A 140,106-nucleotide genomic window follows, 5' to 3' on the forward strand; every position below is an offset into this window, starting at 1 on the left:
TCGGTTTGGTCTTGTCTTTTCGGGACTGGAAGATGTGGGGAGGATTAGATCAAAGGAAGCAGGATTGCATGGTGCCCCAGAACGTCTTCATCACTGACTCTAGTTCCTCTAGGCTTTCCATTGTTTTCGGCAGTTGTGTTTTTATCCCCCTCCAGGACCTGTGCAGAAGGGCCCCTTTGCCAAATACCATTCATGAGCACCCTGACCCCAACATCATGCCCAACATCTGACTGAGGGGAAGGATCTCCAGGATCCTCCAACCAGATGCCACAGTGAAGACTTGAACTCAGATCTTCCATCTCTTGAGCTGTTGCTTGCCCCGTATGCTCTGTTGAGAGCACCTGCCAGTGACTGATCCCACCCCGCCCCCCAACACTGGAACCTGGAGCTGAGTCCCAAGTCCGGTAGGGCTTTTCCACACTACTTCTGAATGAAGACTAAAATTCTTCTGTCAGCGATCCAGATCAGGGCAAAAACAGAAATGGCACAGCCTCTGTAGGCTGTACATCAGCTAGAGGTGCTTGTGGGGTTTACTGGGATTCACCTAACCCTGCGGGCCAACAGAGGTGCAGGAGCGAGACCCAGGCTAGAAGCTGAGCAGTGATGTTAGAAGGGTCTTAACCTGATTCCCCTCCTCTAATGCCTCGGAGAGCCACACCCCCTCATTCTTCCACATTCAGTCCAAATTCTCACCTGAGGGCAGATTCTGAGGTAAGTCTGTTCCTCATAAACTGACTTCTCAGAGGACATAATTGAGAGCCAGGTCCATCAATGAACATCCAGGAAGAGGGATCCTCTCCACTCCACAGCCTTCACCCCTACTTCTGCTGACACCTCAGATTGGCACAGATGACCTACATAGGCTGGCAACTCATACTTATTTTTGTTCTCTGGCCTTGGGGGGGGGGGTTTGCAGAGATGGAAAAATATGCAGAAGCAACTCTTCAGTTTTTCAAACAATTTATTCTGGGGGAGGGGGACAGAGAATTAGTCTTCACACAGGTTTCATAAAATATTTTTCTAACCCTCAGCGTGGGATACAGGCAATTCTCAACCTGGAGATGAGCTCTCTAGTGAAGATATTTAGCTTGCTTCAGGAGGGACGAAGGCTCACTCTTAAATTGTTCCTGTGTTTATTTTCAGTTATCTCAGCACAGAATGTTCTCTCAGGCAAGGTCAACTGAAAGACTCTTTAATACCAAAAGAAGTTGAGTTGAATCACAGAACTTGGTTAAATACATAGAAATGGTGGCTTCAACTATCAAATTATTTTGCCTCCTGCCAAGTCAAATCCATAGCTATGTTTTCTTCTCCAAGCTCCGTACGAGGAGGAGGTAAGAAAACAAAATAGGGTTTCAACCCACCCAAGTGCCCGACCTTCTCAAGGAGAGCCTCAGTGGAACCTCACACTGCCTTAATGGAGCCCATGTGCTCACTCAAGGCAGGGGAGAAAGTGAAGACACAGCTCACAACATGACTAAGATACCCCAGGGTCGTTAGTACTTTATTATGAATCATTGTGTGGGAAATGAGCACAAAATTAGGAATTCTCTTTACAACATTTAATGTCGTTTCTGACAGGTGTCTCACAACCAAAATGAAGCTTCTCATTTGTTTGTAAGCTCCTCACGTGCTTTGCTCAAAGCACTTTGAAAACATAAGGGAGCTCAAAAAGGAGAACACAGGTTGGTAAGTCAATAAAGTCACTGAGCCATACAGCTTAGAAACGCTCATGCCCGGGTCGGTTTTGCTAACGTTTGGACAGGCTGTTAACTATCTGGTAGTAATGTAAAAGGATTGTTTATTTTATTCATAAAACCCTCTGTTAAGACTTTCAAAATTCTGGCTCCTCTGACATGAAATTAAGAGGCAAAATGCTCAGGGTCATTGCTACAATACAACAGATTTACACTGTTTTTAAAAAATGTGTTGTCCCTCAGAGGCGTAGGGAGGGAGGCAAGTGGGGCTCCAAAAGGGGCCCCGGGGAAGAAAGGGATGGGCCTGCTTTATCTAACCGCCCAACCGCTCTGTCAGACCCAGTCCGTGCTCAGCTGTGAACTCCCCTCAGGCGCAGTATTTCCACAATTTAAACTTCTTTTCCACAGACCTTTTTTTCCCCTGAGGTAAACAATGAGAAAGGGGGTCCTCTCTGCTCCCCTTTGTTGTCCCCCCGACTCCTAACAAATCTGGCATGTAACAGGTGCTAAATAATCACTTCACTAGAAATCTCTCCACTTGGGGCATCTCTAGGACAAGTCTAAGTGGTTTGTCTTTAGTACCATCCCCACAATCAAAATCTTCCCTCAGGGGGGGAAATGACTTCGCAAGGATTTTTATCTGCATGTAAATAAATAGAGGTAAAGGAAGGCTGCGTTCTGTCAAAGGTGTTTTAGGTATCAATGTACAGAAATGGCGGATAAATGGAGAACACATCTCATTCCCCAGAAACTGGGTTCTGCTGCTGGGGACACACCTATCCCGCATAACCCCATTTAACAGATGGACAGAACCAGGCCTAGAAAAGAGACTTTCCTAAGGTCTTCCCTTCCTACAACAGTCACGGTGGCTCCAGGTGGCTTCCCAGTTCAGTCAGGTTTGGCTGACTTGCCCCGAGAGAAGACAGATGGAAATTGGTCTGTTTTTATTTCCCATAATTGGGCCCAGGCAAATGCATTCAGATGGCAATCTCCTGCCCACACATAGACTCCTTGAAGGGACTGGCCTGGGGAGCAGGGGCCGAGCCTTGAGCATCTTAACAGCAAGCTCTAGTCTCGGGAAGGAGACAACATGCTGCTCCCACCCTGGCAGGCCCCTGTAGGGAGTGGTGTGCACCCCGCTGGGGGGCCCCCACAGCTCAGAAACCACCCAGAAGCCTAGGGGCTGGCTGTCAGTACAAGAGGGCCAGGATCACACTCCCGCTCGGGCCTAGAAACCAGATTCTGGAAGCCACTTTCTTATTTGCGGAATGGATCTTCTATTTCATAACTGGTAAAAAGGTGATTTTTATATGCAGAGTCCCAGCTAAGGAATTCACTGTGATGTCTAATACACCTGAACCTATTTTTCCCCCCCCACTGATAGCCTCAATTTGCTATTCCCCAAATACAGGTTTCTGGATTACTTCTGTTGATCTTTTTTTTTTTTTAACTCAAAAACAGGACTGAGTTACCTTCAGAATACCGACTTTATCAACCTTGACAGTAGCACTGCATTTATAAATCACAATAACCAGAAGGTTCTTTACATTTCCACTGCTTCAAAATTAAGTTTGGAATGATTACCCGGACATGAGACTTGCCAATAACTCACATTTTATAAAAAGGATTTTAAGTCCATGTGTGTAACATTACTAAGATATAATTCTCTAGGAAGAGAATTCCTATTTTATTTTTTTGCAAACAATTTTAGAGGCAGGGTGTTAAACTGAACTTTCACAAGATTGACGTTATTGCTTAAAGTGCTTGAATTGGTTACATGAAAAGAAAATTAAGGTACAGATTATTTTAAATAAAAACTAAACTTTTTTTAGCAACAAAATCAAATGAATGCCACACAAATACAGTAACTATTTTGATTACAAAGAAATGGGAGCCAAAAATAAATTAATGTAATACTGGAAAACAGAAATTTAATTAGGCAGAAAAGTAGGAAATAATTTTCCCTGATCCATGCCATTTACATGAGTTATTCACAATAGTGCTGATAAATGCCTTGACCATATAATAGCAAATGAGGGCAAAACATTAAGGGCACGATATTTTAATACACGTGAATATACAAAGTTGATCAAAATGCAATGTTTAAAGATAAAATCCATCTGTAATAAAGCTACACTCCAATATCTAAAATAAGTCCTAAGCTCCAGTTAGAACATAGTTCATTGTTAGGCATGCCCATGAAATTAAGCATATCCATGAAAATAAATGCATAGGGACCATTCCTGTCATTTTTTTTTCCATTTCATCTGAAATCCAAAATATGCCAGGCCGCAAAACCAAATACGACTGGCTTCCGATTCGAACCAACACCCTCTTGTATTGTTCCTTGGCTCTCTGCGAACCAGCCCACTTCATGCTGCCTTGGAATGGAAAATGCATCCGTGTAACCGGACTGGATGTCAGCATTTTGCCAAAAGAGGCTTTTAAACAAATGTCTTTTTAGCAAACTGTACCATACATCTCTATGCTCAGCTAGTAAGTAACCAATAAAGCAAATATGTTTTCTCTCTTTTAAGTGTAAAACACTGTGACTTATTCTAAAACCTGCAGCATTTAAAAGAAATACAGCAGGCCTACTCTAACTCCTGCCAGGAAACGACACACAAAACCCCGGCGATCTGAGGGAATATTGCTGAGTCTTTGTGCTATCGTTGACCTCAGGAAGGTCTCACATCTCACACCGTTCTCTGCTTTATACAATGAGGGAGGATGAAAAATAAAGTGTTTGCATGCTACTGTCTTTACATAAAGTGAAATGATATGGGGGAAATGTAGCTGCCTAGTGTTTGTTCATTTATTGAAGAGGAAAGAAATGATCAGATAGCTCTAAAGTTTAAAAATCTGATGGAGTGTCGGTGGATAAGTGTGTTTTGGTCTTTCTCCAATCTTCTTTTCCTGCATCACACAACCATTTTAATGCCTTTGCATTACCTTCCATACTTGTTCTTTACTCCTAACCTCTCTCCAGGAATACTGAATTCTAACTGACCCTTTCAGTTTCTTCTCTTAAGTCACTGGGAAAAACTCTTTACACGTACAAAAACATAGTATTAATAATAATAATAAAGAAAATGCACTGAACCTATGACTTAGCACTTAGATATTACTTCTGTAGCTTTCCAATTGAAACTTCTTGTTTCTAATAAATTAGCTTCAAGAGTCATTTCAAAGATAATTTTAATAGTTTTTCTTATGAATCAGTTCCAAATATATTAGATATGAACCATTATTTTTTTTAAAAAACTTTGCAACCTGCAGTCAAATATATGGGTTATATATAGTACAAACAGTTCCTTGTATCAGTCACCTTCAATTGCAAAGTGTCTCTCCTTAAAAACAGAATAAATACTCACCTTCCAGGTAATTGATTACTGCATATGTTTCATGGAGGGAAAGAAAGACAAAATATTTATAAATATGAATTTGCCTCTAAACAAGGCAAGGTATCACTTGTATAAAACAATAATGTGAAATCACCCTGTTTTTGTCTTCTCCAGTGAAAAGTAAAACATTTCACTTCAAGCACGAACAGATGAAGTGTCGGCATGCTTATTTAAGTTCTGAGCAATAAACAGTTCAAGATATGTCAAAAACAAGAATCCAGTTTTCATCTAGATAAAGTGCTATGCTCTTCATTTTACAAAATGGCCGCTAACATTTTCGATTTCAATTTTAGTTCACATTATGCCAAACATCTGCATGTTCATTCGCTGATTTATTAGGTAACAAAATAATACGTTCACAGTATATTATATAGTGTATGGAAGTCAACTGACTTCCCAAAGGAAGCCAAGATCTAGGACTCATAGTTATTTGTAAGAATCCAAAAACCAGCTCAACAGCAAAACACCAAATTGACCCTTTTGATAAAAGGTACCAATACTCAAATGATCTAATAAATACATATATAACAAAAGTGAAAAAGTAAAAGTAACTCTAGTGAGATGAGGTTCTTCCAAAAACTGTCTTGTCAAGCATTCTAGGAGTCTGAGCCAAAGCGACGCCACCATTTTGTTCATTCCTCCGCCCACCCACTCACACTTCCTCTGACCCACATTCACACCCAGCTAACTCCAGTAATCCCTCTAGGGAAGGTTCCACATTAGCCCCAGGGCTCGCCAAGCACCTCAATAAATGGAAATGTGAAAAAGCCAACAGCTGTACCAAGCGGCCAATGGTGGTGATAGAGAAGGACGTGGGTGCTGACCGGCCAAGGAGAGCTGGGCCGGAAGCAGTCACCATGGTGTCTTAGCCCTGCGACCACAGACTGCAAAACACCAGCAGGCCTGGAATGACACCCAGGAAAGCTTAGCAGTGCCAGAGAGAGGACAGATACGACTCACAGGACCTCACGGAAGCTGAAGGTCACTAAGAACAGACAGCTTAGGGTTATTTTCCTGACGCGTGGTTTTGGTAGAAAGATAAGAAACGTAACTTCTCACTGTCCACGAAAGCTTCCTCCTCTTGGCTTTGCCTGCCCTGAGCTTCCTACCTTTCTAGCCTCGGGGATTCTCAAGGCTGGCAGACAGAGAGCACAGCCCGGGGCAGGCGCAAGCCCCCAGGAACAGCTTCTCTTCACCCTGTTCCACCTGGAGGATGGTCTTAGTATTGAGGTTACTCACTCGTCAATGTTTTCACTTGCACAAACTTAAAGCTATAGTTGCAGCCCTAAAAGGTGAACATCTACCCAATTCTTCTGTCCTCCTGGCAGAAAAGAGGCACAGCAGCAAAAACTGGGTAGCGGTGCTTCCAGGGACAAGTTAAAGGAATGCACTGAGACGCGATCCCGGGAGGCATTTAGGCCGTTCAGCAGAGACCCAAAACAGACTGTAGACATTCGCAGGAAATGTCACTCGGCTTCAGCCAGACACAGCCAGTGGTGGGGCATTTACCCGATCCCAAAATTAGCAACTGTTACTCATATAAATCCTACTACAATCTGATTGCAGTTAACTCTACCTCAGACTAAAATAAAACCACAAGTAGTGCTGCATGTAAAAAAAAAAAAACCAAAGGGAGAGAAAGTCTAACAGAGCCAGACCGTCGGACTTGGCGTCATATCCCTGGTGGGCCGCTGGGGAGGAAAGTGTGCAGGGAAACCACGGAAGAGTGCTTGGAACATTTCCCCCCATTTGAATTAGTCCCGCAGGTCTTTAAGTTATTCTCTTGACTGATAGAATAAAATATATCCAGATTCTGAATTTTTTGATATATCGGATGTCAGGCCATAGAATTCTTCAATAGCTTGGGCATCTATTTTCTGCAACAAGAGAGACACAAATCAATACCATTGTTTTTAACATGAGGACTGCAAGAAGGAAAGAAAAATGAACAGGATGAACGAGAAAATGTAAGAAACACTGTTCTAAAATCACAACTGGGCACTCTCAACAGCAACCGGGCAATGCCCCAGACTTGACAAAAGGGCACAATTATGTAACTTGCAAATCATTGAGGAGGAAAGCCACCCTTTAATCTCTGAGGCCGCTTGTATGTTGGCACTCTTTGAGGAAGCCAGGGCTTCTGTCTTTCAAAGGGTAAGCCGGGGGGTCTTGGGAAAAACCTTAATTCTTTCAGGTCATCAGAGTTCACTCCCTTTAGTGTTGCCCTATGAGCTAAAGTGGACCTTGTCTGAGAGTAGAATTCTCCCAGCTAGTACTCTTTTACAACAAAATCAATACACGGAACCCTTGAGTGTGACAGAACGATTTTCAGGTTCAACAGACTGAAAAACTATTTTTAACGATCAATACAAGGAAAATTCGGTATAATGAAAGAATTCTAGTAGAACTTTTTTTTAATTTAAGTTTATTATTTGGTCTGTACCAGAGAGGGTTTTGGTTGCAGCGGAAAACAGGACTTACATAGAATATAAATATGATTTCAGGTGACACAGAGATCCGGTATCTATGGTGGATCAGTTAACAAGAACACAGTATTAATGAGCCCCTATCACACTCCTATCTGCCTTTCCACGGAGAACGAGGAGCAGCAGGGTTGAGTTATGAGACAAATGTAAATTGTTTTCAAGCCAGATTAGGGGAAAACAGGCCTGTTTTAGGAAAGGTCCACACATACACATTCCCCAGAATACCCTACAGTGGGGCTAGGGCACAGACTGTAATCTGCATACCAACCTCTACAATGTCATCATCAAACAAAAGCCAGAAGCCATGACTCTTCACAATAGTAATATAATGCCCACGGTTAGGACCGCTGGAAAAGAACAAACAAAAGTTACCAAGTTAACATTTACTTCTTTAAGAAAAACTATGTAGCTCTGTATAAGTAGTGATTTACCAGAACCAACCCTCTCATCAGGACAGAGAACTGCTACAGATCAGGTCTATGCCCACATTAGTTTGGCCACAATGTATGGAGGAAGGATCCACCTGGCAGTGCTGTGCTGAACCTAAGGGAATCTTTGGCAAAGATGCAAAAATATCGGTCTTATAAAGATCCACAGTCCAGTGGGGAAAGTGGATAGTCAAGCCCGACAAATATAAACAAACGACTGTGCACCTACTATGTTCCAGGCTCTCTTCTGGTTGTCAGACAGAAAAGCAGTGACAAAAACAAAGTTCCCACTTTCTCGGGGTAAGGCTTGGCTAGGTAATGAACAAACCAAAATATAAATACATTTCAAGGGGTAATGAGTGCCATGAAGAATAAAGCCAGAGTAACAGCATGGAAAGAGAAAACAGAAACCTGTGCCAGCTGAGCACAGGATCACAAACAGGTGAATTTTCAACGGACTTTTCCATGCTTCTATCTACAGCTATGGAATAAAAAAATACCCGCTCAAAAGGATTTCCAGCAAAACGCTTTGCATCTCCATATCTAGGGGTCTTCTCTCTTATTCTCTTTTTTTTCTGATTGGGTAAAGACTACAAATGGCATAAAGAATATTTTTAAAAGTATATTTAAAAAAATTTTTTTTAAAAAGAGTACATTTTAGATTTATTTTGCAATGATAAGAGCTTGGAAGACAACCTCAAAAGTACCATATCAGGGAGTCTCACAGCCCCGGAAAGGAACAGCTGGGTCTACTCGGGCGAGAGCACGAGGCTGAGCCTCCCCTTGTGGCCAGCACCCCGCTTCCCCGCCTGCCCTCACCTGCCGCAGTGAACCACCACAGCCACCAGGTCGTACATGCGGTCCAGGTTCACGGCGTCGCTGGAGGTGTTGAAGAGCCGGAGCTCCAGCGGGAAGACCACCCGGTAAGACAGCTTGGTGTACCTGTGGAGCTGCTCCATGTACTTGAACCGCTTCAGGTGCAGGGCCAAAATCATGGGCAGCTTCTTCACTCTCATCCTGAGAAACCACGCAACAGACCATCAGTTGTCCCCCATAGCGGCCAAGGCGACAAGAGCACGCCATGGCCACACAAATGGACAGCAGGAGGGCTCTCACGGGCTTCAATCCAGCGAACAACCGGACCGCTCGCAAGAATGAAAGGACGCGCACGTGCGGAGAGCTGGCTTCCCTGACTTTCTCGGCCAATGGGGGCACAGCCGGCACGAGCGACGTGCCACAGCAGGTCTCTGTTTCGGTTTGGTCAAAGGAGACCGTCCTGAATTTTTGTACCAATAAAAAATAGGATGTGCACCTGCTCTCCAGTACTGCCTGCTGCCCTCCAGAAAGGAACGGTATTTGGACAGCCACACCCCCCGGCACGCCATCTGGAGATAGTGGAGAGGAGGGGTGACAGCTTTTGAGAAAAGGAAGTTGGGGGGAGGACAAGCAGAAGGCTGAAGTTTGGCCTTCTAGGTTCCGAGGGCCGGCCGGGACGCTTCCCGAACTACACTGCCGGAGGCCGGGAAGCCAGGCACGCTCGGCGCATGCTCACTCCGTGCAAAGCATTCCCCTGGTGTGCTGTGTCGTCATTCTAAAAATGTAGGGCTTGGCTTAGGGCTACACTCCCCAAACGGGGCTTGCGGGAGCACTGCAGGTGCTCACAGAGGCGGGGTTTCTGGGGCACGTCTGAACAGGGTTACTTTTGATTTTGAAGTTCCTCCCTGCGCACTGGCATACTGAAGGTTTTGAGAAATCCTACAGTGAAGGAACTGTTCTCTTTTGTTGGATGGGCCTTTCCCAAACTTACATGAACACAGAAAGCTTTCTTCACTAGGTGACCATTAATATTCCTTGGTAAAAAATTCACAAAAACAACAGTTTATGTAGGTAATTCTGCTAGAATAGAGGATCTTCGGTCACCTTCCGGGACCCCCCCTCCTGAGTCAGCGGCAACGCTGTATACATTTTCAAGGCATATTATTTGAAAAGGACAAATTTTAAGAGACCACTGTTCAGGAATCTATTGAGGTAAAACCCTGTTCATAAAAATAAGCAAAATAGCAACGCCAGCTGAAACATAAGAATCTTGGGGAACACCATATTTTACAGGAACACACAATATTTTAATCAATAAAACCTCCAGGGCTGAGCAGAACATAACATTTTTGAGCCACACAGCAAGGCCTGGGCTGGCCTTGAGCAGACCAAGATTCTAAGGACGGGGAGCAGAAAGGAGCTCCCTGATCACTCACAACAGTTAACCACCTCTGCCCTCCATTCCCATCTGCTGGAATGACTAACCTTTGATGAGTTTTGATGCAGGGAGGAAAGATGTGCATATCTGGGGCGGGGGAGGAGGGGAGCTGCAGAGGCTGGGCAGAGGGACTATTCCTGGCTCAGCTCTAGACCCTGGAAGGTTTCAGACGGCAGTCATGAGCTCTTGTGTGCTATTCTGAATATTCCACAACTGTGGGCAGGGTAAGTGTAACTCAGGGTAAGGCCTCATGGGATAATTAAAATGTCAAGCTTCCTGATTTCTCGGGCAGATAACAGAATCCCTGATGATTGCGCACTCTGTCCAGGGGCTGTAACCAGCTGGTGCTGGTAAAAAGACAGGCAAGCACAGATCCCGTATCAATTCAGAATGTGATGACTTCTTATTGCCCACCCATATAACTGATGTATTACTGAGTTCCTGTTTCCATATTGAGTGATTAACTTTTTTAACCTCTTGCGTCTCTGAAATAAGTTCCAACACTGAGGCAATACCAACAGTATTACTAGATATCTACTATGTGTTGTAAGCTACATCCTTTTTATAATTTGCCTTTCATCCCAAGAGGATAGTTAATTGTATCTGATCACCACTCGTTTACCCAGCACAGTATCTGGCACACAGCACGCAATAAACATTTGTTGAATGAATGAGTGGACAAAGGATCCAACAATCAGACAAATGGACAAGTCTCCAAGGTAGGCATTTTTATCCTTGTTTCTCCAGGGAGGAAGGCAACTGACTTCTCCAGAGCTCCTCGGCCACGAGCCCATGGAACTGGGATTCAAAATGAGATATGGTCCCTTCCCTCAACACAAAGCCACCCTCCGGGCTAAATCCTTTACGCACCTTTTCTGGGCCTCCTGTTTGCTGCAGCACGTTTCACAATAATATTTCTGTTCACTACACAGTGTTTCTGTGTTGCTGAAGTCTCTGCAGAGAAAAATATTTTCAACTCAAAACACAGTCCAAAATGTACTTGCTATACCGTATTTTTAACCCTTTATTACCTGTAGGGTAATTTTTTTTTTAATGTTTTATTTATTTTGGGGAGGGAGAGAGCAAGAGAGAGCTCGCACAAAGGGAGAAAGAGAAGCAGACTCCCCGTCGAGCAGAGAGCCCGCTGTGGGGCTCGATCCCAGGTCTCTGAGATCACAACCTGAGCCGAAGGCATTCACTCAACCGACTGAGCCACCCAGGTGACCTATAGGGTGATTTTTAAGTGAATGTGGGGAAAAAAGCAATGAGAAAAGATCTTTCTGATGAGTAGATGCTATGATTGCCATTAGACCATGTCTGCTGGGCTGGGTTATGATTTCACCACTGGCGGTTTTCAAGGAGAGCTTTATTTCATGGGACACAGATGGATATAAATTAGGGTTTCCAACAGATTCAAAAAACAAATCTCAAGGTTTAACAAGACCACCCGTACCCTGGAGCTTAAAAATTAGAACAGAAAAATCCTCACTATTGTAAAAGCCCATCGTTACGCTGTAAGTCAGGTCTGAAAAATTGTCAATCACATAAAATGCAAGGAGACATTATCATGTAATGAGAAACAGTCTATCTCAGGTGATCTATATTTTCAAAGGGTACAAAGGGACAGATAATGAAATTTAAATCATATACAACTGCCCTTAGATTGAACTAAGAAAATCCCTAATTAGCAGGAGATACCTGCTTCCTCCAACCCCCTGCTCCCCATCCCGCACCTTCGCTCCTTTTGAGGACAAATGCCACTGCCCAATGTTGTATCTGTATTCACCCCTATCGTGAAGTTTTACCGCGCTACTTATAGTTTTCATTTTTTAAATGTCACGGCTTTTCATTCTTTCCTGGTCACTGAGATTCTACTTAACATTCCTGTGGTACTGCTTCAAAGGCTGAGAAGAACATCCAAAATATAATACTCTGGAGTCTGGAGAGAGCCTGTGATATTTCTTTATTCATAGGGAGTGTCCTAGCAGCAGAATGATCAGATTTTATTACACAGAAAATGTTATTTACATGGTGTTATTGACTCACGCACTTAAACAGAGCTTATCAAAAGAAACCGTAGATTGCTCATGCGTTCACTACTCAGCCGTTAACCGACGTCATCTAGACTTGGTGCTGGGGGCTCACAGAAGCACCCACCCTCACGCTGCCCCCAGTCTAAGAGACACGCGCAAGTAAGCCATTTTACAGTAGGCAGTGTTCCGGGCAGCTTAAAAAAATCATTTCACACACTTCTCCCACCTAAAGCCCGCTGGCCCGTCCCCAGTACGCTTAGGAATAAAACCAAATACCTCGCCAAGGCAGACAGGCCCTCGGCGCTCAGACCCCTGACTGTTCTTCTGACCTCCCTCCTACCTTCCCTTCCGAGTGCCACGGAGCCTTTCTGCCTCAGGGCTTCTGCATGTGCTGCTTCCCCAAACAGTTCCTTTCCAGATGCTTCCATGGCTGGCTCCACTCATTGTTCGGAGCTCAGCAAAAATGGCACCCCCAGGGAGAAGACTTCTCTGTCCACCTTCTGCAAACCCACCCAGCCTCTACCCTGTCTGCGGTCTTGTTTTCGTCCCAGCACTCAGCACTATCTGAAACCATCCTCCTGTTTGATCGCTTGACCCCTCTCTCTGTGGGCAATGGTTCCGTCTATCTCACTCACTGCCACATCCCCAGCCCTGAGAACAGGCCTGATGCAGCATGGCGCTCCATTTGTTGGCTAAGTGAAGACAGAAGCAGGTATGTCAAATCCAGGGGAAAGCACCGAGGAAGAAGAAAGGAACTTGAACTGGGGTAACGCGCGTCATTTCCAAGAGGTGATGCTGCAGTCAGGTTCTCAGAGAGGCAAAGTGCCAGGTGGGTAAGAGTCAAGGGATCCAGACAGAGGGACTGCTGCAGCGCAGGGATACGGAGCCAAGGTACGGAGTGTGTCTTAGAAGCTGGTGCGGACCCGTGGCTCTAGAATCCCACTAACGGGCCCCAGGCAAGGAAAAGACCTAATCAGTGCTTCTGAGAAATACCATTTCTGGCAGCACTATGGAGGAAGGACTGGAGGGGCCGAGAAGCAAGAAAACAATTCAGAAGGCAATTACACTCAACTCTCAGATCTCAGGTGCTTGGTGCATAACAGACTCAGACTTAGCTGAATGAACACAGGCTGACTCTTCAACAAAGTAACTGACGTGAACGCTTGGCCTACACAGGGCTGGGGTGGGACTGGTGGGTGGGGGGCAGGGAGAGGGGGAGGAGAGTTTGGATGATGGTGGAGATTCACCTCACTGGGATGTCTACCACAGACGTACCTCTTCATCCAGCTAAGGAACCAGAATCATCAAGGCAAGCACAGTGGTGAATAAGGAATTAAAACACTTCCCACTCTTATTCTTCAAAGAAAGTTTTCTGAAGTATTTGCAGACCCAGATAGGTGGAAATATACCAAAGTCAGTACTTAATTTAAAGGCCCGATTTGCAAATCACCACCACCCTGCTCCGCCCCAGCTGGCTGGAGGCCCTCCACCCCAGGGCATCTGTGGGTGGAGAACGGGAAAATGAGGCTAGGTCAGGTGAAGGGGCTGACCCCAGCAGGTAACTGCGGTACAGCATGTCTCTCGGTCGATGCTGCACAGCTGCTCTGCCCTGCCTCCCAGGAGCCAAGGTGACCTATACACACCTGTAACCTGTCTCCTGGAGCACACCAGGTGGGAAGCTTTGTTCTAAGGAAGACAGCAGCAACATCAGCAGTTCTCCTGGCTGCCCGTTAGAATTACCCGGGGAGCTTCCAAAATAATCTCAGTGCCTAATCCCTCCCCCCTGGCCCCCACTCAATTACATTAGAAGCTCTCCAGGTAGAGCAGGTGGTTCCAATATGCTGGGGTGTCTGCGAAGCACTATTCCCAGTGCTTTGTCACCCTTAACATGCATTTGCATCACTTGGAGATCTTGTCAAAATGAAGATTCTGGTTTGCTCATTCGTTCTTGGGGGAGGCCTAACATGCCGTTCTAATGAGCTCTCAGGTGATGTCACTGGTGCTAGCCCATGGACCACTGTCTGAGCAGCAAAGACCCAGAGTAGTGGATCTCAAACTCTGGTGCTATTAGAATCACGTAGAAAATTGATTAAAAACAGAGGCCAGGCTCACTGAAGTTGACTACGGGCTAGGCCCCTATTTTTCCCAACTTCCCCAAGGTGATTTTCATACACACCAAAATTTGAGAACCCCGGATTAGAGTTTTAAAGAAGGCTGAAAAAAGAAATCCACGAGAAACACATGTCAAATATCAGGAAATACTATATATATCAATAATAACCAAACACAGGTCAGAGAAATAAATAAATAAGCACGCGGCAATGGATGTGTGGTGGGGATGCATATGAACTTCGTATACAGAAGTTTCTCAGGGGCGCCTGGCTGGCTCAGTCAGTAGAGCGCATGACTCCTGATCTCGGGGTTGTGAGCTCGAGCCCCACAGTGGGTGTAGAGAACACTTAAAAGAGGTTTCTCAAAATAAGTAGGAAAGGAATTCGTTTTAGAGAAGATAAATTTTTAAAACAGAGCTACAGGAGAATGAAGAGCTACTTCCCTCCCAGCTGACCTCCGCAGCACTGGGAGAACAGGCATTTTAAATGCGAGGAAGACAGCGCAAGGGAGAGTGGTTTCAGAACGTGGAACTTAAAGAGAAGATTTCTGTGAAGGAGCCACTCAGGCACTGAAGTGAAAGGCAAAAAAATACCCAAAATGTCATGGAAGGATAATTAAGATAAACTTCACGTATCTGAAGTTTTTGCCTGAAGTCATCTCTAAGCTGTTCAAAAGAAGAAAAGAAAAAACTTCCTCGGTATTCACTTATGATACGGATGGCTCACCCGGCCTGAGACAGGGTACTGACGTTTGAAAAGTGAGGATTCTAGTTCAGTTACAGTATGTATCTAATGGTTTCCATAGCCCTGTATCCTGAACGTAACCGCTATTTACTGCATCATTCCTCTGGGACAAAAGCCATGAAACCATACTGGAATTAACCATCTGGAAGGAGGTGGCAGAGACCTTACATTCAAACCCTACAATTTTAGCTTGATTTGTAATTTCTTTTGGGTCATCAAAATGAAAGAAAGATAACATATCACATCAGAAGACATATGCAGACATAGTAAGAAGAAAATTCATAGTTCTAATTTTAAAAACAAACCCTTAAGAATGCAAACTGAACTGAACCATGAAAGGGACCCAAAAGATTATAATCATTCCTTCTCTTTTGCCTCAGATGGAAAATGCTAGTGGAGCAGCTGGGCATCATTGATTCCCTGGGCCTTTCTGGGCACTCTGTTCTTTCGGGATAGGTTAGAAAGCTGCCACTCCTAGCCCAGAACTCTGAGTGTGAGGGTGAGTGGCAACACGCAGCCCAGGCCCGTCTTCCTGTTGGAAAGGTGAGACCTCAAGAGGCCTGCCCTGATCGTGGGGTCCACACTGGCATTCCCAGAACCCACCACTCCGGAGACCTATTCAACTTCCTCGAAAGCACCAAGCGTCGCCTGTGGACTCGCCCTAGGACGTAAGTGCTGTGGGAGCCGGAACGTGTCTGATGCTCGCTCCTCCACGCCCAGTGTCTAGAGTAGGGCTGGGCTGCTCCTCAGCCCTCAGGACTTACTGAGAGCAGGAGGGGGAAGGGGAACAGGGAATCGTGTCTGTGAGTCGACTCTGGGCACATTTCCAATGTTCAAGTCAATAACACAATATGCCTGGAATCTGGAGCATGTGCTGTTCTGTGCTCCGGGTTCCTTACCTTCTCTCAACCCTAACAAGGAGGAATTTCCTTCCATCACTCATCTCCACAGAACGCTGAAAGATGGAGGAACAGACGGTTCCCTCACTGGTTCTCCACTCAAAAGTACATAATTTTTCAAAGTAGCTTAGAAAGAAAAAGAGTAATGGTAGGCATGGGTAGCGTGTATTAATCGTGTGTGTCAGAGAGACAAAGATGAGAGAGAGAGAGATGAAAGCCAAAGCCCACATCTGGATTAAAGATTAAAACTTATTTTTAAACTTAAGGACTAATGACTTCCACTTGATCCTCTTTCTTCTCAGCAGGATCCTTCTTCTCTAGACCACATATACTTACTTTTTAATCTCTCTTGGGAAAGAAGAAATAGAAAATAATAGGATTATATGGGTTTAACAGAAAGAAAGATTACCTCCTGAGGAAACAGTATTCCCCCCCCCCCCCCCCCCACTTATTTACTAGCCTGATCAAAAGCTCAGCTCACTGTCAGAATTCATGAGGTTACCTCAGACAGTGGGTAATAGATGTATTCTGCTCCACATCGACAGAAAGGTCAAGAAAATCTTCATCTTTGCTACTAACCTGAAGCAAAGAAAAAAGAAAAAAAGTATTAGGTACAAAATACATAAGAGACATAGCAGGTAAAATTCTGAACACCTACAGGTAACCAAAACCCAAAACTGCAGGCCTGGTCATGCGCAGTTTTGTATACTCACTGGCACTGAGTTACACTGAAAACAACCCAATCTAGAGAAAGTCCAAAATTCTCAATTTACCTAAATTCCCATTCCAGCTTTAATTCAGAACTTTTAATAATTAGCACTCAACCATATCTCGCTTCCTCTCCATTCATTTTCCCCCTCATTTCAAAGTAGGAAGTATCAGGCAAAACACCCATAGAGACCAAACTAGCAGAATGAGAAAAAATGGAAAAAAAGACAAGAGACTTCTAAAAGTCACTACTCAGATAGTCAACCTCCGTGAGGCCGTCTGCATCTTCCGCCAGTCCCTGGAAATCACTGGCTCCGGAGCCTCATCATCCAAACTGTGCCTAGGGCCAGGGAGATGATGGGTGCTGGGCCGGGGGATCACACTAACCGCACGTGCACCTGTCCCTGAGCCGTGGAAATGGCCATCATTGCAGAGCCCTGGCTCACACAGGCCACCCTACGGCGGACTGCTCCCGGGAGCTGGCTCACTGGCCCCGCTGTTTCTTGGCCCCTGCCGTTCATACCACACCAATCCTGGCTCTCCTACTTACTGAGGTTCACGGAGTTTAACTGCTTGCATTCCAGCCGTTGACTGGCAAGCCTGGTGTTTTACTCTCTTGCAGTGGGAGGGACAAACTAGCTCAGCAACAACCTTGAAGTGTTCAGTCAATTGGCAGCAAAATGAGAAAACACTCCTTTAAGTGGGACAACTATCCTATGACCCAATACTCCACCACTAGGCCATTATCTAAAGAAATATTCAGAATGTGGACACAGTCTTTTATACTTTTATTAGTACACACAAGCAAGGGTGTTGAGAAAGACTTTCCAGTTCCGTATCCTGTCTGTCACTTATGCAGTGGGTGACTGTAGGCCAGTTACTCAGCCTTGGTGTACCTCAGTTTCCTCATCTATAAAGTGGGGACACTAAGAGTATTTCACCAGGCTGTTGTAAAGATAAAATAATACATGTAAGGTGCTTTCAAAATTAAACACTCAATAAATCGGGGGAAGGGGTGTAAAAATTGTAAATGGCCTAAAATGGGCAAAGAGCTGGGAATGGTTTACTACATGGTGGGTATATCATACCAAATGAATAAGTAGACTACACAACCTTCTATAAGCGAATTCGTTTTGTATAAAAAAAGGCATGTATACATTTACACACATACACATGCCCTTACACATATACACACGCTCCATCATTCTGCCCCCCCCCTTTTTAATGGCACTTGTTACTGCTATGGTAGAATACATGAAAGGCCCAAATCTTCACCACCGCCTACACTGGCTTCCTTGCCATATGACTTTACAGATCTTCTCAAGAGATACGCTTCCCATCTTTGATTCTGAGTTCAGCCATACGACTTGCTTTGGCCAGTGGGATGTTAGGGGACATGTCAGAAGCAGAAGCTTGAACAAGCACTTACAAAATTGCTCTCTTGATTTCTGTCATCACCATAAGAAGGATAAGCCCAGGCTAGCCCACTATTTTTTTTAAGATTTTATTTTTTTGAGAGTGCCTGAGATTGGGGAGAGGGAGAAGCAGACCCCCACTGAGCAGGGAGCCCGACACGGGGCTCGATTCTAGGGCCCCGAGATCCTGATCTGAGCCGAAGGCAGACGCTTAACCAAATTAGCCACCCAGGGGACCCCCCAGCCTAGTCCACTATTCCCAGGAAGAAGATGAGAGACCCATGAAAGAGAGCTGTTCTCACTAAGGTACCCCAGCCAAGCCCAATCGAGAGCAAAATGCCTAGCCAGCCTGCAGATACAGGAGTGAGTCAGCTGAAATACAAACACACAAGTTCAGCCAGGGCCAGCCTAGATCAGGTGACCCTCAGCCACCCCACAGTTGAATGAATTATAATAAATGATAGTTGATTTAAGTCTCAGAGTTTTGGGGTGGTTTGTAACAAAGCAATAGATAACCAATACAATGATTTCATATTATAAATGTTTTATTTGTATTTTTTTATTGTCTGACTCTCCCTCACTAAAATGAAAGACTGGTTCCAGGAATGACTAAGATCTTTCCATTCCTACACTCCTCCAGAAAACTATAAAACTCAGCTAACTATAAATACAAGTAGCTACCTGAAGGTGTTGGATATATAAACACAGACAGGTAGACGGGGAGTCCACACCTGGAAGAGAACGGTTGCACAGGATAAGTTCAGGGTTTTGTAGCCTTTCCCTGGGGATCTGTAGGGGGAACAAATGCAGTCTGTCTGGTCTTGGAACCAGAAAACTGAGTGGGAAACCATGTCTACCAGCAAGAAGGGGAGGAATCAGAGGGTATTCCCAGCTCTGTCTGCGCACACCTCTGGTGGGCTGCTGAGCCCCATACACACAGAGTACACTCATAGCAACTCAGCCAGATACAAAAGGGCTGACCCAAGATTCAAGCTGCCGCCTAAGAAACAGATTTGTAGTTACAGTCCAGCCAAGATGAACTGCCTGCTAAAACTCCAGAAAACATTATACTCACTGAAGCAAAATAACAGAACCCAGAGTCCTCTCAAATTTTACGTCCTCAATGTCCTAGATACCATTCAAACTTACAAAATGTGTGAAGAACCAGGAAAATGTGACACATTCTTTTTTTTTTTTAATTAACATATATTATTTGTTTCAGGGGTACAGGTCTGTGATTCATTAGTCCTATATAAGACCCTGTGCCATTTACAACACATACCTTCCCCAATGCCCATCACCCAGTTAACGGGAGACATTCTGAAGACAACTAAAACCAATCCTCAGAGGATGCAGATGTTGAAATGAGCAGACAAGATTTTTTTTTAGCAGATAAGAAATCTCAGCAGAGAAATAGGAAAAAAAAGAAAAGAACCAAATGGAAATTCTAGAACTGAAAAAGTAATACACCAGATGGACTTAACAATGAACTGGAGATGACAAAGGAAAGAAAAAGTGGCCTTGATGACAAATCAACAGAAAATTATCCAATGAGAAGAATAAAGAAAAAAAAATTGAAATAAAAACAGATACTCAGAAAACTGTTAGAAAATATCATACATATAATTGGAGTTTTGGAAAGGGAGAGAGAATAGAGCAGAAAAGCTATTCGAAAAATAATGGCGAAATATTTCCTCATTTGGGGAAAGACATACATTTATAGATTCAAGATGCTCAACAAACACCAAGTAGGATAAATACAAAAAAAGGTTAGCCAAGGCACATCATAATTGAACTGTAACAAGTCAAAGGTAAAAAGCAAATCTCAAAAACATGGGAGAGAAAAATGACATACTACAAAAGAACGGTTCAATTGGAAGCTGATTTCTTATCAGCAATTATGGAGGGCAGAGACAGTAGAACATCTTTAATGTGCTAAAAGAAAAAACTGTCAACAGCCCATAAACAGATCCTTCAAGAATGAAGGAAAAATAAAGAGAATTCATTATTAAAAGACCTGCACTACCAAAAAAAAAAAAAAAAAAAAAGGGTTAAAGGAAGTTCTTCAAGCCAAAGGGAAATGATACCAGATGGAAATCCAGATCCTCAAGAAAGAATGAAGAGTATCAAGAATAGTAATTTTGACACTGCCCTGTGGGGTTTATAGTATACATAAATGTAATACATAGAATAGCTACAGCAGAAGGACAAGGTAAGGTAGGGGCAGGCAGAAGGAATATGCACCTGTACAGTTGTAAGCTTTCTGTTTTATGTGAAACAGTGACATTATTAATTGTACATGGACTGTGAAGAGTAAAGGATATATATTATGATCTCTAGAGAAACACCCAAACAACAACACACACACAAATACATACTAAGAGGAAGATTAAAATGGAACTGTTTATACAAATATGTATGTACATATATCAATATATACATATATTAAAATTATTTTTTTTCAAAAAAAGCAGAGGAGGAGGAACATAATAAGAAAAAACGGAGGGGAAATAAATAGAAAACAAATAATAAAGAGGGAGCCCCCAACCCCTCCATACCAGTAATTACATTAAACATTAATGGACTAAACATTAGTGGTGGCCTGAGGCTTGCAACAGAGATTAATTGCTGGGTACAAGGGATCTTACTGGTGTAACAGAAATGTTTTAAAACTGGATTATGGATTCCAATAAAAATTGGAAAAAAAAACTGGATTATGATAATAGCTGCACAACTCACCAAATTGCTTTGAAAATTACTGAAAGGATGAACTTTATGGCATATAAGCTATACATCAATAAAGCTGTTTTCTAAAAAGTGAAAGAGGAGTGCCTGGGTGGCTCAGTCAGTTGAGCGACTGACTCTCGATTTTGGCTCAGGTTGTGATCTCATGGGTTGTGAGACTGAGCCCTGTGTTGTCTTGTGAGGCTCCACACTCATTGGGGAGTCTGAGATTCTTTTTCTCCCTCTCCCCTTCCCCCAGCCCCACTCATGCTCTAAGATAAATAAATCTTTAAAAAAAAAAAAAAAGTGGGGTGCCTGGGTGGCTCAGTCAGTTGAGTGGCTGACTCTTGATTTTGGCTCGGTCATGATCTCAGAGTCCTGGGACTGAGCCCTGCGCTGGGCTCTGTGCTTGGTGGAGGGTGCTTAACGATTCTGTCCCTCTCTCTGCCCCACCCCCTACTCTCTCTAATAAATAAATAAACCTTAAAAAAAAAAAAGAAGATTCATGAAGCAAAAACTGACAGAATTAGAGGAAGAAATAAAATTATCCCACAATTGTAGTTAAGTTTTTTTTTAAGGTTTATTTATTTATTTGAGAGAGAGAAAGCGCATGAGTGGGAGAGGAAGACGGAGAGAGAATCTCAAGCAGACTCCCCGCTGAGCACAGAGCCCAACAACGGGCTCAATCCCACAGCCTGAGCCGAAACAGAGTCAGATGCATAATCAACTGCGCCACCCAGGCGTCCCCCCCACAATCATAGTTAGGTATTTTAACACCCCTTTCTCAGCAACTAATAGAAAGACTAGGGGGGAAATCAAGAAAAATATAGAAAATCTGAAGAACTCTGTGTATAAACTACAAAATATATATCCTGTTCAACCGAGTGGTTCTCAGCAAAGGAAACTTTTCCTTCCAAGGGACATTTGGCAATGTCTGGACACATTTTCGGTGTCACCTCCTGGGGGCTGCTACTGGCACCTAGTAGGTATGCTAGATGCTGCTAAACATCCTATGATGCACAGGGCAGCATCCCGCAACAACGAATTATCTGACTTTAAATAGTAATAGTTCCCAGGTTGAGAGACCTTGTTTTAAAGTACATTTACTGGGATAAACCATGTGTTAGGATACGAAACATGTCACAGTAAATTTTAAAAGACTGAGATAATATAGAATATACTCCCTAACCACACAGAATTAAATCTGAAGTCAGTAAAATTAAGGTACCTAGGAAAATCCTCAACAACTGCAAGTTAAACAACATACTTCTAAGTAATACATGGATCACAGGGGAAAAAGCACAAGAGAAATTAGAAAATATTTTGAACAAATGACAGAGAAAAATCAGTATTTGTGGGATGCGGCTAAAGTGGGTGCTTAAAGGGAAACATATAGCTTTAAAAGTGTGTATTTAGTAAACAAAAGGGCAGGGACTATCTTTTCTGTTTGTTTTAAATGCTATATCCCTAGGACGTAAAATAATTTCCAGCATTTAGCGGGAACCCAATAAATACTTACTAAATGCATGAATATTATATAACTGAACAAAAAGAAAGATTTCTAATAGCCAAGGGTGGCATCTGGATAGCAGAATTATAAATGATTTTCTTTTTATACATTCCTGTGCCTGATTTGTAAAAAATAATCCATAGGTATTATATTTTTTAATTAGTAAAACTTTTTAAACTTAAATGGTTCTTTTCTAGGAGAAAATAAAAGGATCAGATAAAATCATATATAAAATCATATATAACTTAGAGAGGGAGGATCAGGTTCTAGGAAAGCTTTGACAGAGAAACATTGTCTCCTGCTGGACACAAATCTTTTCTCTTTCTAGTTATTTTAGGGAGCGGAGAAAGGTACAAACCTAATTAACTACATGAAAAAAGTTACTGTAACTTCCCCAATTCCCAATGTAAACTGCTTCCAGAATTTAGAGTGTGAGAAAACACTGCTCAGGTAGATCAACCCCTTGGGGGATTTGAACACAAGGCTCTAAACCCTTCCATTAGGATTTTTCTCTCCCCCTGACTCAGACTGATACAGTCAAAAGCAATGGGTGATCAAGCAACTTTTTTTTTCTTTTCTTTTCTTTTTTGCCTGTCGCCCCAGAAAGCTGCCAGATAATGAAATCATTTTCTTCCCACACACAAGGATCTCATTCTGGTCTAAGTGAAAATACAGCTTGTCTCCAAGGAAACCTCTATGTCACTAAGACTCCAATACTCTCAGCAAGCACAGGCTACATCTTATTCTTTCTCCTCTCCAGTTCGGGGCATGGAGTTCCCCCCAAAAACTAGCTTAAAAGGTAGCTAGGAAAATTAAGTGACCCTACCTGCTCTTCTTTTTAATTAATTACAAATCAACTAGTAGGACAAATTAACATGTGGGGCATACACATAAATCATGAGCTTTCCGAAGGTCCTGAGTAATTAACATCATATTCAAATGTGCTTTGAATCCCCGGACTCCTTTCCTTGGCTTAGTAGAAAAGGTGGCCAGGTGCTGTTCCACGGTGATCAGCCAGGAACTGAAAATGTGCTGTCTTAGAGCAGCGACAGAGCAGTGGGCTTAGGGAAGGTGGTTAACGACCGCTCACCTGACGGACGCAGAATCACGTCTGTGATCTCACCTGGTCACATCACCCATCCCCGCTCCTCCGCTGCAAAGGGCTCAGAAGCTCTACTGAATCAATTTTAACCTCTGCAAATGAAGCAAGAAGGAGCTGTGCAATTGGTACTTAATAAAGCAGTTCTTTAGACAACCTTTTGGCTCCAGTGACAGATATAAATGTGCCTTAAAGCCCCAGGGAAGCACTAAAAAACACAGGTTTGCAAAGCAAAAACCCAGCTTTACTGGAAAGGGGGGAAATTAACAACAACAACAACAAAATTAAGCTCCAAGTGGCCCCTCAAATCTTATGAACCAAGCAAAGAACAGCCAAAGGAGCACTGAGGCTAGGCTGGAAAATCCCCATGCTGCAATTCTGAGGTGCCTTGATCAAGGTTATATGGAAAAGTATGCACTGAATTACCCCCTTAAAATAGTCTCTCCAAGTGTATTGCAGAGTGAAACTGTTCGTCTCCATAAATCTCTCAGTTGACATTTGCACTGCAATCACAAGCAACATTTACAAAGGGCCAGACCAAGAAAAAAAATTATGTTTTTCTGAAAGCATGAAGGCTGGCACAAAGAGTTTTGCACAATTGGAGGCACTGGTGGGTGGGGTGGCTCCAATAGCAGGGCTCCCTGCTCCCCCAGGGGCTAATTTGCAGCTCAGGATCGAGTATAGCTGAATCCCACTGTGAGATTTCATAACTGTGACTGAAGCACCATCTAAAGGCTACTTGCCTTGGGCCAAGGACGTTACTCAAAGGGGGCCCCATATTTCTGATCCTGTGAAGGAAAACTTAAATGTTAGGTCTTCTTTTACACTAAGTCCTCAAAAACAGCCTGCAGGCTATGTATTTTCTTAGAAAGTAGAGGGCTTTTCTAACAATTAGAGCTTTCTAAAAATGGAATGCATCACCCAGAGAGATTGAGTTCCCCATCTCTGGACAGAGCCCAGCAGATGCTGGTGACCAACTGGCTAGGATGTCACAGAAGGGATGTGGGCACTGGCAGGGAAGGAATGGATGACTCCTAGGATCCCATCCAGTTAAAGGATCTAAGAAATGGAGGTGATTACCTAAGTAACCCTAGAGAAAACTCCTGCCTCAAGTCTAATCACTTTAAGAAATAAAAAATACAGGGGTCCCCTGGGTGGCTCAGTCAGTTAAGCATCTGCCTTTAGCTCAGGTCATGATCCCGACATCCTGGGATAGAGCCCCACAATGGGCTCCCTGCTCAGCGGGGAGTCAGCTTCTCCGTCTCCCCCTGCTCATGCTCTCTCTTCTCAGATAAAATCTTTAAAAAAAGAATTAAAAAATACAGGTTTTTCAGAGTGTGCCATTCTCCATAAAGACACTCATACATTTGCTCTTACTTCAACAAACCAAGTATAATGTTTGGAATCCCATTACAACAAACTATGGCATTGGATGTGGAGAAAGGGGAACCCTCCTACACTGTTGGTGGGAATGCAAGCTGGTGCAACCACTCTGGAAAACAGTATGGAGGTTCCTCAAACAGTTGAAAATAGAGCTACCATACAATCCAGCAATTGCACTACTGGGTATTGACCCCAAAGATACAAATGTAGGGATCTGAAGGGGTACGTGCACCCCAATGTTTATAACAGCAATGTCCACAATAGTCAAACTGTGGAAAGAGTCAAGATGTCCATCGACAGATGAATGGGTAAAGAAGATGTAGTATATATACACAATGGAATATTATGCAGCCATCAAAAGGAATGAGATCTTGCCATTTGCAATGACGTGGCTAGAACTGGAGGGTGTTATGCTGAGTGAAATAAGTCAATCAGAGAAAGACATGTATCATATGACCTCACTGATATGACGAATTCTTAATCTCAGGAAACAAACTGAGTGTTGCTGGAGTGGTGGGGGGGGGGGGGGATGGGGTGGCTGGGTGATAGACATTGGGGAGGGTATGTGCTATGGTGAGCGCTGTGAATTGTGCAAGACTGTTGAATCACAGATCTGTACCTCTGAAACAAATAATGCAACAAATGTTAAGAAAAAAGAAAAAGAAGATAGCAGGAGGGGAAGAATGAAGGGGATTAAGTCGGAGGGGGAGACGAACCTTGAGAGACGATGGACTCTGAAAAACAAACTGAGGGTTCTAGAGGGGAGGAGGGTGGGGGGATGGGTTAGTCTGGTGATGGGTATTAAAGAGAGCAGATTCTGCGTGGAGCACTGGGTGTTATGCACAAACAATGAATCATGGAACACTACATCAAGAACTAATGATGTAATGTATGGTGATTAACATAACAATAAAAAATTAAAAAAAACAACAAACTATGGCATCACCCAAAAGTTTTGTTTTTTTTTTTAAGATTTTATTTATTTGACAGCAAGAGAGCACAAGCAGGGGGAGAGCAGGAGAGGGAGAAGCAGGCTCCGCACTGACTGAGCAGGGAGCCCAACACGGGGCTCGATCCCAAGACCCTGGGATCATGACCTGAGCCAAAGGCAGACGCTTAGCTGACTGAGCCACCCAGGTGCCCCACCATCACCCAGAAGTTTTGAAGGGAATCTCTGGGCACAGGCATGACATCTAATGGTAACCCTCTAGGAAAGTAACAGGCTAGGTGATAGTTTCTGCCATACAATATTTGAGGGTGCATTATTTGCATTTGTTGGGATTGAATAACCTGTTCATAGATAAAAAAAAAAAAATACAAATGTGACTAAGCCTATCATCTGAGCCTTCCTGAAAACTCCTACCGAGTGTTCCACAGGATGGACTTAGTAGCCCTGGTAATTTCAAAGACAACCAAAGGACCAGCCCAGCTACACCGTCTGTGGCAGATTTCCCCGCTAACCATAGAAATGCACCACCCCACTGTTCCGGTTCCTGTATCGTAAGCTCATAGGGTACTCTGTACTTCTCCTTCATAGCATTTTACAATTGTAATGACAAAACTCAGTATTCATTTTATTAATGTCTGTCTTCCATGTGAAAGTCCCAGAAAGGCAAGGTTCTCACTGTACCCTTCTCAGTATCCTTGCCTTTACACAGCAGGTTGAGGCATGGGGAGGTGTTTATGGAATAAAATAATACTCAGCTACACAGCCACTATATGAAAAGTGAAGCCATCTGAGAATACTAGGTATAGACAACAATGCGGAGAAATGAGAATGATCATACGCTGGATGTGTAAAATGGGACGACCACTTTGGAGATTTGATATTTTTCTGATAAGCATACCATAGGACCTAAAAATATATAGAGAAAAAAATATATATATATACACAGATTTATGTACACTTGATTATACGTATGGGAATGTTCATAGCAGCATTGGTCATAGCTGCCCCCAAACTGGAAACAACCCAATTTCCACCAACAGTGAAATAAACTAGTGAACTATCACAAATTCATGCATGGAATACTACATGGCAATGAAAACGACTGAAAGCATCACGTAACAACACAAATGATTCTCAACAAAAAAGCAAACCCAAAACACCGCGCACAGAATACATGTGGTATTATTTCATTCATACAGAGGCAAAAGACAAGCCAGACTGAATGATGCACTTTAGGGATACAAAGTAAGTTTCAAGTCCTCCCAAACGTTCAAAGAACAGACCGCATTAGTTAGGACAGGAACACGGAGGAGGCAAGAAAAGGGCAGAAGATCCAGTAAGAAGTTACTGCAATTTAGCTGAGTCTGCCAGTCAGGAGCTGAGGGGCCTGAGCCGGGGAGTGAGCAGTGGGGACTGAGAGGAGGAGGGAACGAAAGAGAGATACAACAGACAGAACCGACGGCAGAACAGGCACAAGACGTAAGGTGAGGACGGTGCCAAGGAAAAGTCCCTTATCGCAAGGAGGGGAGACAAGAAAAAGACTACAAATCTGCAAGTTACAGTATGTACAATACAGCCATGATTTCGATGTTAAGAGGGTGTGAAGTTACTCTAAAAATACATTCAGTATCAAGAAGAATAAAAAACTGCAATGGATTTAAAGCACGGGAAATGTTAAAAGTCATGAGTTCATCACAAAACAGTAACACAAAAGGAAAAGGAGATGAAGTATTCCACAAGTTCTAGCAATGCTGGGAAAGTGGTAAAAAATTAACTATGGCAAAGATGCACGTTGCAGTCTCTGGAGTAACTTCTAAGAGACTTTGAAACTAACAATACAATAGATGCAAAAAGAAAAATATTTGATACAAAAGAAGGCAAGAAAGAAAAAGGAATGTAAAATAGGAGGGTCACATAGACAGAGTAGGAAGACAGAAACATACTGCCATTTTATTGTACCTGTTAACACCACAGGATGCCTCCAGAATGTGGGAAATTCTACAGGACAAACATGATTTCTTCAATAACTAACTTGCAAAAAAAAAAAAAAAAAAAAAAAGGAAGGGAGGGGGAGCGGGGGGGGGTAACTTACGGACTGAGACAAAACTGGCTAAAGGCAGTGTGTGGATGATGTTTAGATCTTTTGAATAAACAAACAACAAAAAAAAAAAAAAAAAAAGAAGTATGACATAACCAGAGAAACCTGAACACTAAGGGAATATCGGTTTAAAGGAATTATGATAATGGTATGGTGCTTTTGTTTTTAAAAAAAAAAAAAAAGATGTCTCACCGTTTAGAAATATGTTACAAAGTGATGAAGAAACTATAAAGGAAATAAGTCATCTGAGATTTGCTTAAAAATGACCAGGTCGGCAAGGGCGGGGAGGAGGCATGAAACAAGAAACGACCAAGATGGGCCGGTGTGTTAACAACCACAGTAACACCCGTGTGGGATTTGCTCTCCTCTTCTACTTCCGTATTCATCTGGATTTTACTGGAATATAAAATACAAAGGGACAGAAGGAAAAAGGGAGGGAGGAAAGGTCTCCAGACAGAAAAGCATGTGTAGAAAATGTTTTGGCAGGATACATTTCAAAATGTTCAAGTAGTTCTCTCTGGGCAAATGTGATCACAATTTTTAGAAAATGTTACAAATTTATCATCTCCGGGTGGGGAGATCACTAGTAACTTTTACTCTCTTTTTTCTCTTTTTGCTTAGCTATGTTTTCTAGCTGTTTCTACAATGAACAAATCAGAACGTTGATTCAAAAACGGTTTAAAAGGACAGGAGAAAGACTGCCAAAAACAAAGGGCCTCCCACTTAAATTCACATTTCTTCATCGTGTCTGGGTCCCAGTTCCTTTGCAGAACCAATGAGAGGTACTCTCTCCCCCCTCAGAAAATGTACAGACCTACAGAATTTTTCTTACGATGTGAAGAGACTGAGAGACTGCTAATGAACTCAGAGACTTGCTATGTTGTTAGTAGTTACAGTAAATAATAATAACTGACATTTATTGCCTATCTGCTGTGTGCCAAGCATGGCTCTGTGTGCTTTCCAACCGTTAACTCATTTCATCCTCCCAAGCGACTCTATGACACAGGTGCTCTCATTGTACCCAACTTACAGATGAAGAGAGTGAAGACAGAGAGATTGAATAATAGGCCCAGGGTCCCATAACTAAGGCATGACAGAACCAGCAGCATACAAGCTCAGCAGCCTGGCTCTAAAGCTGGGCTTTTAACCACCAAATGATGAGGCCCCTCACAGAGCTAAATCCAATACACCAAGCAAATGTGACATCCTGAGTCATGCCCCGGAGACCGTGTCTTCGAATTCAACTACAGTAAGTGACTACTGTGTGCCAGAATCATCCAAACACATGAGCCCACCCAGCCCAGGCAACAGCACTGGAAGGGACTTGCCCCAAGACCCAGCAAACCGCAGCAGAATCCAAAGCCAAGCCTGACTTCCAACTTCAAGTTCATCAACCCACAGCTGATTCCTTTAAGTTGGGGAGATGGTCTATTCTAAGTCTCACATGGGGACCTCTGCGTGAGCAAAATCTTTTCAAGATAACTGGTGGAGGTCCAGGTTAACAGTGCAATTGGTGGACCCTCAAATATGCCCATGACGCAAAGTAATCCAGTTTTTGAGATTTTCCCTCATCCGTCTGCTTTAGCCAGCTGAGACATCTTGGATGGAGACACGCTTCCAAAAGTTTGCCCCGGGGCTCATATACATCAAGAGAATCGTCTGCATATATTGCAGACAACTACTAGGTGCTGCAGACCACAGTGCACTCATGCACAACAGAGCCTGTACAAATACGCACAAGCAAATTACATGAAAGCCTCTCAATGCTTACGGTTTCACAGTTCAAGCATCGAGTTTCATTGGTCAGCGTTCCCTGAAAAATCTCATGGACCCAGGTGAGTTCTGGTTTATTATTCTCTGCAGGTTCATTCATGTTGCCATTTTTTAATTTTCCATTTTGTTTTTCCTGTTTTTTCTCTTCCTGCAGGATGTCCGCAATAGTGTTTAGCAAATAATTTAAAAACTCGTGAGCATCCTGCTGCATGTAGTTATCAAAGAGATCTGGAAAAGAGAAGGTCATTATTTCAATCTCCAGTTCTTGAAAAGCAAACAAAATGCTTAATTTTACGTGCACACTTCAATTTTTATATTGAAATGTCAACGGGACAGGTATCACATATATTCATCTCTATTTTGCAACTTTAACGGGTAAATTTTAGAAGAATTTTTGTTCATTATCCTTTTTCCTACCACCCAAGAACTACACTTCCCCTATCTCCCTAAAGTCATCACGTATATAAACGCTACCAAAATTTTTATTTTACAGAAAACCCCAGAAATTATTTCCTAAGTTCTGTGATAAAATATCAGTATTTAATATGACGTGACCGCCAACGATCAATTATTCATTTTGCAGTTTATCGAGATGTAATTCTCCTTTTCCCAAAGATCATATTAGACCCTGGACCAGACTGGAAGCAGCTTAAATGAAACACATATGGGACATGGGGGATACATGTATCTATCTGATGGTGTTCTGAAACCAAACACAAATGATTCCAGAAGCTTACTGCTGTTCCCTGCCATAAGGACAATCAAGAGATGAATGCAGCTGTGAAACTTCATTATTAATCATGTTCGCGACAAGACTCGGGAGTGCTCTGCTTCCTGCTCAGATTATTTTTATTCTGGTACGTATAAACTACAACAACTTTAAAAGACAGCAATCAAATTAAATGAGACTTTATAAAACAAACATCTGATTAACTGTGCAAGTCTGTTGGAGTAAGGCTGAAATCTAGGATAAACACAAGTTGCCATATCAACTATTTCTAGTAGTAGAAATTACCAATGCAAAGCTTCTGGAATAACCTAGTCTCTACTACCACTTTTCCCGAAAAAGAAGATAGAAAAACCAGAAATGAAGAAAAAAAAAAAATCAGGTGACAGGTCATTTTTATAATATGAACATATCAATATCCTTCAACTGTCTTAGGCAAAAGTCAGAGGTATTATTTTTAAAACAGCAAGAGCTCTGATTAGACAATATACATTTACTTTAATCACTTATGACAAGATTTTAAGAGTACTATTTTATTCAATTATTGTACCAACCTATTTATTCGAATCAGCGTTCTGCTTAGAAGGCTGCCTTGGGCAATTTTCTCTCTCACAATGGTCCTACCCAGGAAAAACTCCTCCCAATGTGGAGCAAATAAAAAGACCATTCCAAAATGGAATGATAAATCTGAATTTATAACCATGTTTTTTATCCAGTCTTAAGTTTACAGGGCGGAAAAGGAGAATAACATCTTCTTTAAAAAAAACAAAAAAGTGATTTTCAAGTAGTTGGCCAGACTCTTTTCCCTTAAAAAAAAAAAAAAAAAAAAAAAAAAAAAGAAAGAGGGGAGATTCATTTGGAGGATCCACAGAACTATGAATTCTTATTTTGGACCCTTAAACACATTACTCACCGTTCTCTTTTCTCAGCCGCGAAATGAACTTCTTTGGTGGGATCACGCCAACCTTCTTCTTCTGCGTGGCGATGCTATGGAAGAGGTCTGCCAGGCACGTCAGTAAGTTTTCCTTCTTTTTTTGCTGGGCCTTGTATGCCAGCACATTCTCCCGGAACGGCCGGCAGAAGTACAATGCCTGCAGCACAGAGTTACAGTAGCACGTGTTTCCGAACTGCCAAGGGACAACAAGGGATGCTTCAGTTCATGGTCTGGAGAAGTCCACCCTCCAGGAACCAGCCCAGATTTCCCAGTAGCAGTGTCCTGCTCGCCATGCTAGAGACTAGTAAACCCCTCGCAACACCAGGGACTATCTGAGCAACAGGGAAACGAATACAAGTTTACATCAGCCTGGGGTCTCTCTGGCCCATAAAAGTCCCTAAAATGATAAGTACTGAGCCTTGATTTAAAAAAAAAAAAAAAAAAATCTGGGGCGCCTGGGTGGCTCAGTCGTTAAGCATCTGCCTTCGGCTCAGGTCATGATCCCAGGGTCCTGGGATCGAGCCCCACATCAGGCTCCCTGCTCAGCAGAGAGTCTGCTTCTCCCTCTCCCACTCCTCCTGCTTGTGTTCCCTCTCTGGCTGTGTCGCTCTCTGTCAAATAAATAAACAAAATCTTTAAAAAAATAATAATAAAATAAAATCTAAGGAGACCTTCTGGTGCTTAAAAAAAAAAAAAAAAAAGGAGGGACGCCTGGGTGGCTCAGTCAGTTAGGCATCTGCCTTCGGCTCAGATCATGATCCTGGGGTCCTGGTATCAAGCCCTGTGTCGGGCTCCCTGGTCAGTGGGGAGTCTGCTTCTCCCTCTCCCTCTGGCTGCCACTCCCCGTGCTTGTGCTCTCTCTCTGACAAATAAATAAAATCTTAAAAAAAAAAAAGAGAGAGAGAGAGAGAGAGGAGAAAAATGGACATAATATGGAGACCCAGGAAAGTAGCTGTCTAAATAAGAGAGGCCATGTTGCAACAAATGGAAACTCCAATGACAGAAAATAAAAATCCAAATCAGAAAGAAATCCAGGAACTAGGAACTATTTGCTCAGGTGAAACAGCCTTAACTACACGGACACTTGTTTTAGTTTTTCCTGTTCAAGATTCTGGTGGCCCTGCGCATTGCTTCAGAACGCATGTCGTCACTCACTCCAGAGCCACAGAGGCAAAGAGGTGCCTCCCTAGGTCATCCCACCAGCTTCTTCCCCTCAAACTCCTAAGTCACCCTCAATCTGGTTTCTGCCAAGATGGCAAGCGTCCCAACACAACAGCACTCAGTTCCTAGTCTCCTACATAATCACGAGGACTCACACCATAATATTTTGTTCCTCACAAAAACCATGGCTACTCAGATGATGATTAAAGAGGAAAATGCCATCATGTCATCGGTTTTCGACAGACCGTGACACCAACTCTGTGGAAGAACACCGTCGAGACTATCACTCTCCCTTTAGAATTTTCCACCCACAGGAAAACGAAAAGGAAACAATTTAAAGAAATCACAAGATTAATAACATAGATTTCAAAATGCTGTGTAAGATTAAAATAGAATATGAACATCTTCTCAAAACTGGTTGTTGGCTTGTGTGTCATTTTCCCAAGAGTGAGACAGATGCTCTGCCATACTTAATGGGACATTTCTACGTATGCTAAGATAGAACATTTCCTATTTTTACATGTTTTAATCTACTTTGACACAATTATGTAATAGGAGACAAACCTCTCTTTAAAGAGAAGCTGGAACTTTCATGAATTACCATTCGAAGTGAACATAAATGAAGCTATTAATAAATTTAATCTCACAACACTTCCACAAACTAGGAAACGGCTTTAATTCTTTTTTACCCCATTTGTGTTTTCTGCTAAGGCAGAATTTCTCACAATTTGAATAACTATCTTCATAGGGCTAAGCAGAGGCCTGTGCAAAATGGCTAAAAAAGCTATTAAAATTAGAAGTCAGTATTTTGCCAACACAACGCCCTATATTCTAGTGCTTTAGACTTCCTCCTTACATCCGCTTCCCTTTGACTCAGTGCCTCCACCTTTACCTGGACACCCTTTAGTAATGCTTGGCCCTGATCCAGGGGATGACTCCTGGGAAAGAAAAGGAACTAACATTCACTGAGTGTCCACAATGTGCCTCAGCCTCATGTCAGGATCTTCAATAGGAGCTCTCACTGATCCTTCACTATATAACCCAAGAGATAGATGTTGTATGGTCTCCATTTTACAGATGGGGAAATGGAGGCTCAAAGAGGCCAAGCGACTTGCTCAAGATTACACAGCTAATAAATAGCTGGGCATAACTCAGACTTAGGTCTGTATTACTTCAAAGCCAACGTTCTTTCCATTAGCCACAAGTAGCATTCCCTCGCTGAGAATATGTCTAGCTTCCCCAGTGGCAATTACTACCTGTTACACTTGGGTACTGACAGATTCTGCTCAGAGCAGCTGTTCCGGAAAACCAGGTACTTATGAGTTAACACCGGGTGTGTGGAAAACCTCCAGGCCGGAGGAAAGGATCAGGCGAGGAAGAATGCTCACAAGGGTTGCAGGTAATACTGCCTTACTACCTAGTCATAATCAACTTACCAAGGAAGCAGAACCTGCTAAGTGCGGCCATACACGAGGGGGCCAGGGCTGGGCACCAATAAAAGGAGGCCAAGGAAGTCTGAGATCCAGCGATCCCGGCTTCCCCCCAAACAACCTGCCCCTGTTTTCAGTACCACTGTCAAATTATATTGTTGAACAGTTACTGCCAACGAGCTGGTAACACTTTTAAAATTCTGGTTGTACTGATGCATATTGAAACAAAGACTGCCTAAGGAGCTCACCCAGATGATACAAGCAGATCTGGCCATAAAGTCTAATAAAATGGTGCCAAAAGTTATGTGTACAAAGGAAATCTTGTAAGCAGAGATGGAGAAGTGAGAATCCGACCCAACAATGCAGTAATTAAACCTTTTTTTCCAGGACAACTGACACTTTCAAAAACTGGACTAATCTTCTCCCTCCCCAACATTTACCATTCCTAGGAACTAAGGCACATGAACAATTATTTAAAAATTTGTAATAAGGAAAACTGCCATGGAGTTGCTTCAGTACTCTAAAACATTTGATAAAAATAATACATTTTTGAATACTTACGTTGACCAATCCAAAGTAGTGTTCATTGATTGGAAACTGCTCTGGACCAATGTCTTTTTCCAGAGCAGAGGCATTGGTGCCCTAAAAGAGAAAAATAAAAGTTCTGCTGTAGGTAAAATGGACAACAGACTCTTAAGACAGTCCACTATTGATACCCCTGGTCCTCATGGTGGTTGGTGATGTTCATGCTAGGAAAACAGGTGTCAGAAGTAAATCGGTAAATGAATTAATAATGTCAGCCTTATTCTTTTCCTTATGCAACTTAATCATCCCTTCAAACCTGTTCTACTTGGCTTTAATTATCTTCCACTATGAAAGTTGGTTTGAGATAGGCAAGTAAGCAAACTATCATTAAGAACTCGTGAATAAAACATGTTTAAGCTCAGCAGTTTTTATAATACTTAGTGGTATAAAGATTCATATCACCATTCTTGAAGTCAATTTCTTCATTCTGATGAAGATTTATTGTGCACCCACTATGTGCCAGGCACTGTTCTAAGCACTGACAACATAACAGTGACCAAAACAGACAAGGAAGCCCACTCTCATGGAGCTTATGTTTTAGCGGATGCAGACAGCTGGAAAGAAAAAGCAAATACGCGAGATAGTATCCTGGAAAGCGGTTAAGTGCAGTGATGAAAAACAAAGTAGGAAATGAGGGTGTGGACCTCTGGGAGGAGGGGTGAGGAGAGGCATGGGGGTGGGGTGGCAGGTAGACAGCTGAAGCTTTAAATGGGGTGGTCAGGGAAAAGCCTTACCTGGGAAAGTGAAATGTCTAGGGAATACGGTGAATAAGGAAGCAATACACTTTAAAACCCAACACTTCCCAAATACATCAAATTGGTAAGTCATGTGAAGCCACGTTTAACGCTCCAACTAGATGGTGGGAAGTTACTGGGTAGTCCTACTGCGTGCCAGGGATTGTGCTATTTATTCTCACAACAATCCTACAGGTAACATAAGGTTTACGACAGTTAAAAATCTGCCCAAGGACCATGGTCAGTAAGCGGTCGGTAAGTGGCAGAGCTAGGCCTTGAACCCAGGAGTCACAGTTGGGAGCCCATGATCTTAACAAATGCTAGGCACAGCAACCATATCAAACAAACTGCTAAGGGCCAAGTGGCCATAGCAATACCACACTGATCACCACTGCTCCCCTAAGGCCCAGATGAGTCTGCTGGGATGAGGAAAAGTGACCAAAGTTCAGTCCAATAAGGTAAGTAGTTTGGAGGGGGGATCAGGCTCCACATCTTCCCGTGGTTCTACCATCCCTCTACAGCCTTCTCACGTCCTCAGGCTAACCACAGAAGGCTCAGTTCACAGAATATCAAAGATGGGGGGATATGTATTATAGAAAGGAAGAGACACTGTTATGTTTTATAAAAAAATAAATCTGTTGCTGCTACTTATTTTGATTCATATATTTAGCATCTCCTCTCACAGGAAGAAATGGCCAAAAGGTGGGCCGAGAATAAGTCAAAATGGTCACTTGTCAACAAGAAAATGTTAAATACAAAATAACCCAATTTTAAGCAAACAGAACCACAGCAGAAATGGCAATTCCATCCCCTTGTCATGATATCCTGTTTTCCTGTGTCTTCTAGGTCCATTATACGGCCCACCAAGCTGAATTCCTTTTCCTGTCATGTGAGACTTTGAGTTGAGTGGTCATCTGTGCGTTCAACAGTTTCATTTTTTGTGTGTATTTCATCACCTTTCACAATAACGCAACCCCATATACAATGCTGAATCTTTTAAATGGTACTTACCATATTATAGCAGGATTTTATGGTACAGACAAAATCACTAAAAACTTTCAAAAAAGCTACATCTCAATCATAAATCAATATAAATAATGCATATTAAATATACCCACAGCCATATCTGAAGCAACATTAGAATATATGGCTTCGAGCCCAGGAGGAATGTCAGATATAAAAGTACAGCACATGGAGACAGAGCTCATTAAATCTCTCTTTATGAGGTAGCCATATATTCAAGTTAATCCATGATTTTTGCTATTCAGGAATTCTTGGATCGAGTCTGCTTTGTTCTACCTATCTTACTACTTTCCCATTGGAGGGGGAGTTGGGGAAGTGATCACTCATACAGAGGGCAATGTTTAAGAGAAATAACTGGTCAAAACACCTGCCCTTCTGAGGCCCACGCCTCATAACGCTTGCAAGGCCCTTCCTGTCTCCTCTGCTTGGCTGACCTCCACTCACGGAAGACCCACCTTTACCTGCCATCTCCTGCCATCATCTGGGGTAGTCTCCATCCCCATGTGGAGGAGCATTCCAACAGCCTGCTCTCTCAGTAACTGGATGTCCTATTGTTCAGCTGTCTTTTAGTCCACGCCACTCTGGCACCTCACTCCCAAAGATGTACTCGGGATCTGCTCTCTGCCCTAAAGTCAATCCGGGCTCAGCTCTGCCTGCTGGCTTTCTGAAGCATCCCAGCACCATGGCTCCATTTACTCCCCAGAGCCACTCATTCCTCTTCTTTCTTATTCAGCTTAAGAGTCTAGGGATCATGATTTCCACTGCTCTTACAAACAACCCTAACCTTGTCCTTTGGGCACACCACCTAGCAAAAAACGAACCCAGTAGGAACCAAATTGTCCACCTTCTCTGAACACACACACCCACACAGATGTGCAACGCTACTGGAAGTCACACAGCCAAGCTGACTGGATTCACCCGAATTCACCAAAGTGGACCCGAACGTGTCCTGCTTCCAACAATGTCTCTTCAGGGCACTCATTCTCCACACCACCATGACTATTTCCAACTTTCCCAGAGCTCATCAAAACTTCCACACCCCCTAGATCTCTTTTGTGATTCAATGGGGAAAATTTTTTTTAATTGAACTAAATTAAACCAGCAGAGAGGAACTCCCTTAATTTCACTCCCAAATCTTCCAACCTATGTCCCTCTGTTAATGAAGGCGATCTCTCTCTTGTCCAAGCCGATGTCTCCTCTACGGTTAGATCCTTCTCATCAGAATTGAACATGCCTGTCCTGAAGGCTTGTGGCAGCTGTTGACATCATGTCATTTCGGCCCAGTGCTCTGAATGTCAAAGTGAAGAATTCAGCATGCCTCAGTGCCTCTCCCACTAAAAATACATGCGTGCACACTCTCCCACATCTCTCCCCCGGTGACGTCCCCCCGTGTTCTTGTCCCATCATAGCTCAACTTCTTTAAAGAACTCTATTCTGAAACAACTATAGATGAGTCAGTAACTTCTAAGATTTGTTTTAATCCAGTGGTGAGGGGCACCTGAATGGCTCAGCCAGTTAAGTGTCTGCCTTCAGCTCAGGTCATGATCCCAGGGTCCTGGGATCGAGCCCTGCTCAACGGGAGCCCGCTTCTCTCTCTCCCTCCGCCCCTCCACCCTGCTTGTGCTCTCTCTCATGTGCGCACACGCTGTCTCTCTCCCTCTCTCAAATAAATAAATAAAATCTTAAAAAAAATAACCCAGTGGTGAGGTGGGGAGAAATGGGGACAGAGTGCGTTGTTGAAGCTGAGTGCTGGGTATATGGGGCTCCTTATACTGTTCTGTTTATACTTGAACATGTATGTGTATAGGCAGAGTAATGGTCTTCCAAAGATGTCCACATCCTCATCCCCAGAACTTGTGATTACATTACCTTACATGGCAAAGGGAAATTCAGGCTGTAGATGCGATTAATTTGCCAATCAGCTGACATTAAAATAGGGGGACTGTCCTGGATTCTCTTGGTGGACCCAATGTTATCACAAGCATCCCTGAAAGTGGGAGACAGAAGCAGAATGATAGATCAGAGTGATGCCAAGTGTGAAGGACTTAACCAGCCTTTGCTAATTTTGAAGATGAAGGAAGGGGGCCAGGAGCCAAGAACACAGGCAACCTCCGAAAACTGAAAAAGGCAAGACACAGTCTCTGCTAGAGCCTCCAGGAAGAACACAGCCCTGTACTGCCTTCATGTTAGCTCAGGGAGGCCCATTTCAGATCTCTAACCTCCAGAACCGTAAAATGAAAACTCTGGATTGTTTAAGGCACTGAGTTAATGGTAATTTGTTATAGCAGCAATAGGAAATTAACACAATTTGTTAGAGATTGTCCATAATACTCTGTAAGACTTGGCTCTTTCCTCACCTACACATCTCTCATCTGGATTCTACCCCCACTTCATCCCTGATGTGCGCCAAACACCGCCAACTCCAGGGGGCACATTGAGCTGCTGGCTTCTCCAGGCACTGAGGCCCTCATTTCTCTTCTCTGTGCCCCTCTAGGGTGCAAGCAATAACCACTCATGTGGCCTCAAGCAGCAGCTATCATTTCCAACTTCATTTTCATCCCAGAAAACTTACTTCTGAGGTCATTCAGACTGGATGAGTATTGATGTTTCCAATGGCTTGTCTCACAGGCCCTCAAAATCAGTGTACTCCAAACTAGAGCATTCCCTTTGCGTTCCCCCCAAATCCAACCCTTTCCTGGTGTTTCCCCCACAGAGTAAATGACAATGTGGCCTCCTTCCTGGCCAACACTAGATCTACCATGGGGGTCTTGCCCAACCCACCCACCACTATGTCTTTGGGTTCACTTTCCTCCAATCTCTCAGGGCCATTCACTTCTCTTTAATCTCCTGTCATCACCAGCAAGGCCAGGCCACTGGCATCTCTCACCTGAATTATGATAGCGTCCTAAGCGGCCTCCAACACCCGTGTGCCCACCTCCAACCCCACGTCAACATGTCAACACAAGTCAGCTGTCAACGCGGCAGCACAAGTATTCTTTGTAAATACAACTCTACTCTAAAACCACCAGTGACTCCCCCTGCTGTCTCCACAGTCACCTCTTGCCACCCACTACTTGGCCTGTCACAACAGCCGTCGTTCTGTTCCTCACACATCTCAGCACACCTCAAATTCCATCCCACACCCCACCCGAAGGCTCTTCCCCAGTTTCTTCACCTGGATGTACCCCACCATCCTTCTCAGGGAACTCCTCACTGACCACCCCCAGGCTCTGGGAGTGTCTGTCACAGAAAGAATAATGCCCCTCAGAGATGTCTGCACCCTAATCCCTGGAGCCTGTGAATCTGTGACCTTACGTGGCAAACAGGACTGTGCAGGTACGATTAATTTAAGGATCTTGAGATGAGGAGATGACCCTGGATTATCTGGGTGGGCCCAGAGTAACCACAAGGGTACACAGAGGAAGGAGGCAAGAGGCAAGAGTCATTGAGGAGACGAGTCAACAGAAGCAGAGTTCCGAGGGGGAGATGTGAAGATGGAGGAAGAGCTGTGGGCTGTGGAACGTAGGCAGCCTCAGAAACTGGAAAAGGCAAGGGGATGCATTCCCCCCTAGAGCCCCTGGAAGGTGTGCAGCCTAGCTGACACCTTGATTTTAGGACTTTTGACCTCTGGAGCTCTAAAAGAATAAATGTGTCATTGTGTGGTAAATTTTTACAGCAGCAATGGGAAACTTCAACGACATAACCCGCGCCTCCCACCCAGGGCATCTGTACAGCATCCATACCAAATTTTTACAGCAGCAATGGGAAACTTCAACGACATAACCCGCGCCTCCCACCCGGGGCATCTGTACAGCATCCATACCAGCTGCAAGGGTATCTTGGCAAGTGTGGTCTTCACCTAAGCAGCTATGACTAGCATTAGAAATGGAAAATGGAGGGGTGCCTGGCGGGGCTCAGTCGGTTAAGCGTCTGCCTTTGGCTCAGGTTGTGATCCCAGGATCCTGGGATGGAGCCCCACGTCAGGCTCCCTGCTCAGCGGGGAGTCCGCTTCTCCCTCTCCCTCTGCAGCTCCCCCTGCTGTTCTCTGTCAAATAAAGAAATAAAATCTTAAAAAAAAATAGAAACGGAAAATGGATACCGAGGGAACAACCAGCAGTCAATGTCTCAGAGGGACCTCATGGCAAGGTTTGTAACAGAAAAAAGGTAAAAACAACTTGAACTGGTTAAAAAGTTATAGTAATCCATATGACGGAATACCATGCAGCTATTTAAAAAAAGTAAAGTTGCAGGGCACCTGGGTGGCTCAGTCGGTTAAGCATCCAACTCTTGGTTTCAGCTCAGGTCATGATCTCAAGGTTGTGGGATCAAGCCCCACGTCGGGCTCTATCCTGAGCTCACAATCTGCTTCAGATTCTTTTTTTTTTTTTTTTAAAGATTTTATTTATTTATTTGAGAGAGAGAGAGAGAGAAACAGCATGAGAGGGGAGAAGGTCAGAGGGAGAAGCAGGCTCCCCGCTGAGCCGGGAGCCCGATGCGGGACTCGATCCCGGGACTCCGGGATCATGACCTGAGCCGAAGGCAGTCGCTTAACCAACTGAGCCACCCAGGCGCCCCTCTGCTTCAGATTCTCTCTCTCCCTCTCTCTCTTGCTCCCTCACGTGTATGCATGCGCACGCTCTCACTCTCAAATAAATAAATCTTAAAAAAAAAAAATAGTAAAGTGGCCACACAAGTACTGCTACGAAAGTCTGTCCAAGATACAGTAATAAGTCAAAACATGCGAGAATGTCACTGTGCAGGCCAATACTGGAAATGTCATTCATTTAATCAACAGACACTGAGCCCTGCTCCGTGCACAGCGCTTGTACCTGAGGCCCACATGTGAACACAGCAGACCTGGTCTGCCTGCGTTCACCGCCTCCATGCTAGTGGAAGCCCCTTCCAGAGTACCGGAGAAATTATTAACATTATCACTATCACCAGGGTCTAGGAGTGGGGCTGGGAGATGAGGAGGTCACCAAGGGGCTTTTCATGTTCTCTTACCAACTATTTACATGTTTTACTCTGAGCATACATTATTTTTGTCATACAAAAAGTTTAGTAAAAATTAGCAAACTAATATCCTGCAGACCAGCTATCTAAAGCCCTCAGCACGTAATTCAGACTGTATTTGGCCATTTTCTTCCTCCCAGTAGGAATTTGCCTTTGGTTTTGGTCACTCCCCTCTCTTGGCCTTGGTTTCCTGGCTGAGAGGGGACGGTAGCCGGTCTCCTGTGAACCTACTGCTCAGGGGGCGCAGGGAGAATCAAGCAAAACCGGGAATGTCATCAGCACTATGTAAATTGCAAGGTACCAACTACCAACCCGGGAGCCCACACTCCTGCTCGCACCCCACACAGAAGCACAAAAGGCAGTGGGAGGCCAGATGCTGAACAAAAACACTGATCTGTGGTGGTAAATCACAGGGTCTGGAGGTATGGAAACACAAAGATCTTATTTCCATCAGTAAAAAATTTGGTAACCTTTGAAAAACAATGCGCCACACTTCATTAAAAATAGAATCTGGGCTGGGACAAGTTCCAACAAGAAGACTGTAATGTTAGCTCTTCAAAGCCCTTCTGAGAGCAATTCTGTGACTGCCGAGGGGGGCTACAAAAATCACCAAATAAACAACAACAACCGGGAAGGATGAATCATAAATGCCTCAGATGGAGAGAGAAAGGCATTTCTTTTTAAAGCGATTTTAAAAGCAGTTTATAAGGAAAGCATATTAGAATTTCTTCCATGGGGGGGTAAAAAGGACACAGACTTGTTCCAGAGGATGATATAATCAGAACACTGGCACTGCAAGGTCTATAAAAGCCGATGAGAATATTGCCGTAATATGGGAGTGCCTGAACAAAAAACCGCAGAGACCAGGAAGCACCCTGGAGATCAGCCAGACCCACTTCACAGACAAAAAAAGCCAAGGCCAAGAGAAGTAAGCCTCCTTGCCCAAGATAACCTCAGGACAGCCCATTTTTTCATATCCTAGGATAGGCAGGCTCTCTTTCGAGTTTGTACAAAGAAGGGACACACACAAAAAAGGCCAAAAACGACATGTAAGGATTCCTAAGTACACAGAGGACAAGTCATTAATTACATTAAAATATATGACAGGCAAAGTGAATGTTGTTGCTGAAAACACATTTTTAGGTCTACGTTCAAAAGGCCATTCTACTTATCAAGTTAAGTTTACAAAGTACAAATGTATATAAAGAACTAGTTTTCATAAGGACTAGTATTCCCTGACTTCTGATGATTAAGGGTCATTTCTACAGCCTTACAGAGAGAGTGAAACAAAAATGAGGTGACGCAGCCCAAGATCTCAGGATGAGTCAGGAGCATTTGCCAGAATTCAAGGACGGTTAAGGAAGAGTTGAGGCCACCGGTCCCCCAGCTGTAATTAGTAATGATAACAATAAATAACACAAATCATCCTTACTATGTCCAGTCACTGCCGCAAGGACGTGATGTGTATTTTACTCCTTTAATCCTCACAATTTAACTCTATGAGGTGAATGTCATTATTGCCCCCATTTTAAAGATAAGACAACTGGGACCGAAAGATGGTAAGTAACTTTATCCAAGTTCACACAGCCAAGTGATGGAACTGGGTTTGAACTCATACCAGTATGCTCCTGACCACTACACCATACTGACTTTCCAGGAGGCAGAGTTCCCTGGGAATCCCAGAATGGCAGAAATTGAAAACCTGGAGAGGTCACAAAGCTGTACAAGAAAACCCCTAACTCCAAGGCACCCCTTGAAGTACCCACAGTGAACAGCACACCTATCCTTTTCTATAAAATCTCTATAGGACACTGCTACCTGTTTAAAGGAAATGTAAAAACTGAGGTTGGAAGTCAGGAAAAACTCAGGATGTAGTCAATAGGAAAATGGATTTTTCCCCCCAAATGGTTTTAAGCTCTGTGAATCTTTAGCCAAGTAGAAAAAGAAAATAATATTAAGTTTTAACAAGGCAAAAAGAGAAAACAGCATCAAAAATAGAAACGAGGGCATTTGGGTGGCTCAGTCGGTTAAGCATCTGCCTTCAGCTCAGGTCATATCCCAGGGTCCTGGGATCGAGCCCTGCATCGGCTCCCTGCTCAGGGGGGAGCCTGCTTCTCCCTCTGCCTCTCTCCCCTGCTCTTACTTACACAAATTTGCTAACTGAATAAATCTGGCAAACGGGGGGAAGGGTAAGTGGTATGTGCCACTCATTCAGAGACTTCATGTCTATATAATCACTTCATCTCATCCACTAGCCCAAGCCAGATGACATTTATCATCCCTGTGCTACTCAGTAAAAAATGGAGGGAACCTGCTCACATTCGCTCAGCCTATAAAGGCAGAGACAGGACTCAAAGGCAGGCCATTCGGATTCACAGCCCAGACTCCTGATCACCAGTCAGGGGAGATGATCTTTTCATTCATATTTTTAGTAATTCCCAAGCTGCAGATCCAGGGACTAGGCAGAGACCCAGAGCTGCTTCTGAGCATGTGCTCTCTGGCTCCCAGTCCCACAACACCTCATCACCTAAGCACTGGGTGCGCGATACCCCAAGGTGGCTACAGATGCCCGTCCTGCTCAGACAGCAGACAGGCCACCCAGTCCCAGTGAGCAACACTAAACAAAACTCTCCCTCCAGAAAAAAAAATCACTCCTGGAGACTCACCAGCCCCATTTCATAGCTAAGGGAAATGAGGTTAAAGGGGGTTAAGGAACTTGCCAAGGTCAGGTGTTCATACGAAGCAGAGGTCTGTTGTGAACCCATGATCTAAATACCATCACACTGCAACCCCAACTCCTCCCGGACCTCTCCAGGCTTTCCCCGGGGGCTGTCATCCACAAGAAGGCAGTTAAAGCACATTTCCATTCTGCACCACAGTAGCATGTCATTTCCATGCCTTATAGGATACTGAGTAGGAAGAACTAAACAGAAAAAAAAAATCTCAACATGACCGCATTTAATGATCATAACAGAAACAAAAACGTCTGCTACTGAAGAAAGATGACCCTGGGATACATAATGATCCCAAGTCATCACAGGAAAGGACATTAAAAAGCAGCTAGAGACTCTGGTTTGTAAAACAGCTCTCCACACGCCTAGCGACACCATAACAAAGTCCTCATGCAAAGAGAAAATTTCAACTCAAAAGCAGAACAAAAGATCCTGGTCTGGGTCTATCTTCTGGCTGAAGGGGGAGAAAAAGGAAATTTCACCCACAGTCACTGAACTCTGCGCTAGAAGCAAAAACTCCTTCCCAATCCAACGTTCTGCAAAGCTACCAAGAATACCACCTTGCTTATGAGGTCTCTTAAGTTCCCACTTTACCCAGGAAACCCCTCCCATCAAATCACTTCCCAGAAAAGCAGCATGGTGTGGCATGGGATCCTGGCAAAGCCCCGGGTCAAAGAGGACAACTCTGCAAATTGGACTAATAGAGGGATTTTGAGCATTCTCCACCCACCCAACCCCCTCTAGTAATTCAAGCTCGAGGTCTTCATCAATGAAACACCAGGACAACGGCATCCCACCTCACAGCATGGGAGAATGGAAGGTTAGTGTAGCCCGATGGGTCTGCGCAGCACCCCTGCCCTCTGGATCAGTCCTGCATCATCAGACATATTTCACCCTATGGAATGAAAGCATCCAGTACTGACTGTGAAACAGAAAATATAAAATTCTGCGCGCTCTTCTCTCATCCCCAAACAGGGTGACAATGGGAGGGAGAAAAGAGATGAGTGAGGAGTTCTTTACGGCAATATTACTTAAGGTATTAATACTGCCATGAGCTAAGTTCAGAAACTAAGAACAGGTAAGATGAATGGATAGAGTAATTTTTTATCTGTCAAGTTTAATCATAAAAAATAGGGGTTTGTGTGCTTATGCATCTTTGGAGTTTTTAACTCCAGTTTCCTAATAATTCTTTTTTATTGTATTTTACAAAAATACCAGTCTGTGACAGATTGAAAAGAAAAGTAAAACTGGTCCTTCCCTACAGACTTGGAAAATAATTGCCAACAACAAAACAGTTAAATGAAATTGAACTTGTTTTCCTGAACGTGTGAATAGCTCAAGCTCACTTCTAACAAGAGAAATGCAAACTAAAAATATACTAGAACACCATTTTCCCCCTGACTGGCAAGACCACAAGGTTTCTGGAGAGCACACTGCTTTGGCAAGGCTGTGGGTAACAAGATTCGCACATATTGCTGGTGGAGGGCAATTTGGCAAAATCCATCAAAGTTACAAATGCAAATCCATTTCTAAGAAGTGTGCCGAGAGCTATATTCCCACACGCAAAATGATAAATGGACATATGGACATATGTTCCCTATAGCCTTGTTTGTAAAAACCAAAGACTGGAAAACTACCTTTATGCTCATTGGGGGGGCCTGGTTAAGTGAATGCAGTACATTCAAGCAACTGAATACTCTGCAAGCCATTAAAAAAGAATGAGGATGCTCTTCACAGACTAGCACCCGCCCACCTCCCAGGCACAAAAAGCAAGGGGCAGATCAGGATAGATCAGCATATGCTAAAAGTACTATCTTTGTTTTTAAAAACTATGAGAGAAATAAACATATCTGTTTGTACATGCATAAGATACCTCTGAATGGAAGCAGAAGAAACTGTGAATAGTAACCATGCCAGAGACAAGAATCAGATGGTGCATATATTGTCAATATTATATCCTTTTGTACAATTGGAAATTCCTACCACGTGAACTCATATTACCTTTTTTTAAAACTAATTTTTTTTTAAACAAACTGAGCTTAGGGCCGCCTGGGTGACTCAGTTGGTTAAGTGTCTGCCTTTGGCTCAAGTCATGATCCTAGGGTTCTGGGATCAAGCCCCACATCGGGCTCCCCGCTCAGTGCCTGCTGAGTGGGGAGTCTGCTTCTCCCTCCGCCCCTTCCTTCACCTGTGTAGGCATGCGCATGCTCACGCTCTCTGTCTCTCAAATAAGTAAATAAAATCTTAAAAAAAAAAAAGAAAGAAACTTAACTTGGCTACCTCACACACTTCTCAGCTAGGAACACCAAACTGTGTATGCCAGGTAATACAAAAGAGTTTGTTAGATGCCTATTAGATGGCGAAAAGTCTTTGACTACATGATGTGCCCTCATTATCAGGAAAGGGAAAAACATTGTATCCTGCTGATGATTACAAAAGTTTTGCCACACACACCATCAGCACTGTGTCTACCATCAACATTTCAGTCTGAAATCACAGCTTCTTCCTCCTTTTGTCCCCTTTGGGCTTGCCCCACCCTAGTCTTGTCTCTGATTGGAAGCTGGGCTAGATTGGAACGTGATGCTCTTCTCTCACCCCTGCTCACCAGCAGGAATCGTTCTTAACATCTCAGACCCAGAGAGGCCTAAGTCACCTGCCCGGTGTCCGGAAAGCGACAAAGTGGCAGGGTCAACATTGGAACCCGAGACCTTGGATACCAGGCACTTTCCACTACATCGTTTGGACTCCAGGGCTAGTGGAAAAACCAGGGGCACTAGAAGAAAATAGTAGTAAAAGGGTCAGGCCCTGGGTTAAGCACTAGACATTAATGATTCCATTTCAGCCCCACAATGCCCCAGGGAGGGAGGTTCTCTTGTCATCCCCACGCTATGGGTGACAAACAGAGTCTCTAAGAGTGGCAACAATGGCAACTCTCACACCCAACCAACAGCGGTATGGAACATCCAACCAGATCTCCTCCACAGGCTAACCTACCTCCCAAGGAAGCTGACCAACCTGTAATCTACAAACCAGTTTAACAGTGTTCCTCCAGGGGCGCCTGGCAGGCTCAGTTGGTAGAGCATGCGACACTTGATCTTGGCGTCGTGAGTTCGAGACCCACGGTGGACACAGAGATTACTTAAAAAAAAAAAAAAAAAGTGTTCCTCTAAAATAGCCAGTTATTTGAACCACCATAAAGAACCTCTTATCTGAGCCAATGCCTCCCCCAAGCTATAACCATGAATCCCAGAGGGAGGTGAGATCATCTTAGGTGGCACAAGTATGAACACTTTTAACTCCAGCAATTATGTGGTTTTTTTTTGTGGAGGTATAATTGACATGCAGCATTATATTAGTTTCAGGTGTACAACATAATGATTTGATATTTGCATCTATAGCAATTATGTTTTTGATATGCCTTAGAAAAGCATATAACTAGCTCATCAAACCCATTACTTCACAGATGTCTTAGCACAAAACGAGGCCAAATTAAAAGAAGTTGAACAGATCTAAGGAAAACTACTACTACATTCAAGTGGTTCAAAGACGTAGGGAAAACTTGGGAATAAAAAGACAGAGTGAAGGTTGGGAATAAAAGAAACTGCAGCATACAATAAACACGAGTTCTGAACGTCACTTTTTTGTTTTTATTTGCCCTCCTCTCTGTATACCATGCTGCCTCTCGCAGGTGGATAGGGCAGTACCCCAAGAGATAAAGCACCCTGAAATGCTGCATTTAAATGGCAGTGTCCTTTGGTGGCTTAACCTGGGGTTGACCACAGGCCTGGTCTGTCCTGAATAAATCGGATTACGCCTCCGGGAGATCAGTAATACCCAATAACTATTTGGAGTACATCCCCCCACACTTTAAAAAGAGTCTGGGGGCACCTGGGTGGCTCAGTTGGTTAAGCGACTGCCTTCGGCTCAGGTCATGATCCTGGAGTCCCAGGATCGAGTCCCATATCGGGCTCCCTGCTCAGTGGGGAGTCTGCTTCTCCCTCTGACCCTCTTCCCTCTTGTGCTCTGTCTCTCATTCTCTCTCTCTCAAATAAATAAATAAAATCTTAAAAATAAAAAAAAATAAAAATAAATAAAAATAAATAAATAAAAAGAGTCTGACTTGGGAAATAAATCAGAGAGCCTCCCTACCGTCCTATCATCTGCTACAGTGCGGAGCTGAGTGGGAGAGAGCTGTGGGCCTCTCTCCAGCTCCATTCCTCCCCCTACCACAAACCAGTGAGAAGGGAATGCCCCCTTCCCAGCACGCGCAGTCAGAACCACACCACAGGTGAATCGGCCTCCATCCTGCTCAACCTCCCCCACCCCCCATCCCACTCCTCTCAAAATGCCCACTAAATGTAGACAGCAGGTCAAAATGAAAGCAGAATTCCAGCAAACCAGTGATTCTCAGATGTCAGTGTGCTGCCCTTCATGGTGTCTGGTGAATCTGTAAACTACCTGAACTTATTAGGAGCTTTCCCTAAATCTGTTCAATTTCTTTTAACAATAGCTTTGTGCTTTGAGCAAACTGAAGGAAACCATTACTTCCCTAAAAGAATGAGAATTACAAAACGTAATGGGTGTGAAAGCATCACCGTTCACAAAATGCTTCCATAGGCAGCACAATCTCCTTAGATTCTTCCCAAAAATGCTGTGAGAAAGGTATTTTATCATCTGCCTCTTTGTGTTATAAAGAGATGAGGAAACAGGCTTCGAGATCTACCAAGCAGGATTCCAAATCCCAAACTCTTGTCCACTTTAAAGCTGTAGGGAAGAAAGAAATCGGGTTTCTTTTTTTCCCCCTAGGGACTTGCTGTTCTAACTGTGCTCCCCAAGCCAGAAGAATCTGGCCATGCTAGAAATGCAAAATCTTGGCCCCACTCCAGACCTACTGAAGCAGACTCTGCATTTTAACAAGATCCCCAGGTAATTCCTGTGGACAGTGAAACCCGAGGAGCACTGCCTTCCTGCACGGCAATTCTTCCACTCTAGCAAGCTACAGCTCTTCACTCAGTTCTCCAATAATCATTTGTCGAGCACCTCGCACAGATGTGCCAGGCCCTGTGCTGAATGCTGAGAAATCAGCAGCAAAGAAGTTAAACACAGCTCTTGTCCTTGCGGAGCTGCCCGTCTAACACAGTGGTTTCTCAGCTTCTTCGGATGCTTATCGAAATCAGCTGTGGCACTTAAAAAAAAAATCGCAGGTGCCTAAAACCCACCGGAGACCTACCTACAGCCTGTCCACCCTGGGACGAGGGCCACAGAAGCTGCACATCAAAAAAAGCTCCGTCTCATGCAACCATGTTGGGGAGCCATGTGGCCAACACCCGGGAAAGCTGCAGAAAGGCACATCCTCTGAGCGGCTCTTCCATTTCAAGGCCTACATCCTGGAGAAAAGAAGGCACGTGTGCAAAGAAGAACCAGAACATTCACCGCAGCACCGTTTCCAGAGAGACACACTGCCTTTCTAAAAGAACTTCAAAAAGCAACTGGGTAAACAGGAAAACTCCCTAAGCCCAGCCTTGCTGTTGCTCTCCACAGAAGAGGCCCCGACCTGGCGATGTTCACCAAAGCCAATTTCAATTCCAATTCCACGAAGCATGAACAATGTTAACTTGAACAGAGAGGCGTGGCCCAATAATGTATCCCAAATTTACTCTCAACACTCAATGAATGTATCTTCTCACTTCTAGTCTGTCATCTTTTTCCCTGCTCCTTCTCACCTCCTCCTTATTGTTCCCTCAACTTCTAGCTCCCATTCCTTCCCTACCCTTCTGGACTTGTTCTTCGGTCCCCCCCAGTTTTTCCCTGCATCCTCCCTTTCCCTATTTTCAGACAAAACCAACACTGCCATCCTGACTCTCAAGCCCTGGAAAACTGCTCCGGAGTCCCTGGATTAACCGCCCCCCGCTCCCAGCCCCAGAAACACACGAAAAGATGTTCAGCCTTGTTAGTAAACAGGAAAGTAAACACTTGAAATCACACCCATCAGACTGGCGAAACATCAAGGTTCACAGTATCAGGTGTCTGCCAGCCCGTGGGGCAGCTGGAGCCCCCCAGCACCGCTGGGGGGAATGCAAACTGGCATAACTGCTGTCGAGTACAATCTGGAAATATATTAAGAGTTGAAGATGCCCATTTCCTTTGATCCAGCAATTTCTCCTCAAGGTATATACCACAGAGAAACTTCAAACATAGGCACAGGGAAACAGGTTCAAAACTGTCACGACAAACACGAAACACGGGAAACCCAAGGACTAATCAACAATAGCATACATGGTAGCATACTCGTGATGGAATATCATAGAGCAGTGAATAACCTAGAATTACATGCATTCTAATGGATAAATCTCAAAGTCATAACTTAAGGAAAAGCAAACTGAGGAGCTGTTCAAAATCAGAGAGCATGTTTAAAACATGAGAAAATGATAATATATCTGGGTGATGGATGTAAATGTCTACAAACACATGATAAACGTCAAGTTCGGAACAGAAGTCACTGGAGGAAGGGGGAGCGAGATGAGGAAGGGTTCACTTGTATTTGTAGTATTTTATTTCTTTACTGGATGGCGGATGGTAACACACGGGTGTTCCCTCTATCATTCTCCATACTCTTCTGTGTGCCTGAAATTTACCACCACCCAAAGAGTCCCAAGTCTAAACTACTTTAAAGCATTATCAGGCTCTGAAAGTGGCATCAGAACTGGACAGGCAGAAGACTGGACCAACAGGTGGAAGGTGAAGCTTTGAGAACCAATGGGGTTTCTTCCACACTCTTACAAATCCAGCACAAAGAACCATTCTTAAAACTGTAGTAAAATTTCATGTCGACGACTTAGGACATACCCCAAATTCTTGGCAACAATCTCGGAACAGAAACATTCCAAAAAGCTTTTAACGCCAGGGCTGACTGTTGATAGAGAATTTATTTGTCTCAAAAAAGTATTTGCTCCTTCATTTTGGGGTGGCTTTTTCTCTTAAAAAGATCAACGAGGCCTTTCAAACTCTTAGATTAGCATTTGGTTTCACCACAATTGAAGATATAAGAATGTGCTTAAAATATTTAGGCCAGAAGCATTAACTAGACTAAAAGACACACCAAACTCTTCCAGTCCATTTGCTTTGGGCTGGCTCCATGAGTAGGCTAGAGATAAAACCACCAGGAGATACCTTTTTGATGATACCACAGAATTAAACGCTATCATAGAGCCTCAAGTCATTTAAAGGAACTAGACACCCAAGGCTGGGAAAAAAGGGACATGTAAACTACAGACATTCCTCTTAATTGCTAAGAGGACCAAAATTGAAAACTACTTTCAATTACAACCCAAAATACCAAAATTCCACATTAGTTAAAAAATAAATAGGTTTTATTGTATGGGTGAACTGGAACAAAAAGTTGGTATCTAGAAAATATTACAACCTTTCACGCTAATTGAATATTGGCATTCAACTTTGTTTTCCTCTAGGATTCCAAGGAAAAACAAGAGAAAAATCTATAGGCTAACTGTCAGGTCCTGACCCAACACAAACATCTACATATTACACCAAGAGACCAAAAGAACAGAATTTTTCTTTAAACATCAGTCCACCCCACCCCAGACTGCAATTTTTAAAATCTGACAACTATCACAGTAGACCCTCACACGACTTTAACCACTCCCAGATGACACATTAAGCTTACAGTCTCCAATTATCTTTAAGAATGGGAAGCAACAGTAACAATACTAGAGGAAGAGACAAATTATGTCTTCTCCCAAATTATAAGATATATGTACTTTTTTAATAGTTTTAGAGAATTTTTCCAACTAGTCTCAAAAATACTGCCTCCGGTGATTGACTCAGCAAGATAAAAAGATCTCTATAAAATCCTCTAGCTTTGATTCCAATTTTTACTAATTCTACCTTCCCTTACTATCAGGGAGACTTCATTTATTTAAAACAATTCAAATATGGGACTCACTGTGGTGTCCAATAATATCCTGGGACTGTTCAAGGAAAACTAAAATGCTAGTATCTGGTAAATTCAACACAGTTTTAAATAAGGTAATTAGGTCCTTAATTGGTTGAGAGCCAATTATGAGAAGGAAATTTTTTTTTTCTACACTTTAAATATGTGACAAGTATGTATGTTAATAAAGCAGTTAAAAAAAAAAGAAAATTATAGTGCTTGGTTCATAACATACTGTGTGGAGGAGTTTCAAAGTGAGGTAGAGACAGGTCAGTCCCCATCTAGGGGCTGGTTACTTCTCCTGTGGTTTGCAGTGCTGGGGAGGCCAAGGCCCACCACTCCGTCCTCACAGGACATTCTGCCTTCCACAAGACTTCCCATCTGTGTGCTGGAACCTTTGGTCAGTCAACGGTAGGTAGGTGCCACTGGGCCAAAGAAGACTGAGAGAGAAAGTGACCCCACTGGCCGTAGACCACCCCCTCCGCCCCCACCCTGGGTGCACCCTCTTTTGAGAAATCCTCAAAGCCTATATCCTTCCATGAACTTCTGACAGCAGCATCCTCAGGGATGGACTGTAGATCAGCTCGCTGACCTCTAGACAACTTGGTCCCTCCCTCTTCATCAGACTTTTCACAAACGGCCTTGACTTGATCTTTCAGATGCTTGCCCCATCTTGTGAAGGAGATTTTTTTTATAAAGACTCTAAGAAATGCTGTTCACTAAGAAGCTTTGGACAACCCCCCAAAAATGTATCAACTTTACAAGGTGAGGAAGACTAGGGTCCCAAGAAATACAACAATCTGTCCAAAGTTACCATAACACACATGCTTCACTGCACAGACAGCCCCTGGGATACAGATGCCAGGTCAAAGTTACATTGACTAGAATCACGTCCTCATACAAAAAAAATAAACTATGGTCAAATGCAAATCATATTAAAGAAATGTCCTGCTGTGTTCATCGGTCTTTTCACTGCATTGCTTCTGAGATTCTGTTCAACCTTTATCTGTGCAGATAACACATCATATTTAAATTGTTTAGTCTTTACCAATGTTACGCCCACAAAGTTAAGAAGCTGCTGAGCTCCTTGGGGATAGGGACTCGCCCCATTCTTTTATGAGGTACCTACACATGGTATATGCCAACCATAACATAGCAGGTCCTCAACAAATGGTCGCTTACGGGAACAAAAACGTAGTCTATCTGACACACAGATTTTCTCGATGGTACATCTTACAGTGCTATTAAATGAAATGAAAATTTGATGATTCAGACCAATTTGCATTGGTACAAGTCACATTTCTAGAGGACACGTTTGGTTTCTCCTATAGCAAATGCTTCCCCTTCAGAAAATTTCTCAAGCTCTTCAAACTGGGGAGGGGACTTTCCATTTGTAGGGTCATAAAAATACATAAGAAGTTAAATCCATTGATCTGGACAAAAATCAGATTATCAACAAGGAACATTTCCTCATGCTTGGTAGCAGCTAGTACATTTTACAAATTACAACACACTAGCCAAACAAGCTTTACTATCTCTGAAGCACACACGTTGTGTGGCTAAGCTTACACAAGCAAGCTGATCAAGAATCACTGTGGCAGGAGTTCACATGAACATAAAACTCAAATAAATAGGAACTAGCATTAAACTTCCAGTGGACAATAAAACTTCAGTGCGTAAGGCGACCAGCAGAGGGATGTGGATATTTTCCAACACCCCTGTATCTAGAACAGGCAGGAGAAGTGTGAGGGAAAGAGAAGGTGCTCATTCCTCAATCACATAAAGGATTTGCTACAAGTTTTGTTTCTGCTCTGCTGGGTCCTTCCCCGTCTGGTAGAGGAAACAAATCTGCTTTTCAAAGCTAGGTTTTGGTTTGTTCAAGTCTTGCCTGGGAGGACGGTATCTTTTAACACCCTTTCTGGACACATCAGCCTGTTTAAAATATGCCAAACAAGCTGCTTAAAAGAAAATGTCACTTGCTCTTACTACAACTACGCAAACCAGCTAGGCCCTAATCATGTTAGGAGTGGAAAGGACCAATCAGAGCCCCAGAGAGGAACGAAACAGTAAACAGAGATTCAGACAAGACCTACCTGGAAACAATTCATCATCCAGTGAAGAATCTAAAGAGGGGTCTGGTGAAAATGTACATTGATCAGGTGAAAAGACAGCAGACTCCTCATCACCAAGCCTTCTCTCGTGGGAAGTGAGACGGGGAGGGGCAGGGGTGACCTGAGCAGTCTTTTATAAGGGGCGGGGTTAAGGATTCACATCCCAGCCTCTGTATACTGCCTTTCGGCTTGGTTTGCATAAATGAACTTTGCATAAGTGAACGTGGGCTTGTTTATATTAGTGGCTGCTTCCAAGAGCGTATCATCTTCATCGTTCTTTAAACCACTGGAAGGTGACATAATAATGAGAAAGATGTTAATAATAACAGCTAGCCCTCCCCGAGTTCTTGCTATGTGCTAGGCCCTGCAGTGCAGGAGCTCATTTAATACAACAGCCTAATGATATCTGTCACCCCCTTTTTCTAGGTAAGGAAACTAAGACAGCAACTCGTTCCAGGACAAAAAGCTGGTACATGTTAGAACCAGAACTTGCACTTGCTCAAGACACAGCGTACAAATACGAACAGAAAACTCCCTACTTAGAAATTATCAGCGCCTCACTTCACCCGGATGTCGAGCCTAACTCTGGTGCCTTTTCAGGGACTCCACATGAGGTGTCAACTCTGCAGACCCAGTAGTGATGCCTCCCCTGCAGCCTGCCTCCCTGAGTTTTACTGGAATCTGGTTGTGACATCCTGCCCAGGTGTGCCAAGAAGCCCCAGCCGCACTGGCGGGGGCGGGGAGCTGGACGCTGGCTTCCTCTTGGGACATGTAAGCTCTCAAGTTCCCAGGCTACTTCACTACAGCGAGGCGTCAGCACATACAGGCAGGAGAGGAACACCACCAAGAGCTGGGACCATGCCTCATCGCCCTGTAAGCCTGAGACCACAGAGCAGGCAAGCAGGAGGATTAGAGCTGCTCTGGTTTCCCGGTGCCCCTCAGGAACTGGTCTTAGCATAGAGAGACAGCAAGAAGAAAGGCATCACCTTCTCACTGCACCAAGCCAGCGTTAATGCCACTCGACAGGAAGGAGCAGGAGACCTGTCTCTGTGTGGAGAAGGAAGGAAAGGAGAGGAAATGGAACGGCTCCAGGAGCCACCCACCACATCTAACTGGTCCTGCAGCTCTCACTCTGGGAAGCCCCAGCCACCGCGGCAGCAATGGCCAACGGTGCTGAAAACTGAAGCCCGCGCCGCTGGGTCTTGATGCCACCCCTGAGCTAACACAGGGCTCCTTTGCCGCCGGGTGTTAATCGTGCAGGAGAATGTGGGACAGAAGATTTAAAAAGCTGTGGTGATGGGGGAAGGGCAGCCAGATCACCTTACCCCAAGGCTTCTCAATCAAGCCTTCTCAGATTCCCTTTAGGGGCCTGTATTACTAGCTTCAAGGAAGGTTTTCCCCAAACTGGCATTAAATGAACACGTGTTCCAGCTGGGGGAGTAGCCCTTTGATGAAGGGGAAGGGCACCCTGGAGAGTGATGGCAAGGCACACACTCTCTCACCCTGCACGGGAGGGCAACTGCCTTATTCCAGGGGGCAAGCTAACCTTCCTAAAGCTCTGGCAAGCCGGGGTGCCTGCAGGGTGCACCCTGGGAACCCAAGGGCTAGAGGCTCTTCCTGCAAAAACTGAAAAGGAAGGGAGAGCAATGGGAGAAACCCAAGTTTAACTGAGCACCACATCACGGACCCAGACCCAGCAGAGCCCCATGATGTCCCCTTGCTTTGACCACGCTCAGACCAGCCTCTGAGGGGTCTACAGCAGATCAGGCAAGATAACTGGAGACCTCCTCCACGCCCAAAGACGGCCCCACCTTCAGGGCCTCCAAATGTTACTGCCAAATAACCTTGTCCCTCTTTCACAGGTGGGGAAATTGAGGCATCCAAAACAAATTACCGTGCTTCCCAAACCAGGGAGAAGTTCACTTCTCTAACCACAATTTTGCACTTCCTTACAGCTTTATTACATTTCAAATTTCTCTAGATACACCGATTGCCTTTAATATAGTTTAAGGAGTGAACTCAAAATGAGACGAGGGCAGTCAGGGAGACCGGTAGGGCTTTATCCACCGCAAGGGCAGGATGGGTGCCCCCCATCCCGAGCTTATCGCCCTCCCCCCCCCCCCCAGACGCTTCCACCGCAGCCCGAGGGCGGAGGCAAGGCAGCGCGGCCAGGCACTGGCGGGCGAGCTCTCGGGTCCCGGGGCTGGGAGGGGGGCGGGGGATCGGGCCCCTCCCCGGGCCGCCCCGGGGGCTGCGGCCCGCCCGCCGAGCGCGGGGGCCAGGAACTTCTGGCCACGCTGCGCGAACCCCGCCGCCCCCCGCCCCCACCCCGGCGCCCGGCGGGTGTGCGGCTCGGGCTTCCCTTTCTTCGCCTCGCCGCGCCTCGGGCACGACCCCCGAGGCGGCGGCGGCCGCCACTCACCATATTACAGATGGAGGCGATGTTTCGGACAGTCATTAGTCTAAAGGTTGCAGCGATCCCGCACCGCCATCTTTATAAGGTGAAAACAGGACTGTCCATGGTGGAGCGCTCGCGGGGAGGCCGGGCGGCGGGGCGGCGGCGGCGGCGGCGGCGGCGGGGAGGCGGCCTGGGGTCCGGCTTGCAGTTTGGCTGGGAGAGGGAGGCCGGGAGGGAGGGAGGGAGGAGGGAGGGAGGGAGGGAGGAGGAGGAGGAGGAGGTGGAGGAGGCGGGGAGGGCGGGGAAGGCGGGGAGGCGGGAGGGAGAGCTGAGGGGCGGGGAGTGGCGGAGCGAGGGAGCCTGGGCCGCGGCCGGCGGCGCGGGGAGGAGGGGCGGCCCGAGCGCGCCGCGTGCAGCCCGCGCTCAGAGCTCTCCCGCCGCGCGCCCGGCCCCGCCCCGCCCCGGCCCCGCCGCTCCTGCGCCCGTGCCCCCGGGCTCCCGCCCCCCCGCCCCCCGGCCCGGCCTTTCTCGTCGCCTCTTTATTTCCTGCTTCACCCTCTTTGGGCTGGAGCGCCGGGCCAGGCCCTCTCTCGCGTGACTGCAGCAGCCGCGCCTCGCGGGTCCCCCGGACCGACCTCGACGCGGCGGCGCCGGCCGCCAGGGGCCCCGAGGGAACCAGGGACGGCCTTGGACGCTGGATGACTCGAGGGGCCGCGCCTCCTGCGGCCCGCGGGCTGGGGAAGGCGGGCGCCGCGGAGAGGGCCGGCGGGGACGCGAGGCCGTTTCCCGTCTAAGCTTTTTCCTTCCAGCAGCCCCGGGTTTTGCATTTGGGGCGAGTGAAGAAGGCAAGGGGCAGGATGACTACGTCCAACTTTTAGTTTCTCCCCGTGGTTCCAGCCAGATGGCACCGGCGGGGACCCAAGAAGTAAATAGGGTCAGGACATGGGGTTGTTGGAAAGCCCTGGCCAGCGGCGGGCCGCCTGCCTGGTAGAGGGCGCCGGGAGGAGAGAGGAATCTGGGTTTGGGCGGAGGCCAGCAACGGCGCGCTCGGGCAATTTGTGACATTAGCAGGTACAAAAGAGAAGTCTGGGTTCGGGGTGAGGACTAGAGACTGTCCAAGGAGGGATTTGAATCCGGATAGACCGAGAACCAAACTTTTCCGCATCGATAAACCTCTCTCGCGGACCTAACGTCTTTAGGTTTTGAGAAGGGTGCAGCATCGGTTTAGACACATTTCCTGCATAAAAGGTCATGGCTTCTGGCTCAAAGCGCGAATCTACACGGTTTAGCCAATTTGTTCACCGGAAGTGGAGAAGCCAGTTCCTGAATGTGAAACAATTCTACAAAGTTGCAGTTCAGTGCTTTCAACAGAGGTCCTACCGTACAAGTGGAACCCGTGGTAATTCTTAAACCGATATATTTAATGACAAATTGAATTAGAAGAGAAACTAATATAATTGAAGGTAGCTTTTTTCTAACCAAGGCTAACATACTGGGAAATACATAAATACTACCTTACTTATGAAGTGTTATTCGTGTCACGTATGCGGGCCATTGATAGCTGATATCTGCAGAACTGGGGTGTAAAGAAAAGACAACTGCTGAGTGACGTTCTCCAGTATCATGGTGACTCTATATTTCAATGGATTTAAGGAGTAATACACCTGCTTATAAAGTCATTCAGCCAACATCTTTCCAAAAAGATACTGATGGATAATAAACTATGATTTCTTAACACTGTCAGTCATGACGTTCTTTACATTCATGACCTTCAATTGCCACCATAACATCAGATGATTATTATTGTCTTTTGCAGATGGGTAGAAGAAGGCTTAGAGGGTCAGGTGTCCTACCTCCACAGCGTCAGCCACGTGTTACAAATGAAGTGGGTCTGCTAAGCAGGAGCGTAGAGGACAGCAAGACACCCAATATGGCCGGTGGGATAACAGGTCTAGAGTGGTTTTAAGACTTGAAGAAAGTCACAAAACAAATTCAGGAGCAAACTTGAGTCTAAAACTCGGGCCTCAGGACTCAATTTCACAGACATTCCATTCTACAGGCATTAATCCAAAGCCTTCAATGATACGGAAATTTGATACCATAATAGAGTTCAGTATTTCTGCCAATATCGGCACAGTGGCTTGCAAAGTCCAGAGGACCAAAAACACCACTGACAATGAAAATTGAACATCATCTGATTACTGAGTGCTATGCCGGGCGCGGTGGCGCGCGCCTGTAGTCCCAGCTACTCGGGAAGCTGAGGCAGGAGGATCGCTTGAGCCCCGGAGTTCTGGGCTGTAGCGCGCTATTCCGATAGGGTGTCCGCACTAAGTTCGGCATCAATATGGTGACCTCCCGGGAGCGGGGGACCACCAGGTTGCCTAAGGAGGGGTGAACCGGCCCAGCTCGGAAACGGAGCCGGTCAAAACTCCTGTGCTGATTACTGAGTGCTACATCAGCATGTTCAAAGGATCTTTTGCATGCCTTCTAACAGCCTATTGCCTAAAACCGAAGTGTTCAATATGGACAAACACCCAGATTGAAACTCAGGCAGTGAATTACATACACAACAAATCAATGAACACCGCAGATCTTGTCAGACTCATGAATAATTAAATACATTTTTACCCTACCACAAGGTTAGTGTTCACAGGTCTAAACTGGAAAAGGCATCAGTTGAAGAATAAGCCTAGCCTCAGCTTCACTCAGTTAGGAAACATTTGGAGGAAATAAGAGGTAGTCATAAAAATGTTGACAAGTTAATGGGAGAACGTGGAGGAAAAGTATTTCACACATACGGGCCAGCTAGTGTAAAGGTATAGCGTCAAAACTGAGAAAAGTAGACAAATGGTAGGATGGGATACAGGCTAGCACTGAAGAGCCTAAATAAATTTGAGGGAAGCGGTCACTCCAGGTGTTATACCCCTTGCTCCACAGTGTGGTCCGTGAAGCCGTAGCATTGGCCTCACTAGCGAGGCTGTTCGAAGTGCAGACTCTATAAGGTCCCACCCGAGACCTACTGAATAAGACTCTGCATGTAAAGTATGAGGAGCACTGCCCCAGCCAACCGCTTGTGGTGGAAGTCTCAGTTTTGGCCTGCCTGGTTTCTAGATTCTACTTTGGGCAACTTACCCATTTTCAGAACCTAGGGTTCAAGTACGGCTGACCCTGCCTTCTGGTTCCAGAGGAAGGCATGTGATCCAGGCCTGGCCAATGAGAGCACCGCTCATGGCCCAGCCACAGTGATTGATTCAACAAGGAGAACGTAATATAAGCTGAGCCAATGAGAGTCCACGGGGGGGCATTTAGAGAAACAAGTACTCCTCTCCTCGTGTTTGCTGAAGTGATAGGACAAAATCTAGAGCTTCCATATTTCCACGGCCTGAGATCCAAGCCAACGTGGAAAAATGGAAATGAGGAATGGAAGAGAGATTCTAACAACATCATTCATATACTTGCTGCCAGATCTATACTCTGGACTTTTCAGCAACTCAAGCCAGTAAAGTCCTTGTTTTCTTGGGCCAGTTCAAATTGAGTGTCTGCTACTCGCAATTGAAAGAATCCTAGTAACCAGTGTCTTCCTGTCCCCCAAATTAATTAGGTTTAGTCTGAGCTCATGATGTCTACTTTTCCTATCTTCTCTACAAACTAAACCAATATTTGAATTCCTTCAGATCTGCCTCCCCCGTGAGGCCTTCCAGATTCCTTCCCCCCACCCACCACCACCTCTGATGAACCACTATATCCAGGTGCTTCCATACTCTCCCCTCCGTTGCTACCAATTTCATGTCTTTCCCTCTCCCACCACCCCTCTTTGCTTGGTTTACGGTACTCAGCCTTCAGACAAACCAAGAGAAACTGAGATGTCCTTGTTACATGTTCTTATAACACCATCCAGCCGCCCTTCACGGACCTTGTAAATATGTCTATGCCATATCTTACACAGCATGGAGGCAGGTGAGTGGATGGTTATAAGAATGAACCCTGGATCCAGACTGTGTGGACCAGCTCTCTGAACTTGGGCAAGTTTCTTAACCTCTCTGTGCTGCAATTTCTGTCTCTAGAAAATGAAGATAGTTAGAGTACCCCTCATAGAATGTGCCTGCATTAATTTATGTAAAGTATTAAAAATATTCCTGGCACATACTAGCTGCTATATAGAATAGCTGCTATTATTATGCCAGTGATTATTTGATTAATGTCTGAGTCTCAACCCTTACCCGACATAAGACTGAGAGCCAGTCCTGTTTTCACTCACCATTGTACACCTGAAGAAAAACACAAGGGCACCTGGGTGGCTCAGTCAGTTAAGCATCTGCCTTCAGCTCAGGTCATGATCCCAGGGTCCTGGGATTGAGCCCCCGCATCAGGCTCCTGCTCAGCGGGGAGCTTGCTTCTCCCTCTCCCTGCTGCCCGCTCTGCTTGTGCTCTCTCTCTCTGTCAAATAAATAAAATAGAAAGAAAGAAAGAAAAGAAAAAAAGCCTTATCCATAGGAGGAGCCAAGAGAGTGAATATTAAATTTTGGGATACTTGCCTCTCTCCAAGTGGCCTGGAAGCTCCTGGAGGGAAAGAAGCTTGTCTTGTGCATTTGTAAAAGTCTCATCCGTCTCAGGCCCTGTGCCTGGCACATTCTTTCCTTTCCTTTTTTTTCCTCATTGCCAAATAGGTTATTGCAGCTCATTTGATATGCAAATGCTAGTAAACATTTGGCCGTCCTTGGGGAAAATATTTTGCTGGCTGTAGAGTTTGCTCCTGAAATGGTTTCTGTGGATTATATTTCAATTCTGTAAGGAACTTTATGGCAGCCTTTTTACTTTTCTTTTTCTTTCTTTTTTTTTTTTTTTAAGATTTTATTTATTTGCCAGAGAGCAAGAATGCAAGCACAAGCAGGGGGAGCTGCAGGCCAGGGGAGAGGGAGAAGCAGGCCTCCCACCGAGCAGGGAGCCAGATGCGGGACTCAATCCCAGGACCCCGGGATCATGACCTGAGCCAGAGGCAGAAGCTTAACCGACTGAGCCACCCAGGCGCCCCATCCTCTTTCCTTTGTATCGTGTATCAGACACCTGTTTACTAAAGACATACTTTGTGCCAAAAGCTGTGTGAGCCACTGGTGATCCAGGATAAAAGATGGCAGTCCCAGTGTTTATACTGCTTGTCTTCTAATGCAGTGTTCATTGGCATTGTTTATGGATGTCTTTGCTACTTTTTGCTTGCAATTAGTCTAACATAAGGATAAGCTAACTTTGGAGTGAACATCAAATTAGAGTTCCTATAAGAGGGAAACTACATCGAAGATCATGAGTGTATTTGTGGTGGTTAAGACTCCCTAAGCTCTCAGAACAATTGGCTTAGTTTGGAGTACCAACTGAAATGTTGTGGACCGATTTTTAAGCTAGGTTGGAACATGATTCGATTGTTATTTGCTTATACATTTTGATTAACTGAAAGAAAGCTGGCTACTATCCGGGGAAAGAAGGTTGAAAGAGCAAAAGCACTCTTTGTGAGGCCAGTTAGAAATCCGTGGCAAGAGAGTCCCAGAGTTGTCAGTAGCCTGGGTTTACTTAAGGAGCAGCAATGGGAAAACAGAAGTGGACAGACTGAATGCTTTTTGCAGATTGTCGGCTGAATTTGGTGATTGACAAGGATGAGCCAAAGATGAGTCCCAAGTTTCCAACTGTAATGGAAAAGAATGTCTTTTTTTTTTTTTAGAGAGGGGGCAAGGGGCAGAGGTAGAGGAAGAGAGAGAATCTTCAGCAGACTCCATGCCTGGCTCAGAGCCCCAGGCAGGGCTCCATCTCACAACCCTGAGATCATGACCTGAGCCAAAATCAAGACTCGATGCCTAACGGACTGAGCTCCCCAGACTCCCCAAGAATGTTATGGTTTTTTTGTTTTTTACCATAAGGAGTGCTGAAGGAGAAAGTTCAGGTGTAGATGGTTGGAAAGAAGTGAGATTGGTTTCACAGGCGCTGAATTTCAGATAACCATGAAAAACCTGAATAGTTATATCAAGTACAAATCTGGGGCTCAGAAGAAAAGTCTGGGGACGCCTGGGTGGCTCAGTCGGTTAAGCGTCTGCCTTCAGGTCAGGCCATGATCCCGGGGTCCTGGGATCAAGTCCCGCATCGGGCTCCCTGCTCAGCGAAGACCCTGCTTCTCCCTCTGCCTGACACTCCCCCTGCTTGTGCTCTCTCTCTCTCTAATAAATAAATAAAATCTTTTAAAAAAATTAAAAAAAGAAGAAGAAATGTCTGGATTGGAGATTCATCTAAAAGTAATTAATACATAGGAGATAATGCAAGACATGCAGTTATGGATGAAATTGCCTGGGGAGAGTGTAGAGTAAGAATAGACGAGGGGAAATTCATGAAGAGCTCCACCATGGAAGGATCAGGTGGAGGAACAGGATCCAAAGAAAACTAATAGAAAGCTTCTAAAGTGGTAGAGGAAAAGCAAACAAATGTGCAACATTGCAAAAGCCAAAGAGTATTTCAAGATGGAGGGAGTAGTCAAATGCATCAGATACAGCTAAGAGCTCAAGGAAGATTAATAATAGTAACAATGTTCAGTTCTTGAGCAAGGCTTTAAGATGTATTTAATCCTTCTGACAACCCTTTGAGGAAGGCAATATTATAATCCCCATTTCAGAGAAAACTGAGGCGCAGAGTGTTAAGTAATCTGCCCTGATTCCTGTAAGTATCCTCTCAGCAAAGCCTATTACTCAGGGGTCCTCTGAATTCTCTCCAGGGCAGTTTGCAGGGGGTGTTTAGGATAGAACACCTATCGGAATGGGTTGGAAGGTGAAAGGGAAGGGAGAAGACAGTAAAGATGTTTGGCTTTGAAGGGAAAGAGATGTGGTGGTAGAGGCTTGAAGAGCTCAAAAGTACTTTAATGGGTGGCTCTCTGCCTGGTTTGCAAGGACATGGCTGATCTGGCTCTGCCCCATCTCTTCCAAATTTTAAACGAAACAAGTACATCATTTCATGTCATGCTTCCAGGTCCTTAGGCTCGTGACACCCCTCCGCCCACCCTCAGCCAATTCTTCTTCCATTTCAAGTCCACTCGTTCCTCAAAATTCAGCTCAAACCTTACTTCCCAAGGAAGTCTTCTCAGTCTCATCTTTCCTTGCTGACTTTTTATCAAAGGTCACTTTTTGTACTTCTCTAGAACCTCAAATTCCTGGCACAATGCCAAGCACACAACAGGAGGCTCTCTATTAGCAGGTAATTATCTTACCTGAAACACTTGGCTCACTTGCTCAGAACCATTTTACTTGCCATCCTGCTTTCCTGGTGGTTTTCTCTTTTCTCCAAGTTCTGATCTAAATTTTATAGAACTGACAGCCTTCCTGGGTAAGGGGAAGGCGGGGCTTGGAAGGGAAGTGCTCTGTAAGGAAGTTGAAGCAAATGAGCCTCTCTTCTTCGAAATGAGATTTTTCTAGAGAGGGGTGCCTGGGTGGCTCAGTCAGTTAAGCATCTGCCCTCAGCTCAGGTCATGATCTCAGGGTCCTGGGATCGGGCCCCGCGTCGGGTTCCCTGCTCAGGGGGGAGCCTGCTTCTCCCTCTTCCTTCCACTTGTTCTCTCTCTCAAATAAATAAATAAAATCTTTAAAAATTAAAAAAAAAAACAAGAAATGAGATTTTCTAGAGAGATTTGATGATAAAGTAAAGAGAGATCTCAGCAGTTTAAGGGAGGCAAGAGAATCAGTGGAAAGGTTTGATCATATTATTTGTCCCTTGTATCATGATTATTAGTGTGGGGAGACCCTGAGTATGTTTGTCATCAAAAAATGAAGGGCTAGTGAACCTAGCAGTAAGGCTTGATGAAGGTAGTTATTAGTAGGGTAGAGGGACAGATCAGGAGCCCTAGAGCTTTGGAAAGGAAGAAGTCCATCCATTAGGTTGAGGAAATTAACACAAAATCGCTTCCATCTTCTCAGTAAAGGAGGCAGGAAGGAAGATAAGCTCCACGGTCACTCCTAAGAGGTTTTGACTGCTCCGTTCACTGCTCTATTCCCTCAGAATAGGGAGACACATAGTAGGTGCTCAATAAATACTTGTTGAGCGGGGATATTATTGAAAGTGTTTGAAAGAAGATTGGAAGACCGTCAAGTATAGACTCTATAGGTAAGGTGAATAGTTGTTCTATAGCCTGATCAGCAATAGAACAGGCTTTCCTTGGGGGCATTTACATTCCATCCATATCCATAAACACTATTTTCAATAAAGGGAACGTAGGTCTTTTTGCCAAATTATACCCTCATACCCTGGCAGCCCATATGTGATCATTTCCATAGCTTTAATAAACCCCAATCGCCACCTGATGGGAGGGCAGGGATTCACATGTGGCACCTGGAATGAGTTTTCCTTCAGGGGGCAGTACCTGTAATGAACTTTGGTCCTGAACTTCTAGAAAGTTGGCAACCATTGAAAACAAGATACAATTGTCCTGACCTCTCTTTCTGTTCAGCTTTGTCCCCAGTGGGGGGGTTAAGGCTCTACTCTTCCATTTCTTCTTAAAAAACAGAGTCAGACCAGATTAAGGATGCCACTGACAAGGCCATGGGAGTGGTATCCTCCTGGTGGTGGCCATGATGCTCTGTACCTTGTAAAGCTCTATACACATCCTATCCATCACTCGCCATCAGGATGACCCAGAAGAGGTAGACTGTAAGCGACTGACTGGCTGAGAATTCTGTATTCATTGAATAAGACTTTCAAGATCTGCATGAACTAGGCAAATGGATTCAAAAGTTTCAAGAGTACTACTTAATTCGAATAATTACAAATTATGCTGTATTGTTGGTGTTCTGGTTCAATTGGAACCTTTGTAACAATGATACTGTAGATGTTTTCATTTTAGGCACGCTACACTCATTGCTGTGTGGACTTTAAAAAAAAAAATAAAGACAATTCAAGATAGCTTACTTTTTTCCCCCTAGGGAGAGGGGTTAATTATGAGCCATTTGGTCAAAGTCAGTGTTATAAAATAATGAGTTTCAGCAGCAGCTGTTACTGAGTCCTATAGATTATTATAACTTTTTAAAGAGCTATTATTATTTTGACTAAGCACAAAGCATCAATTTCTTGTTTTAATATTTTTAATTAAAACATACATTCAGAAAGGTGCATAAGTCTTAAGTGAATTGTCACAATGCAGACACACCTGTGCAACCAGCACCCAGGTGAAGGAATAGAACATTACCAGCATCCTTGAAGGCCTTCCTCGAGCTCCTCCAGATGCCTGACCTCTCTTCAACAGGCGTAAGCCCTATCATGACTTCTAACACCATAGCTGTTTTGCCTGGGTTTTTTGTGTGCATGTGTGTTATGTCACCTTTTTGCCTGGCTTCTTTTGCTCAGTATTATGTATTCAGCCACGTTGCTCAGAGAAGCTGTGGTTCATTAGTTTTTGTCGCTGTGTAGTATTCCATCATCTGAAGAGCCAACAATCTGTTCACAAATTCAACACTGGTAGATATTTGGTTTTTTTCTAGCCTGAAGCTATTACCAAAAATGCTCCTATTAGCATTCTTGTCTGTGTTCTTTGGTGTACATATACACACATTTCCACTGAGCATATACTAAGGCATAAAATGCTCAGTCATTGAGCATGCACGTGTTCAACCTGGGCAGATAATGCCAAACACGTTTTCTTTTCTTTTCCTTTTTTAAGATTTTATTTATTTATTTGTCAGAGAGAGACAGCACAAGCAGGGAGAGTGGCAGAGGGAGAAGCAGATTCCCTGCTGAGCAAGGAGCCCGATGCAGGGCTCAATCCCAGGACCCTGGGATCATGACCTGAGCTGAAGGCAAATGCTTAACCAACCGAGCCAGCCAGGCGCCCCTCAAACACGTTTTCTAAAATGGTCATACTGATGCTCCCACTACCAGAGCGTTAGGTCCAGTTGCTCCACATCCTCCCCATACCTAGTATTATCTTTTTAACTTTAGCCATTTTGGCGAGTGTGTGTGTAAATATATACCTATATTTTACAGTTGTGTATATATGGTTATGTGTATATAGCTGTATTTCACTGTGGTATTAGAGGACTGTATTTTAATAAACAACTAATTGTGTTTCCTTTTATAGCAGAACAGGGAGAACCATGTACGATTTCATAAGGACCATCAAGATGTTTTTGGTCATGAGTGTACATCATCCTGTTTCCTTTTAGGCCCATCTCAATGATCAGTCCATGTCCCAACCAATACAAAAACAATAATATTGACGTGTGACACCTCCATCTGACCCATCTAGCAAACAAAAGGATTCGTCTAATATGTCCTTGAAACAAAACAAGGTAGAGAAATAGTCAATGACTATAAGCAATAACAGAAAAACAACCAAATTTTTAAAAACAAAGTATAAGTGGTAGAGTAACTGACTATTACAGTTAGATTCATCTAATTCAACCAACTCAAAGCCAAAAGAGGTTAAATAATTAAGACCCAGTTCCGTTGCAGACAGAGCCAGAAGTAGAATTCAAGTCCATACACCCTTAGCCTTTTATAGGATACGCAGAATTTTAGTCGATGGACTGACTTTCTGAAATCTGAAATTTCTTTAAATTTAATTTCCCAAAGTTCAGATTAATTTCATCAGTGTACTAAGTTAACCATGAAAAAGACCACTATGTCTTGTTTGTTGTTGTTGTTGTTGTTAAGATGTTATTTATTTATTTGAGAGAGAGAGAGAGAGTGCACGCATGTGGAAGAGTACAGGTGGTGAGGGGAAGGGGTGGGGAGAGAGGGAGAAGCGGAGTCCCCAGTCCCAGGACCCTGTGATCATGACCCGAGCCGAAGGCAGACGCCTGACAGACTGAGCCACCCGGGCACTCCCCACTATGTCTCGTTAAAGAACAAAGTTCAGCTGAGTAAATTCAAAGAGCTAATTGGCTTTATTTAAGACTCAGGAGTCAGCAGCATCCCATCTAACAAATAGGAGGCTGTCCCAAGGAGTTGTATAAAATGGAAGGCTTTGATAGGCAGAACCGGTGGGACAAGGAAGTTAACTAGCAGAAGAAAAGAAAGGATGGTTTTAGGCAAGGTCACTTTCCCCTTGGGGAAAGGGCAGGGGGTCTTGTGCGGATTACCTCACTGCGGCTGATTTGGAAATTCCAGCCTGATGAGTTTAAAACCCAGCGAGGCTGAAACTGCAGTTAGGTTAGACATGAAGTCTTGGTGACTCCGTTTGGGGCCTGTTGTTTCTTTTTAACAGCCCCCCCCCCCCCGGCTTTTGATCCAACTCTCAGCCTAACGGAGAGATGTGATCGAAATTCAAGGCATTAGCACCACTCTCAGCTACGGCTCTAGTTCTCGAAACTTTCATTCACCCTGGGTTTTGCTGACTCTCTGTGGCACTCATGAGTCATGACTTCAGGCTCACAAGTTTTTAGTTGGTCATTCTCTTTGTTCCTTTTCTGTCATTCCTGCCTCAGGGAGATCATTTGCTTGGTGGCTGGTGGCTGCAAACGTGCATTTAAAGCTCTTAGGAGAATACAGCACACCAGGGGGGTTACTGTAACTATAAGCAGGATAATGCCCAACATTTGGAGTGCGCTTCAGAGCCATGGTCCCCAAGACCGAACCAAAGAATGACCCCATTGAAGAAGTCACCCTTTTAAGCCAAGTGGCTTTCTCGGAACGCTTACATAACTGAGTTGCAGCTTCCCCAGAAGTGTTAATTCAGGTACAGCAGGTTCTGTTGGCCACAGCTCAGATACTTCCTTACTCAGAACGCTTTGGCCAGAGAATCTGAGGATCTTTGCTGGGCAGCTAGTGTCTTAACAACAGAATCTGCAGGGTCTCCAAGAGTTCAGGAGAAGTTTCTAATCATATTCTCATTTGTATTTACTCCTAAACCCGGGGTCAGTCAGGGTTTTAGCATATATAGGAAGGGAATCTCCAAACCTGAAATAAAAAGTCATCTTGAGTGCCTTATAAAGGTAAGTGCTGCTGCCGAGCTGTCTCAGTGAGTGGGGACGGATCTGGTCTAGATAATCATGGGAACAGAAGGGTCCAAATGTGCTAAGATTCACATAGGTAAGTGTGTCTAACTGGGTACATACTTCTAAGTGGGGGATGGGGTGGGGGGAGGGGAGGATTGACATTGAGATTCAAAGAGAAGTTGGTCCTGGGGAGGATCTCTTGCATCATGACAAATCCAGTGATCTGAGAGTTAACCACCACCGCCCCCAAACTTAGCTAGGGATACAATGAGGGCATTATCTCTCCAGGCCAATGCCAGAGTAAAGAAAAGAAAAAGGAGAAAGGGTTTCATGTTTAATTTAAGTATGAGGTCTTCGTCCAGCATCTTGGGTGAAGGCAGTCTACTTTGATGTCAGCCACTTCTCTTCCTTGTCAATTCAATTTGTAGTTCTGTATCATCTGCCTAGGGCCAGATGTCAGGTGGAGCCTTCTTTATCAGTGAGATATGTACCCAAGGCTCAGTGTGTTCTAGTTTTGCAGTAGAGTGTGTTCAGGAGCACTTGGGAAGGTCCCTTCCCATGAGGCACAATGAGGCTGTCCTCCTCTGATGACACTTCCAGAAGACCCGGTTATCAGGCTTTAGACTGTGACCAACAGGATCCCTTGAAATGGGATTCAGAAAAGCTTCTTTAATCTGCTGATGATATGCTTAAACAGAAGACATAAGCATAAGACTTACTGTAGCTGGACATCCTAGCATGAAAGTTGTATAACTTCAGCAGAAGATTATACACCGATAGACGTTGATCTACCAGCAACTATCTTGTATAGAGTGACTTTCCCAAAGGGAGTACTGTGAACAGTCAGCAAGACCAAAGACAGTACTGTGGGCCATGGAAATCCAGTGGTGTCTGCAAGTTTAGACATTTTAAGTTTAAGGATCTCTCTAGTTCTCTCAACCTTACCTGATGATTGAAGGGTGATAGGGACAGTGGTAATCCCAAGAGGTTTGCAAGGTGTTTGTTAAGGCTCATATGATTTGCCAGTGAAGTGGGTACCTTGATCACTGGAGATTATAGAAGGCATACCCCAAGTGGGAAACACATTTCCCAACACTTTCTTGGCTACTGTGAGGACATCAGCCTTGTGACAGGGGAGGTCTTCAGCGCAACTGGAAAACGCATATGATAACAAGAACATATTGATAACCCGTACCAAGTGGTAGCTGAATGAAGTCCAGCTGCAGGCATTCAGAGGGTCCAGAGGGAGGAGATCTGAGGCTTCTCAGGACAAAAATAGTTTGCCAGGATTGTGGCCATGGCAGGTCAGATATGGCTGGTAGACTGTTTTTGCAATTTTATAGAAGAGTCCCTACCAATATCTACTTATAATTTGGGTCATCTTAAATGTCCTAAGGTGGGGGAAGGAATACGGAAACCAAAAAGTGGAGTTAGGTTTAGGTCCAGCTGTTTGTTTCATTTACAGCCATTGTTCACCCATCTTAATTTCTCTGATTCAGGAGCAGACTGTTGCCATGTTACCAGGACATCAGAATAGCAAACATTTGACCATGAAGAGCCATTTTTTTTGCAGAAGCAGAATGGACTTCGTCCACACGCGCCACAATCTCATGCTTCTGCCTTTGCATGAGAGTCAGCCAGGACATCTCCTGGTACTCCATGCTTTCAGGGTGAGCCTTAATTTTGATGACAGCAATTTCAGAAGTTAAAAGAATAGCAGAATGGCAGTAAGAAGATCATTTACTTTTTGCCCATTTTTGATTGAGGTCCCAGAGGATGCAAGAAAATCTAATTGGTCTCCATAACATTCTAAAATCACAGATGACTCCAGGGGCGCCTGGGTGGCTCAGTTGGTTAAGTGTCTGCCTTCAGCTCAGGTCATGATCCCAGGGTCCTGGGATCGAGCTCCACGTCGGGCTCCCTTGTCAATGGGGAGTCTGCTTCTCGCTCTTCCTCTCCTTCTGCTCCTCTTCCCCTGCTCATGTTCTCTCTTTCTCTTTCTCTGTCTCAAATAAAATCTTTTAAAAAAATTCAACTTAAAAAAAATAAAATAATAAAATAAAATCAAAGATGACTCCAAAGGTGTCCCAGCTATTTATATCGATATTAACAGTATGTGTTTCTGGTAACTGGCACGCTCAGGTAAAGCATGAAGCTCTGCTGGTTGGGTGGATTTAGCTTGTGAGAGGTTTCCCTTTCCCAGCAGGTCATACTGAGTAATAACAACAACCAGCCTGAAAATTTCCTTTTTCACCTCTACGGTATGACATGTCAACAAACCAGAGTAGATAATGATTCGTTAAAGGGATATCTCCTAAGTCAGGATGAGTTGTCGCGAAATGGAACTCCCGACCTCAGCTAGGAGGCTCACCTTCATCATGTAGAGGTAGTGAGAGAGCCAGATCAAGGGTGTTGCAACATTGAAGATGTAGATTAGATGGTAAAAGCAGAGGGATCTCAGGAAGTTAGTCTATTTGCAGAGAAATGTGGAGTCAGTTCGGAGTGAAGATGACTTGGGACAAAGTGTGAAGTTTCCAAATGAATGCCATTTCCTAGGGTCAGATCTGCGGATGCTTGGGCTCACTCCACAGCTGCGGCCCTAGCATGAAGACAGCTGGGCTAGGCACAAGCCACTGAGTCACACTGCATGCTCTCATCAGCGCGTCTACTACCATGTTCGTGCGTGAGCATTCCCAGGGCTTGATTGTCCCCGCCCTGCACAAATAAGGTGAAGGGTTTTAAAATAGTTAGATGGCCCTGAGGCAGGTGGTTCTTCCAGCACCTGTTTTAGTCTTATAAAAATCTGCTTATGTTTGTCTTTCCAAGCAAAGCTTTCAGGAACTGAGATTTTAGTTAAGTTTACAGAGTGGAGAAGTTAATAGAGAAAAATTAGGATCCCGTAGTCTGCAACAAATCCACAAAGCCGTCCCTCACTTGTAGGTCTCAGAAATTCCTGAATTAGCTTAATTCTTTTTGGAGACAGCTGAACTGCTTCTGAGCTTCGCTCATGACTTAGGTACTGAATAATGTCTAGAGATCATTGTAGTTTTGCCTTAGAGACTTGGTCTCCCTTTTCAGCTAATTGTTACAGCAAATAGAGGACCCCTCTTTTGTGACTAAGCACAGCAAAAGGTCATCTACATATTACAAAAGTTTCGGTTTCCCAGGGAACTGGAGGGTACTTAAACCTCAGTGACGTTACTTGAGAGAAATAAGGGGGGGCCTCGGTGACCCATCGAGGCATAACCATCTAGGTACAGTGTCGATTGCTTCAGGTAAAGGCAAATAGATATTGGCTGGTGATGTGTCCGCTGAACAGAGGTGCACAGCAGTGCCCTGAGCACCAGGTGGAACTTGTGACATAAGGGTGTTTGGGTTTGGAATGACTGGGAAACCGGAATAACCATCTTATTAATAGCTCTCAAATCTGGAACAGATTGCCCTCCCTGCCCATCAGGTTTCCGGATTGACAAAATTGATAGGAACTAGCTCAGGGAATGATTAGCCTCCTGGGTAGTAAGGTCTTCTACTATGTACGGGTATGAGGCCTTGTATGGCCTCAGGGTTGAAGGGACATTGAGGTAATGTAGGGAGAGGGTCACTTTTATCTGTCTGAATCTTTATGGGTTCTGTACTTCTTATTCGTCCAATGTAAATATTAGAAGCCCGTGGATTTTTGGGCTCCTCCATTAAATTTGGGGACTGTTGTTGGAATTCTTCCTCTTCTCTGTCAAGGACAGACTCTAAGGAACATAAAAGATCAGGTTCAGGTTGGTCAGGAAATTCTCAGGTGAAGGCTCCATTGGAGGCAAAATGAATTAGCCCTTTTAATTCAGAAAGGAGATCCCTACCTAATTGCCTGGAACTGACTGACACAACAAAAAGGAGTGTTTTTCAGTAAAAGGCCTGAGTCATTTGTACTGGTAGAGATAAAAATTCTCTCTGAACTTTATCAGACACCCTCTACCCCCAACGATGGAAACTACCTTTTTACTTTGAGGGATTTGTCATCTTGAGGGTGGGGTTTAAAGTAGAAAGTATAACTCCGGTATCTATTAAAATGTGCCAAGGTTTCCCATTAATTTTCACTTTAGTTTTTCCCCTTGGCTATTTAAGGGAGTTTCTGGTAATAGTCTAGCAGAGAAGCCCTCAGAGTCCCTTCAGCTGTGTGAGGGGCTCTCCTTTGCAGGCAAGTCTGAGGGCATTTAAGAAGAATTTGCCTGGGGGGAGACTGGGTGGCTCAGTCGTTAAGCATCTGCCTTCAGCTCCGGTCATGATCCCAGGGTCCTGGGATCAAGCCCTGCATCGAGCTCCCCTGCTTGGCGGGAAGCCTGCTTCTCCCTTTCCCATTCCCACTGCTTATGTTCCCTCTCTCACTGTGTCTCTCTCTGTCAAATAAATAAATAAAATCTTAAAAAAAAAAAAAAAGAATTTGCTGAGCACCTGGGTGGCTTAGTCAATTGAGCATCTATCTGCCTTTGGCTCAGGTCATGGTCTCGGGGTCCTGGGATCGAGTTCCGAGTCAGGCTCTCTGCTCAGCAGGGAGTCTACTTCTCCCTCTAACTCTCTCTCTCTGTGCTCATCCTCTCTCTCTCTCTTTCAAATAAATGAATAAAATCTTTAAAATAAAATTTTAAAAAAGAAGAATTTGCCTAGGACAATCTCTTTTCCAGTGCCCCAGTTGATGAGAGCTGTGACCTTGATCTTTGGACCAGCGTTTTGCTAGTGGACCCCTAGGAGGGTGCAGGGCTGGAGGCCCAGGTGTTGCTTTGGGTCTCTGCCCTTGGAGCTGTAAAGCTAATAGCTTGGCAGATTTTTGTTTGCAATCTTGCTCCAGGGTCCTTTCAAAATGCTCAGCTATAGTCACGAGTTCAGTCAGACTAGTGGCCTCCCATCCTATTTTCTGCCTTTTTATTGATCCACTAATCTCGGGAGATAATCCATGTACAAAGAGGGCAGCCAGAGCAGGCTGGGTGACCTTATTTATTGCGTGGAACCCCAAATGTCATAGAGAAAGGACTACACACAGGCTTTAAAGTCTGCTAGAGAGTCATCTTTTTTTTGTTTGCAAGTTTGTATAATAGAGCAATAAGGACAGGCAAGGAAGACTCTAGGAGTGGCTTATATAAAAGTTTGGCTGCGATTTTGTGAGCTTTTGCTGGTTCCTGAGATGTTGAAGGCCAAGGATCTCGAATATCATCTTTGGGGGTTTGCCATCTTGCTTCCTGCATCCAGTTTTGGGCTTCACCAGATCGTACCAACATCTATACAAGCTGACAGAGAACAGGTTAGCCTGGGGTCGCAGACCCTGATAATGACTCTAAATTCTTCAAAAAATGTTTGGGTTCCTCCCTAGGTGTAGGGCATTCTTTAACTATGGCCCTTAGTTTTGGCCTTGGCCAAGGTGTAAAGGATACCTGAGGAGGTTCACCTGCAACCTCAAAGTTTTATTTTAAAAGGAAACTGTCTCATGGTCTCTTCAGAATGGAAGGGCAGTTCAGACAGACCATTAGTAAAATGTGGGGACTCAAAAAAAGACAAAGGACAGGGGCGGGGGGAGCGGTAGGGGTCACGTCCGTCTTACTATTTTTTTGTTTCAGGTACTTCTTACGTCTTTAATTTTTTATTAGTCTTTTGTAACAAGTCTTTTAATGAAGCTATATTGGAATCTTAAAGCCTTTTGAAAGTTTCTGCCCACCAATCAAAGTAGGCATCCCATTCTGTGTGTTCAACTTTGGATCCATTGCTCTCAAGAGTAATCTTGCCTAATCGGAACATTCCCCTAATGACCATTGTAATAATAGGTTATTTTCAGTAAATATTTGCCATTTTGCTAGATATGTACAGCTTCCTGAACTGTAGTATTTTATTTTTTAAGATTTTATTTATTTATTTGAGAGAGTGCGTACACGAGAAGGGGGAGGGGCAGAGGGAGAGGGAGAAGCAGACTCCCCGCCGAGCAGGGGCCGGATGTGGGACTCAATCCCAGGACTCTGGGATCATGACCCCAGTGGAAGGCAGACACTTAACCAACTGAGGCACCCAGGCGCCCCCGGACTATAGTTCTTAAACATAAAATTAGCAGGAGTGCCGGGAGGTGGGGTGCTCAACTCTTTGGATCTAAAGGATCGCATTTCTTAATTTAGCTAGGTCTTTGGACTTCCTGGAGCCAAACCAATACCGAAGAGGGCCTATCATGGGAGTCTTCTTGAGATGGTGCATGCTCTAACACCTTTTAAATGCTCCATTTGTGCCCATCAACTTTTTTGACTTCTGAGATTCCCATTAGCAACTAGCCCTTTGTAATATTCACCTGAGACCTTCCACTGGACCCCGTCTAGCCCAAACTGGACCCAGTCTGACCCTGGACCCAGTCCAACTTTGGTCAGTAACCACAAACACTGTATGGAATCTGGGGACTGGGGAAAGATTTGAACCAGCAGACCCCAAAGTACTGCAGACTGATTCCGGACAGCTGCCACCAGCAGTTCTCAGTGTGGGATCTGGGGATGGAACCAAGGGCTGGGGTTTCCAATCAAACAGGGAAGTGTGGAAAGTCAGATCAGGAGCTCAAAGCAAAGAGAAAGGAGCTCAGAACTGAGAACTTACCAAGAGCCCTTGGGAACAGGATGAGAACCCCAGGGGTTCATGTGTGCCACGCCTCATGTGTTTCTCGTTCCCAAAGCTGTCAGAAGTTCTCTTCAATTCACCACTGCCACCAAATCTGTTAAAGAACAAAAATTCAACTGAGTAAATTAAATGATCCCACTGGATCTATTCGATGTTTCACGAACCAGGGCAGCATCCCATAGAAGGATGTTCCAAGGGACTAGAGAAAATGGAGCACTTGGATATGCACGAGGGCAGGACAAGAGAGTTATTTGAAAAAGAAACAACAACAAAAAAAGGATTGTTTCAGTCAAGGTGACCTTCCCTAAGGGGGAGGAGCAGGAGGGTCTTAAGCAGATTACTTCACTAGTGCTGATCAGGAAATTCCAGACTGAGGAGTTTAAAATTCCACTCATTGGAGAGGCCAAAACTGCAGTAGGTATTAAGGTATTAAGTCTTTTGGAGCTTAACATAAGTGACTCCATTTTGAACCTGTTGTTTCTTTTGAACAGTCCATATTCCGTAATTATATAGCCATGCTCTCTCTCTCTCATTAATTAGAAGACAAGTTGACATTGAAATCTAATCCCAGCAGAACATGTTATCTGGCTATCACTCTTCAGAAAGACAAAAGCAGTCTGTGTAAATTCCCACTACCTTCTTTTCCTGCATGTCAAGCGTTCGAGTTTTCATAAAGCAATCCACATAAGTACTCAGCTCTGTTTTCCTATGAGGATTCGAGAAGGGGGGCTAGCTCCATAATGTGATAGCTTTCTTGTAGGAAGATGTCACCACTGACCCGTAATCAACAGAGTGTGAACTTTGAGTTCTGACTCTGCACTGATCCATATGCATCCATCCAGAGCTTCTGGACAAATGGCACCCAACTGCAAACCTCTAGCCCCTGGCTAGTGGCCAGAATATAGCTAACTTATCCCTGTCAGGTTTATGGCTTGAGTCTCTGCTAATGGCATCAGCAAACTGGCTGTAGACTCTTAACTTTTACTCACCTTGATCTGGGGAATAAAAGTTCTTTCTGTTTCATTGTGGCATTAATTTACAGTGCAGTATCCCCTAAATCAAAAGCCCCAAAGTGGTGGTCCACAGACATATTTAGTTTAATTATCTGCTATGTTTAAAATCCATTCGAATTAATGCCAACATTTGAAATCTAGTGAGTTCGCATACAAATTCAGGTTGTTGGCTTCTCTTGAAATGTCAAAAGCTCTCGCCATTCAGGGTCCACATTCCTGGCCCCAGCCAGAAGAGACTGAATGGTGTAACCTGCTTCAGTGGAGACCAGTCTCCCTCACTCACCAGTCTCCTATCCTGGCCTCTTCACTCCTTTATGCTACCTTCCTGGCCCCCACAGGCAGTGGAGTTTATGACCCCTGCCCTAATCAAATGGCCTCAAGCCCAGGTCTCTGCCTGGAGGCAACAATTCCAGACACAGCAACAACTGGAAGAATCTCCACATCTGGTTCCCTGCCTGATTGCTCAACCGTGGCCCCTGCCACGCCCTTTCCGTTGGCTGGATACTGGCACAACACAGAGCTTCGCTGGCATACGCTGGGGATTTCCTTCATTCAGAGAGATCTGGGATTTGTTAGGCTCTAGGATCCTGATTCCCATTCTCTCTTCCCAAGTTCATGGGCAGAAAAATGCTGAGTGATGGGCTCTGACTTTCTCTCATCTGCAAAAAAGATTCAATCGACAGATAGGCAAGTTTGTTTCTTCTTTCAGGCATCTATATTTTTCCCCCTGTATGTCAGTGCATTCTACAATGCTCTTTAAAACTCCATAAATAAAGGCAAATGAAATTACAAAAATGGATCATCATTTTTATGGAAAACCAACTAAATAAATGTTTGGCTTAAAATGTCAGGCATTAGGGGGCTTTAATAAAATACTGAAAGTGAGTTCCCTAGAGGAGATGAGCAATTCAAAAATAGAATGTATGAGAACAGTGCCAATTGAGACTTAAAATACGAGTGGCCCTCCATGTCCTAATGGAATGGGAACCATATTACCTGATCAGATGACACAAATCATGCAGTGGGAGTCTCTGGGGCCCAGTGAACCGCAGCTGTGTAGGATCTGAGACTGTGGATGTGAACAGCACTGGTCCATGGGAATCCACAGGAGAAATTAGTTCAATGCCATGTTGAACCACACGGTACAGGATTTGGGGTTGTAAACGTTTCCCAGGATTCTAATAACAAGGAGTCGTCAGAACCTAGGTTGTCTCAACCACGGTATAGCACGGGAGGCTCGCAGTGTATATACTGTGACTCTCATCTGCTGGGCCCCTCTTGAAGGACCTAGGTGTTTGTTGGTTGGTTTTTAAAAGATTTTATTTATTTATTTGACAGAGAGGGAGAGAGAGAGAGAAAGCAGGGGGAGCAGCAGGCAGAGGGAGAGGGAGAAGCAGACTCCCCGCTAAGCAGGGAACCCCACGTGGGGCTCAATCCCAGGACCCTGAGATCATGACCTGAGCCCAAGGTGGACGCTTAACCAACTGAGCCACCCAGGCGCCCCTTGAAGGACCTAGTTTACCCACCCTCCCTTCTCTTGAATTGTCATTGGTTAATTTCATGCTCTTATTTGGAGTAACTGCTTAGATATGTACCACTTGATACTTTGTCCCGGAGCTCTGATGAGGTGGTCCCAAAAGGCTATCAATTCCATAGCTGCTCAAGAAATCCCTGGAGGGAGTTTCTTAGGCATGCAGATTCCAGGGCTTATTCCCAAAGACTTGACCCCATAAGTCTTGGTAGGAATCCAGGAATTTATGTGTTAACCAATGTTCCAGGGGATTCTGATGAATGTTTGGCCCACGGCTATACCTTAGGAAATTTGCTATCTCAGAAGCCTCGTGCCAACATTTCACGATTCCATCTCCAGCAACAATTTAAAAACTTACTTTTGATGAAATGTAAAACATAAACGTCCTGGATTCATAATGATATGAAACCTCCCTATCATTGTTGGAGGTTGAATTACTCTGAAATTTGAAAAATAGAGGAAAAGAAAAAGAATTTATCCTGCCTTTCCTGTATGAACTGTTCTGGGGATAACCAAATCGTGTTTGAGGGAAAGTTGTTCTTTTTTTTTTTTTTTTAAGATTTTATTAATTTATTTGAAAAAGAGAGAGAGCATACAAGCAAGGGGAGAAGGAGAGGGTGAAGCAGACTCCCTGCTGAGTGCAGAGCCCCGCGTGGGGCTCCATCCTTGGACCCTGTGATCATGACCTGAGTCACAGGCAGATGCTTAACTGAGCCACCCAGGCACCCCCAGGGAAAGTTGTTCTTTATAGAAGTCCAGCTAACAAATGCAGAAGAAATGATTTTTAAAGAATTTCTAATTACTATTTTTAGCTATTAATGGTATAAAGAATATAAGGAATGAACATAAGTGGAAGCTGAAGACGTTCAGTAAAGGATGATGGCTAACTTTGTAATGGAGGGATCACATGGACACCACCCAGACCCACTAAGGAAGCCTAGAAAAATGGCACAGTCATGCCATTATGTGCCTCATGATGTGATGCACTAGGAAGTATGAAGTTTTCTTGTCCCCAACATTCAATTCAAATCTCATCAAGCCTGTTTATAGAAAATAAAGAACCAAGTTAAATGACACCAAAGGGAAGCAAGAAGACAAATCCAGAATGTAGGTCATTTACCAGGACAAATGACCCAATTTCTATAACAAATCAGTGGTCAGGTGAGTAAGAGGATTGTTCTAGAATAAAAGAGACTTAAAGACATAACCATCACGTTTGGATTCTGAATAGAAGGAGCTAACCATAGGTCTCCTGGGTGGTTCAGTTGGTTAAGCGACCAACTCTTGATTTTGGCTTAGGTCATGATCTCAGGGTCATGAGATCGAGCCCCCTTGGAGTCAGGCTCCATGCTGGGTGTGAACAGCTTCAGATTCTCTCTCTCCCTCTCCCTCTGCTCCTCCTAGCATACCCCTCTCTCCCTCTCTTAAAAAGAAAAAAAAAGCTAACCATAAAAAGACTGCTCTGAGACAATCAGGGAAGTCTGAGTATGGACCTGGTATTAGATGATAAAGAAGAATATTGCTAGGTGTGGTAGTGGCATAGTTATGTTCAAAATGTTTTTATTGATTAGAAATGCATACTGAAATTTTTACAAGTGAAATGACACAATGTCTGGAATTTCCCTGAAAATGCTTGAGCAAAACTAAATCCACTTAGATGGATGAAAGGAGATTGGCAAAAAATGGCTAATTGCTGAAGCTTGATGTTGGGTACGTGGAGCTTTACAATATTCTTCTCCCTATTTGGGGGCATGCTTGAAATTTTCCACAATAAAGAGTTAAAAAAAAAATACCTTTTGCTGTAGGCACTCACTCCTTAGTCAGGCTAAGAAGTCAAGAAGCTGAGGTTATTATTACTTGGCAATTAACATTCCTTTTGAACGATAATTCCCCTAGAAACAGCCCTGGAAGGGCATTTGAAAGTCAAAACTCAGTTTTCATCTCCAGAAATCCATTTTTTTCTGCTCACAGCCCAAAAAAGCAGCGGTGATTTTTCCTCAGCCACATTACCCTCTTCTATTACAGCTTAATGAGACACACAGGGTAAATGGAACTGCATTTGCTGCTTTGGCTGCTTGAGAACCATTAAAAGACCCTTAAAAGCATCACTCATGTATTAAGTGAAAGAAAACTCGTCATTGAGTTAAGGGAAGACAACTCTTCCCACTCAGGAGTTTTTGGTGTTGTAAAATACACTAGATAATGAAAAGTGTTGAAGCAAAATGGTTGTGCTTTGTTGTGGCATATTTCTAGAGCACGAGGAGAGTTCCCTTAGAGGAGATACAGTGTACCCTCCTCTCCGTCACCAAAAAAAAAAAAAAAAAGGCTTCAGATTAAGAATTAAAATTTCCTGAATCAAAAAGTACTCTAATTAATGATCTGGGCACACTTGTAAATTTTGAGCTCAATACTGTAAAGATCTGTGCAGTCCTTTGATTTTGCTCTCCCTGCCTTTAAAGCTAAATCTGGCAGCTTCCCTCACTCCAGGGTAGCTAATTAACACCCACAACACAATTCTCTTGGCCAGGATTCCTTCAAATGCCTATCTCCAACCCACCAGACATCGGCTAGGATATTAACCTAGGCTGTTTTGAGTAATTCTATAGTATTTCCAATTTTATTTTTAAAACGTCTTAGCCAATGACCGACCGTTGCTTTTACGGCTTTCCTGTGAAATGTCAAGTGCCATTGAAGACAAGTTCGAAGGACACCCAGTAGAGTTTCTCAGAATGGGTTCTGGTAATACCCGCAGCCAAATCACCTGGTGTGTTAAAAATACGGATTTCTGAGCCCCCACTCAACTCTACTAAGTCAGACTCTCTGCTGATAGGGCCTAGATTTCTGCCCCTGAGGCGAGAGTGCCAGGTGGTTCTTCCACACACAATTTGACAGACAAGTTTTCAAGAATGGGCGTTTCTCTCAAGTCTATGAGAAAAACAGATAGAGCAACAAGTGAACCAGCATCAGGAGAAAGCATTCAGCCAGCATGTGGAACACTCTGCAAGATAGCTGGGCCTGGTTTCTTCAAGAAGTCAATGGCATATCCATCAGCTGATAAATTAAAAAATGTGGTATATCCAATCAATGCCATATTATTCAGCCATCAAAAGGAATGAAGGAGTCCAGCACTGCATAGCACTACTCTTCTCTGTTGGGCCTTGAAAACATTATGCTAAGTAAAAAAAAGCCAGACACCAAAGACCACATGTTGTGTTATTCCATTAATGTGAATGTCCTAAATAGGCAAATCCATAGGGACAGGAAGTAGATTAGTGGTTGCCAGAAGACATGGGGAGGCGGGTGGGGGAGTGACTGTTAATAGATCAATTTCATTTGGAGTGATGAAAAGGCTCTCGAATTAGATAACGATGATGATTGCCCAAGTCTATGAATATACTAAAACCGACTGAATTGTGTGCCTTAAAAGGGTGAATGTTATGGTATCTGAATTGTATCTCAAACACTGTTAATAGAAAAGTTGAAGTTGATAAAGTTAATTTCCATATCAGGACTCACAGAATGGAGGCCACCCCAGGGGTGTGGCCCTTGTCACGAATCGAAACCGAGGTCAACCTGTACATGCAGGAAGCACCTGTTAAAGAAACCTTACCCCAACATACACCCAATATACACCCACTGCTTGAGAGGCATTGTACTCCCCCAATCCGTGGGCTCTTTTCCCTTGAATAGAGGACATTAAACTTGTTACTCAGTTGTTTGGGTTTAGTCATTTGACAAAAGTGTTGGAAAAAAAGGGGGGGCATTTTTTTCTTGACTAAAAGAGGCTTAAAGAAATGGGAAATATAACCAAATACAGTGAGTAGACCTTGTTTGGATCTTGATCCAAACAAACCGTAAAATATACAATTTTATGCAATGGGAGAAGCTGAATATGGATTGGAATTATTGTTTCTTTTCTTAGCAATCATACTGGCATTATTAGGTATGATTATGTCCTTTCTTTTGAGATGAATACTGAAATATTTAGGGGTGAGATAATATGATATCTGGGTTTTCTTTAAAATAATTTGACAAAATAGTCTGCAAACTGAATGTTTTTGGTTGATAGTTGTGGCTGAAAAAGAAATACACAGGGATGTGTTGAATTTTATCTTTGTGCATAGTTGGATATTTTCATGATAAAAGTTAAGAATAAAAGGAACTCTAAATTGGCTTCCTTTGTTTTGATTCCAAAAATTTCAGTTCAGTTTGTATGCTTAAACACTGCAAGTGTTAGGATGAGATTGAAGGGCAAATATTAGAGGTAGGTCTTTAGTTTTGAGCTTTTCAGCAGGAAAAGGCCCGAAGGAGAATTTTGAATACTTCCCTTGAATTCAGAGAAATGAAATGGACAAAACAGAAAGGCACTGGGCTCAAAGTTCCTCGGTCATTTTAAAAAAGAAAAAACCTATTCAAAGTCTCTCCTCAAAAGCCTCTTGAAATTCTAAGAGGATAAAGTTATTGTTAATTAAATATGCAGTTGATACTTTAAGCAACAAATTAATTTCACATCAAAATACATTTGTGTCTAATATATGGGGCTCGACATTTTATTGTGTAGGACTTTCTGTGGTGATCTGTTGCTTCAGAACTGAATTTTACTCTTATAATCATTTTTTTTTACTAGAGACATTTACTTGCCTTAAAGATATGTGACTGTATACACACACACGTATATAACTTAATATTACACATATTATATAATATTATACATATATATATATATAAAACACTTCATCCTGAATCTTTGACCAGGGAATTCACCCAAATTATCACATCTTTCTTATGGGAGCATGGCATCTGTCTTCAAATACTGATTTCAATATGACAGGGGAGGGTGACCTATCTGCTTCAAAATCAGAATCCCATATTCTTCTCTACTGTCATCTGGCCTGACTGATAACCCTCTTGCCACATGATAATTAGGATTTGGAAAAAACATTGACTAGGAAACATTCTACCTGGACATCAAAAATCTTGGACATGTAAACATCTGAGAGATTCTTTTCAGGATATTGATACTGAGGAGGTTGGTGGCAGCGCCCTCTTTGTGAAGATCCATGGAGGAATTTCTTTCAGGAATATGTGTTTCTCTTGAGCGTCTGATTGGTTTCTATTTTCTGATTTTTGCATCAACTGCCAGGCAGCTCAGAGCAAGATTTTTGGCCTTCTTCCAGCAAGTGTATAGAGCCTCCTGGTTTATATTTTGTGTACCAGCCCCTGTGCTCCAATTTCCTCACTATCTTCTTAAAACTCATTGCAATGTATTCTTATAGACTACATTTAAGTCCTCTCTGCACTAAAATGGGGGTATAAACAATAAATAAACAATAAATTATAAATAAGCAAACACAAAAACAAATACAAAAAAATATCACAAACAAATACATTACGAGTTGCTTTCAAATACTTGGTTAACACCATTTCACTTTTAACACATACTACTTCCTTCTTCCTCTGTGCATGGGTGTCTGGCTCCCTTCTGACATTTATCACCTGTGAACGAGCTGGGTTTACCACAAAATGTGAGGAAGGGAAAGAGGGCAAGACTCAGAGGGCTTCGGTGCATCATTAGGACATTCCTATATTGGGGAAAAAAAAGTGGCTTCAGAGATGGTCTGAGATTATTGTGTTTGTGTGCAAGATGGGAAAAAAGACCATGTGAAATATGTTCCATCTCAAACAGGGTGGAGAAAAGCAGTATCAGACTGTTGCCTGATCATTCCCAGCAGCATTTTTATCCAGAGAGCTTGGTGGCTGTTCAGCGAGGGCAGCCAATTGACCTTCTTTTTTTTTTTTTAATAGATTTTTGTCTTTTTTTAAAAGATTTTATTTATTTAATTTAGAGAGAGAGAGAGAGCAGGGGGAGGGGCAGAGGGAGAGGAAGAGAATCCCAAGCCGACTCCCACTGAGCTCAGAGCCCAACACAGGGCTTGATTTTACGGCCCTGAGATCACGACCCTGAGCCAAAAGCAAGAGTCGGATGCCTCACCGACTGAGCCACCCAGGTGCCCCTAGCAATCGACCATTTTTATGTTTGAGGTTGTGGCTCTCAGGGAACCTTTCTGTAGGTCAACCCATCATTCTGAGTCTCTAAAACCATCATTTCTGAGTCTCTAAAACCAATCTCATTCTATATAGGGGAGATTCCTGGGGCTCAAAACCAAGCTTCTCTACCCCTGCCCTCCAAACCTGGCTGAGACCTTCTGCCCAGTTCTGGGAACTGGGTCCATATTCTAGTGACCTATGTGGTCACTTATAGTCCTGCCCATTCTTACCAAGCTCTTCCTAGAGCCAGGGTCCCATGGTGGGTCTCAGCATGGTGACCCAGACCCCGCCCTCTTCCACCAGTCCTAGAGTCAGGCAGAAAGAGCACTGTGGCAGGAATTCCAAAAGCTTCTGTCTCTCCCTGGGTTTCAGTACACAGCTGGTGCATCTTCTGGGGCAAGTTATCACCTGTCTGGGGTCTCAGTTTCTACATGTATAAAATGAGATATTTCTCAGCGTTCATGTGAGGCTTCAAGGAGGCAATATATGTCAAAAACTTAGAACAGCGCCTGGCACATAATAATAGGCGTGCGGTGAAAGCTGGCCATTATTCTGATGAGTCAGCAAGAAGGCTTTGTGATATGAACATGGAATTTTCTCCTTAGCTACGCAGTGCTGGGGATGTTACTGAAGGAGAGCCAGAGCGTACCTTTCCCCCAAGTGTCCAAGCCGCACGGGTGGGTTTATAATGCAGCTACTAGAGTCCAGTTTAGGTCCCAGGCCTGGGAGGGGTTCTACAGTGTGTTCACATGGTTGCGTATTTTTGTTAGATTCATAAAAGTAAGATGTTTTTGCATTCTTTTTCAGAAGAAGGACCACTAAAATCAGCTGAGCTTCAGGCCTCCCAAAGTCTGGCTGCACCCGGTATCAAGTCACATTACATCTCTGGTGCCCCCACCACGTGGCCAGATGGGTGCTGACAGCAGGGAGATTGATAGGTGGGTATAGACTTATAGATATGACTGCACACGTTTAAAAGGCTGATTTAAAACACTGTCATTCACTGAGATGAGCCACCTTTGCTCTAACAGAAAGAATATAAATGTTCTGAGCTTTCTTTAGAACTGCATGAATGCTTACATCATACCCCAAAGAGATAGTTCTCTCTCCAAAAAAGCCTTCTTCACCTTGCTGTTTAACCAAATTTCACACTATTCCCTGCTTTTGCAGATGAACTGCTGTGTGGAATGTTTTGTGTTTGCACTGGTGGCTTTTGTGGCCCTACACAGAAGGAGCCCACTGGTGCCCAGAGCTGAGCCCACTAAGTCTTTGCAGAAATTACATTCCACAGCTCAGCAGAACACATTTTGCCACGGATTTAAAATAGCCTCTATAGGTAACTGTCACACTTTCTTCAGTGAAGAAAAAAAATTGCCAAACCTTAGAAAAGAATGGAACGCAATAGCCAATATACAAAAACATCGGTTCTTAAGAGAGCAAATCCTTGATCCTGAGGGCCGACTAAGATGCCATCTAAGGCGTCCGAATGTCTCTGCAGCTACCTCTGATGAGTCTAGGTGTCTACCCTAACCTAGGAGTCTAACCTGACCCCCCGTTTCAGTCTGCAGCCATAGAGAGGTACCCAGACGGGGGATGGAGAGAAGACTGTCATCACTGTGGTAGGATCATGTCTTTCGGGACACGGCGTAGACATGAGAGAGAGCACCAAAGTCATCACAAGGGAGATCATGCTGTTTTCTTCATCCGATTTCAGGCAGTGGTGGCCAGTGCCCAGGCTGCTCCCGGCCCTTAATTCAGTGAGAGTCCCTAACTGTGGGAGGTGTCAGCTCTCCTTTTTGAAAAGTGTTATACAGTTGTCCCTTGACTAACACAGGTTTGAATGGCCCAGGGCTGCGATTTTTTTTTTTTTGATAAATATAGTACAATACTATGAATCTATTTTCTCTTCCTTGCGATTTTCTTAATAACATCTTTTTTCTCTAGCTTTATTTTAAGAATACAGTGTATTAAACACATACCATACAAAATGTATGTTAATGGACTGTTAATATTATTGGTAAGGCTTCTAGTCAACAGGAGGCTATTAGTAGGTAAGTTTTGGGGGAGTCCAAAGTTATTGTGGCTTTTTGACTGTGCCGGGGTCAGTGCCTCTAACCCCCACATTGTTCAAATGTCAACTCTACTTTGTTCTGATACCATGTTCATACAACTATTTACAGAAGGGTAAAAGAGGCTTTCTTTTATTTTCTGTAATGAAAGTGATGATTATTTTATTTTCTGATTATAAATAATATAGATTCATTGTAAAGAATTTACAATGATAATTCAGAAATATTTAAAAGAAAATAAATATATGAAGTCCCACCACTTTGAGAGAACCACCATTGACAGTAAGCATCTTTGCACGAAGACACAGAGACCATAATATATATGCATATATATGGGTATAGATACAGTGTACAGTTATACGGATACTTGGGATTGCAAGATACATGTGGTTTCATCATAGACATTTTCTTTCTCCTTCTCACTCCTCCTCATCCACCCTGTCCTCCAGGTAATCATACTAAGAATATGTTGTGCTTGTAGATGCTGAGTCTTGAGGGATAAATAGGAGTTAGGGAGCAAAGGAGAGGTGATAGGCAGTCCAGACAAGGAAATCGGAACACGCAAAGGCAAGGAAGAAAGAGCTCTTTGAGCAGTGCTTCTTGAAACTTCAATGTGCATGCAAGTCACCTTGGTTGAAACGCAGGTTATGAATCAGCAGATCAGGGGTGGGGCCTGAGATTCTCTACTTCTAACAAGCTTTCAGGTGAGGTCCATGCTGCTGGCTCACACTTTGAGGTATAAATTGCTGTGCTATGCAATATGGTATCTACCGGTCACATATGACTATTTCAATTTAAGTTAAAGGTAAATAAAAATTAAAAATCGGTTCCTTCGTTGTCCTAGTCACATGTCAAGTACTGACTGGCCACATGGGGCTGCCATACTGGACAGCACCGTTACAGAGCAGTTTCATTATGACAGAGAGTTGTATAGAACAGTGCTGGCCAGAGCATTCAGGGAACTACAAATAGTTCAGTCGGCCTAGATCATAATCGGTGTGTGGGGTGGGAGGAAGTAGGAAGATAGACAAGGACTTGGTCTTGGTCCTGGTGGCAGTGAGGAGCCATTTAAGGATTTCCAGTGGAGATGACAGCAGTGTGGAGGGTACTAGGGGAGGGAAGATGGAGGCAGGGAGGCTGAGTGGAGGCTGCTGCTGTGGGCCAGAAAGTAGAGGATGTGAGCTAGAACTAAAGTACCAGGGAGTGGGTAGGAGAGGGAAGACTCATGGGATGGTCTATGGAAAGAACTGACTGAATAGAAGGAGGTGAGGAGGCAGGATGCTGAGAATGGGAGGAGGAGGCAGAGAGAGGACCTCATTTGGGCTGAGGAATTGTTATTCATCAAGAGGACACAGAAGAGAAGTGTGAGGTTGGAAGAAGAGAATGAACTGTGCTTGAGACGAGCTGATTTTGAGTCCTCCAGATGAGGATGTGTGCAGGACTTGTGGGTATTTGGTACTTAAAGCCAGAGAGAGAGCAGTTTAGGCTGAGGGAGCGCCTCTGCATGGGAGGGGGGAGGGGGTGGGAGAAGGCAGGCAGGCTGGGAGTCCTTCACTGCATCCCAGCTCTGCCGTAAGTTGTGCAGTCTGGGATAGTCACTCAGACTTTCTTGGCCTCAGTTTATAATCTCTAAAGTGATGATAATAGTATTTTTATGTAAAAGACTAAAGTCTATGACTGTTCATAAGTGCTCATTCAGTGTTACTAATAATAGTCTTGTTATCTGCCTTGCAGAATTGTCTTGGGAATTAGGGATGGCATGTGTAAAGTGTCTGATGCTCAATAAATGACTTTTATTATTGTCATTCCTGGGAAGTTGGTCAGCAAGAGTGTAGGGAGCAAAAAGAGAAGAGAGTTGAGAAAGAATGTCATCAGAACCAACACTTAAAAGGGGAGGACAAAAGAGGAAGGGCCACAGGTGTAGGAGGAAAAGTAGGGATGAGTGGAGACTCAGAAACCAGAGGGAAGGAGGAATCAAGGAGGGAGTGGTCAGTTATGTCCGATGCCACAGAGAGGCTAGGGAAGATCAAGAGCACTGGATTTGGTCACTGAGAGGTCGCTGGTGGCCTCGGAGAGCAGTTTCAGGGGAATGGGGAAGAGGAAAGCTGACCTGAGGGCTGAATCCGACTGAGACAATGGAGGCCTATGTTGGCATGGTCTTCCTGAAGGTCTGTTAGGGACGGGGGCACATTTGATGAAGGGAAAGTTTATTCGGGTTGAAAGCAATAGAGTATATATACATAGAGAAGCTGAGAGCCAGAGAGAAGCGAGGGACAAGACAGAGAGGGAAAAATACCCCCAGATAACGGATAGCTTGTGAGGCTGAGGGAAGCTAGCAGGAATGGAGCCTGGAGCCCGGGGGCCGGGATTTATTTAATGGTGGTCCAGGGGAGATGTACCCGTTTACGGAGGCGGGGGTTGGGGGAAATATGAAGACAGTACCTGCCCATCAGGTCTCCTGTGCTTTTCCACTTGGCTCCCTGGTCCTCTAGGTCAAGCTAAATTTTCTCAGGCTGAACAGATTTCTCTCAAATAATCAGGTCAATTGATTCCATTTTCTTTAAACTGAATTATAAGCATTTTTCATACCAAATAGAGATTACCCTGAATTTAACTCAAAAAGCAGTTATACAATGAGTTAATTTTGCTCCATCACCTCTGTATTAATTTTAATTATTTTCTTAATAGTTGAGAAGACATTTTTCCTCTACTCCAAACAAATGGTTTTTACCATTTCAAATGAACTGGGTTGTCGTTTGCCCAGGGGTGTGACGTGTTCAGACCGAGGTGGATTTCTCCTGAGTTCAAGTGAACGCCTATTGTAATTCTTTTGTAACCTCTTCCAGTGTTTATCACTTGGTTCGGGAGGAAAGCATTCTGCACAACCACTCCCAACCCCACTAGGTCGCCGTTGAATTTCTACGTTAGTCTCTTTGCTGATGTTTACTTCTCTGTCCTAAGATTCTTCCCATGTACCTTGTCCACATTCATTGCCATAACTGAAGGAAAGGGGACACCTGTCAGCTCTCCAGAGGGACTATAACAAGAACAGATTCAAAACTAGAGACATGTTTAGAAGACTCTGAGAAAGGTAAAGGGATAGCAAAGTGGTGTTTCCTCTGCCACTTTAACCCATTCTACATTCATCTTATGTATATCTACAAAGTAGTGAGTGGCTGGCTGCCAGGATTTTTTAATAAAATTTACTCCATTTCTTCTCAGCAAAATCATCTTAATGACTCCCAAACCACACCCTACGTCAGATCCTATCATTTCCTTTCCCCAAAACTGCCTAAATGGCTTTGCATTGTTCTTAGCATAAAATACACACTCTACCAGGGCCTCTGGCTTGGTCTGGACCCCATCCACCCGCATCTCAGGCCACTCTGCTCCTCCACCCTTAAATTCCATTTACGCTTTTGGGTCCTAACAGGGGTCAAGTGCTTTCATGTTCTTTGGGCCTGTTGACCCCCAACCACCTGGGAGATGGCCTATCTTGATCAAACAGTCAAATATAAATGCTATTTCTTTCCCTACCCGCCCCACACACCTGGGGAAAGGCAGTGTGGTATAGTGTCTTGAGGGGGCTATACTTTCAGACTTTTGGGGTTGAAATCCTGGACCCACCACTTGCTAGCTACTCTGTCACCTTGGAAAGTTACTTCGCGTGTTTGTTTCCCCACTTAAAATGTGGGGCTGATGGGACGCCTGGGTGGCCCAGTCAGTAAAGTGTCTGCCTTTGGCTCAGGTCATGATCCCAGGCGCCTGGGATCCCAGGGCCCTGCTCAGCGGGGAGCCTGCTTCTCCCTCTGCCTCTGTCCCTCCTCCCCGCTCATGCTCTCTCTCTGAAAGTCTTTAAAAGAAAATGTGGGTCTGATAAAAGATACTTTGAAGACTAAATTTGTTAGCAGATGGTAAACTCTTAGGACTGTAATACAAGTTCTCATTTTAGCATATACTCCGATTTTATTCCACTTGTCAGGTTTGAGTCTGTCACCTAGGGAAGGTTTATGGTGCTCCCCAAGCCCCTGCCGATGATGGTCGACTTACTGAACTGGGCTAATGAATGAACAGTGGTCCTTTCCGATTTAGGAGGGGCCACTGGGTGCGCGTGGTCAAAGAGACAAGGTCTGGCTTCTCTTTGAGCTGACGGTTCAGCAGGTCAGACTCTAAACACATGCCGGACTGGTCTAGTTGTGGGAAAGGGAATCTCTGGGTCGCGGCCCAGCCCTAGAGTGACCCGGGACCCATCCCCCCGCCCCCAGGAGGGGCCCCGAGGAAGGCACCTTGCCGGCGAGAACCAGAACCACTAGGGCCAAGGGGAGGCGCCAGGACTGCGGCGGTTCCCAGAAGGATGCTCCGCGCAGGCCTAGCTCGTCCTCTAGCCACGGAAGAGCCCGAAGGACCTGGGCGGGCCGAGGACGGCGGGCGCCAATGGCCGGGCCCGCTCCGCCCCCGGCCGGAGGCTGCCGGGGATAGGCTGCCCGTCGCACCGCCCCCTTGTCAGCGCGCCGCCGTCCGGGTCTCTGCGCCGCACGCGCGTCGCCCGCCGGAGTCGCGCTGAGGTGAGCCGTGGGTGTGGGTGGGTGCGGCGGGGAGGGCGCCCGGCCTGCGGGCCCGGCTGGGGCTGCGCTCGCCCCGCGTCCCCTCGAGCTTTGCCCGCCCCGAGCTCCGCTGCTCCCGGCGGCCAGAACGGAGGGGTAGAGCAGTCCTCCGAGGCCCGGGGGGGCGGGCGGCGCAGCTCGTCCCGGGGCCGCGCGAGGCACAGACGCCGCGCCGGGCCGCCCGGAGGCCTCCCCGCGCCCAGGCCCGGGCGCCCTGATAACCTCGCGCTGTGCTCCCGCAGGGCGCCGCCGCGGCTACTTTGTGGCGGGTTCGGGGGGATTCGGGGCCCGCCCGCCTGCGGCTGCGGGAGCCCGGCCCGACCCGGGGACCCGGGAGTCTGTCGCCGACGTGTGCGGGGCTGCAGCGGCCCGAGCTCTACGCGCAGGTAGGTCCCCGTCCTGGGGTGGAATGCGAGGACCCAGGCCGGGAGCACGTGGCCGGTGACGACCGGGGTTCCCACGTGTTCGGTTCTAGGGGCCCCAAATTGTCTGGCCTTTCCGATAGAGGGAATGCACGTTGCCGGGCTCCCCCCGCACAACAGCTGCTTCCGGTGGGTTTTCAGGAAAGCGCTGAGATCCAGGGGATATTGACGAGGGAGGCGTGCAGAGATCGTAGAGAGAACCCTGTAAAAATCCCAAAAGGCCCTTTCCTGTGCCCTTTTAAGGTTGACGCGGTGCCTTAAGAGGCTAACACAGAAGGGTAAAATAAGTCTCCATAAAACCCAGGGAGGAGATTGTAAAACTCCTCTTTGGATCCTGTCTGGAGTCACAGCTGAACCAGAGGAAAGTTTTCTTTTGCTCAAGCACCTTTGTGATTTTTTTTAAAAGATTTTATTTGAGAGAGCACGTGCACGAGAGAGCGAGGGTGAGCACGTGCAGAGGGAGGAGGGGGAGGGGCAGAGGGAGCAGCAGACCCCCACTGAGCAGGGAGTCCAACTCAGGGCTCCATCCCAGGACCCCGGGATCATGACCTGAGCCCAAGGCAGATGCTTAAGGGACTGAGCCACCCAGGACCCCCTTTGTGATATTTTTATACAGTTCCCAGCACAGTGATAAGTTTAAACCTAACCTTAGTTTTGATACCTTCAGAGATACTTATCTTTGAAGGTGGAAAAAAACACAGGTGATGGAACACATGTGCACAAGGCGTTTTCTGGACATCCTTTGAGACAAACTGAAAAGAATATACCTCAAAATTGTTCTCCGCTTGAAAGGTCATTCGGAAATTTTTCTTTTTTATAGGTTGACTACTACAGGTGCAAGCCGCAGAAGCTGGAATATTCTCATGCTGGTATTTTTACTGACTTATACCAATTCTACAGTTTACAGTACACACTAAGGAGGTCAAATAGTCTTCCATAACTTGTAGCAGCCATGTGTCCAGCGTGCCCCTCACAGGCCTTAGCAGCAGGACAGTGCTGGTGGTGATCGGGCAGCATAGCAGGTGTTTTACCTTCATCTTGTCTTTCAGTTCTGACAACTCTGAGGTCGGTACTATTCCCTTGTTTTACAGATGAAGCAACAAAGAGGTTAGGTACTGGCTCAAGGTCCCGCCACATGTGTAGCCCTGAACAAGGATCCTTGTGTAACTTTCTGGCCATGTGACCTCTTGGAAAGTCACTTCTCTTGGCATTTAATGTTCAAGTGGAGCTGTAGTAATATTGAGACAGATGAGGCCAATTTGGTCAGGGGAGACCACAGCAGAGCTATTAAGAATATAAGGTCTTTATAGTATTTAATTACATCAAACCTATGGAAGTTACCAAAATTTGGCACAAAGGGGGCATCTGTTGGCATTTTAGGTGTTTTTGATGAATGAGCATAATGAGCTGTGATGGGATTTGAAGCATACAGGGGTGCTAGATTGTTAGAATATGAAAATCTTCGAGGTGATGGGGAAGTTTTCATATGGGAAGAAACGAGACAGTGAAGCAAGATGAACAGAGCCTAGTATGTGCTAGTTCATGCTGACCAGCCCTGAATGTCTGCAAATACCTCATTTTCCAGAAGTTTTCAATAAAGATTTAATATTCACCTTGCAGTCACTCTTGATGCTTATTTCATAACATTGTTCCAGTCTTTTCTAAACTTCATTTTACACTTGTATATTACACTGCCTTGTCACTTTTTTTTCGGTGATTTTTTCAGCAAATATGTGAGAAGGCCATAATTGCTAGAGGGGAGAAAAGGGAAGGGAAAGAGGAAGCGCATGTATATGCGCTGAGAGTAGAGTCTTGAGCTCAGAGAGGGCTGGCCAGGGAAGACCAGGGACGCTATGGGTCTGTATGCATTTGGGTGAAGAACGTTTCAGGCAGAGTGAAGACAAATAGCCCTGAGGGAGAAGTGTATAAAGGTTTGGGGGAAAGCACAGTGAAGCTGCAGAGAAACGACCTGAAGGGGAAGAGGACCCCTTGTATACAGGGCCAAGGTGGATATTTTAACACTATTGTAAAATGGTAACTTTCTGGCCTCCCAGGTCTCTGAATGCTGTAACTTTTACCTAGGAACGCTCCCTAGCACCCATACTCTTTCCTGCTCTTACCCAACTTTTCTGTGGCCACTATCATCCCTCCCCTAACCCCCTCCCCCATAAGTGCTCTTGTTCTGGAATTCTCTAGCATCCTATAACAGCCTTGTCATATTTAGAAGTCTAGTTTGTGGTTGCCCTGCCCCAGCTTTACTACAGTAAAGTCCACCTTGGTTCCCACCATATTCCTAAGGGCTAATCAAACCGGTGTAATATTGATTCTGGTGTATTTGAGCCCTAAACCCATCATGTGTATACTACAAGGAGCAGTATCATTTATAATTAAGCCTCATAATAATATTGGGTTGAATTATATATGGCATTCAAGTGAATGGCTTACAGCCATCTATTAGAAGCAGCAGAACACTAAAGCTAGGTTCAAGCCCCCACCCTTCCATGTGATCTTAGACCAGTTACTTAGCTTCTGCCTAACCATCATAGTTTAAGTTGAATCTATACATAGTAATTACCTGGTGAATAGTAAGCACTCAGTAAATGTCATTTCATTGGTAGTACTATAGGACCCTTTTTATAATATTGTATGGTCCTTGTCATAAAATGACAATGCTGGTGTTCAGTATTTATATACTAAAATGCTGGCTTTGATTTTCATTCAATAAATAGAGCATGTATCATGGGCCAAGTACTGCTCTAGGTATTGTGGCCACATGTCACTAAACGAACAAAAATCCATGTATACTGTTGGCAACTGATTCACTGATAAGAGTCCTCCACTGTAAAGACGTGTGAGGCTTCCTTGCTCAGTGTTGGAACTAGTTAGCAAGGGGGGGGATGGGGGCGGGGGGGGGGGGGGTGGTTGGTCAAACAAAATGCCTATATGAGGTGACTTCAAATGCTAAGTAGGTAAAGGGAAAGAAAAATGGAGTCCTAAAGCTTCCACAGGCTGCAGCAAGTTCTGGCAGAACAAGGAATTCGTGAAACACTACATCAACAGTGGTCCAGTAATAACGGGCCAAGAACATGACTTTTCTAGCTACTGTTTCAAGGTGTAAAACTACAAGTGTTCAAGTCTGAAGGTTATGGCAGACAGTTGCCAAGAATAACCACTGGTCTCTCAAATGGCTCCCCTACGCCGAGTCCTAGTGGTGGCCCCTGGCCCCAAAAGTTAACCTGGGCTGGGTGAACAGGTGGAGACCCTGCGGCTGCCATGGATCCTCCCTCTCCCACTGCCAAACCTCAACCAGCACAGCCCAGTTTACACTTTGGTTTTCCAGTTTTGTTTTAAGATTTTATTTGTCAGAGAGAGCACAAGCAGGGGGAGCAGCAGGCAGAGCGAGAAGCAGGATCTCCACTGAGCAAGGAGCCCGTTGTGGGACTTGATCCTAGAACCCTGGGATCACGACCTGAGCTGAAGGCAGCCGCTTACCTGAGTCACCCAGGGGTCCCTGTAGAAAGGGTTTTGATGCTAAAAAGTTTGAAGTCCATTAAACTAAACAATAGCAGGTGAAAGATGGAAGCAGTCTTAAGTCCGATATGGAAAAAAAAATTTTTTTAAGGGGCCTGGGTCCAGAATTTAAAACTAGATTACTAGAACTGTGCTGCCCAATATAACAGCCATCAGTCACAGCCCCATTTAAGTTTAAATCAAAACTGAATAAAATGAGAAATTCAGCTCCTCAGTTGCATTAGCCACGTTTCAGATGCTCAGTAGTCACATTTGGCTAGAAGCCACTGTACTAGACAACAGATACAGAACATCTCCATTACTATAGAAAGTTTCATTGGCAGTACTGTTCCAGAGATTCTGTGGTTTTTTATAGAAAAAAACCTATGGTATAGTAGACTGAATAATGACTCCCAAATATAATCAGGTCCTAACTTCAAACCTGTGTTACTTTATTTGGAAAAGGGTCTTTGCAGATGTGATTAGGTCAAGGTTCTTAAGATGGGAAGATTATCCTGGATAATCTCTGAGCCCTAGATCTAGTCACAAGTGCCTTTATTTAATTAATCTATTAAGTAGGCTCTACGCCCAGCATGAAGCCCAGCGCAGGGCTTGAACTCAAAACTGAGATCGAGACCTGAGCTGAGATTGAGAGTCAGGTGTTTAACCACCTGAGCCACCCAGACACCCCCACAAGTGTCTTTATAAGAGGGAGGCAGAAGGAGATTCTGTGCTCAAGGGAGGAGGCCATGAGAAGACAATCGGAAAGATTTGATTTTGGCCTTGAAGATTATGGAGCAATACAACTCAGGCTAGGGGAAGCTGGCAGCCACCTGAAGCTCTGGAAGACTCCAGGAATAGATTTGAGAGAGTGCACTTGATTTGACCCCGGAAAACTGATTTCTGGCCTCCAAAATTGAGAGAGAATAAATTTCTGTTGTTTTAAGCCGCCAAGGTTGTAGTAATTTGTTACAGAGCCTAGCAGCCTCTGGTAACTAATACAGATGGAAAGCTTAAGATCACAAATATAGCTGGAGCTGTAGCCCACCACATTGCCTCTTACACTGTTTTTATTAGTGCCTTACGGGTGTGTGGGAAGGGGTAGATCTTATCTAGTCATTAGTCAAGTTTTAAAAAAATTTCAGAGGTATGGCAGTGAAGTTAAACTTTAGATTTAAATCATGAGAGAAATGAGCATGCGGCTAAAATACAGAGGATTAGCAAATACCTCATAAAACAACACAGATGATCAAAACTAATATTAAAAAATCAATTTATGGTTTATTTATGTATACTTTCAGTGAATTTCATTTACACAGTACAAAGCACCTCCAAAAATCAAGTTGTAAAACTTTAGTAATGAAAACAAATTCAGACAATATGAAAACCATTACTCCAATTATAATTTTTGCCTTGTGGGTCACACAGGTTTGGCCAGCAGGGTCCCAGAGGTAATATAGACCATTAAAATGAGACAAATTTTCCACAACAACCAGAATTAGTTTTGGCTCATGTTCCACAAAATGAAAACTTGGATTTCTGGGAGTCTTTTTTTTAAGGATTTTTTATTTATTTGACAGAGAGAGAGTGCACAAGCAGGGCGAGTGGCAGGCAGAGGGAGGAGCAGGCTCTCGGCGGAACTGAACCCCAGCACCGTGACATCATGACCTGAGTCGAAGGCAGCCGCTTAACCAACTGAGTCACCCGGGCGCCCCATCTGGGAGTCTTTTAAAACAACAAAAAACCTTAATAGTATAAAAAAACTAGTCTTTTCAGAGACACCACCACAGGGCTCTGACTTAAGTCCTACACAGCAATTTTGATGTATCTTTTGATGTATCTAAGTTGCATCATACCAGTACTGAATGATGACCGTATCTTACTGCAGACTGGGAAGGAAAGTGGGGCAAAAACAAGTTTCTGAATGAAAGTTCATCCTTTTGAACTCAAAATTTCTTCTTACAGAAAGGAACAGCACATGATTCAACTAGCTCCTTAAACTAAAATGCTAATGTTCATGGACAAAAAAACCCTGAAATTGTTTTCTAGGTCTACCAAAATTTATGTAAAATCATTTTTCACCTATTACTTCTGTATCTCAACTGACATGAATAACCAATGCTTTTTTATTAGTGTTTCAGTAAAACTGCCAATTGACTGACCATAATATAATTAAAGCTATTGGTGGCCGGCTGAATATGCAAGGTAATGCCTTCCCTTTGATGACTGATTAGAGCTGAAGCTTAGGATGGGACCACCGCACTCAGTAGTACACATGGAAAACGTGAAGGTCAAAACTCAGCTTCTTGCTGATGAAAAGATTGTGCCTGTTGTTAATGTGTTGCTACTTGCAGTCATGCCTTCCAAAACTCTCTCAATGCACGGCATCTCATTCTCCTGATGAAAGAAGTTAGGAACAAAACTGAGCTCTATTTGTCTACCCTTTGTACCAAATTCCAGACCCAAACAGTTTATATATAAAAATCTATTTAAAATTGAGATTTAGGGGGCGCCTGGCTGGCTCGGTTGGCTAAGTGGCTGCCTTTGGCTCAGGTCATGATCCCCGGGTTCTGGAATTGAGTCCTGCATCAGGCTCCCTGCTCAGCAGGGGGGCCTGCTCTTCCCTCTCCCTCTGCCTGCCGCTCCCCCTACTTATGCACGCGCACTCTCTCAGATAAATAAGACCTTTTAAAAACATTGAAATTTAGATTACGTAAAGACTATAAAGTTTTGTGGGCTTTTGACCAAACTCAGGTTCTTATTTGGGGGGTGGGGGGTGGAAGGGAAGAGTGTATTTTTACTGAAACTGCCAGCTATTCCTTACAGCCTAGTCTGTTTCTTTCTTGTGACAGATTTGAATACCTATTTCCAACATCTGAGCTCAATTTCCTACTACAAAAGTCTCATTATTACAAGTCTGAGTATCTCTGCCTAAAGATGGCCATTCTTATCTTTTTTGAAATATCTCCATATAGAGTAACATTGATCTCTAGTGTCCTGTTGAAAGTGTGTTGAATTGCCCAGCCTGTAGGTAACCTACTGATTATTGAAATGAGCTCACCCTGAAGAAACAAGGTAGAAATTTAAGTTCTGTGGTAAGTTTGATGGGTTCCTAACAAACCTTGAGCTCCATGCTCTCTACTTTGTCACACTCAACTCTACAGGCTTGACTCTGCTCAACTCATATACCTACAAAGCCAATGGAACATGTCTGAAGAAGCTCAGCTCACTTTAGATTCAGACAGAAGGTACTCCAAGACCAGTGAAACTAAAGTGTAGGATTGTGCCCTGAATATACACCCAAGTGGCAGGTTCATGTGCAGCTGTGTTTTTGTTTGGCCTCTGCAGGATCATCAACCACAATGGAATGAGATACAATCCTCCTAGAAACTTTCCTCATGTGCAAGTTTTCTTTCAGCATGAGTTTGACTGTTTCTTTGTCTAAATTTAACTTTTTGGCCATTTTTCTTACAGTTAATTAGCTTTGTGAGCAAACCAAATTTCTGACCCTCTCATTGTTTTCATGTGTTCTGTGGATAATGGGACGGCCACTTCCTGCATCGACATGGATATCAACTCTGCCTTCTTTAAACTTTCTGTGCCAGTCAAAAACTCTTGCTCTTGATGTTACTTCTTCACCATAAACTACTGTTAACATCTCAAGTGTCTCACTTGCAGATTTACTTAACTTTACAAAAAGCTTAATATGAACTCATTGCTCTAAGTAAGTCACTCGTTTTTATGGTGGAAAAAAGAATAATTCTAATCACATCTACTCAAAGTTAGCTGGCAACCCTGAAAGCAGGGTTGTGGGCAGCTAAACGTATTATATCCGGGCAACAATCACTCCTCTGATTTCACAAGCCACACATGAAAAATTAGTCAAAACTAAAACAGAAGAGTGCAAATGATCTTTGGAGGAGTTGCTGAAGGTTTCAGCATCATACCATCTCAGCTTGAATGCCTTCTATTTTCCCATCTACAAAAGGGGAGAAAATAAATCAGCATTTTCTTACTTGTCGAATGGCTAGGAAAATGACATCTGAAATACAGGAACTATATGCAGAGAGCATTTACCCTCCCTACCCCCCCCCCAAAAAAAACCCGTAAGATAAAATCCATCCTAATTAACAGTATGAAAGCTGCCATCCATCTTGGCTGTATGTTTAGAAAGAGCTAGATTGAAATTGTGTTTTTTCTAATGATGTTGATTGGAAAGGAGGCCAAATGCAAGATGCCAAAATAGTTTATTTCCAAATACATAACAAGAGAATGGATGCTGTTGTCTCCAGTCTATAGAAAACAATGTATGTGGTTGGGTGTCTAGGAGTTCTAGACACATACTACCTAGTGTATTCAGAGTTTAAAACAAACACACATACATTGAAAATAGCATCTTGTAAGCTTTGAACATGAATTTCTTTGATTTAGTGTTCAAATCAAAATTTGAAAAGGTTTTCACAAATTATATGTGTACAATGCAGGTTCTGGAATTAAAACAAGGCTTTCCAATGACTGGTTGCAACTTTAGGTTGTATTTATTGATGAGTTTTGCTTCTTGTGTGTGTGGTGAAATATACATACTATAAACGATTTTTTAAGTGTATAATTCAGAGGCATTACTTACATTCACAATGTTGTGCAACCATCACACTTCCAGAACTTTTCTATCATCCCAAACAGAAATTCTGTACCTATTAAACAGTAACTCCCCATTCTCTCCTCCCCCGACCCTGGTAACCTCTATTACTTTTTGTCTCTATGAATATGAGTACACTAAGTACCTCATATAAATGGAATCATATAGTATATGTCTTTGATTCTGGCTTATTTCACTTAGCATGTTTTCAAGGTTCTCCTATGTTGTACCAGGTATTACTGACTCCTTTTTAAGGCTGACTAATACTCCATTGCATGTATATACCACATTTCATTTATCCATTCATCTCTACATTTATTTGGGCTGTTTCCACCTTTTGGCTATCAGGAATAATGTTCCTATGAACAAGGGTGTACAAGTAACTGTGTCCCTGCTTTCAATTTTCTGGGGTATACACCGAGAAGTGGAACTGCTGGATCATATGGCAACTCTGTGTTTAATTTTTTAAGGAAGCCATCACACTGTTTTCCATAGTAGCTAAACCATTTTACATGCCCACCAGCAATGCACAAGGGTTCCAATCTCTCCATTTCCTCGCCAACACTTGTCACCTTCTACATGAAAATTCAGGCATCTACAGGGGTTAAGTACTTGCTTCTGGATTCTCCTTTGCTTCCCCCCCCCCCCCACTTTTCTGGCAGTGCTTTTCCTTCACTGAAAACACAGACTCAGGCTTAAGACTTTTAGTATTAAGTATAAAGTACTTGAAGATAATTTTGTGATTTTTGACAAGTGCAAGAATTCAGTGCATACTGACATGCTCCCTTACTGGAGGAATCTGCATTACCTTTTTAGGAGGTGAATAGGGCTGCTTTAAGGGTCTGCATTAGAAACGAAGTTCAAAATGTAAATGTGGCTCCACGTGAACTCTTCGTAAATTAGCACAATAAGCACATGCTAAAACCGGGCTGGCAAACTTAAGTAAAGCGGCTAATCCCTACAAGCATGGTATACCATAGGTACTGCATGCACTAAAATGTGTGTTCGCAATAGAACCACAAGTTCACTCACTATTTTTAATCCAAATGTTCCCTTCAAAGTTGCATACAACACAGGAGGAGTGAGCGTCAGTACCTGGCAGGATCTAATCAGGTCGCGCTTTCCTACCCCCGGGTCCTTGGGCCAAATGACAGCAGAGCCGCTCAGACGGCCAGGCTCCGCTCCAGCGGAGGAGAAGGCGGGTGCAGGCGAGGTCCAGCCCGAGAACCCAAAGCCCGGGACGCGCCTCACCCCTGCCTTGGGCACGGCGACTCCAGGGTGGTCCGGAGCGAGAGGACGCCTCCAGGTGTCGGAGGACCCTGACCACCCAACCGAGCACCGCCGAACACCCGCACCCTCGTGAGACCGCGGCGAGGCTCCCACAAACCGCGAGAACACAGGGAGACGCGTTGGGCCAATCAGCGGATGGAGGCGGTCCTGAGCGCATTCAATTGGTTAAACACGGGAAAGCTCGAGTCCCATTGGCATCTTTTCTGGCCCCAACTCCACCCCCTTGGCCTGGATCCCCGCCCCCCTTCAGTGGCCCCGCCTCTGAGCCGAGGGGGTAGGGGAGGAGGTGCTGGGTTCCGGGTGTTGGAATTCCCGCCCCCAAACAGCCCTAAGCTCTTCCCCGTGGCCCGGTAGGAACCGATCACGCTCAGGCTCTGACATGTTCTGTCGTATTCCGAATCGTGGCCATTTACTCTGTGTTCCACACTACCCAGTTTTAGGCAGGGAGGTGATTTTACCTGTGCTTGAAAGAAGGCAGGGTTGCGTGGACCTTGCCAAATTAAGATGTTTCCCTTAAAGCTTCCTAATCTGAATACATTATATCTTGCTCTGCATAGTATGCAATGAGCATTGACTTTTTGCTGTTTGTTTGATTTGGAACAAATCATTAAGTCATCAAAATAGCCCCAATAAAGTAGCTACTGTTACTTCCATTTTTCAAGTGAGGAAAGGAGGCACAGAGGGATTTAGTGACTTGTCCAAGTTCTGTTTCTTCTCTAAATATCAACTATACTCTGTCCTTGTCAGCCCTATTGCCCTACTTTAATTCAGGCCTTCGTAATCGCTTGCCTGGATTACTTCCACAAACACACCCCTTAGCTCCTCTCCTTGCTATCCTCTACAAAGCCAAGGATTAATCTTTCTAAAGCAAATCTAATCCTGTCTGTCTAATCCTTCTCAAGTCTCTCAAATGGCAAATCAAATGGCCCCGTATTGCCCATAGCTTCTGGCAGAAGCTGCTTTTTATTGAAATTTTACATACTTACAGATAAGTACACAAATCATAAATGAAATTCCACAAATGGATCATACCAGCAACCAGGTCAAGAAACAGAACACAACCAGCATCCCAAAAGTGTTTCCTTCCAATCACTAGGGACTTCCCTCCCACCCCAGCCTTATCCACTATCCTTAGATTTCTAAGTAGTAAGTAGAGTAGCAGCCTTGTGTTTGTACATGATGAATGGGACCATTATAGCACATACTCTCTTATGTCTAGTTTCTTTAACTCACTGTTATGTTCATTAGGTTCATCCGTATGTTGACTCCATTTACAGCTTGTTCATGAGGATGCTGTATTGCATTCCACCATGTGAATACACCACATTTTATTTATCCAGTCAATTGTTGATAGACATTGAAACAGTGTATATTTTAGACCTATTAAAAATATTGTCATGAACATTGTAATAGAGATCTTTTAATGAACAAGATGAAAGATGAATGCATTTCTCTTGGATATCTACCTAGAAATGGAATTGTTGGGTCATAGGTTGTGCCATGTTTAAATTTGGATATTTTATTATAGTTTTCCAAAGTGTGCCAGTTACACTCCTATCAGCAAAATAAGACAGTTCTGGTTGTTCCATATTCTCATCAATACTTGGTATTTTCCATCTTTTTTCATTTTGGTCATTTTGGTGGGTGATAAGTGTGTCTTGTGTGATTTTAATTCGCCTCTCCCTGATGATTAATGAAGTCGAGCACCTTTTCACATGTTTATTAGTTGTTCAGAAATAACTTTATGAAGTGTCTGTTAAAGTTTTGCACATTTTTGTGAGCTGAGTGTTTTTTTATTTGTATTTTTCCTAACATTTGATTATAATAATTTTCAAATATTTAGCATAGTTTTTTTTTTTTAATTTTACTCATTTATTTTAGAGAGAGTGTGTGTGTGTGAGCGCAGGGAGGCGCGAGGAAGAGGGAGAAAGAATCTGAAGCGGACTCCACATTGAGTGCAGAGCCCTACATGGGGCTGGACCCGGGGCTCCATTTGGGTCTCAATCCGGGCTCCATCCGGGGCTCAATCCCACAGCTGAGCCCCAAAACCATGAGATCATGACCTGAGCTGAAACCAAGAGTTGGACGCTTAACGGACTGAGCCACCCAGGTGCCCCAAATATTTAGCAAAGTTTAAAGAATTTTATAGTAAACCACACATAAACCTACCCATATAGAGTCTATGAATAACATTTTATAAAACTTGCTTTGTTACATTTCTAACCTTTCCTTTATCCATCTTAATATTGTTGCATTTCAAAGTAAATTACAGATAGCAGTACATGTCCTGTAATTTAGCCTGTATATCACTAACTGAAATTCAATGTCTAAGATTTCTTTTGATGTACAACTTCAACAAAATTAAATCCACAAATCTTCATTGTACATCTGCTGAGTTTTGAGCACATGAGTCTTGAGTTCTATGCCTCCTCCCAGTCAATCTTCATTTCCACTTTTCTGGGAGCTACCCCCATTCTAATTTGTTCTCCACTGTCTAGCTTTATGTGTTGCAAAATTTCGTATTCCTGGAATTATACAGTATGTACTCTTTTGTGCAAGCCTGCTTTCCATTCAGCGTACTATATTTATGATTCTATGCTTTTGCATGTGTCAGCAATCTACTTCTTTTTATTGCTGAGTCATATGCCACTGGACAAATAAAGCTCAGTCTGTTTATGTATTATAAGCGGATTTTTTTACATGCATCTTTTGTCAGGTCTATATGTGGCAAATATCTTTTCCCATTCTGGGTTTCTTTTCATTTTTTAATGAATGAAGTCCTTTGAGGAAAAAAAAGATCTTAATTTTAATATTCCAATGTGTCAATTTTTATGGCGAGTGTTCCTGATGTAAGAAGTCTCTGCTTACTCCAGGTTATTAACATTTCTCTTCTGTTTTCCTCTAAAAGTTTTACTATTCTAATTTGCTCCATTTAGAACAGTAATCCATTTGGAATTGATTGTTGTAAATGGTGAGATATAGAAGTGGACCCAGATGCCTTTTTCCCATGTGGATATCCAATTAATCCAATATGTTAATTTAAAAGATCATTTCCCCCATTTGCAGTGGTCATAAATCAGGTGGCCATATATGTGTAGACCTAGTTCCCAACTCTATTCTGTTTGATAGACTGGTTTTGTCTACTTTGCATCAATACCACAGTCTTCATTGCTATTTGTTTTATAATAATCCTTGATAGTGCATCACTGAACCGAATTTTTAATTTCATTCAATTTGAATCGAAATAGCCATGTAGCTAGTGACCACCAAATTAGCACAGATAGAGAACATTTCCATCCTCACAGGAAGTTCTGTTGACAGCTCTGCTTTAGAAGACATCTAGAGGCCAATACCAGATACTTCATATCATAGCTACAGGCCAACTTCAGTTTATTGCTGGGCTGCTCTTCAAAAATATCTGTGTAAAATCCGTTTTAGAAATTCAAAACACGCCTTCCCACACATAGGTAAGACACCCAGTTCTTTTGACCTTGCACGGTTAGCAATGAAAATATTATTTCAGGTGTGGGAGAGCTTAATGCTTCGGGAGTCATTTCCTATGATCAGACACCATAAAATATGCAGCCCCAAATCATCTGAAAAGATTCCTGCTGTAGGACCAATACATGGAATTTATAATCTGTCCTGGTCCATGTTCACACCAAAGTCTCTTTTAGAGGGCTTTCCTGGGCTATCACTAGCTGTGTTTGAGAGAGTTTGCCCTCAGACCCGCAGACCCGCGGTCAGAAGGCTGAGTCAGATTTGCTCTGGTGTGTAAGGAATTCCTCAGATCATTTTGTCCGGTTTATTCCATCAGAGACATTGAAGTCTTGGGCCATAAAATGATACATATGATACAAATGATACATATTATGTACTTCAGGTGTTACTTTTTACATTAGATATGTGTATTTCTCCCCTGCATACTTGATTTGATAACTGTTTCTTTTCTAATGTCTTGTGTTTTATAGTACCTATTTTAATTTATCATCAGTTTCCAGACCTGAGTATATAGCACAGGGCTTTAGTTGTGGTCTAAATTTCCACTGGGGTGGAGCGCCTGGGTGGCTCAGTCGGTTGAGCATCTGCCTTCGGCTCAGGTCATGATTTTGGAGTCCTGTGATCGAGCCCCGCGTCGGACTCCCCGCTCAGTGGGGAGCCTGCTTCTCCCTCTGCCTGCCACTCCCCCTGCTTGTGCTCTCTCTCACTCTCGCTCTATCTCAAATAAATAAATAAAATCTTTAAAAAAAAATTTCCACTGGGGCAATGAATATTTATTGAGGCCCTTACTCTGCAAGGTGCCCTGAGCTGGGCACTGGAGAGACTCTAGGACAAATCATAGATAATACTTACCATTGAGCATCTACTGTAGCCCACACATTTGCACTTGTTATTTTTAATAATCACAACAACACTACAAGGTAACTATTGTTATCTCATTTTTTCAAGTGATAAAGCTAAAGTTTTTTTGGGGGGGGATCAAGTTTCTGCAGCTAATAAGTGCCAGAGCTGAGATTTAAGCTTTGAATCCCCAACCTCCCTCCCATCTCTGTGAGACCCATCAGACCTCAAAGGGGCTTTGTTTCCTCTCAAGGAACATCTTGTCTAGTAAAGGAGATAAACACAGGGTGACCACAACCTACAGGAGAACAGACACTGCAAAAGGGAAAGTGAGGTACATGAAGCCAACCTGTGGGAAATGAGCCACATTGCCCAGCAACTTGGTCTTGTGAATGTGTACTGAAATCCCTTATTCTTCCCAAAGTCCTTCTAGAATGATCGGGGAAAGCAAAAACCTTCCCTCTCCCTGTCCTCATTCTTCAGCCAGGTTTTTGTCTGACTCTATGTCTAAGAAGGAGGCATTGCTAACAAGTGGTCAGTGCCCTCTTTTGGAGTACAACGCTCCAATGATCACCTCAGAACCAGAATCTGTTAGCACCTTCAGAGCAAACGTCTGAGTCCATGTGGAAGAAGGACCTGCAAGGATGGGCCCTTTAAGGAGACTCTGAATGTGAATGTGGTGGCTGGGTCTCTAGTGCTGTCTTGGGCCATAAGGATAAAGACCACATCCTAGGTGTTATGGGTTGAATTCTGTCCACCCTCTGCCCCCAAAATTTATATGTTGAAGTCCTAACCTCCAGTATCTTAGAATGTGACCTTATTTGGAATGTGATCTTATAGGGTCATTGCAGAAGTAAATTGGTTAAGATGAGGTGATACTGAAGTAGAGGAAGCCCTAATTTGACTGGTGTCCTTATGAAAAAGAGAAATTTGGACCCAGAGACACACACACAGGGAGAACACTATATGAACATCAAGGTGAAGGCAGAGATGCTTCTACAAAACAAGAAATGCCAAAGATTTCTAGAAACCTACCAGAAGCTGTGGGAGAGGCCTGGGACAGATTTATCCTTACAGTCCTCAGAAGAAACAAAGCCTCTCAACTCCTTCATCTTGGATGTCTGGCCACCAGAACTATGAGATACTAAATTTCTGTTGTTTAAGCCACTCAGTTTATAGTACCTTGTTATGGCAGCCTTAGCAAATGAATATACTAGCGATGGCAAAGAAATGAGGTGGCAGGAATCTGCCACCCACCCCGAGGGCTTTAAGGAGCACAACTTCCCCATCAGCCTTGGTGCAGATATAGATAGACATATGCCTTGTTTTAGGCACTCATACTGTCCCTCTGTCATCTGCATTCAAACAAGTCCTAATGGACACTTGGGATAAAGTCCAAACCCCTTATCATGGCATACTCTGCCCATCAAGATTCGGCCCCCGCCTTTTTTTCTGCTTTGCCCCTCCTGAGTCCACATAGTTCAATCATATAGCTCTACTCTCAGTGCCCTCTCTTACCCTCTTTCCTCTGCGCATGCTTCTCCCTCTCCTGATAATATCTTTCTTACCCCTTTGTCTCTGCCTGTGTTCTTTCTCATCCTTCTTGGCTTGGCCATCTCTTAACTTCAGTTTTACATCCTCCAGAATTCCTTCCTGGACTTCACTAGGATCAGTTTCTGATCTCATGCTCGCCCTGCTTCCTGCTATCACTATATGTATGTATCCGTTACATTGTAGATTGTGAACTACTTTCGGAGTTCAGTGCCTGGCCCATCAAAAATACTCATCAAATCTTTGCCCGATGGTGAAGAATCACTAGGAGTTTTCCTCATTCTATCTATGGGATGATGTGTTCCAAATCTCTAAAAGACAAATTTATGTAGTTTTTTTTTTTTTTTTGTTTTTTTTTTTTTGTTTTGCCCACTAACCAAACAATAAACTCAAGATGGCTATAAAACGAAGCATCTGCTTTTGGCCTTTTCTTTTCTTTTTAGTCATGAGGAGCTTTAAAAATCTTTTTTATTATTTAAGTATAGTTGACATTCAATGTTATGTTAGTTTCAGGTGCACGATATAGTGATTCAACAATTCTATACATTACACGGGGCTCACGGTGATAAGTGTACTTACCATCTGTCCCCATACAATGTTATTAACATTATTACAATATTAGTGACTAAATTCCCTATGCTGTACTTTCCATCTCTGTGACTTATTTATTTTATAACTGGTATTGGCTTTTAGACAACACTAAAGCAGTGCGGTCTATAGAACCTCCTGCGAATTTGAGAATCTTCTGTGTCTCTACCATCCAAAATGGTAGCCACTAGCCACATGGTTATTTAAATTCAAATTTCCTTCTACTTCAAATACAGTTCCTCAGTATGGTAGCTTGAATAATGGTATAGTATATCCAAGTATATCCACATCCTAATCTCCAGAACCTGTGAATTTTAACCTATATTGCAGATGTGATTAAACTAAAGATCTCGAGATGGAGAAATTACCCGAGACTACCTGAGTGGACTGTAGATGTAATTACAGGTGTCCTTATAAGAAGGAAACCGAGAGTGATTGGACGGCAGAACAGAAGAAAGCAGTGCTGGGCGCCTGGGTGGCTCAGATGGTTAAGCGTCCGCTTTCAGCTCAGGTCATGATCCCAGGGTCCTGGGATCGAGTCCCGCATCGGGCTCCCTCCTCCTTGGGAGCCTACTTTTCCCTCTGCCTCTCTCTCTCTCTGTCTCTCATGAATAAATAAATAAAATCTTTAAAAAAAAAAAGAAGAAAGCAGTGCTACAGCTAAGGATACACTGCTGGCTTTGAAGACGGAGGAGGGAGGGATGGAATGAACCTCTGGAAGCGGAAAAAAGCAAAGAAATGGGTTGTTCCTGGGGCATCTGGGTGGCTCAGTCGGTTAAGCATCTGCCTTCAGCTCAGGTCGTGACCACCCTGGGCTCGAGCCCCATGTTGGGCTCCCTGCTTGGCGGGAAGTCTGCTTCTCTTGCTCCCCCCGCTTGTGTGTTCTCTCTCTGTCTCTTTCTCTCTCCCCTCTCAGTCAAGTAAATAAATAAAATCTTAAAAAAAAAAAAAAGAAAGAAAGAAATAGGTTATTCCCTAGAGCCTACAAAAGAAGTGTGGGCCCGGAGACACCTTAATGTCATCCCAGTGAAACTGATTTCAAACTGTAAGACAATAAACATGTGTTGTTTTAAGCCACCAAGTTTGTGGTCATTTGTGACAATGGTCCTAGGAACTTCATACACACAGTGGGCTGGCTGTATTCCAGGAGCATGCTTCTAGACGTGCAGTTCTAGAATCCTCTGCTTGGGGAGCAAGTGTATGTGACAGATCTCCTAGCCTCTACATCTTTCAAAATTGAGAAAAATTCTAAATATGAGCAATTTGCTACTTGTATCCAATATGAATTTATGATACAATTCTTTTGCTTAGGAAAACCAAGCTGAGAAAGCTTACCTATGTTCTGCTAAAGCAGATAATCACAACAACTGTAACTCAAAGCCTTTCTCTGATATTGTGATCCATTTCTTGCAGTTGAGACAGTTTTTAAATGGCCTCATTTACGTCATGAAAACTGATACCAAACAGAGATGCTTCCATTCAATTTATCTTCCTCTTCGGAACACCAGAAGCATTAGCAAGTCAGATACAAATTAGACCTCTCTCGGTAAGTGTCACTTGATGACAACGGTGATTTTGGTGTCTCAGTTTTGTCGGGTGTGTCCATGTGCGTTCCAGGCAGGAGCACATCAAAGGTGTGAGGGTGAAGGAGGCACATGTCTGATCCTTGCTCCCAAAGGCCCCATACCATAGGCTTCCCAGCATGGCACTGCTGATGGCAGCTTTGTATCTCTACCCGTCTGCACACGCGGGGAGCTTTTATGACAGCCAGTCGTGAGGAAAGGACAAGAGCAACCTTCTTCGAAAATGGCAAGGGGAAAAAACCACTACCAGACAAACTCTATTAAGGCAATTACAAAACCACCCTGTCCCATATTCCTTCACAGTAACTCTCTAAACCTAGTTGGAAAAAGCGGTTCACAGCCCACCCCTGGCAATTGTTTTTGTTTGAATTATTTTATTGTTGTCGAACATACATAACACACAATTTGACCATTTTAACTGTTTTCAGCATCAGGAGCATTCACCATGTTGTAACAAGCATCACCACCATCCATTTCCAGAAATTTTTCCTCTTCCCAAACTGAAACACTGTACCCATGAAATAGTAACTCCCCATTCCCTTTCCTCCCAACCCCTGGTAACCTCTGCTCTACTTTCTGTCTCTATGAATTAGACTCTTCTAGGAACTTCATACAACTGGAATCATGCGGTGTTTGTCCTTTTGTGTCTGGCTTATTTCACTCAGCGAGATGTCTTCCAGGTCCATGCACGCTGTAGTATCTACCAGACTTTTGTTCCTTTTTCAGGCTGAATAACAGTCCATTGTGTGTACACAGCACATTTTCTTTATCCATTCACATCCATCAGTGGCCACTGGGTTGTTTCCATCTTTTCACTACTGTGAATAATACTGCTATGAAAGTTGGTATGCACACTGGTATATATATATATATATTTTTTTCCCCAAAGAGTCAGTGAAGCTTGTTTTATTTATTTATTTGTTTGTTTATTTATTTTAAAGATTTTATGTATTTGTCAGAGAGAGAGAGCACAAGCAGGGGGAGCGGCAGAGGGAGAGGGAGAAGCAGGCTTCCCGCTGAGCAGGGAGCCCGATGTGGGGCTCGATCCCAGGACCCTGGGACCATGACCCGAGCTGAAGGTAGATGCTTAACCAACTGAGCCACCCAGGCGTCCCCACACTGGTATATTTTATAGTAGCCTACACAAACCTAATAACCAGAATTTGCACACTGGGAGAAATAGGTTTAAAGTCTCCCCCAAATTAGTGTTTATAAAACTTGCTCGTACATTTGAATCAGCTGGGTTTCTTTTAAAAATGCCCAATGCCCATACTGCACCCCAAACTAATTGTATCAGATTACCTGGGAATGGGACCTGGGAATCAGTATCTTTTGTAAATCTTACCAGTTGATTCCAATGTGCAGCCATGCTTGAGAACTAGTGCCCTGAACAGTTCACTAATAAACATGGTTTCGTCTAAAGCTCATTTCCTTGCCCTACAATCTCTAAATCACACTTGGATTTCCTCTGCCTTCAAATCCAACTTAGCTGAATTAAAGTCATTTTTATATTTTCATGATCTGTTAAACCAAAGCATTGTACTTTATAATTTAAGTTTAAATGGGAGGGAAATCTCAGATCTACCTATTATTATTAAGGGAATGTTTCCTCCTCTCAGAGACAAGATAAATATATTCAGATATGTTAAAAAAAAACACTTTCAATTTGCAATTTGATCCAATAACAAAACACATTCTCTTTAACTTCAGGCCTAAATATTTATTCCCACTGACACAATGATTTGATATTGCTTTGGAAATTCCATGTTAATGCAATTAAACATACAAAGGGAAAAGCACCATTATTTGCAGGTGATGCAAGTGATATTCCTAGAAAATCTGAAGGAATTAGCTTAAAAATATCCTGGAGACAAAAATAGGCTAATGGCAATAAAAATAGATAAAAGTCGGTATGATCCTTGTATAACCAGTCATAATGAGCTGAAAAATAAGAGATCTAATTTTTAACAGTCAGAAAGATATAACATACTTAAAACAACAAAGATGTAGTATATATTTATTTGTGTGGTTATAAACCATATTGGGTGGTGCTTCAGAGACTGGCCTGGAGAGAAGGCTGCCTTGTGCTAATCCTGGCTTCCACCCTTAGTAGCTGTAGGAATTGGGAAGTTATTTAACTCTCTGTGCTTTAAGTTCTTCCGTCTGTAACACTGGATCATAATAGTGCCTACCTCACAGAGTTGGGAAAATTACATGAGTTAAAAGTGTAAAGTGCTTAAAACAGTCCCTGCTGCAGTACTAGCTTTTAACTTTATCACTGGAAGTCTTTTGAAAAAGGAATCTCATAGATGGAGAGCTATAGCATATTCTTTTTTTTTTTTTTAAGATTTTATTTATTTGTCAGAGAGAGAGAGAGAGAGAGCGCAAGCACAAGCAGGGGGAGTGGGAGAGGGTGAAGCCGACTCTCCACCAAGCAAGGAGCCTGATGTGGGACTCGATCCCCAGGTGTCCTGCTATAGCATATTCTTAAATAGAGTGAGTTTATAAGCAGAAGGGATGGAGGGAGACAGGAAATAAATAAACATTGGATGACCAGGTATATAAGAAATAAGTTCTGAAACTTGATGCTAAGTATTTTTATGTCTGTTTTCTCTATTTAATTTGTAATTGCATGCCTGTGTATAAGTTATGTAATTTTTTTTTATTTTCCTGCAATTCCAATTAAATATATGGAGAATGCTAAATATAAAGAGTAAGTATTTTTTAAAATTCATATGGAACAATAAATGGACCAGAATATAAAAGAATACCCAAAAGAGGAGAGGAGGGCTGTTATCAGATTTTAGAACCTATTATGGAGCAATTTCAGAATAGTAGTAGGATAGTAGAACTCTACTTCAGTGAATAAGAATCCAGAAAGAGACACACCACCAATTTAAAAAAGGAAGAGAAAACCTGGCTGTGTGAGATTTTTCAAAATCAAAAAGATAAAGAAAACAAATTAATGTATTTTGATAATTGATTAGAAATTTAAAAAGTAAGTAGTACATAGATAAGAAATTTTTTAAAAAAGCTTTAATTCATGGAGAATTATTAGTGAACAATTTTTGAAACCCATCTGTGGAAGAAAAGTCAATTTCTCTCTGCTTTGAAGAACTCAGTAGAAAAGGACTGGAATATCTGAATATATAGTACAGCTTTAAAGATCTATAAGGTGGGGGCTCCTGGGTGGTTCAGTCAGTGAAGTATCCGACTCTTGAGTTTGGCTCAGGTCATGACCTCAGGGTCCTGAGATCGAGCCCTGCATCAGGCTCTATGCTGGGTGTGGAGCCTGCTTGGGATTTTCTCTCTCTTTCTCCCTCTGTCCCTCCCCCTGCCCCCCCCCGCTCTCTCTCTCTCTCTCTCTCTCAAACAACAACAAAACAAAAAAAACAAGAAAAAAATCTGTAAAATGGAAAACGAAAGCACCATAGAGAACAGGAAGTTTAAAAATCAAGCAGGACACAAAGTAATCCATCACTTCTCTTACCCCGCCCCCAGTCCTGACTGCAGAATCTCTTACCTTGACCTCTGACATAGCCCCTCCTCCAGCTGGTCTCACTCTTTCCTTCCCAAAACTCCATTCTCTGCAAAACAGGCTGAGTGATCCTTTTTCAAAGGATCATTGCTTTTTCAAAGCATTTAAATGAAATTCACATTCCCTCGTCAGGCTTACAGGGCACATGATCACTCACCTCCCACCCAGCTTTAGAACCGGACCTGCCCCATCCAAACCTTTGCACCAGCTGCTTCCTCTGCCTGGAACCCTCTTCCTGGTCCCCATCCCCACAAGGCTGGGTGCTACTTGTCCTTTAGGCCTCAGTTTAAATGTTTCTTCCTCCAAGAAGTCTTATCTGGGACCCCAGTTTAAAGTAATAATAAAAACTAACATTTATAAACTGTTTTTTTTGGTATGACAGGCATTTTCTGACACTTTACGTGCAAAACTCGTACTATCTCACCAGTGAGATAGATTTTATTATTATTATTCCCATTTTACAGTAAGGAAACTGAATCCCAGCAAAGGTCTGCAAAGATGCTGATATAACTGCAAAACAGTAGCTCGTCAGAGACTTCACTTAATTGCCCTGCTGCCTATAAGGTAGCCTGGCAGCTACTCATAATCACATCCCTCTTTTTTTATTTTTACTTTTTCAAAGTGTGATTTTTTTGTTTGTTTTTCTTCTCCTGATAGAATGTAAGCCTCATGTCTGTCTTATTCACTGTCGTGTGTCCAGGACTAAGAACAATCGCTAGCACATGGTATGTACTCAACAGATGTTTGCTGAGATGAGTAAATAAGCAAACCACTAAGAAATTATTTCACTTGAAGAAAACAAACGGGATTACAAAAGGACAAAAGGATCATTTTTATTTTTTATTTTTATTTTTTTTTGAGAGAAAGTGCCTGGGCACATGAGTTGGGGGGAGGGGCAGAGGGCGAGGGAGGGGGAGAATCTCAAGGCGACGACCCACTGAGTGTGGAGCCTGACATGGCTCACTGGGGACTCTGTCTCACGACCCTGAGATCATGACCTGAGCCCAAATCAAGAGTCAGGTGCTTAACCAACTGAGCCACCCAGGCGCCCCAAAAGGATCATTTTAAAATTCTCAAACATTCCTACTCTTTAATGCTGTGCTCTTTAATGGCGATGGCACCCACTATCCTTCATTCATCTTGGAGGGAAAGGGAAGAACTGGAGAGCAGAAGACCACAAAGTGAGAGACAGTAGTCTTTCTTTAGTTGGGGAGCTCAGATAAGGGAAGTCTCTCAAAGGTACTATGTAAACTGAGACCTCAGGGACAAGAACTCAAGCTACATGAAGATGGGGACAGGGTGAGCAATGTGGGCAGCCCTCTGCTGCCCGCTACAGCAAAGATCCCAAGATAAGAACAAACTTGGAGGACTCATGCATCTGATCACACAGGGCTTATAGGCCACTTACGGAGTTTGGATTTTATTCTAATTATGAGAGAAAGCCCTTGGAGACTTGCAGCAGGGGAATTATGTGATATTGTTCATTTATTTTTTGAGTCTCTTTTGCCTAAAGCACAAAGAATGAATTTTTGGGGGGCGGACAAGATTAGACCCTGAGAGTGAGGAGGGTTGCAGCAATCCAGGGTAGAGGACTCCGTGGCTGGAACTGGAGTGATGCTGACCGATATTGGGATTATATGGTGGCAGTTGAGAGAATTTGCTGACAGGCTGGTGGATGGCATGTGTCCGATAGAGGGGAAGGGAGAGGAAGCAACCAGGCATACCTCCCCCTACTGCGCTGCATGGTTTACCGTGGCTTTTACCAATCAAAGGTTTGTGGCAGTTCTCTGTGGAGCATGTCTTTCAGTGCCATCTTTCCAACAGCGTTTGCTCACCTCATGTCTTTGTGTCACATTTTAGTAATTCTCTCAATATTTCAACATTTTCATTATTATTATATTTGTTACGGTGATCTGTGATCAGTGATTATGACTCACTGAAAGCTCACTTGATCTTAGCCAAAAGGCCGAGAAGCGATGACTCACTGAAGAAGGCTCAGATGATGGTTAGCATTTTTTGGCAAAAAAGTATTTTTTAAATGAAGGCATGTACACTTTTTTAGACATAATGCTTAACACACAATTAATAGACCACAGCAGAGTGTAAACATAACTTTTATTTGCACTGGGAAACCAAAAAATTCATTTGATTTGTTTTTTTTTAATTTTATTTTTAATTTTTTTTTATAGATTTTATTATTTATTTATTTATTTATTTATTTATTTATTTGAGAAAGAGAGAGGGCACAAGCAGGGGGAGCTGCAGAGGGAGAGGGAGCAGGGAGCCCGATGTGGGACTCGATCCCAGGACCCTGAGATCATGATCTCAGCTGAAGGCAGATGCTTCACTGACTGAGCCACCCAGGTGCTGTCCCTCCCTCTGCCCCAGCTTTCTTTTTGATAATATTTCTGCATGGTACTTTTTTTCTTTTTACTCTTTTCTTTACAAGCTTTTTGTGTGCTTATATTTTTGTCTTTTGAGAGCAGCATATAGCTGAGTTTTTGTCTTAAAACCAGGCTCACAATTGCTGTCTCTTATTGAAGCTACTCTGTTTAGACTTAATGTAATTACTGATATGTTTGGGTTTTAATCTGTCATCATAATATATTTTTTATCCATCTTGCTCCTTTTTCTTTCTTGTTTGTTGTTGGGAGTGGAGTTAATAAAGCATTTTGTATTCTTTTTTTCCCCATCTAATAGCTTGGTATTTATGTGTTCTTTTACTGTTCTTTTATTAATTACTCTAGAGGCAGTAACTTCTGTTCTTGATGTATCAAGGTCTAATATAAGTTATTTTTCCCAGATAATGCAAGGAACTTAAATATTTAAATTCTGTGTGTGTTCCAAATCTAGAAGACGTTGTTGTTTTGTACACTCAACATTTACTTAGATTTCCCTACATCTGTTCCTTTCTCCTTGCTCTGTGTCCATTTTTACAATCCCTGGGATTCTTCTCCTTCTGCCCAAGGAACATCTCCAGTGTTTATATCATGGGACTACTGTGATGAAGTCTTGCTTTATATAAACTATATTCACCTTTCATTTTTGCGGGCATAGAATTTTTGATTGGCAACTATTTTGAGAACTTTTTAAACATTATTTCATTATCTTTTGACATCCACTGTTTTGACAAGTCCACTTGAAGTTGTATTACTGCTCATTTGAAGGTAGTATGGCTTTTCCCCTGGTGACTTTATCTTTTCCCTTTTATCTTTGGCTTGGAGCAGTTTTACTGTGAAATGCCTAGGTGTGGTTGTCTTTTGTTTTCTGGGAATGACTCTTGATTCTGAGACTTTGCCAGTTGTGGAAAATTATCAGCCACTATCTCTTTGAAAGTCAGTTCCTCTTCAGTCTTCCTCTTTCTGTTCTTAGGATTGAAGTGAAATGTGTTAGACCTTATTATGTCCATGTGTGCCTCTACTCTTGTTTATCCATGCTTTCTTTGGCTACTTCCTTTTGAAAATAACCCTCCAGTTCATGAAGTCTCTCTTCATCTGTATCAAATTTGATGGTAAACCACTCATGGAGCGCTTTAGTTATAGAACCTTTTCAATTCTGTCCTTTCCATCTAACTTCTTTTCATTTCATGTTCTTTCCTGAAGTTATGACTCTTTTAATTTCTTGAACATATCAAGCATTGTTATTTTAAAGGTTGTATCTAATAACGCACCATCTACACCTCTTCCTGCAGGTTGTTTCTAATTTTGTTTTGCTTTTCTTGCCCTTTGGTGATATTGTCTTACTCTTTGTGGGTTTGGTTATTTTTACATGTGTTCTGGATACTCTTGGTTTTTTGTTTTCCTTGACCTTAAATTCTGTAAGTTTTCAGTGTTTGTTAGTTCTTTGATGCCTTTCAAACAGATTTTTTTTCTTTTCAGTTCAGGTTTTCAGGTTCTCATGGGCAGGTACTTTGAGTTGTGGAGGCTGGACATCCATTCCGGGTGCCAGCATGGTTGGGTGAGGGCCTTGCAACAAGGTGGACTGTTGACTTCTCCTGTCTTACATGGTGGAAGGGCTCATTTGATTTGTTTTATTGCAATATTCCCCACTTTATTGCAGTGGTCTGGAACCGAACTCACAATATCTCCACAGTGTGCCTGGTAGTGGAAGACCATCTGACTTCTGGCTTGAGGAGCTGGGTGGATGGTGTCATTATGCATGGTGAGGAAGAAAACTGGAAAAGGAATAATGTTTGGGGAAGGAATTGGGGGTTAAGTTTTGGCCATACAGAGATGCCTATGAAACATCCAGCAAGAGATGACAAATAAGTATGAATACATGAGTTTAGAGTTAAGTGGAGAAATCAGAGTATGAGATACAGATTTGGGAATCATTGGCACATAGACACTATTTAAAGCCACAGTGCCAGGATGAGGACACCAGTGGAGGTTATTATGTAGACAGGGAGAAACAGAGGGCCTCGAATCACACCCAGAATACTCCAACACTTAGAGATGGAGCAGAGCAGGATTTGGTCAAGAGGTACCTAATGGGGCAGGAGAAAAACCAGGAGAGTATATGTATTGGTTAGGGTTCTACAGAGAAACTAACCAATAGGAGACACACACACACATACACACACACACACACAGATTTATTATAGGAATTGGCTCACATGATTACAGAGCCCAGCAAGCCCCAATATCTCCCAATATCTGCAGAGTGAGTTGGCAAATTGGAGATCAAGGATGGTTGATGGTTTAGCTTCAGTCGAAGTCCAAAGGCTAGAGAAAAACCAGGTGAGCTGATCATGGAGTTCCCATCTGAGGGCCAGCAGGCTTCAGACCCAGGAAGATCTGGTATTTCAGTTCAAGTCTGAAGGCAAGAAAAAAGCTGATGTCCCAATTTGAGGGCAGTTAGGCAGGAGAAATTCTTGCTCATGGAAGAGTCAGGTTTTGTTCTCTTCAGGCCTTCAACTGATTGGATAAGGCCCACTGACATTAGGGAGAAAAATCTACTTTACACAGGCCACTGGTTTAAATGTTAATCTCCAAAACATGCTCACAGAAATGCCCCGGATAATGTTTGACCAAATATCTGGTTACCCCATGGCCCAGTCAAGTTGACACATAAAATTAACCCTTATAGTGTGATTCAGGGAGTGTTTGAAAAGAGGAAATGGCCAACTTCTAAGAATGGCACTTGGAGATCTGTTAAGAACTTAGCAGGACCACTGACTTGGCAATATGGAGGACATCAGTGTCCTTGATGAGGACAACCTCCCCGGTGGACAGAAATGTCAGTGGAGAGGATTGAGGGGAGAAAGTGAGGTTCAGACAGTGATAGGTTCAAGGGCGCTTCATCGAGAAACAAAGGGAAGGCAAAGTGTAGGTAAACATAGGGTAGGTTGGCGAGATGATACCTTTGGTCTAATTTCTTCTACTTTTCCATGATGTATGAGGCAAAGTCATCAAAAGGGAATGTGTATTTGTTTGGGAAGAGAGTATAAGATTATTCTGAGGAAAGAGGAGAAGAGAAAGTATGATATAGGTGTTCAGGAAAGCAGAAACTATAGAATTGCTAGGCAATGTTAAATGCCAGTTTTGGATTTGTGATTGTGAACTTAGTTGAGTCCTGACAACTCATTTAGGCATTAGATTCTAGCCTCTGGTGCAGGTGTAAGCCAGGAGTAGGTGGATGGTTTGGGGTGGCAGGGGGTGGGGTGGGGTGGGGAGGTGGTGAGGGTAGTGGTGAGGTGATGGGTGGTGGTGGGGGGGTAGTCAGCCAGCGTTGGCACTTGGCCAGGTGAGTGTAATGGAGGGAGAGAAGGTAAGAGAAAAGAATGTTAGCAATATTGAATTTTATCATAAGCTAAGATCTGTTGATTGAGAAAATCATCCATACTTTCCTTAACAATTATTTTTATTATACGTGTTTACCCACAGTTGTTATTACTATATCCCATAATTTTTTTCTTAATGTTGAATGGGCATCCTCTTAATCTTTGACTTTTGCAGCTCTCAGGTTTGAAAGTCACATTCTACAAAATTGTTGCAAGGTAATAATGCAACTGTTCCCCTGAAATAATCTTTGCAGGAGTGCTGACTTCTGGTTAAGATTGCTACATTTAAATACTCTATCTTCTATAGAGCCGCAATGTCATGATCAAAAATAAAAAGTATCTGTTTCCCAGTAGTCCATCTATGTAACATTAGGATTGAGTGAGTAACTGAATTTATTTCCTTTTAAGTAATTTAGGTGGTTTTCTTGATCACTTCCATTTTGTACTTAGATTATCTAGATTTCAATGATGGATCAACTTTTAAAGAGGTATCTGTATAGGGCGCCTGGGTGGCTCAGTTGGTTAAGTGACTGCCTTCGGCTCAGGTCATGTCCTGGAGTCCTGGGATCGAGTCCCGCATCGGGCTCCCTGCTCAGCGGGAGTCTGCTTCTCCCTCTGACCCTCCCCCTTCTCATGTGCTCTCTTTCTGTCTCAAATAAATAAATAAAATCTTTATAAAAAAAAGAGGTATCTGTATGCTTATACATTTATGAGATATATACCTATACATATATGATAAAATAGTTCATTGTTTCAGAAAAAAATATTTAGATTGATGTGAAAAGTTGGGGTTTAGGAAAGAATGGTCAGGAAAGAATTCTTGAGATGTCTTTGGTACAAAAAGGTGTGGTTTTGTAACACCACAGGGTCAGGATCCCTGGACAAAAAGAGCTGCATGGGGTTGTGAGGAGTGGCTGATTATACACTTTCAAGTTGAGAGAGTGTTAGGGATGGTCTCTAAGGAATTTGGAAGCAAGGTTTCCAGGACCTTGAGAAGCTAGCTGTTGTTAGGAAAAGATCATTTATTACTGTCTAGTAAAACCTTAGTCATGAGACTCTTCAGATGTATATCAGTGGGCCATATGCTTGGAGAATGATTGTTAAAATATATCTTGGGGGGGTAGAGATAAATAAATTTCCAAAGGGATTTTTACAGGAACCTGGAGGTCAGGCTAATCTCAAGCTAAGGTTGTCTTCTACCTCTAGCAAAGTATTAACATTGAGCAGCTAAATTCCTTGGGGAAGGTCACTCTGCCTGCCCCAAGTACTTATCAATGGGCTGTAAATTATGAGGAAGTTTAATTTTTTTCTATATTTCTTTTGCCTCTGTTCTCCACATCATAAATGAGTTGGGGAAATCAGTATGAACTCATTTATTTTACTATGTCTAGACATAGAAATATAGGTACCTTCATGTACACAGATTTCCTAGCTTTGCCCACCAAATGTGGACACCCTACTAGCAGTGGCAATGAGCACATTTTGTGCCCTGATTTTCGTCTCTAAATAACATTATCAGTAAAAGGAATCATGGTTCCTTAGAAAATGACTGGTTCTAAGGCTGTGCAGGAAAAATATAAGATGAGGCTGGAGCATCTTGATGTTCCAGAAAGGAAGTCTTAAACAGACAACAAAGGATTGGGTGTATGACAAAAGGATGTAGGAGCCAACTTGAAAGAGCTCTCAGGGGCCAAAGCTGGGGCAATTTGAACATGAGTAGAAATGATAGTACTGCATTACAGCCAAAGAATAATGTGTATATCCATGATTCCATACTGATAAAAATGATTGAAATAAATCTTCCATACAGTAGAATTTTTAAAGTAATAAATGTAGAAGTAGAAAATCACCATTTAAAGACCATGGTAATAATTGCAACAGGCAGGATCTACTGTTGAATGCTACAATTTTGTGAGTTAAAATGAGAAACAGAACATTTGCATAATATTTCAATTTTGATATTTTTCATTCTAATTATACCAAAACTTCTAAAATGGTATCAATTTGCAGACAAAACACTTAAAAACAATGTCTTTTGAAGAGCCATCTTAATCCAATTTGTAGGTTAAGATGTTCAAATCACTCACCATTGTTAACAATCATTCAAAGGATTACTCTTAATTCTAAAAGAATTGATGACAATGGCCCTTGATCTGGGGCATCTTTCACTTGCAGTAAATGTTGATAAATAATTCAGTGAATTGATAAAACATCCAGTGAGCCTTTTGAGCTGGCTAATAAAGAACAAACTCCTTTCCCAACCAATGTATTGTGTTCTGTTGAATAATGACAAAGATATTTTTCCTCTAAGTTTCAAATATAAAAAAGTCTTTGTATCCATCATTAGTAACTTGAAACTATTTTCTAGGACTTTCTATCCCCTATAAACTTTACATATGGAAGCAGAAAAGCTTCTTATCCTTCAACCCAATATTGTAGGGCTTAACATATCTCAAAACCACTCATGCTATTTGGTAAGACTTATCCTCCCAATAGACATCTCCTAACCTTCCAATGACTGCACTCTCATTTCACTTTTCCTCATAACTTTGTTCATACTTGACATCGTGAAATTAATGGGCTCAATAAATACATTTGCATGTATGCGTGAGGTGTCTGATGTACCTGAATACTTGAAGGGAAACAAGGCAAGCCAGGACGAGAACTCCCAAATATATATTTTTTTAAGATTTTTAAAATTTATTTATTTGACAGAGAGAGAGAGAGAGAGAGAGAGAGTGAGCACACGAGCACAAGCAGGGGGACCGGCAGGCAGAGGAAGTGGGAGAAGCAGACTCCCTGCTGAGCAGAGAGCCCACTGTGGGGCTCGATCCCAGGACCCTGGGATCATGACCTGAGCCAAAGGCAGATGCTTAACCAACTGAGCCACTCAGGCGCCCCAATAACTCCCAAATCTAATAATCAATTTTATTCAAAAGTTTTCAAATTTATACCCGACAAGAGTCAATGCAAAAGTTCAAATCTGCCAGAGATTCACACTGTCTATTGGCGAACCCCATCTTACATGGAGCTAAGCAATGCCCATGGTCAACCACGAGGGCTTGACCTGCATTCTTTCATCTTTACCGCAATCCTCTTCATTGTGACTCAACAAATATACCTGTCTTTGTGAAGCTTACATTCTAGCAGGGAACAGACAACAGGCACACAAGAGATAATCTAGTTTGTCTTAAACCTCTTCAGCAATCACCATGAGCACTGAATCCAAGGTGAGTGGCCATCAACCTTCTCCCAAAATGCAATTAATAAGACTAATTTTTATGGCCAAAAAAGAGGAGTAAGCAGTATTGGTCCTACCCACCCTTTACTGTTTACCTCCATTTTATAGAAGAAAATTGAGGTTATCGTGAATCTAGATTTCTTTTCCTAACATTTTCCCTCAATGGCTTTACACTTCTGCCACTCTAATTTAGCACCCTGCATCCCTCATCTACCATATGATCCACATACCACACTCAATACTGAAAGCTGCGTGATTACTTTAATCTCTTCTCCAGGTTCAATGTCAAGAGTTCAGCTGCATTTTGTTTAACATACACAGGAAAGCAACTGATGTAGGACTTCTGCCCAGGAGGTTTTATTATGCTCTGTACCACTGGAGTAGTCTGTTTCTTCAATCTTTTGACAAAGTTACTATGAGCAATAATCCCACCTCTAAGGATGTACCCAGAATTACTGGATTATTTTTGCAAAACTTGAAAGAACTATTTTCTCTATGTAAGTTGTCAGTTTGCTAAAATGTTCATCAGTTTGTTTATATTCAACTTTTAAAAAAGGGGGTGTGACTCTCACTGCCCGTGCCCCTTAACGTAATCACTTCCATTAGCTTCTGGCTTATCTATCCTTCCTGAGTGGTCTGTTTGCAAAATCGAGTAACTACATATATGTAGACATATACACATTATTTCCTCTGCTTTATGGAAGGCAGCACATCAGACACCCTGTTCTGCATCTTGCTCTTTTTAGTAATGATATAATCTTTAGCAAGTTATCTACCCTTTGCGTTTATTCACCTGCCAAATGGGGAGGATTTAATAAATGGAAGGACCTCACTACGGGCCGGGACAGATGACGTGTTCAACACAATGAATGTTACCTTGTCCCTACAACCCTCCCTGCCGCAGCCCACGGGAAATCAGATGGCTACACCTCACACCAGGCAAACTTCTCCTTTAGACTGGAGATTAAATGCACACAGATCAGGAGAGCACACCAAACCCTCCCAGCTTCAATGGTTTATAGCTTTCGCCTGAAGGGAAGTAAAGAGAGTCTTCAGTTATTACACATACAGGATCTCAAGTTCAAGTGGTTGGGGCCTGTGAATGAGCAGATTAATAGGAGGAAAGTTTATTATATATGTATGTGGGAGTAGGCTATAAAGGGCGGCTGCTGGAACAGCCAGGGATGAGGTTTTATCTACCAGCTTAATGGGATAGGGAATGGGGTATTAAGGCTTCAGTGGGAAAGTACGGAAGGAGCAGATAGAGGACTTAACACAGTTCTTCAGGATGTCTTGATACCAAATCAGGCTCCTCCCTTCCAAAAGGCTCCCTAGGAGAGGGGTTTATGACAGCTGAATTCTCAGAAAGGCCCGCTTTAGTCATCAAAGAGAAGTTTAAAGTGGGCCTTTCCGCGGCTGCTGTTTGTTCAGATGTTCTCAGTTTAAAGCGGTCTTTATGCCCTCCTGGCGGGGCTAGCCCCCTGAGTTCCTTGTTTGAAACCTGACATGAAGTTTCACGAGCTAGCAGCCCAGTGTATTGCTGTGAAGAGAGGACTCGGGCTGGAACTCGGGAGGTAAGAGATCTGTGAACGGAAACACAGATCAGGACAAAGATGAATAAGCAGGGAAGAACAAATCCAAACACAGGGCCCCATGGGCCACTGAACCGGTCTCTCATGCCTGAGAATAGGTCAGTCCAATTAAACCGTAATTCACTCGTTCGATGTAGATTGTTGACATGTCCCTTCACACGGTTCAGACAAGACAGGACTTCTGAGTTGTATAGAGGCAGCATTGTTTGCCAATGATTGTACATGTTCTTCTTGCTGAGCAGCAGATAAATCCAGATGGTGATTCTGGAGTGCAGAGAGTAAACTGCTAACTCTCGATTGGCGGGCTTCCAAGGTCTACACTGTGGCAGCGAATCCTTGTTCTATTACTTTGGAAATATTTAGAATTGTTTCCTCTAGATGCGACGTTCCCAAACCTGGAGAAGGGGTCCTTATTGAATTGGTGTTGTGATAAATGGGTGGACTGTCCATGATGTCTGGTTGGGTGCATCTATGGGGCACTACTTTGTTTATTAAGGAGCCTGCGTTTGTGATTTGGCTAGCATTTAAAGTGGGATACCTGGTGAGGGCAGGTGCCAGGTAGCCACGTCCACATCGCCCTGACCATTTAGGTAGGAATGCCTTATATACCTTATTACCACCGAAGATAAAAACACCAGAGTTGTCGTCCATGGACAAGATCGGAGTGGAACGTGTGACCCACCAGGCTGGCATCTGGTGTCCATCATGACTTCTATCTTTGGTTATGTTGGCATCTGCACATCTCCACTTACCATGTGCCTCTGTCAGCCTGGAAGAGCAAAACAATTTGCAAAATATCTGGTATAGAAGACTTTTGGTTTGATTTTGGCAGCCACAGAGATGGGTGTCATTACCTAACCAGGTCATTCCAGAATTTTGGGCCACCCATATGTAGTCTTGGGTATTGGGCAGACCAACTAGGGGAAAAACCAAGCTATTCCAGGTCCTACTTGTGTGGCCTGCAAACCAGGAATATTGTCCAGTGACTAGGCAAACATCTGCATCATAATAATCAGTCTTGGACTCATTTACAACATCTATAGAAGGTCTGAAGGTGACCCATCTGTGGAATCAAACCGTAGTGTTTGATTACAGTATTGTTTTGGTACGTTACCTAGGAAGGGTCCAGTGCCATTTTTGTTTTGAATGCGAAGAGGAAAATTTCCCTCCAAAAGCTTCACCTGAGTAAATGAGAGAACTTGAGCTTCTGGAGAAGTTTCCTAATGCCAAGTAGAGTGATTTTGTCCTCTTGTTTGTCGATACTGTTCCCTTTTCTACATCCACTACACAGAATGGGTCCACCAGGTATTTCCATGGGCAGGAACAAAAACTAGTTCAGGTTCCTGTGCGTTATATAGATGTTGATACAACCAGCAATCAGATAAATAGCTAAGGCATCAGGGTTTGGAAGAGTGGTGGGAGTGGGTAATGGGGTTGTGGTAGAATTGTTGAAAAAGCACCAAGGGTTAGTTGAAGCAAGACACTGTTTGAAAGGGAGCCCATAGTGGAGGAACACAGGGAGAATAGTTCAGGACAAGCAACCTCCAGCCAATCTTTCTGGAAATAAAAGAGGAAGGGTCTTTTAAAAAAGATCTCTAGGTCAGAGAATTTTCCAGGTCAAAGAGAAAGGCTTCAATGGAAAATAAATGAAGACAACATTCTTGATTCCAGATTTTGGACAAAGCTGCCTACTTCATGGTGTCATCTGCTTCTGGAGCCTGGGTAGGCTCTGGAAATCCTCAATTTGAGGTCACTCATAGGGACAGCCTTCTAATTGTTGTAGGGGTGATGATCTGGATCTAGCTTGGGTGTGTCTTATCTGAATCCTGGAAGATTTTTATTTTGATAACAGTGTAGATGGTTAACAGTATTTCCTAAAGCCTTTCCCAGTGAGCTGATAATGCACTTTCTTCTAAAAACTTTGATGTGTACTCCATCTCTTGGGAGAAAGGTATGGCAAGGCTTGTTAGTAGTAAGTGAAGACCATGTTTTTTTCACCTGTTGATCATGTGCTCCAACGGTTCTTATATATAACTAGTCAACGTATTCAGTTGTTCACTCAAGGCCCCATATGCTCACCCAATCCAGGAATGGAAGGTTTAGAGATGTCAGTAGGCATGGGGTGACCAAAAACTATTTCAAAATGGGTCAGTTTCGAGTATTCTGGATCTGTTGTTTCTACCCAGTGAAGTCTGGCTCCAGAGGCTTTGTGAACTTTGTCAGCAGGTGCCTTCAGATGTTCTCAATTCATAGTCTTTATGTCTTTCTAGTAGGTTCCTGCCTTCAGTGACAAATGCCAACACTTTCACTGAATGTACCATCAATGCTAAGGTTAAGTTTGATTTCATCACTCGTGCTCTGAGCCGTGTTAAAATATCAGGAGGGTGCTTGAACCGAAAGAAAATTTTCCTCTGGTTCAGCTGTGACTCCAGACAGGATCCAAAGAGGAGTTTTACAATCTCCTCCCTGGGTTTTATGGAGACTTATTTTACCCTTCTGTCTTAGCCTCTTACGGCACCCCGTCAACCTTAAAAGGGCACAGGAAAGGACCGTTTGGGATTTTTACAGGGTTCTCTCTACGATCTCTGCACGCCTCCCTCGTCAATATCCCCTGGATCTCAGCGCTTTCCTGAAAACCCACCGGAAGCAGCTGTTGTGCGGGGGGAGCCCGGCAACGTGCATTCCCTCTATCGGAAAGGCCAGACAATTTGGGGCCCTTACAACCGAACACGTGGGAACCCCGGTCGTCACCGGCCACGTGCTCCCGGCCTGGGTCCTCGCATTCCACCCCAGGACGGGGACCTACCTGCGCGTAGAGCTCGGGCCGCTGCAGCCCCGCACACGTCGGCGACAGACTCCCGGGTCCCCGGGTCGGGCCGGGCTCCCGCAGCCGCAGGCGGGCGGGCCCCGAACCCCCCCGAACCCGCCACAAAGTAGCCGCGGCGGCGCCCTGCGGGAGCACAGCGCGAGGTTATCAGGGCGCCCGGGCCTGGGCGCGGGGAGGCCTCCGGGCGGCCCGGCGCGGCGTCTGTGCCTCGCGCGGCCCCGGGACGAGCTGCGCCGCCCGCCCCCCCGGGCCTCGGAGGACTGCTCTACCCCTCCGTTCTGGCCGCCGGGAGCAGCGGAGCTCGGGGCGGGCAAAGCTCGAGGGGACGCGGGGCGAGCGCAGCCCCAGCCGGGGCCGCAGGCCGGGCGCCCTCCCCGCCACACGGGACCTGAGAACCGAGCCACACTCACCGCCCAAATTGGCGAGACAAAAGGTTCACGACCCCCGAGACCCCGCCAGATGCGCGGGGCCGCAAAGTGGGTTGCGAGGGTGGCCAATCCCCCAGAGGGAGGGCGGGGCGGGAGGAGGGGGCGGGGCGAGCAGCCAACCCTTGGGAAGGCAGGAGCGGGGGCGGCGGGGAGAGCAGCCAATGGTCGGGAAGGGGGGTGGAAGGGGGCGGGGCCGGCCATTGGCGCCTAAGGTCTCAGCTCCAAGGACTCTTGGCTCTGCTTTGTTGGGACTAGTCCAGTTGAGCAGGGCATCATTTTTGGAGCCTGAGGGACCAGGTGAGATAATGGCGTCCCTCAGGATCTGCAGGCCAACATTCCTTCCTCGGGGACTCTCCTGGCGTGGCTTTAGCTGTTACGTCTCCCCAGCTCAGCACCTGGGCCACAGCTCTGGGTCATACAACCTCCTAAAATCCTGAGCTGTTCTTTCCCATGCCACATTTTTATTCACATTGAGTAGCTTTCTAATCCTCAAATGGTTGAAACAAAGGCCTTAGTCTGGCATTCAAATGGAGAAGAAAAATCAAGACGTAAATAACCAATATGTCTTATGCTAAGGAGAAAAACATAAGTATTTATTAAAACTTGAAAAACTGAAGAGAGCAAATAGTCATTCCTGTGAATAGTCATCCCCTCTGCCTCTAAGAAACAAAGAAACAAAACTCAACATAACTGTTAATAGTGGGCTTTTTTTGAAATATATTTCACTGCAGAAATGACTAAATATGATAAAAGGCTCTTTAAGGAGTGATGCTTGGTTGGCACCCTGCACATGGGTAGGGTCCTATTTTGGTCCATATTTGATAATGCAGAGGAGACCCAGACAGACAAAGGCCATTGCCCTGGGGTGCATAGTTCTGGCGGAAGTCACTAGTGAGAGGAGACTCATGAAGAAAATTAAGTGTGGTGGGGATGGGATAGGGGTCTTCAAAGCCTTCAGCTTCCCAGTCCTTCTTCCCAGCCCTAAAATGGGCCTGCAGTAGTGGCTTAACTACTACTCATACTGCTCCTTGCTAATGTTGGCTCACTGCCCCATGTCTAGCTATGTTTATTTCATTGATATCTCTTTTCTTCCCTCTCTTTTTAAACTGAAATTTACATTTTATTTTCCCCAAGCTATTTTAACCTAGTAAAATATGTATATTTTCATAGTGTAGTGAAGGCCAGGGGTGAGGGGAATAATGATTATGAAATGAAGCAGAAAAAGAGAAATGCTCAGTCCTTGAGAGTCATAGCCTCCTACTGGGGTATGTTTATACGTTTATAGAATCTGTATGTATTGAGAACCTAACATAGGCCAAACACTGTGGTAGACCTGGAGGGATATAGATAGTGAGAAAAAAATCCCCAAACATGGACCTTGCCCTGGGGGAACCTTTAGTCTAGTGGGTAAAACAGACACAAATACAAGAATCACACCACAAATCCAAAATTAACATTAAGTGTTACAATGGAGGTCAAAGACTCAGCTTTCTGATTAAGCAGAAAACTGAAGACGAGTTTATGGGGCAAAGGAGAAGACCCCGGGGGATAGTTCCATGGAGAGGGGAGTGCATGTGCAGAGTGGGTATTCTAGGAAGGAGCTCAGTGCTTTCATGGAAATGCAAGAAGGCTGCTGTGACTTCTGCATCAAAAGCCAAGGGGTGGGGCATGAAGAGAGATACAGGATAAGGCATGATATAGAGTGGGCTGCAGTGGGGGACGTGGCAGGAGATGCTGGTCACTGCCAGACCATGCTGGGCCTTGAAGACCATGTTAAACAAGCCCATAAATGATGCTTACTGATAATGTGTTATATAAACGCACGCCAATAAAATGTTGCTGTTTGCAAGGCTGGCATGTGTCAGGCCAGTGTGTTAAAGATATAAAGCGCTAACCTTTATTGATCACTTACTACCTGCTCTGTGCTTGCATCACTCTGCGTAGATGATCTCATTTAATTCTTTCAGCTACCCACGGGGTCCAGTAGGCATGATGAAATTGCTCATTTTGCTCCTGAGGATCCACATATTGCTAAGATTTTGTGAGAACTATTCTATTCCCAGTCCAGTAGTATAGAGGGCTGGTGGACATATTAGGGTTTCTAAGCGCATTGAAACACCGTGGCAGCACTGACTCAAGTTCCACCCCAACACTTGTGTGTAAATGCACAAACTTAGGGAAGGAAGCTGAAATCATAGCTGCAGTGTCCAGATGGTGGACACAGGATGGCAGCACGGAATTCTCAATTTCTGCAACTTTGAAGGTGCTTTTCCTTCACAGTGATTGTGGGATTTAATTTTGAACACTTTAAAATCCAGAATTATATTAAGGCAGCCATATTAGAAGTTGAATGTTGACCAGCTGACCCTAAGCAACAGTGCTTGCTCTCCTCTAATGGTTGATTGTATTGGATTTCAAATATTGCTTTCTCTTAAAAGAATTCTTTAAAATGATTACATGCTACCTATTATGCTTAGCATCCAGTGTATTCTATGCAATTACTGTGTAAATGATACTTGGTTAAATGAATTAGCATAAGGTATCCAGTTGAAAGCACAGCCAAAATGAACCATTTAATTATATTAAGGAAAATTGAGTGAAGAGGTAGAACTGTTTCTTCTGTAGCACAATTTTAATGAGACTGCTTGAGTTGAGTCCTGTTCTATATCAAAAAAGGAACATGAATGCATTCAGGTTCTATTTCTGGCTCTACCATAGGCTTTGCTCTTATACCCAGTGCAAGATGAAACCTGTTAACTTTTTTTCTGTTTGCAAAATGTAGGCATTGCTTTTAGCATTTTTCACAGGAGTGGCAGAATTAATGAGTGCTGCAAATGACCTTGACCTGTTTTGTAACTGCAAATGTATTTTTATTGCCATATTTTCATGAAAAATGAAAATCTGCTAGCTTTTTCTTTTCCTGAAGAGTTGATACTAAGCTAAAACTTTCAAGTCTGGAATATGTGCTTTATCAGCTGCTCGTCAACATTCCAGTTTCCAAATTTAAACAAAACAGGAATAAGATAAATCTTGCAAGTGATAATCAAAACAGTAGAAAGGAAGTGAAAGAGTTGCCTTGTAAATGGAGGTCTATTTGTTTTTTCAAAATTGCATTCTTTATTTTCATTAAGATAGGGGTTGGTCCAAGGTGGTGGAGGAGTAGGAGACCCTAGTTTCGTCTGGTCCCAGGAATTTAGCTAGATAACCGTCAAACCATTCTAAACACCTGCAAACTCAACCGGAGACCTAAGAAAAGAATAGCTGCAACTCTACAAATAGACAAGCAATCTCTTTCTGCAAGGTAGGAAGTGCAGAGAAGTGAATCCCAGGTGATATATGGGAAGATAAAGGGTGGGGGAGGGGGTCTCTGTAAGCTGCCACCAGCAAGTGATAGAGCAATGGAGTGCAAAATCGGAACTTTTAGAAGTCTGCTCTGGTGAGGGATGTCCCTGTCTGAAAGGTGCTCAGGTGGCTAAGTGGGGGAGGAACCCGAGGTGGGACGGTGTGGTCTCAGGATCCTCCAGGGTGCCTGAGTATGGCAGAGCTCCCAGGCATCAGAGCCAGGAAGCCGGCGGGAATCAGTGAGACCAGGAGTGGGCTCCCAGCTCAGGGTTGCCATATACTGCAAACTGTGGGGCGATCAGGCGACCACTCTCCGCACAGGGGCCCAGCAAGCAGCAGAACTGAGGAGACCCCCGCTTCCTCACTTGTCAGGAGTGGCTTTGGAGACTTGAAATGGGGTTGTGTGCCTGATATGCAAACGCTCGGTCACAGGCTGGGTGAGCACGGAGTGCTGATGGAGACCAGGGAGACGGGAGTGATAGACTGCTTCTCTCTGGGGGCGCACTGAGGAGCGGGGCCCCGAGCTTTTGCCAGAGTTTGGGAGGCCACCATTTTCATTCTCATCCTCTAAAGCTGAGGGGAAAGCCTTCAGGGAACAAAAGCCACATAGACCAATGGGGAGCAGATTACTTAGCCTGGGCCCCTGGCGAGGGCGGTACAGTTCTGAACGGGCAAAGACACTTGAGAATCAGAGCAACAGGCCCCTCCCCAGAAGATAAGCAAGAACATCTGGCCAAGACCAAATTTACTGGGTCACACAGAACTGAACAACTCCAGTGCTAGGGGGAAATTGGTATATAGAATTCATGTTTTTTTTCCCCACGATTCTTTAGTTTTTTCAATTCTAATTTTTTCTCTTTCCTTTTTCAACCAATTTCTTATTTTATCAACTTAAAAAATCTTTTAAATTCTTAATTTTTATACTTAAATTCTATCCTTTTATTGTATTTAAATTAATTATATATATATACATATATACTAAAATTGCACTCTTTATTTTCATCATATAAAACTTATATAAGTTTTTCTTTCCTTACAGTTTTGGGATGCAGTTTCTTCTAACAAACAGACCAAAGTACACCCAGAGTCTAGTGTATTGCTCTGTGCTCTTCACCTGTTTGATCATATTCTCTCTCTCTTTTTTTTCTTATTCTTCTTCTTTCCTTTTTTTGTTAAAGTCTTTTTTAATTTTCATCTTCACAGTTACATTCTATCCTTTCAGTGTAATTAATTTTGTTTTTGTATACATATAAGTTTTTCTTTCTTAATTTTTGGATGTAGTTTCTTCTAACAAGCAGACCAAAATACACCCAGGATATAGTGTATTGCTCTGTTCTGTTCACCTGTCTGATTATACTCTCTCTCTCTCTCTCTCTCTCTTTATTTATTTATTTATTTATTTATTTATTTATTTCTGTTTTGGCCCTCTTCTGATTTGTTTAGTGTATATTTCTCTGGGGTCATTGTTGCCATTTTAGTATTTTGTTCTTTGTTCATCTATTCTTTTCTGGACAGAATGACAAGATGGAAAAACTCACCTCAAAAAAGAGACCAAGAGGCAGTACCAACTGCCAGGGACCTAATCAGTATGGACATAAGTAAGATGTCAGAACTAGAGTTCAGAATAACGATTATAAAGATACCAGCTGGGCTTGAAAAAAACAGAAAAGACACTAGAGAATCCCTTTCTGGAGAAATAAAAGAACTAAAATCTAATCAAGTCAAAATAAAAAAGGCTATTAGTGAGATGCAATAAAAAATGGAAGCTCTAACTGCTAGGATACATGAGGCAGAAAAGAGAATTAATGATATAGAAGACCAAGTGATGGAGAATAAAGAAGCTGAGAAAAAGAGAGATAAACAACTACTGGATCATGAGGGGGAGAATTTGAGAGATAAGTGATACCATAAGATGAAACAATATTAGAATAATTGGGATCCCAGAGGAAGAGGAGAGAGAGAGAGAGGCAGAAGGTATATTAGAGCAAATTATAGCAAGGAACATCTCTAATCTGGGAAAGGAAATAGGCATTCAAGTCCAGTAGGCATAGAGAACCCCCCTCAAAATCAATAAAAATAGGTTAACACCTCGACATATAATAGTGATCTCATAGACAAAGAGAAAATCCTGAAAGCAGCTTGGGACAAAAGGTCTGTAACCTACAAGGGTAGAAACATGATATTGGCAGCACACCTATCCACAGAGACCTGACAGGCCAGAAAGGAGACTGGCATGATATATTCAGGGTGCTAAATGAGAAAAATATGCAGCCAAGGATAGTTTACCTGGCAAGGCTGTCAATCAGAATAGAAGGAGAGACAAAAACGTTCCAGGACAAACAGAAACTAAAAGAGTTTGTGATCACTAAATCAACCCTGCAAGAAATACTAAAGGGGATCCTTTAAGTGAAGAGACAGCCCAAAGGTAACAGACCAGAAAAGAACTGAGACAATATACAGAAACAGTGACTTTACAGGTAATACAATGGCACTAAATTCGCATCTTTCAATAGTTACTCTGAATGTAAATGGGCTAAATGCCTCAATCAAAAGCACAGGGCATCAGACTGAATAAAAAAGCAAGACCCATTAATATGCTGTCTGCAAAAGAATCATTTTAGGGGTGGCTGGATGGCTGGGTGGCTCAGTCATTAAGCGTCTGCCTTTCGCTCAGGTCATGATCCCAGGGTCCTGGGATCAAGCCCTGCATCAGGCTCCCTGCTTGGTGGGAAACCTGCTTCTCCCTTTCCCACTCTTCCTGCTTGTGTCTTGCTGTCTCTCTCTCCGTCAAATAAATAAAATTTAAAAATCTTAAAAAAAAGAATCATTTTAGACCCAAAGACACCTCCAGATTGAAAGTGAGGGGGTGGAAAACCATTTATCATGCTAATGGACATCAAAAGAAAGCTGGGGTGGCAATCATTATGTGAGACAAATTAAATTTTTAACCGAAGACTGTAATAAGGGATGAGGAAGGACACTATATCATAATTAAAGGGTCTATCCAACAAGAGGATCTAACAATTGTAAATATTAATGCCCTTAACATGGGAAAAGCCAATTATATAAATCAATTAATAATAAAATTAAAGAAACACATTGATAATATACAATAATAGTAGGAGACTTTAACATCCCACTCACTTCAATGGACAGATCATCTAAGCAGAAGATCAACAGAGGAAACAAGGGCTCTGAATGACACACTGAACCAGATGGACTTCACAGATATAATCAAGAACATTCCATCCTAGGGGCGCCTAGGTCACTAAGTTGGTTAACCGCCTGCCTTCAGCTCAGGTCATGATCTCAGGGTCCTGGGATGGAGTCCCTCATTGGGCTCCCTGCCCAGCAGGGAGTTTGCTTCTCCCTCTGCCCCTCTCCCCCGCTTGCTCTCTCTCTCTCTCTCGTGCATGCACGTGCATGCTCTCTCTCTCTCTCTCTCTCACACACAAAAATAAATAAATAAAATCTTAAAAAAGAAAAAAGAACATTCCATCCTAAAGCAATAGAATACACATTCTTCTCAAGTGCACATGGAACATTCTCTAGAATAGACTCATACTGGGTCACAAATGAGGTCTCAACCAGTACCAAAAGATTGGGATCATTCCCTGCATATTTTCAGACCACAATGCTTTGAAAACTGAACTCAATCATAAGAGGAAATTTGGAAGAACTCAAATACATGGAAGCTAAAGAGCATCCTACAAAGAATGAATGGTCAACCAGGATAATAAAGAAGAATTTAAAAAAATTCATGGAAACAAATGAAAATGAAAACACAACTGTTGAAAACCTTTGGGATGCAGCAAAGGTGGTCCTAAGAAATAAGAAAGTTCTCAAATATACAACCTAACCTTACACCTAAAGGACCTGGAGAACAAAGAGCAAATAAAGCCTAAATGCAGCAGGAGAAGAGAATTAGTAAAAATTAGAACAGAAATCAATGAAATAGAAACCAAAAAATGGTAGAACAGATCAACGAAACAAGGAGCTGGTTCTTTGGAAGAATTAATAAGAATGATAAACCCATGGCAGAATTTATAAAAAAGAAAAGAGAAAGGATCCAAATAAATAACATCATGAATGAAGGGGAAGAGATCACAACCAACACTAAAGAAATACAATTATAAGAACGTATTATGAGCAATAATATGCCAACAAATTAGGCAATCTGGAAAAAATGGACGCATTCCTAGAGATGTATAAACTACCAAAACTGGGCTCCTGGGTGATTCAATCAGTTAAGCATCTGCCTTCAGCTCAGGTCATAATCCCAGGATCCTGGGATCAAGCCCCACATCGGGCTCCCTGCTCAGTGGGAGGCCTGCTTCTCCTTCTCCCTCTGCCTTTCCCCCACTTGTGCTCTCTCTCTCTCTCTCTGTCAAATAAATAAATAAAATCTTAAAAAAAAAAAAACTACCAAAACTGAAACAGGAAGAAGTAGAAAACCTGAACAGACCCATAACCAGCAAGGAAATTGAAGCAGTAATCATAAATCTCTCAGCAAACAATAGTCCAGGGCCAGGTGGCTTCCCAGGGGAATTTGACCAAATAATTAAAGAAGAATTAATACCTATTCTTCTGAAGTTGTTTCAAAATATAGAAGTGGAAAGAAAACTTCCAAACTCATTCTATGAGGCCAGCATTACCTTGATCCCAAAACCAGACAAAGACCCCACCAAAAAGAATTACAGACCAATATCCTTGATGAACATGGATGCCAAAATTCTCACCAAGACACTAGCCAATAGGATCCAACAGCACATCAGAAGGATTATTCACCACGACCAAGTGGGATTTATTCCTGTGCTGCAAGCATGGTTCAACATCCACAAATCAATCAATATGATACATTACATTAATAACAGAAAGGACAAAAACCATACAATCCTCTTAATAGATGTAGAAAAAGCATTTGACAAAGTACAGCATCCTTTCTTGATTAAAACTCTTCACAGGGTAAGGATAGAGAGAACATACCTCAATATAAAAGCCATATACAAAAAGCTCACAATGAATATCATTCTTATTGGAGAAAAACTGAGTGCTTTTCCCCTAAGATCAGGAACAAGGCAGGGATGTTCACTATCACCGCTGTTGTTCAACATAGTACTAGAAGTCCTAGCCTCAGCAGTCAGACAACAACAACAACAAAAAAATAAAAGGCATCTGAATCAACAAAGAAGAAGTCAAACTCTCACTCTTTGCAGATGATGTGATACTCTATGTGGAAAACCCAAAAGACCCCACCCCAAAATTGCTAGAACTCATACAGGAATTCAGCAAGTGGGAGAATATAAAATCAATGCACAGAAATCAGTTGCATTTCTATACACTAACAACGAGACAGAAAAAAGAGAAATTAAGGAGTTGATCCCATTTTCAATTACACCACAAACCATAAGATCCCTAGGAATAAACCTAACCTAAGAGGCAACGGATCTGTACTCAAAGCTATAGAACATTCATGAAAGAAATTGAGGAAGACACAAATAAATGGAAAAACATTCCATGCTCATGGATTGGAAGAACAAATACTGTTAAAATGTCTATGCTACCTAGAGCAATCTATACAGTCAATGCAGCTTTTTTCACAGAGCTGGAACAAACAATCCTAAGATTTGTATAGAACAAGAAAAGACCCTGAATAACCAAAGGAATACTGAAAAAGAAAACCAAAACTGGTGGCATCACAATTCCAGACTTCAAGTTCTAATACAAAGCTGTCATCATCAAGACAGGATGGTACTGGCACAAAGATACATAGATCAGTGGAACAGAACAAAGAACCCAGAAATGGACCCTCAACTCTACGGTCAACTAATCTTCGACAAAGCAGGAAAGAATATCCAATGGAAAAAAGATAGTCTCTTCAACAAATGGTGCTGGGAAAATGGGACCGCCACATGCAGAAGAATGAAATTGGACCATTTCCTTACACCGTACACAAAAATAGACTCAAAATGGTTGAAAGACCTGAATGTGAAACAGGAGTCCATCAAAATCCTCAAGGAGAACAAAAGGCAAACAAAACAAAACATGTATTTGTATAAATTTCTTTCATATTTTCAGTTTTCATATGTCATAAATAGACATCTAGTGCACAATTGGCATTTACTCTGAACCATCGACAACAATAAGAAATCATTTCTGTCCACTTTACAACTTTTCAATGCTTATTACATATAACATCTCATTTAATCTTGTCAACAACCCTGTGCAATTGATATTCTAATCATGTATATCTTCTAGAGATGGTTAAATGGGTATTTGGAGAGGCTAATTGGCTTGCCAAATGAAGAGTTGCAGAATGGAGCCAGCACCCTTTGTCTTCAGCTCTTTGTACCACACCATTCTGTTTCCAATATTTAAAGGGATGGTTTTCATACATAAAAATAGACTCAAAATGGATGAAAGACCTTAATGTGAGACAGGCATCCATCAGAATCCTCAAGGAGAACACAGGCAGCAATCTCTTCGACCTCAGCCACAGCAACTTCTTGCTAGACATGTCTCCAAATGCAAGGGAAACAAGGGCAAAAATGAACTATTGGGACTTCATCAAGATAAAAAACTTTTGCACACAACAGTTGACAAAACCAAAAGACAACTGACAGAATGGGAGAAGATATTTGCAAATGACATGTCAGATAAAGGCTAGTATCCAAAAATCTATAAAGAACTTATCAAACTCAACATCCAGGGAACAAATAATCCAATCAAGAAATGGGCAGAAGACATGAACAGACATTTCTCCACAGAAGACATTCAAATGGCCAACAGACACATGAAAAAATCCTCAACGTCCCTTGGCATCAGGGAAATACAAATCAAAACCACAATGAGGTACCACCTCACACCAGTCAGAATGACAAAAATTAACCACTCAGGAAACAACAGATGTTGGTGAGGATGCAGAGAAAGGGGAACTCTCCTACACTGTTGGTAGGAATGCAAGCTGGTACAGCCACTCTGGAAAATAGTATGGAGGTTCCTCAAGAAGTTGAAAATAGAGGTACTCTATGACCCAGCAATTGCTGTCCTGGGTATTTACTCCAAAGATACAAATGTAGTGATCTGAAGAGGCACCTGCAGCCCAATGTTCACAGCAGCAATGTCCATAATAGCCAAACTATGGAAAGAGCCCAGATGTCCATCGATAGATGAATGGATAAAGAAGAGATGGTATATATACACAATGGAATACTATTTAGCCATCAAAAAAAAAGAAATCTTGCCATTTGCAACGATATGGATGGAACTAGAGGGTATTATGCCAAGCAAAATAAGTCAATTAGAGAAAGACAATTATTATACAATCTCACTGACTTGTGGAATTTAAGAAACAAAACAGAGGATCATAGGGGAAGAGAGGAAAAAATGAAACAAGATGAAACCAAAGAGGGAGACAAATCATAAGAGACTCTTAATCATAGGAAACAAACAGCGTTGCTGGAGGGGAGGGGGTTTGGGGGATGGGTAACTGGGTGATGGACATTGGGGTTGTAATGAGCACTGGGTATTATATAAGACTGATGAATCACAGAGGTATTTCCCCGAAGCAAATAATACATTATGTGTTAATTAATTAAATTTAAATAAAAAATTAAAAAAAAGTAAGTTTGTATGTCAGGATTGGTATCCACACGAGTTTACCGGTTGAGAGGTTTGTAATAATATGCTTTAGAGTGATTGCTGACCACTGTGAGATCTTTCCATCAATTTCAATACTGATGCTGTGGGCCTGGGGTTAATGGTACAAGAAGTAAGGAAACACTCCTATCCTTGGGGATTTTGCAGAGCTCCACCTGGTCAGAAGTTTCCCGTGTCCATCCTAGGCAACTGTTACTGGTCTACACACTGTGGGAGGGGACAGTTCATACTGAGCCATGAGATCAGACACACATGTGATTTACTTGTTTTTGAAAAACAAAATCTAGGTCAGAATCACAAGGAATGAAATCAATTACTTCAAAATACTGAGCTGGTTAGTAGGAAGAGCTCGAGTCCTCACTCCTATAGATTCCAGGTAGAGGTATTCCCAGTAGGAGAACGTGCCTGGCTGTCTCTGCTCCCTTCCTCACTCTTCCCCAGGGACAAAGGAGCTGCTTCTCTCGTTGACGAAGAAGAACCTGAGCCAGGGAGTGGCAGCCTCTCTCTACATCCGTGCCTCTGAGCCTGGCTGACCTGCAAGAGCTAATGTTCTGCAACTGAGTCCATCTATTTGCTTTGTGCTTTTGGCTGTGTGGATATTAGTGTTTGTTATTTCGACTCTGGCATGAATTTTACATAAAAAATGAAAATAAGCTCTATTCATAAAATTCTCCCCAATCAACTCTCACCTCATTTCAGCAACTCAGAGGAGAAAGTGCCCTTTTAATCTATGCTGGAATTGAGATGAAATTGGAAGTAACACATTTTCTGTCTTTTGCTCTTGCTCACATTCTTCTGTGACTGTAGAAGCACAGTGATGTGAGAAGTGTAATGTTTTTACATTTGAGCATTGCTACTCTTATTTTAATTAAGACTGTGATTATTATCCTTGGATCTAGCATAATAGCTAACATGTCATTGAAACTTTACACATGTTTGTTGACTAATGAATTATTAAATTCAGGGTATTTTGATTGAAAGTGTTTAAGAACCATTCTAAGGTGTCTCATAATGCTCTGAGTCCAATTCCAATAGCATATTATCTTTCCCAGTCTGGGGGTGTTATCAAGCTCCTATTGGGGCGGACTCATCATCGAGGACATGGGTGTGCAGCACTGAAGAAGCTGTTCAGCATCTGTCCCACAAATGAGGGTGCTGCCACATTAGCCTGGATCTCACATAAACACATAATAAATAAATACACAATCCCAGCCAAACCCTTCTGGATGGGAAGAGTTAAAAGGATATAGACCATTTGGACACTGATTACATGGAAAATAATGTCAGCCCTCTGGGGCCTGAAGCTCTAGCCCAGGCCCCATAATGGCTGTATTATCATCTCTGTCACCTTTAGCTTGTGCCTAATGCACTCCTTTCTAGTAAGTGTACTTCCTCTGACTCCCTGGACCTTTCCACATCACATACTCCCACTGCCCATCCTTGTTCCAGTTGACCTGTCCCCACCATTCTTGCTGTCCTTTCCCAGACTCCTGGGGACACTGGGTATTCTGGAGAGAAAGCTAGTTCTAGAACAGAAGCATTAACATCCATTAAGAAAGTCTGCCTAAAAACCGGTTTAACTGACTATGCGTGAAGGGTGGTCTGTACTTCCATTTGTGCACTTAATTGGACAACAGGCACTGAGCACCCGCTCTGTGTTGGGCACCGGGCTTTGTGTCTGGGATACAAATATGGTCCAAACATGGTCCTGGCTGTCTAAGAGCTCAAAGATGATGCCATGCAGTAAATGATGTGGTCAAGGTTGCCCTGGGCACCGTGGGACACCAACATGAGGCACGGAGCCAGCCTGGGAAATGTGCCAGGAGCAAGGTGTCTTTCCTCAGATTGCCATGTTCCAGAAGAGGTGGTGGTAGAATCGAGAATTTCAAATAAGTCCCAGACCCAGATCAAAAGGCTTTGAGAAGCTCAGCATGCATACTCAGGAGAGCAGGACAGAAAGGAAAACTGCACACAGTAGAGAAGATGTCAGGTGCTTGGATTCACAGTTTAGAAAGAGCACCATCCCTCTTGGTGATGGAGCTTTGTTGACACCGTTTTAAAATTGGTGCTGGAGAATCAGGGCTAAGGGGTAAAAAGTGTCCATTTGTTAAATTCTCTTATAATACATCAGAAAAAAATTGTGTATGTCCTGTAGGTATTTTTACTGCCATTTTAGAGGAGGTTTATAGTTTCCTAACATGCTTCATTCATTGTAATGTGCATACTTGTATCAACAAGTTGCAGAAAAACTTGATTGACATTAATCTCAAAGGTGTTGCTGGGAAGGTTTTTGTTTGGTTGTCTTTGAAGTCAAGATCAGAGGTGATTCTTTGTCACCCACAAAACTTTGATGTTTTCCTGCACTACGCCTCACAGCCAGGACAGAAACACCAACCTACACAGGCAACATCCACAATCATTTTATGACAGCTAAGAAATTTGTTGAGGAAAATGTAATTTGTTACTGCTCAGTGTGACTTTGAAATGTTCCTGGGTATTCTGGAGAGAAAGCTAGTTCTAGAACAGAAGCATTAACATCCATTAAGAAAGTCTGCCTAAAAACCGGTTTAACTGACTACAAATGCGGCAAAGAAAGGACTTGTTTAGTACGGCTGGCGTGGGAGGGAATTAGGCTGTGAGTCCAACTGCTGGGTGTACTGGACACAGCTGAGGTTTTGGAGCTGGATGTGCTCAGCTTGGAATTCCGGCTCTGTTATTTACTAGCTGTGTGCCCTCAAGAGAAGTACACCCTCCCAGCTTCCTCGTAAACAAAAGGGGGATATTAATCTTGTTGTCAGGATTCGTGAAATTACATAGTTAAGGTGCTTAATATATAAGTATAGGCTCAAAATTGTAGATATATGGATCTTGAGCAAAATAGTCATTTCACACAATTTTAACTCTGAAATCTCAAAGGTATGCCTTAGTTTTATTTATTTTTTTTAATTTTTTTAAAATTTATTTATTAGAGAGAGAGAGAATGAGAGAGAGCACGAGAGGGAAGAGGGTCAGAGGGAGAAGCAGACTCCCTGCTGAGCAGGGACCCCGATGTGGGACTCGATCCCGGGACTCCAAGATCATGACCTGAGCCGAAGGCAGTCGCTTAACCAACTGAGAAACCCAGGCGCCCCTATGCCTTAGTTTTAAATGTACTAAATGTCCTGCTTGCTCAGATCTTCTTGGTGTGATATTGGCTTATGTCTTTCCTTGTGGCTGTAGAAGGCTGAAGATACCAGACATGACTCATCATGGATATGGATGAGAACTGGTAGAGATACCAGACATGATTCATCAAGGATATGGACGAGACCTGGTAGAGAATCTGAGGACCTATTTATTCACACACATAACTACAATGATTCTACATGTTAGATTAACAAAGGCATAGATGATTTCTGGCTCTCTGTTATAAA

General features: G+C 43.4%; 1 protein-coding gene, 2 long non-coding RNA genes and 2 other non-coding genes across 8 annotated transcripts; 2 read left to right on the forward strand and 3 right to left on the reverse strand.

Annotated features, from left to right (window-relative positions):
* Positions 1 to 943: 943 nt before the first annotated feature.
* On the reverse strand, positions 944 to 56,711 carry USP46 (ubiquitin specific peptidase 46). 3 transcript variants are annotated; one of them, XM_025887432.2, is made up of 10 exons: positions 56,539 to 56,703; positions 54,099 to 54,402; positions 34,529 to 34,609; positions 31,356 to 31,569; positions 29,714 to 29,943; positions 16,559 to 16,635; positions 11,140 to 11,223; positions 8,835 to 9,032; positions 7,856 to 7,934; positions 944 to 6,978 (listed from the first exon to the last, which is right to left on the reverse strand). In XM_025887432.2, the coding sequence occupies exons 2-10, from the start codon at positions 54,114 to 54,116 to the stop codon at positions 6,877 to 6,879; spliced, it is 1,083 nt and encodes a 360-aa protein (XP_025743217.1). In that variant the 5' UTR covers positions 54,117 to 54,402; positions 56,539 to 56,703; the 3' UTR covers positions 944 to 6,876. The 3 variants fall into 3 exon arrangements, with proteins under 3 accessions (XP_025743217.1, XP_025743216.1, XP_073747785.1); XM_025887431.2 differs by lacking the exon at positions 54,099 to 54,402 and having other exon boundaries at positions 56,539 to 56,711; XM_073891684.1 differs by lacking the exons at positions 54,099 to 54,402; positions 56,539 to 56,703 and adding an exon at positions 38,179 to 38,290.
* A 4,338-nt stretch (positions 56,712 to 61,049) lies between these two features.
* LOC141372603 (uncharacterized) lies at positions 61,050 to 100,297 on the reverse strand. Of its 2 annotated transcripts, none has more exons than XR_012377914.1 (3): positions 100,027 to 100,297; positions 75,075 to 75,189; positions 61,050 to 61,279 (listed from the first exon to the last, which is right to left on the reverse strand). It is a non-coding gene; the product is annotated as an uncharacterized lncRNA (long non-coding RNA). The 2 variants fall into 2 exon arrangements; XR_012377913.1 differs by lacking the exon at positions 61,050 to 61,279 and adding an exon at positions 70,988 to 71,180.
* Positions 89,899 to 92,394, forward strand: LOC112835478 (uncharacterized). Its single transcript, XR_012377911.1, has 3 exons — positions 89,899 to 90,321; positions 90,603 to 90,746; positions 91,603 to 92,394. It is a non-coding gene; the product is annotated as an uncharacterized lncRNA (long non-coding RNA).
* LOC112836161 (small nucleolar RNA SNORA26) lies at positions 91,013 to 91,134 on the forward strand. The gene has a single exon (XR_003211409.1). It is a non-coding gene; the product is annotated as a small nucleolar RNA SNORA26 (small nucleolar RNA).
* Positions 100,298 to 124,855: 24,558 nt separating the features above from the next.
* Positions 124,856 to 124,977, reverse strand: LOC112836162 (small nucleolar RNA SNORA26). Its single transcript, XR_003211410.1, has one exon. It is a non-coding gene; the product is annotated as a small nucleolar RNA SNORA26 (small nucleolar RNA).
* Between the last annotated feature and the right edge of the window lie 15,129 nt (positions 124,978 to 140,106).

This window comes from Callorhinus ursinus, unplaced genomic scaffold, assembly GCF_003265705.2.
Source record: "Callorhinus ursinus isolate GAN/ISIS: 27379988/994484 unplaced genomic scaffold, GSC_fseal_2.0 scaffold4, whole genome shotgun sequence".
In the NCBI taxonomy this organism is placed as follows: domain Eukaryota; kingdom Metazoa; phylum Chordata; class Mammalia; order Carnivora; family Otariidae; genus Callorhinus; species Callorhinus ursinus.

Coding starts and splice junctions, on each gene's coding strand:
- USP46 (XM_073891684.1), bottom strand. CDS start 38,238: ATGTCAGCTGATTGGCAAATTAATCGCATCTACAGCCTGAATTTCCCT. Junction 31,570..34,528: donor ACTACTTTGGATTGGTCAAC/GTAAGTATTCAA, acceptor GTCCCTTGGCAG/TTCGGAAACACGTGCTACTG. Junction 11,224..16,558: donor TCTATTACCCACTGTCTGAG/GTAACCTCATGA, acceptor TTTTCTCTGCAG/AGACTTCAGCAACACAGAAA.